This window comes from Pezoporus flaviventris, unplaced genomic scaffold, assembly GCF_033815535.1.
Source record: "Pezoporus flaviventris isolate CSIRO_AGI_PZ_B2104156 unplaced genomic scaffold, CSIRO_AGI_Pfla_v1 ptg000063l, whole genome shotgun sequence".
NCBI lineage: Eukaryota > Metazoa > Chordata > Aves > Psittaciformes > Psittacidae > Pezoporus > Pezoporus flaviventris.
Window position 1 is genome coordinate 11,424,994 of NW_026892611.1, and position 101,608 is coordinate 11,526,601.

Below are 101,608 nucleotides of genomic sequence, written 5' to 3' on the forward strand. Positions count from 1 at the left end.
AACAGTATTGGTTAGCCCCCACAGCTTCCTCCACATTCTCCTCCCAGGTCCGGTCTCCGGCCACCTGTGGGGGCCACCCCCTGCCTTGCTTGCACAGTCCTCCAGAACTCTATGGTCCTGCTCTTAAGAGTCATTCTGCAACAATTCCCCCCTTTTTCTTTGTGCAAGCAAGGCATTATGGGTTATTCTGTTCACCTGTTTTATCACACAACTATAAACAAGCCTAATAGCTACGATGATTAACCTAACAAGGATACATAAGTGCAATACTTTTAAACAGTGTTTGACTCAACCTGTAATGCCCCGTGAAGACAACCATCTAGTTATTCTTAGGATATTGCTCATTTCCTATTGCTGGGTAAGCTGAGCCAGGGTTCTCAGCTGTGCGTACATCGAATTAGCATAATCAGAGACTCATACAACACATTCCATCAAACTCTTCACATCCATGTCCCTGTTCCAACAACAAAAGGTTCTGCAGTGTTGCATGTCTTACAGAGTCAACATTAAAACAAATCAGGAATTGCCTTCGATGTAGAATTGTCTGCTTAGCAACTCAGCAACCCAGTCTGCTTAGTTGAGCTGAAGCACTTACAGTGATTTGGCATATTATGATTGGATCCATGTTTTGAAGACCCTCAGTGACTAACATATAATTGGTTAAACGCAGGTGTGAGAACTCAACCCTGAAAGCTTGCCAACAGTCCACAGTTCTCATTAGCTTGGTGAATTCCAGCCTCTTATCTTGCTTGCTTAAGCTTCCTCGGGCCTCCCACGGCCCCGCGGTATCTTTCAGGACCATTCAAAGTTTATGTACCAATTACCCATTCTCCTGTGAGAACACTGTCTCCACATCTTCCCCCTTTTGTTTTCTCCAGTAACGAGTCGCTACTACAGCAAGGCACACATAAATTTACATTAGCAGAGTAACTATTACAGGGTGCAGCAGCATGTCGAAGATGCTGATGGCAGTGAAGGACTAGCCAAAGAAACTTCTTACCAGTGGAATTCTCCCCCCCCTTAATTTGTTCCATCACCTCCCTTATAACACTACCATTGTATTAAAATTTTTCTAGCTTTTGCCTTAGCATTTTCTAGCAGCTACTGCAAATTTCCATACTCTAACATCTCTTTTACAAGTGACAAATCTATACAATACAAGGTGCAGTTTCTTATTAGCAACTAGCTAGTAAATACAGGTGGTTTTATACACAAAATCACAACCTCTAATAATAGCTACTTTACAAGCACACATATTCAGGATGTTACTTTTCAGTTGCCCCCAAGTGATGTTTTGCAGTCATTCGTTTTTCTCTTCCTCTATCTCAGTCTGCTTGGGGTATTCACGGTCAGCTTCTGTAGCTGAGGCATCAGGTTTATCCATTCGTCTGTCCAGCTCATGGCAAGGCTTGACAAACTTTGCAGGCAGTCACCATGGACCTGTAGGCAGGAGGACACAAATATACCCCCTCCCCCAGGTTATCAGTTCTTCAGTTCTTGAGAAGTAGACAGGTTAGACAGGTTAAGTGCAGCATCATTACTCTCTCTCTCTCCCCCTCTTTTCTTTTCTTTTTTTTTTTTTTTTTTTTTAGTCCCTGCAAAAGCCATCATTACTCCCACTACAGTCCCACGTACAGAACGTGGCACAAGGACCCTGTGGAGACTAACAGCAAACCAGCTCCGAGAAGGAGAAGCATCATTGCAGTGAGAGGTGGCAGGCTCAACCTTAGCGGGGGTCCCCGCAGAGGCTCCGCCTCCCCCACATCGTATGAGGCTTGGGCTTTTATACCGACCAAAATGCACACTCGTTCCGACACAGGTGGCCAGCCTGTGCTGGAACAAGTGGCTAGCAGTATCTACAGAGGTCTCCAAGGGTTGATAGAAACCTGGACATACTTATATTTACCAACTTCTAGTACATGAGTATCACAGAGAAACTGTATGGGCTCTCCCTGTCAATTGCAAGAAAAAATCATAACATATACAGCTTGAGTATAAGAGGATTTTAACGCATACGTGGTCACCGTTTGTCAGGCCTCCTTAACTATTTTGAGATCAAGAGCTTCCCACTCTTTAGCCCCCTGCTGTGTAGTAAACACAGGATATGCCAAGATGCCCATTGCAGAAAATTCCCCAGTAATGTTCACCTCTTTGGTTACCCATTGTTACAACAGAGCGTCTCCAGGGCCAGTAAGTCTGAGCAGACCGACCCGGGAGATGAAGAGTCAGGGTCTGGAAGCAGAGGATATAAATCTGGCTCGGATTCAGGGGATTCGGGGGCTGATCCTGCGCCGAACTCGGGGTCTCCGTTGCTCGCAGCTGTGTCTTTCTTATCAGATGTCTCTCGTTCGGTATGTGGCCATCTGCAGACCTGGCTCCTCCGTGACTGAGTTAAAAATCTTTTCACTCTGGGGCATAGTGGGCTGGAGAGGCTCGCGGTTCCTTTAAATCTCCCGCTCGCGCATGATCCCTATTTTCTACTGCGTGCTTCAAAATGGCGCCGCAATCGGTCCGGCGCCGAGGCACCGCCCTCTTTCTTTCGGATTCCTCGACTTTTATCATGCGTGTACCTTCTAATATACTTTCTCTGTCCTTTTCAAAGTCCCTGCTTTCGGAACTGGGGTGGTGGGGGAGCAGGGGGTTACACCTCCTCCGCGGCACCTTCTGATGGAGGGGGAGAAAAGGGGGGGGGGAAACCCTGTGCTCCCGCGAGTTGGGGTGGGGGGGAACGAGTTGTAATCTTCCCCCGGTTTCAGCCGACCGGGGACGTCTGTTCCTAGTTTCTCCGTTGCTACCGCAGCAGTTTTCTTTTCTGCCTTGTATCTTTTTATACAGTTCATTACTTCCCTCCGTGGTTTACCGAGTTTCTTTGCCTTTTTATAATCATTAAGCACTGAGTCAAATAGTTCATCACCAAACTTTTGCCACTCACTCTCCTCAAATATTGTATTAGGATCTGCAAAAAAAATCTCTTAGCCTTCCCTACAGCCACTAGACCTGCTAGCTGCTTTAGAGTCTCAGGCTCAATTCCCCGCTTTTATAAAAAGCACTGTAAAAAGTTCAGGGCTCAGTTCCCCGCCTTTATAAGAAGCATTGTAATAAGTCCAGGGCTACCTCTCGGTCCATTTTCATGGCCAGCCTTTTCCGGATCGTCTTCTCCTGGGTCGTCCTGTAACCTCGGTCTCCGGATCGGCCTCCCGATGCAGCAGTGTCTGGTTCGCCCCAGCGGCGGATTCCTTTCGGTTAGTCCAAGCACCCGGGTCCGTCACGCCACCGCAGCAGCATTGCCCGCACTTCCCGGCCGCTGCCGCCGGCGCCGCTCACTCGCCATTCTGGGTCCCGGTCGACCGGGGCCCTGTATCCCGGGTCCCCGCTAGTCGGGGCCCTGTATCCCGGGTCCCCGCTAGTCGGAGCCCTGTATCCCGGGTCCCCGCTAGTCGGGGCCCTGTATCCCGGGTCCCCGCTAGTCGGGGCCCTGTATCCCGGGTCCCCGCTAGTCGGGGCCCTGTATCCGGGGACCCGTCAACCGGGGCCCTGTATCCCGGGTCCCTGCTAGTCGGGGCCCTGTATTCCGGGTCCCCGCTAGTCGGGGCCCTGTATCCGGGTCCCCGTCGACCGGGGCCCTGCATCCGGGTCCCCATTAAACCGGGGCCCTGTATCCCGGGTCCCCGTCGACCGGGGCCATGTATCCGGGTCCCCGTTAAACCGGGGCCCTGTATCCCGGGTCCCCGTTAAACCGGGGCCCTGTATCCCGGGTCCCTGCTAGTCGGGGCCCTGTATCCGGGTCCCCGTCGGCCGGGGCCCTGTATCCGGGTCCCCGCAGTCGGGGCCCTGTATCCCGGGTCCCCGCTAGTCGGGGCCCTGTATCCCGGGTCCCCGCTAGTCGGGGCCCTGTATCTGGGTCCCCATCGGCCGGGGCCCTATATCTGGGTCCCCGGTAACCGGGGCCCTGTAATCCGGGTCCCCGCTAGTCAGGGCCCTGTAATCCGGGTCCCCAGCGAACAGGGCCCTGTAGTCCGCATCCCTGTTCGGGCGCCATTTGTAAGCGGCGAGGAGAAGCAGACAGGCCAACCCAATACGGGTGATAAGCAACTTCTAGTTTATTTGTGACGCAGTTCACACATATATAGGAGTGGTATTCAGCCACTCCTTCTTGGCATAACAGTATTGGTTAGCCCCCACAGCTTCCTCCACATTCTCCTCCCAGGTCCGGTCTCCGGCCACCTGTGGGGGCCACCCCCTGCCTTGCTTGCACAGTCCTCCAGAACTCTATGGTCCTGCTCTTAGAGTCATTCTGCAACAGGACAGAGGAGTTTCAGTCCTGCTGAAGGGCAGCCCTCTCGCAAGGCTTTGCTGTGGCAGCTCGGCTGCAGCCCTGCTCTCGGTGGTCCCTGCACCCTCTGGTCTCTGGCAGTGTGCCCTGCCATGGCTGCACAGCTCTGCTGGGGAGGGTGGAGAGGAGAGGAGGGAAGAGGAGAAGGAAGCTCAGTGCCGGGTGCCCAGGGCAACAGAGCTGCCAGGGCAGCACCCGGGGTCCTGTAGAGCCAGGGCCCTGGACCTGGAGGCCAGCTGTGTCAGAGGTGCATGGAGCAGTGCCCCGGGGACAATGAAAGCCTAGGCAGGAAGCGTGCCTGGGCAGAGGGAAGCTATGGGGGGCAGCTTTTCGGTTGGGTAGCTTGGCTCTGCCAAAGCTCTGCTCAGGTTCCTGAGCCTTTTCTTCGACCCTTGCTGGTCAGAACGGCAGCGGGGAGCTGACGGGACATGGGGACACTTGTGAAAGTCCTCTTCAGACACGGGGGGGGGACAAAATGCCTGCCACTGGGGGCCTGAGAGCGGGCTGTGCAGGAGGAGGGAGGGAAGGAAGCCTGAAACTGCTGGCTCTTGGGCACCCACACCCTGCCCAGGCTCTGTGCGCCGATGGCAGCGATGCTTCCCGAGCCCAGGCAGGTTGAACCGCACCACCTGACATAGGGGCAGTCTATTAATCCTCTGTTAATCCATTTGTTCCCGAAAAGCCCTGATCCTGTGGGGCTCTGACTTGGCCTGCATAGAAGACACTCAAACGGCACGGCTTCCTTGAGGACAGTGTCCTGCAGACAAACAGCATCACACCACTGCTACAAGTCCTTGGGACAGGCAGAAGTGATTAAATCAACTCCAGGTGGGGAAAGTCCCAGAGAAAGGAAAAACCTTCCTGGGGGAGTACTGCAACTGCACAAGTCACAGCTTCCTCTCCCCTGTGAGAGGAGCAGCTTCATTTCTTATCTCCAACATAATCCGGAGTTTTAGGACTCTGTGTTTCTGGGCTTAGACTGTTCCAATTTGCACATGCCAGCCCCAGTGCAAGAAGAGCAAGAGCAGAGTTTGGTCCTCGGGGGGGATCCATGTGTCAAGCTCCCCTAGGGTGAATCCAGGTATCCAGAAGCCCCTGGGGGACCCTGTTGTCCAGGTCTGTGGGATGTTTGGTGGTCACTGACGTCGGGGGGGCTCCAGCATCGATGGGCACCCCTGGAAGGCAGAAGGAGGAATGGAGAAAGGAAGGGGGAGAATATTCCCATCCGGGGTGGCGAGAGTATCAGGGAGCATCTGGGGGGGGGGGGGCAAGGGGAAAGTGGGGGGTCCTGGGAGTGAAGGGTGAAGGTATGGGTATGGGGGCAGGCAACTGGGTCAGCTGACTGTAACTGGGGCTCCCAAAGGACCATTGGAGGTTATAGGGAAAATGGGGGAAAGTGGCAAGGTCTCAGGGGCAATTAGGAAATCGGGGGGAAGCAAGGCAGCCTGGTGCTGGGGCAAAGGAGTGGTCCTGGCATGGGCCAGAAGACAATGGGAGTCCTGGGGGAAACAGGGGGACCTGTGAGTTCAGGAGTCCTGGCAGGCTATGGTCCCCCTTGGACACCCAGGTGTTGTGTGTCGTGTCCGTCCCCTCCGATTGGTAGGGAATTCCAAGGGACTGAGGGTCCCACAGGGTTTGGGAGTCCCACGGTGGTCCGTGAACAGCCTCAAAAGCAGGGGTATTTGGAGGGTAAGGTTTACCGAGTCAGGAGGAGTCGCACCAGCAGCAGCACAAGCACCGTGGAACCAAGTGCTAGCCCCAGTCCCAGGAACGCCATGTGGCTCCCAGAGGTCCTGCCGTGGGGCCAGTGCAGCACAGCTCTGAACTGAGCCTGGAGTCCCTCCTCTGCCTCCACGCTTCCCCCTGATACTGCAGGGACCCACGTACCTTGGGTCATGGGGCACTACCCCCCAGGGCCCACGTGTCCCCGCAGCCACAGACCTCACTGCCCCCCACAGACCCAGGCATCAGGGGTGTCCGCTCCACCCCACGTGTCCCACTGCCCCCAGAGGAGCCAGGCATCAGGGAACACCCACTCCACCATGGATCCACCCTGCTCATGCTCCCCACGCACTCCCCCCCCATGGGATTGGGCTCTCCGGGGCCCCACTCCACCCCACACCGCTCACTGTCCCCAGGGCACTCAGGTGTCTGGGCGCACCGTTGAGGTAGAAGTACTTGCGGGCCAAGGGCTCAGAAGGGACTCCCAGGTGACAGGCGATGGTTCCTGGAGCGGGGTCCTGGATGGTCAGCATGTAAAGTCCCTCCACAGCCACCTCCAGCTCCTCAAACAGTGCCAGATCCTGTGTGTGCAGCTGAGGCATGGGGGAACATGTCAGCACAGCCTGGTCCACCAGGTACATGAAATGGCATAAACGTGCATGAAAAGGCACTCAGAAGCTCTTCCCTGTGAGGGTGCTGAGGCGCTGGCACAGGGTGCCCAGAGAAGCTGTGGCTGCCCCATCCCTGGCAGTGTTCAAGGCCACGCTGGACACGAGGGCTTGGAGCAAGATGCTCCAGTGGAAGGTGTCCGTGCCCATGGCAGTGGCAGGGGCTGGGACTGGAGGAGCTTTAAGGTCCCTTCCAACCCAAACCAACCTGGGATTTTATGATCCTATAAAAAGTCACTTCCTTCACATACGTGGGCACGCGAGTTTATGTGAATATGCAAACGTGAGTGACCTCCCTCTCGCTTGCATGCACCCTTCACGTGGGTGAGCATTTGCTTGCGTCCTGTGCATGCTTACACACATGCTACTTATAGCAGCACACCTATCTACTGTTAAGCAATACCTGTAGCTATTGCTACTCCTCACACCAAGAGAACAACCGTGTGCATGCCCAGTCCCCTCAGGAATGTCTGTGTACATGCATGGGCAACTCACATCCTTGGCAAACATCCAGGTAACGGGCAGGTTGGGGGGGATGGCAAAGGGTACATCGCAGAGCAGTGTGACGGCTTCATCTGTGTGGACCTGCATGTCCTGCACTGGAAGCATTGACAGGCATGTGAGGCACATCTGCTCGTGCACATAGAGAATGTGCTCGTCTGCAACTGCACATGCTTGAGTGCTCGCAGCAGGGCTAGGCAGGCAAGCACCTTGGCATGCTCCTGGGCACTCATGGGCCCAAGCAGGCACATCCACACCCAGATGCGTGCGGGGGCTCTGCCTGGGTGCCTGGGTCCTTTGCCCCATACCTGGGCAGTCCACGGGGAGCTTGCAGTCCATGATGCGGCAGGTAGCACACTGGAAGACGCGGGAATCAGGCTGATATCCTGGGATGGAGACACTCGGTGGTCGCAGAGGGATGGGAGATGGACTTGGGAACAGGGGGTGGCAAGAGAGAGGGACGCGCACTCACCACAGGGCGGGATGCAGGCTCGAGCTAGTGGGGGGGAAGCAGCATTAGACTGGGGATCACTGGGGATCCACATCCCTGTGAGGAGCTGTCAGGGCTCAGCCGTTGTCCAGCCCTGATGGGGTCCCTCGGGCTTCTCCACCAGTGTGGGGACCCAGGAATGTAGATGTCCAGGATGGGTGTCCTTGTGACAGCCCCTTTCCCGGGCTCCCCAGGGTGGGATTCCCAGGTGTGTGTCCCCACTGGCCCCATACCTTCCTCCAGCTGGCTCAGCTTCACCCAGATTGTGTTGACGGCTTCCTGCAGAGACACCTCAAAAGACTCTGGGATGTCCCAGATAACAGATAATTGTCCCAGGTGAGACAATTCCCCACCACCACTTTGGATGCCCATAAACCTTCTCCAGACGTCGGCAGATCTCCTGTACAGCTCACCTCAACCCTGTACATCCATCCTGGAGTACTCCCCTCAGAAGCCCACAGAAGCTGTACACCTTGAAGCCCATACACTCTCAGGATTCCCCAGATATCCCCTTACAGCCCACAGACCTGCATATAGACCATATTTCACCACACCCCCCATTCAAGGCCTCCACGTTCCATCCCCCATGCCCCAGCCCTACCCCCTCACACGTCCCATGTCCCAAGCTCACTCTTGTCCTTCTCCCTCTCCAGAAAATTCAGGGCCTCCAATACGATCTCCTGAAGTGCCTCGTGCTGCTCCGACCCTGGGAGCAGTACAGGGGTATTGGGACCAGTACAGGGACACTGGCACCAGTACATGATTGGGGTTGCAGGTTCAGGGATGGGAGGGTCCAGTAAGGGCTGGGCGTTTCTGGGACTTCTGGAGTCCTGATGAGGGTTTCGGGATAGTGGAAAGGGTCAGATATCCCTCAGGGTCCTTGAGGTCCCAGGTAGGGCCCGGAGTCCTCACTGTGTTCCTGATTCTCAGGGTCTCAGGCAGGGTTGGGGTTCCCGGAGGTCCCTGGGGTCCAGGTCAGGACTGGGGAGACATTGGCATGGCTGGGAGTTCCGAGGGTGCTCGTGTGGGGAGGGTCCCTAGGGTTCCTGTTTAGGAAAGAGGTCCCCAGCTGCCCTGGGTCCTGGCCAGTGTCAGTGTGAATGCCTTGGTTGAGGTAGGGCTCTGGGCTCCTGTCCGGGGCTGGGGGTCCCTGGCAGGACGGAGGTGGCAGTCGGGGGGTGGGGGTGTCCTTGGGGTCTTGTCACTCACCCACAGAGACAGAGGCGAGCGGCACAGCAGCCCGCGCAAGAGCCTCAAGGCAGTGGCGGTGTCGGGGGTCGTTCCGAGGGGCCCCAGTAATGTCACGGCAGAGGCGTGCCAGCTGAATGGGGTGCGAGAAGCAGAGCAGACAGGGGTGCACCCCAGGGAGCCAGAACACCAGGGACACCCACTGCCACAAGCCAGGTCCCCTTGGCTGGGTGCCTGGCTTTCCAGGGAGCCAGCGGGCCATCACCAGCATCAGGGGCACCCACCACCACCCCATGGCCCCAAAGCACAGCACCCAGAAGCCTGGGTCCCCACGGAACAGCAGGGCTGCTAGGCGGAACCTGGGTGCCTAGGTCCCCACGGAACAGCAGGGTTGCTAGGCGGAACCTGGGTGCCTAGGTCCCCACGGAACAGCAGGGTTGCTAGGCGGAACCTGGGTGCCTAGGTCCCCACGGAACAGCAGGGGTGCTAGGCGGAACCTGGGTGCCTAGGTCACCACAGAACAGCAGGGTTGCTAGGCGGAACCTGGGTGCCTAGGTCACCACGGAACAGCAGGGTTGCTAGGCGGAACCTGGGTGCCTAGGTCCCCACGGAACAGCAGGGTTGCTAGGCGGAACCTGGGTGCCTAGGTCCCCACGGAACAGCAGGGTTGCTAGGCGGAACCTGGGTGCCTAGGTCCCCACGGAACAGCAGGGTTGCTAGGCAGGTCCCAGACACCTAGGTGACCTTTTAAGAGTAGTGGGGATACAGGGGGACCCTTGAGTGTGTGGGCTGGAGAAGGAGCTCCAATCCCTTCATTTGGTTCCCCCAAATCCTCATTAGTTGGTGTCCCTCTGTTAGGGGAGTCATGACCTGGTGGTCAAACTAAAGGGCAAGAAGGAAATGTACTGGCAGTGGAAGCAGGGACAGGAGTACAGGAACGCATTCTGGTTGAGTAGGAACGAGGACAGGAAGGCCAAGGCACAGTGAAGCTGAACTTGGCAATGGATGGAAAGAATAATAAGGGCTTTTACAGGTAATGTCAGCCTGAAAAGAAGGCCAAAGACAAAATGCCCTCTGCGAAACAGGACTGGCAAAGTGGTTACAGTGGAGGAGGCTGCAGAAAAGCAGACCTAGTCATGTTAAACTGTTCTTTTCTGACTGGTAATGATTGAGCTGGGTCCCCAGAACACTGCCAAGCAATGACACACTACAGACTTTCTGTGCTTGGATTGGCATTTCTCAGTTTAGACTGCAGCACTTGAAGCCACATTGTCAGGGGAATTTACAAAAAGCTTAACTCAAAAAGCACTGAGCCCTTTTAGTAGCCCTCAAGGATGTCAAACATCGTTTCTCCGCTCCCCGGTGCACACTCTGACATGTCTAAAACCGGTGGGTTGGCCAAAGCAGTCAACTGAGGTCCTCATGGGACTTAGCTCCAAGTACGCAGGAGCTAGCGCACCAAATACAGGCTCCATCTGCTCCCACACACAAGGTGCCAGGACACAAAGCTGTTGCTGGACCTCACCTTCCCTTGGCAAGTGCTGGAACAGCCCCAGCAACACTGGGAATCTGTGCTTGCTCAGCTAATTTATGGTCCTTTGAGCTTGTTCACTCTTCCCAGAGCCCAGCTCCCACATGCAAAATATCCAGTGGCTGCTCCCACATAGAAGGTGCCGGGACTGAAAGCTGTTGCTGGGCTGTCCTGGGTTTGGCTGAAGAGAGTTAACTTTCTTCTTAGTAGAGGGTACACTTCTGTTTTCTGGATTTGTGATGAGAATTATGTTGATAAACACACTGATGTTGCAGATGGTTTTAAAGAGCGCTTGTTGTAAATCAAGGCTGTTGCAGTTTCCAAAGCTCTTCCAATGATGAGGTGCACAAAAAGATGGCAGGGAATATAGCCAGGACAGCTGACCTGAAGTAGCCAAAGAGCTATCCCATACCTTAGAACGTCATGGGCTTAAAGCATGGAAGAAAGCGCAGAGCCCCGGTGTCAGTGGGGCTGTGAGAGGACTTCCAAGGGAAGGAGAGAGCCAGCGTCCCATTTCTGTCCCAGCACCATCCGTGTGGGAGCAGCCGCTGGCCGTTTTCAATTTTGGAGTTGGGATCTGGTGGGATTGAAAGAGCCTATAGGTGTCTAAGGAGGCGCAGAGCTGCAGTGCTGGCGGGATCCCCAGACGGTCAAGGAGTGACCTTCACTTGCTGTACTTGGAAAGGAGTATGTTGGGACCCGCGTGAGAGCAGGTCAGGCTCGGCTTGAGTCAGTCGGAGACAGTTCCAGCCAGTTCCAAAGCAGCTGTGAGCAGCCATGGCCTGCCAAAGGTCTGCCAGTCAAGAGGAGTCCGCCACTCCCACTGCAGACACCTTAGGTAAGAGAGGCAGGAAGAAGCAGGGAAGGGCGGAAGGGAGTGCATAAGAACTTCCAGTGGCGTTTCATGGAATCACAGAACATTTTGGGTTGGAAGGGACCTTAAAGCTCATCCAGTTCCCACCCGTGCCACAGTTCCACACCTTCCGCTAGAGCAGATTGCTCCAAGCCCCATCCAACCTGGCCTTGAGCACTGCCAGGGATGGGGCATCCTATGTGGGCACATGGCAGGGGTGAGCCCCAGCCTGGAGAAGTGCCCTCCTGGTCAGGAGGCAGTGAGGGGGGGCAGCTCCCTGCAGACCCTGTGCACTGCAGAGCCTCCCCTGGCAGGGTCTGCGTGCAGCCCCTCTGTGAAACAGGCTGGGGTTACAGTGGACAGCCCCACACCGCAGAGGTGACCAGCCCCTTACCTGCATTGTGACGTCCCTCTGTGAAACAGGCTGCCCCACACCGCAGAGCTGACCAGCCCCTTACCTGCATTGTGACATGCATCTGCCACACAAAGCCCGGTGAGGCCACGGGACTCCTGCTGAGGGCTGCGCTTGCAACGCTCTGCCCCAGAGGAGCTGCTCTGCAGTGAGCAGAAGACAAAAAGAGGGAGCAGCACAGCAGTGGGATCGGTGAAAGGCATAAGAGGAGGAAGAGAAGGAAAAGGAGGAGAAGAACAGAGAGGAGGAGGCTTTTTGCAGGAAGAAAGCAAGCTGCTGGCCAGCCTATTGCTGCAGCTGTTGACCTGGAACAAGGGTGCAACTACCATGGCAAAAGAGCTCCTCTTGCCGCCTCACTTGTCTCTAACAACTGAGAAGCTCAGGAGTTCTGGTAAGGCCTCCAGTGCCAATTCCGTGAGTGTGTCGGGTCAAGGCCATCTCTGAAAAGAGGCATGGCAACCCTGAGGGCTGTGGGGTGGCTGCTCAGGACTGGTGACTGCAAGGAGGGACCTGCTTGATCATCCCTAAGGGCTGAGGGGCTGATTTGGCGGCCATGGCCCCTGGTTCTCTTCCTGACATAGCACCTGCCTCCTGGCGCACCCCAGGCAGAAGCCCCTGGCCCCAAAGGGCTGCTCCTTGCCTGCTGGTGGTCATTGCCCGCCCTGAGTTCATGTCTGAGCGGAAGAGCTGAAGGTGCTCGTGGGCCATGCAGCGTGTGTGCATTCAGAGATGCAACACAGGGAATCTGGCCCTGCTGGGGAGACACCAGGGCTCAGCCTGAGCCTCCGAGACTTCCGTGGAGCAGAGCACCGTGCCCGCTCTGGTGGGGCCATCAACTGCCGGTTTCCTGGGGGACTGCGTCAGGCTGAGGTGTCCTTTGGCTCCTGAAGGGCTTTAGTGAGACCACCTGAAAAATGTGTGTTAGAAACACGTGGGTCCTCGGACAGGGGTGGGCTGAAGGGCTCTGCGGCGCTGCCCCCCCAGGATGACATGTCTTCCCCTTGTTTTCCCAGAGTTCGCTAAGATTTGGGACAGTGCATCGTGTTACCTCAGCCAACAGCTGGCTCTGCACCAGGTGGGACTGGCCTCCTCCTCCTCCTGCCCTCACATCCTGATGAAGGTTGATGCAGTCCTTTGCTACGGAGGACGATTGTTCTCCCCCTCCTTTGAAAGCAGGAATGCCCCAGCTCGACGCTGCAAGGCACAGATGTGCACGGACTACCTCCTGTGTCCATTCGGGTCTACAATAAGGTCCAGGAGTAGTGTCAGGGGTTGGGCTTTTTCTGGGGCTTCTGGAGTCTCCACAGTCAGAGGTGCATGACAAAACTTGGAGGACCGAGGCACGTTAGGCTTTATTCCAAGTGTGGGACAACCAAAGGATGGTTTTCAGCTTGTCAGCTGAAAGCTTCCTCTCAGTTTCTTCATGGATGAAGGGGAGTGAGAGGGAAAAGCACAGGCCCTGTTTGTCTTCTCCCAGGGTTTCCAAAGAGCCACTCTTGCTCCTTTGTACCTCAGGCCTGGGCAGGACACTAAGTACCATCACCATTCCCTGAAGAGTCTTCGCCCTGTCCCTCGAAGTCTTCTTCTGATCCACCATCTCCTCTGTTTCAGGACGTCCACATTCCTGGACTTGGGACTTTTGCGGTTGTCAGTCAGCAAGTAGCTAGCAAGAAAGACCTGGTGGTAGTGGCGAGACCTGTGTTTCATCTTGCAAACACTATTATGCAGGACCATGGCCTCCGATACAGTCACACCGACGTTCCTGGTAAGCAGACAGGCTGTGAGCAGTGCTCGTCCTTGAGCAGAGTGGGGAGGTGCGCTCTGCTGTCCAGAGCAGAGCGCCAGCCTCCTGCTGCAGTCTGAAAACAGCTCCAGCTCGACAAAACCAGCCTGCTAAGGAAAGGAGCCTGCCTACTGATATGGTTTAAATAGTCACCAGAAGACAGTACAGCATAACAGCACGTGCTCTTTGGCCTGCTTCCTCCAGTGGTTTCCTTCCCGTTCTGTTGGTGCCGTGTCTTCTCCCTACGCGGTGTTTCAACCCTTGCTCCCCCTTTCTGCTTTACTAGGCCTCAAACAGGCAAATGCCAGGGTTCTTCCTCGCGGCCCTAAAGCCGGGGGGGAAAGATGATTCATTCCAAATCCCAGTGACCACAACGCCTGTTGCTATCTGGTTGCTGCAGCCGTTGCAGCAGGACCCTGGGAGCACCAAGAGCTTGGATCTGTGTTTGGGCTGGGTTTCTCTCTAACGACAAAGAGAGCACAGAGTCTGGGCAGGGCTCTGATGGCCTGGCCGCCTCAGCTTGCTGCAGCACCTGGGGCCTTTCTCCCCTCCTTGTCCTGCAGCCGTGGTGCTCCTTCCTACCAAGCACCAAAGACTCTTTGCCTTTCGGTATCAGACAGCCATAGCTGTCCACTGCGCACCTCGCTTCCCACTTCTAACAGCGAGGGACAGCCCAAGCTTCTCCTGAGAGGCGCTGCACCAGCTGGACAACTCAGTAGCAATGTATTGCCTGACGGCCTGGAAGCTGCAGACCTTTGGCTGTAACCTGCTCAGCCGCTCTCCAAGTTTGTGGGTTCCCCTTCTCTTGCTTTTCAGGTCATCGACGTTTTCAGCAACTGCCGTGCGCTCGGATAGCCTCAGACAACGCTGTCTCTGAAAGCGCAGTGCGGTTTTGCATTGAAAGGACCATCCGTCTTTTCCAAGCCTGCCTGGAGAACAGGCAGGACGTTGCCCTCGTTTGGAGGGCCGTGGCCGTGGTGATCATCCAGGGCAAAGACGTGCGCACAAAATTTTACACGGACTTTCTGCAGCGGCTGAACGGGACTGACAAGATGTTGCAAGCTCTTCTGGAGGTAGGACGGTCATTTTCACAGCCCCACTCCTGCTTCTTCTGAAACGTGTTCTGGGGCTGGCGGGCTGCTTCCTCCTGGCCTGCCGTGCCCTCTACAGCCACTTGGGCTCCTCATGGCCCACAGAACAGCAGGCTCTCTGCAGAGCATTTCCCTTGCCGGAGCTGGTCTGGCTCTGCGAGAGGTAACCCCCAGAGGGGCCTCACGTGGTGACAAAAAGCTGGCGTTGGTGGTGGGGAGCACTGCTTGAGCCACTCTCAGGCCAGAGAGCAGAGGAACAGGCAGAGCAAGGCTTGCTGAGGCCAGAGCCCTTTGGCTGCTCTGGCTTTTGGCTTGTGTTGGTATAAGGTGGACTGAGCAGCCAGCCTTTCCCGGTGTCCCCATGTCCCATCGTCTGTCTCCGTCCTCATTGCAGATGCCAGAGATGAGGGACTCGGTCATCTCGTCCCGTGACACTGCCGCCTCCCAGACCTCTCTGGGACATGTTATTGTTCTACCAGGGTAGGTTTGCAGCTGCAGCCCTTGGCTGAGGCAGTGAGCAGCTTCTCAGCTCCTGCTGGGAGGACTGCCTTGCCAGGAGCCGAGAACTGCACTCGTGATGGTATTGAGGACGGAATGTTTCAGAGCATTGGCAGGGACTTCCCTGCTTGCTCTTGTTCGGTTTGACTTTCTTTGGAGGAATGGGGGACAGTGACAAGGCTTTATGCATCTGTCCTACTATGGACCTAGAGAGGCATTTAGGCACTATTTTCCATCAGGTTTCTCCGGCTCTTTTGCCTTCCTGTGCATGAGACTGCCTTCTGCTTGGGGGCAAGGGATAGAGGGGTGATTTCTGGTCCAGAGAGGAGCTTGCATCTGGTGGAGTTCTGCAGAGCTCTGTCTTGTGCCCCCATTACTGTGCAGTGCCATCGACAGCTGAGGGGAAGGAGGTGACTCCTTACTGCTTATAAAGGCATTAATCTGCGAGGCTCTACAAGCAACTTTGGAGGACAAGATCAGAAGTCAGAAGGGTGTTGGATAATCAGAGCACTAGGGATTAGAGTGCTCTCTATGTGCACTCTGCACTCTGAGGAAGAGAGGAATCAGTTTCCCCAGAAGCAGCAAGGGGGTTATGTGGGAGGATGCCTGTTCTCACAGAAAAGATGGAAAAACACTGGCCCAGGGAGGCGGGCCCTTGCCTGCCCCTCCAGGCACTGCAGTTCCGACTGTGGTCCTCTGGGATGGGCTGCCCGGGGAAACAATGCAGCGACTTTTGTTCAGCCTGGTGCCTTCTTCCTTTGTCCAGGTACAAGCTTGGGAGCGTGGCTAAAATGCCAGGAGTGAAAGCTGACCTGAGAGGGCATGTGAATGCCACCCCAGAAGGCAGGGGAAAAGGTTTTAGTAGTGGAAAAAAAGGTGAGAGACCAGAGGGTTGCTAGCAGGGGGGTGTAGGTTTTCCTTCGTCCGCCTCTGGAGGCGATTAGAGCTGAGGTTACCCCAGGGTGCCTGGAAGAGGGAGAGGCACCGCCTTTGACTCTCTGCACCCATTATGGGAAAGCTCCAGTGACCCATTGTGGAACAAGGGCTGAAGACAGCCCTGCCCCACAGCCACTGGGGCTGCTGAGGGACATCTTCCCAGTGGCTTCCGCTCCCCAGCCTGTGCTGCAAACAGTGTAAAGTTCTTATCCTGCTTCTTTCCATCGTATTCTCAGATGTCTTGGAAGTAATGCCTTTTGTGTGAACCTGCACCAGCAGCAAGCCTGTGTGCATGGGGCCAATCCAGACATCCAAGAGCTGGCAGCTCTTGTGCTAAATGATTCCCCTCTCCAGAATGACTCTTGGAGACCACCAGCATCTCCCAGAGAAACCCCCCCACCCCTGCACATGGATGAGAGAAAGCCATCAAAATAGGGTTTCCCCAGGGAATACTAGTGCACTGTAGGCAGGAGGAGCTGGATGGAAAGACAATGTTGGAAGAGGCCTAAGACCTCCTAGGAAACAGGACTTTCATCCAACGGGATGGAAAGGACCACCTTCATCAGTGTTAGCAGATGCTTGGTAAACCTGCATGTCACCCACGTTGGAACTGGGACAAAACAGGCACGCTGTTCCCAGAACAGCACCAAGATAACTGCCTCCTTTCCTGTTTTCTAGAGGATCTTCCCGAGAAGAGCCTCCTTCATCGAGCAAAGCTGGCTCCAAATCGGTTGTCTGCAATAACTGCAAAGTCAGAGCAGGCTCAGAAAGCTGAGGGGAGTGAGCCCCCTGCCAGGTGAGACACTCGCATCCATGGCTGAGAGGGACCCTGTGCTGGGAGTGAGGTGCTTCTCCTGGACACAGAGGCTAGAGAAACTCAGAGTGGGGTTTATGCCACGTCCCACTAACTAATGTTTGCTTGGTCTATGGCAAGTGCCTTGTAGCTTCTTGGGGCGCTGCTGGCAGCATGATTTCTTTCTTTGCTTCTGATGTGCAGATGTGCCCAGTACCTGGCTGCAAATGCCCATTCCAGGAGCAGAAGGTCTTTCTGTCTTTCCCTTCAGAGTGGAATGACCCTGACTTTTCTTTTTGCTGACAACAGTGCTCTGCAGTGAGTTACTGCAGAGGTTTCCTCTGATTAGCCAGAAGCCTCTTCTATGCTAGTGCCTGCCTTATGGCTGGCAAAAGAGAAGGTCCAAAGAGAGCTCAATGGCAGGATGGCTTTTCTCATGGGGTCTTGTCCTCTGTCTTTTGAGACTGTGTCTTCAGTGCCCAACATGCTCCCACAGCCCGTGAGCACTCTGTAGTTCAGAGCACTGAGCAGACTCCAGCGCACTGACCTGGGGGTATCTCTGGGTATAGGACCCTGTCCCTCTCATTGCTCTGGCAAGAAAAGGCTTAGACCTGGGCATCCTGAGATTTAGTGGGGCTGTTGGGCACATTGGAGCCTGAGAGCTTGGGGTCTTCTCTGTCCCTGAGGACTCGATCCCAAGAAGGCAAGTAGAGCGCATTCTGCTGCAGAAGCACAAGATGCCAGAACCAGCTCCTCCTGCACTCCTGCCAATACACCCTGTTGTATCTTTGCAGGCAGCTGATGCCCACCCAGGGAACCATCTTGAAGGAAGAGGAGGAGAAAGAGAAAGTGTTTCCTGGGGGCGCAATCAGAACAGTGGACTTCATTGCCAGAGCGATTGAGACGAGAGAAAAGGTACGTGACATGGGCTGCTGCAGTGGCTGTGCCGTACTGGACTGTAGAGAAGCATCGCTCCGTGCATATCAACTCTTACAAGATGCCTCACAGTGTGTTAGCAACCGACTAGTTGCTTTGAGGCTTGCATGAAGAGAGGAGGGTTGCCGTGTCATTTGAGAATATCCTTTTCATTTTTTCACTTCCATTAGCCTCACGAAGCATCCCAAAGACCTTCCTTGTGGATGTTTCTGTTGGCAGTGTTGCAAGGCTTGGCTGGGATAGCCAGCTGCCAGGTGGTTTCTAGCCTGGTGGTCACTTAGCGCCTTGGGCATTACAGACAGGGTCTTAGGTGGAGCCTGCAGGAACCTGGGAGAACACCAGTGCGGACAGAAAGGCAGAAGAGAAGGGGCAGAGTGGGTAGGAATGAAACCAGCTCAGCTCTCTAGAGGGCAGACTAATGCTGCCCGCTGTTGCATTTTGGTCACCCTCCAGGATAAACAGTTAAAGGGGAGTCAGAAGCTTCCAAAACACATCCAGAAATACTTGGCTGAGGAGGAAAAGAAGAAAGAAGAGCAGATGGAAGAGAAAACAAGAGAACATCAAACCGTGCCAGCAACTAAAGCGAAGCCTGGGAGAGAAGAGGAGACACTGAAAAGCCAGGTACTTTGAATTCCTGCAGAAAAAGAGCACGTTCCCCTTCAGGAAGACTGAGATTGCGCTGTACCTCTTGCACCCAAGCCAGCACAGTAGCGATGCTGCAGTGAAGCTGAGCGGGTGACTGCTGCCTTTCTTGAGCCAGAGGGGTGACAGTAGTAGTGAGACCCTGGTGACCCTCAGGCATCACCCCAAGGGTGTGCTGAGGTTGTTCTCCTGGTGTTTCCTGTCCCACTAGTGACCTGAAGTGATCTGGGGGTCTGCATGCTGGGAAGTGATACCCTGGGGGTGTGGGGCTGTTGTATGAGAGTTTTTCCTGTGGAGGAATTCAGCACCTCTGAGCGATCATCAATCTTCTCTCTGACTGGCTGGGAGATGGAGGAGTTGAGCACCACCTTCATGGGCATGATGACGAAGGATTGGGAAGATGCCGGGGAAGAGCCACCCACAGTCCCTGAGGAAGACCCTGTTCCCCCTAAGCGGTAGTGTACCAGGCCCAGCCGAGGCCTGGGGCAGTGGGGTGGTTGTATGCCATAGGCGGTTGGTCAAGGAAGCCAACCGCTGGGGCGTGGGGCCACATGGAGGGCCTGGGAATTTCTCCAGCCACGGGAATGAGAGACTTTGTCCTTGCTGTTGCAGAAGCCTTTCCCCACGGACAGAGCGGGCCCTGCGGGAGGTGGTGACGTGCATTCTGAGGCATGTCGCCCGCAAGCGCAGGAGGCAGAGGGATGAGCAGGCAGATGTGCAGGACAAGCTCAAGTGGTAAATCTCTCCAGGCACGGGCAGTGCTTCCTCTCCTGCAGTGCCCGTCCTCCCCGTGCCCGCAGCAGCCGGGGACAGGGGCACTGCTCTGGGCCTCTTGGCAGAGCCGCCTTCTGCAGCTGTGGCAGGCGCCAGCCTGGGAGCCCCGGCTGGAGCGCGGCTCCGTGTGCTCACACCTCCTCCTGCCCTCCCGTCCGCAGCGAGCTGGCGGTGCTGCAGTGGCAGCGTTCGGGGAGAGAGGTAGGCAGCAGCCAGCTGGGGGAAGATGGACCCCGACCTGCACCCCCTGCTTGGCCAGGGAAGAGGACGGCAGGACCGGTACGTGCCATGGGCTTGTGCAGGGTCTCTGGCGTATCCACCTGTACAAGAGCACCGTGCCATGCATCTGGTGTCTAACAAGGGCACTCACCCTGTGCTTAGCTGAAAGCTGAAGCCCTCGTCCTCAGAAGTTTTCAGGTTGTTCTGTCCATTCAGAAGACAGCCTTCACTCTTGCCACCTCCAGAAACACCCAAAGACTTGATCTGGAGGTGTCTTAACGGCGGTGGCCCTGCCAGGCTTGGCCAGGATAGGAAGCAGCTACGTTGCTTTCAGCCCCGTGGTCACTTGGCTCGGGGATCGTTGCAGAAAGACTCTGCACTCAGGCCTGTGTGGACTAGGCCTATTAGACAGCAGTGCTGCTGCTGAGAAGGACCTGGGAGTATTGGTGGATGACAGGCTGACGTGAGCCACAGTGTGCCCTTGCAGCCAGAAGGGCCAATAGCATCCTGGGGTGTACTGGGAGCAGTGTGGCCAGCAGATCGAGGGAGGAGATCCTCCTCCCTTTACTCGACCTTGGTGTGGCCACACTGGGAGCGCTGTGTCCAGTTCTGAGCTCCACAGTACAAGAAAGTCAAGGAGCTACTGGACAGTGTCCATCACAGGGCCCCAGAGATCGCTATAGGTCTGGAGCATCTCTTATGGGAAGAGATTGCGGGAGCTGAGCCTGTTTAGTCTGGGGAAAAGAAGGCTGAGGGTGGACCTCGTTAATTCATATCAATGGCTCAAAGGTGGGTGCCAGGAGGATGGCGCCAGGCTCTTTTCAGTGGTGCCCAGCAACGGGACGAGGAGTGATGGCCATAAACTAAAACACAACAAGTTTCACCTCAACGTGAGGAAGAACTTCTTTCATTTGAGGGTGGCAGAGCCCTGGAACAGGCTCCCCAGGAGGGGCTGGAGTCTCCCTATCTCGAGACATTCAAACCCCACCTGGATCTGTTCCTGTATGACCTGCTCTGGGGGGCCCTGCCTTGGCAGGGGTGTTGGACCGGATGATCTCCAGAGATCCCTTCCTACACTGATGATTCTGTGCTTTTGTGACTGCAAGCAAACCAGGGCTGGTGGAGAGGCTGGAAAGAAGGGGGAGAGCTAAAATTCCCCCAGCCCTCTGCAGGGGAGACTGACAGTGCCCACTGCTGCATTGCCATGGCCCTGCAGGTGCCGGTCTCCGGGAGCGTGGAGGAGGAGGAGGAGGAAAAACGCAAGCTCTGGGACTCGTTGCGCAAGAAGTACCAGCAGAAGACGAGGGCGAAAGTGGCACCCCGGAAAGCTTGGAATGCAAAGCAAGAGCAATGGGAGGTCCAGGTACTGCCGCAGGGAAAAACAATTAGGAAAAGAGCATTCCTGTCCTCCAGGGAGCCAAGGTCCCTAAGGCATAGGAGCGTGGGGGCTGACTGTCCTCTGGGGACTGCACCAGCTCGAGGCACCTTCCCATTGCCCAGCGACAGCGCCGCTGCTCACCTCTCTCTGTTCAGGGTCCTGCATTCGTGGCATTCCCACGTGCTGGCAAGACACCAGGAGAGGATGAGGAGAGCCCAGAGCACAGTCTGAGTCTTTGCCCTTCGCAGTACTCATATGTGCAAAGGTGAGTGTGGACCAGCTTCAGGACAGACCTGGGCCAGCTGGGGGCTGATGGCCCAGCCAGGAGGGGGGGAAGTAAACCCCAGAGCGATGGGTCTGGACAAGGATAGGATCCTTTCTTTTCTCACGGGCTCAATCCCCGATGCCTGGTGCCTCTCTGCAGCCCCAAGCACAGTCAGCAGTGTGGGGTTGAGTGGGACCATAGGGTGGGTATGACTGGGAGAGGGGAGAGGCAGGAGGGTCTCGGTCAAGATGTGAGACTTCCTCCTCGTTGTGGTAGGAGACTTTCCCCAGGGACGCAGTGGGCTTTGCGAAAAGCAGTGACCCGCCTCCTCAGGAAAGTAGCGGAACAGCGTTTCTGTGCTGGTGATACGCGGATTGACTCCACAACTCGTTAGAGTTGTAAGGTAGGTATGCTTTATTCAGCGCTGAGGCGCATGGGGGTTTCTCCTCCAAAAGCATGCGCGCCCCTCTTTGTCACTCAGTTCGTTTATATTGCATATAAACATGAGATTGCTTCACACCTAATCCATATGCAAAACCTATTCCCGTCTAGTATTATGATCAGTTTTCTGGCATTTGTCCCATTGGTGCGCCTGCGCAGTGCCTCCTGGTGGTGGTCGTTAGGGGGTCGTGAGGATGAAGGCCTGTAGTTCCTCTTCATCACCGCGAGTAACCTCTTGCTTTTGCGCAGACTCAATAGCGTTTCGGCTCCTGTCCAAACCTCAGGTTCGGTACAAGCCGGTTTTGTGTATCTTAAAGCAGAAACTTGTCAAGTTTGTAAATTTTGTTACTCTGGCTATCTTTTGTCCCTTTTCTTTCTAAAGATACTATTTGAACAAGAATGTCTTAAATATTAAGCTATGAATCTTATCTACTACAATTCTGCCTAGCAGCTGTAACTTCTACAATTCTGCTTCATCATTCTAACAAATTTGACTTCTATGGTTCTGCTTTACCAAGCACAGCGACCGTTTAAGCAAGCAGGCACAATGTTAACCCTTTATTTCCCGGTATCAGTGGTGAGGAGGAATCCCTCATGTAAGGATGACCAAGCATGCCCCTTGCTCAGCACTGCCCTTTCTTCCTTTGACTTCCTGCAACTCCTCGGCCAAGAGGGGCTTCTCCGGACAGCTCTCATGGTGTGGAGCGCTGCAGGCTGGGATCGCATCCCAGGCACCATGGATCTGATCTCTCCAGCCAGAAGCGGATCTCACCACGTGTCCTGACTAGAGCTGTCGTGTTGCTCTGCACCTCTCTGTGCACGCAGGCCTCCAGAGCTTTGTATTCAATTCCTCAGCTCTGGGGAGCAGATCCAGTGCACAACGGCGGGATCCAGGAAAGCCTCTGAGGCACAGAGGCTCCCAGGATTGAAGTCCAGCAAAAGCCTCCTCCAGGATCACAAGCAGCAGCAGTGCCGGCCAGCCAGGCTGTTAGCAGCAATGCTTCCATCTGATCAGTAAAGACCTCTATGCAAAGCACTGTCTCTGACACGGGGGGTCTTTCCTTGGTGGCTGTGAAACACACACTCAGTGGGGGATGAGCTTTGGTGGGGCAGGGCAAGGCCACTGCAGGACAGTGTAAGCGGTGAGGAGAAGCAGACAGGCCAACCCAATATGGGTGATAAGCAACTTCTAGTTTATTTGTGACGCAGTTCACACATATATAGGAGTGGTATTCAGCCACTCCTTCTTGGCATAACAGTATTGGTTAGCCCCCACAGCTTCCTCCACATTCTCCTCCCAGGTCCGGTCTCCGGCCACCTGTGGGGGCCACCCCCTGCCTTGCTTGCACAGTCCTCCAGAACTCTATGGTCCTGTTCTTAAGAGTCATTCTGCAACAATTCCCCCCTTTTTCTTTGTGCAAGCAAGGCATTATGGGTTATTCTGTTCACCTGTTTTATCACACAACTATAAACAAGCCTAATAGCTACGATGATTAACCTAACAAGGATACATAAGTGCAATACTTTTAAACAGTGTTTGACTCAACCTGTAATGCCCCGTGAAGACAACCATCTAGTTATTCTTAGGATATTGCTCATTTCCTATTGCTGGGTAAGCTGAGCCAGGGTTCTCAGCTGTGCGTACATCGAATTAGCATAATCAGAGACTCATACAACACATTCCATCAAACTCTTCACATCCATGTCCCTGTTCCAACAACAAAAGGTTCTGCAGTGTTGCATGTCTTACAGAGTCAACATTAAAACAAATCAGGAATTGCCTTCGATGTAGAATTGTCTGCTTAGCAACTCAGCAACCCAGTCTGCTTAGTTGAGCTGAAGCACTTACAGTGATTTGGCATATTATGATTGGATCCATGTTTTGAAGACCCTCAGTGACTAACATATAATTGGTTAAACGCAGGTGTGAGAACTCAACCCTGAAAGCTTGCCAACAGTCCACAGTTCTCATTAGCTTGGTGAATTCCAGCCTCTTATCTTGCTTGCTTAAGCTTCCTCGGGCCTCCCACGGCCCCGCGGTATCTTTCAGGACCATTCAAAGTTTATGTACCAATTACCCATTCTCCTGTGAGAACACTGTCTCCACATCTTCCCCCTTTTGTTTTCTCCAGTAACGAGTCGCTACTACAGCAAGGCACACATAAATTTACATTAGCAGAGTAACTATTACAGGGTGCAGCAGCATGTCGAAGATGCTGATGGCAGTGAAGGACTAGCCAAAGAAACTTCTTACCAGTGGAATTCTCCCCCCCCTTAATTTGTTCCATCACCTCCCTTATAACACTACCATTGTATTAAAATTTTTCTAGCTTTTGCCTTAGCATTTTCTAGCAGCTACTGCAAATTTCCATACTCTAACATCTCTTTTACAAGTGACAAATCTATACAATACAAGGTGCAGTTTCTTATTAGCAACTAGCTAGTAAATACAGGTGGTTTTATACACAAAATCACAACCTCTAATAATAGCTACTTTACAAGCACACATATTCAGGATGTTACTTTTCAGTTGCCCCCAAGTGATGTTTTGCAGTCATTCGTTTTTCTCTTCCTCTATCTCAGTCTGCTTGGGGTATTCACGGTCAGCTTCTGTAGCTGAGGCATCAGGTTTATCCATTCGTCTGTCCAGCTCATGGCAAGGCTTGACAAACTTTGCAGGCAGTCACCATGGACCTGTAGGCAGGAGGACACAAATATACCCCCTCCCCCAGGTTATCAGTTCTTCAGTTCTTGAGAAGTAGACAGGTTAGACAGGTTAAGTGCAGCATCATTACTCTCTCTCTCTCCCCCTCTTTTCTTTTCTTTTTTTTTTTTTTTTTTTTTTTAGTCCCTGCAAAAGCCATCATTACTCCCACTACAGTCCCACGTACAGAACGTGGCACAAGGACCCTGTGGAGACTAACAGCAAACCAGCTCCGAGAAGGAGAAGCATCATTGCAGTGAGAGGTGGCAGGCTCAACCTTAGCGGGGGTCCCCGCAGAGGCTCCGCCTCCCCCACATCGTATGAGGCTTGGGCTTTTATACCGACCAAAATGCACACTCGTTCCGACACAGGTGGCCAGCCTGTGCTGGAACAAGTGGCTAGCAGTATCTACAGAGGTCTCCAAGGGTTGATAGAAACCTGGACATACTTATATTTACCAACTTCTAGTACATGAGTATCACAGAGAAACTGTATGGGCTCTCCCTGTCAATTGCAAGAAAAAATCATAACATATACAGCTTGAGTATAAGAGGATTTTAACGCATACGTGGTCACCGTTTGTCAGGCCTCCTTAACTATTTTGAGATCAAGAGCTTCCCACTCTTTAGCCCCCTGCTGTGTAGTAAACACAGGATATGCCAAGATGCCCATTGCAGAAAATTCCCCAGTAATGTTCACCTCTTTGGTTACCCATTGTTACAACAGAGCGTCTCCAGGGCCAGTAAGTCTGAGCAGACCGACCCGGGAGATGAAGAGTCAGGGTCTGGAAGCAGAGGATATAAATCTGGCTCGGATTCAGGGGATTCGGGGGCTGATCCTGCGCCGAACTCGGGGTCTCCGTTGCTCGCAGCTGTGTCTTTCTTATCAGATGTCTCTCGTTCGGTATGTGGCCATCTGCAGACCTGGCTCCTCCGTGACTGAGTTAAAAATCTTTTCACTCTGGGGCATAGTGGGCTGGAGAGGCTCGCGGTTCCTTTAAATCTCCCGCTCGCGCATGATCCCTATTTTCTACTGCGTGCTTCAAAATGGCGCCGCAATCGGTCCGGCGCCGAGGCACCGCCCTCTTTCTTTCGGATTCCTCGACTTTTATCATGCGTGTACCTTCTAATATACTTTCTCTGTCCTTTTCAAAGTCCCTGCTTTCGGAACTGGGGTGGTGGGGGAGCAGGGGGTTACACCTCCTCCGCGGCACCTTCTGATGGAGGGGGAGAAAAGGGGGGGGGGAAACCCTGTGCTCCCGCGAGTTGGGGTGGGGGGGAACGAGTTGTAATCTTCCCCCGGTTTCAGCCGACCGGGGACGTCTGTTCCTAGTTTCTCCGTTGCTACCGCAGCAGTTTTCTTTTCTGCCTTGTATCTTTTTATACAGTTCATTACTTCCCTCCGTGGTTTACCGAGTTTCTTTGCCTTTTTATAATCATTAAGCACTGAGTCAAATAGTTCATCACCAAACTTTTGCCACTCACTCTCCTCAAATATTGTATTAGGATCTGCAAAAAAAATCTCTTAGCCTTCCCTACAGCCACTAGACCTGCTAGCTGCTTTAGAGTCTCAGGCTCAATTCCCCGCTTTTATAAAAAGCACTGTAAAAAGTTCAGGGCTCAGTTCCCCGCCTTTATAAGAAGCATTGTAATAAGTCCAGGGCTACCTCTCGGTCCATTTTCATGGCCAGCCTTTTCCGGATCGTCTTCTCCTGGGTCGTCCTGTAACCTCGGTCTCCGGATCGGCCTCCCGATGCAGCAGTGTCTGGTTCGCCCCAGCGGCGGATTCCTTTCGGTTAGTCCAAGCACCCGGGTCCGTCACGCCACCGCAGCAGCATTGCCCGCACTTCCCGGCCGCTGCCGCCGGCGCCGCTCACTCGCCATTCTGGGTCCCGGTCGACCGGGGCCCTGTATCCCGGGTCCCCGCTAGTCGGGGCCCTGTATCCCGGGTCCCCGCTAGTCGGAGCCCTGTATCCCGGGTCCCCGCTAGTCGGAGCCCTGTATCCCGGGTCCCCGCTAGTCGGGGCCCTGTATCCCGGGTCCCCGCTAGTCGGGGCCCTGTATCCGGGGACCCGTCAACCGGGGCCCTGTATCCCGGGTCCCCGCTAGTCGGGGCCCTGTATTCCGGGTCCCCGCTAGTCGGGGCCCTGTATCCGGGGCCCCGTCGACCGGGGCCCTGCATCCGGGTCCCCATTAAACCGGGGCCCTGTATCCCGGGTCCCCGTCGACCGGGGCCATGTATCCGGGTCCCCGTTAAACCGGGGCCCTGTATCCCGGGTCCCCGTTAAACCGGGGCCCTGTATCCCGGGTCCCTGCTAGTCGGGGCCCTGTATCCGGGTCCCCGTCGGCCGGGGCCCTGTATCCGGGTCCCCGCAGTCGGGGCCCTGTATCCCGGGTCCCCGCTAGTCGGGGCCCTGTATCCCGGGTCCCCGCTAGTCGGGGCCCTGTATCTGGGTCCCCATCGGCCGGGGCCCTATATCTGGGTCCCCAGTAACCGGGGCCCTGTAATCCGGGTCCCCGCTAGTCAGGGCCCTGTAATCCGGGTCCCCAGCGAACAGGGCCCTGTAGTCCGCATCCCTGTTCGGGCGCCATTTGTAAGCGGCGAGGAGAAGCAGACAGGCCAACCCAATACGGGTGATAAGCAACTTCTAGTTTATTTGTGACGCAGTTCACACATATATAGGAGTGGTATTCAGCCACTCCTTCTTGGCATAACAGTATTGGTTAGCCCCCACAGCTTCCTCCACATTCTCCTCCCAGGTCCGGTCTCCGCCCACCTGTGGGGGCCACCCCCTGCCTTGCTTGCACAGTCCTCCAGAACTCTATGGTCCTGCTCTTAGAGTCATTCTGCAACAGGACAGAGGAGTTTCAGTCCTGCTGAAGGGCAGCCCTCTCGCAAGGCTTTGCTGTGGCAGCTCGGCTGCAGCCCTGCTCTCGGTGGTCCCTGCACCCTCTGGTCTCTGGCAGTGTGCCCTGCCATGGCTGCACAGCTCTGCTGGGGAGGGTGGAGAGGAGAGGAGGGAAGAGGAGAAGGAAGCTCAGTGCCGGGTGCCCAGGGCAACAGAGCTGCCAGGGCAGCACCCGGGGTCCTGTAGAGCCAGGGCCCTGGACCTGGAGGCCAGCTGTGTCAGAGGTGCATGGAGCAGTGCCCCGGGGACAATGAAAGCCTAGGCAGGAAGCGTGCCTGGGCAGAGGGAAGCTATGGGGGGCAGCTTTTCGGTTGGGTAGCTTGGCTCTGCCAAAGCTCTGCTCAGGTTCCTGAGCCTTTTCTTCGACCCTTGCTGGTCAGAATGGCAGCGGGGAGCTGACGGGACATGGGGACACTTGTGAAAGTCCTCTTCAGACACGGGGGGGGGACAAAATGCCTGCCACTGGGGGCCTGAGAGCGGGCTGTGCAGGAGGAGGGAGGGAAGGAAGCCTGAAACTGCTGGCTCTTGGGCACCCACACCCTGCCCAGGCTCTGTGCGCCGATGGCAGCGATGCTTCCCGAGCCCAGGCAGGTTGAACCGCACCACCTGACATAGGGGCAGTCTATTAATCCTCTGTTAATCCATTTGTTCCCGAAAAGCCCTGATCCTGTGGGGCTCTGACTTGGCCTGCATAGAAGACACTCAAACGGCACGGCTTCCTTGAGGACAGTGTCCTGCAGACAAACAGCATCACACCACTGCTACAAGTCCTTGGGACAGGCAGAAGTGATTAAATCAACTCCAGGTGGGGAAAGTCCCAGAGAAAGGAAAAACCTTCCTGGGGGAGTACTGCAACTGCACAAGTCACAGCTTCCTCTCCCCTGTGAGAGGAGCAGCTTCATTTCTTATCTCCAACATAATCCGGAGTTTTAGGACTCTGTGTTTCTGGGCTTAGACTGTTCCAATTTGCACATGCCAGCCCCAGTGCAAGAAGAGCAAGAGCAGAGTTTGGTCCTCGGGGGGGATCCATGTGTCAAGCTCCCCTAGGGTGAATCCAGGTATCCAGAAGCCCCTGGGGGACCCTGTTGTCCAGGTCTGTGGGATGTTTGGTGGTCACTGACGTCGGGGGGGCTCCAGCATCGATGGGCACCCCTGGAAGGCAGAAGGAGGAATGGAGAAAGGAAGGGGGAGAATATTCCCATCCGGGGTGGCGAGAGTATCAGGGAGCATCTGGGGGGGGGGGGGCAAGGGGAAAGTGGGGGGTCCTGGGAGTGAAGGGTGAAGGTATGGGTATGGGGGCAGGCAACTGGGTCAGCTGACTGTAACTGGGGCTCCCAAAGGACCATTGGAGGTTATAGGGAAAATGGGGGAAAGTGGCAAGGTCTCAGGGGCAATTAGGAAATCGGGGGGAAGCAAGGCAGCCTGGTGCTGGGGCAAAGGAGTGGTCCTGGCATGGGCCAGAAGACAATGGGAGTCCTGGGGGAAACAGGGGGACCTGTGAGTTCAGGAGTCCTGGCAGGCTATGGTCCCCCTTGGACACCCAGGTGTTGTGTGTCGTGTCCGTCCCCTCCGATTGGTAGGGAATTCCAAGGGACTGAGGGTCCCACAGGGTTTGGGAGTCCCACGGTGGTCCGTGAACAGCCTCAAAAGCAGGGGTATTTGGAGGGTAAGGTTTACCGAGTCAGGAGGAGTCGCACCAGCAGCAGCACAAGCACCGTGGAACCAAGTGCTAGCCCCAGTCCCAGGAACGCCATGTGGCTCCCAGAGGTCCTGCCGTGGGGCCAGTGCAGCACAGCTCTGAACTGAGCCTGGAGTCCCTCCTCTGCCTCCACGCTTCCCCCTGATACTGCAGGGACCCACGTACCTTGGGTCATGGGGCACTACCCCCCAGGGCCCACGTGTCCCCGCAGCCACAGACCTCACTGCCCCCCACAGACCCAGGCATCAGGGGTGTCCGCTCCACCCCACGTGTCCCACTGCCCCCAGAGGAGCCAGGCATCAGGGAACACCCACTCCACCATGGATCCACCCTGCTCATGCTCCCCACGCACTCCCCCCCCATGGGATTGGGCTCTCCGGGGCCCCACTCCACCCCACACCGCTCACTGTCCCCAGGGCACTCAGGTGTCTGGGCGCACCGTTGAGGTAGAAGTACTTGCGGGCCAAGGGCTCAGAAGGGACTCCCAGGTGACAGGCGATGGTTCCTGGAGCGGGGTCCTGGATGGTCAGCATGTAAAGTCCCTCCACAGCCACCTCCAGCTCCTCAAACAGTGCCAGATCCTGTGTGTGCAGCTGAGGCATGGGGGAACATGTCAGCACAGCCTGGTCCACCAGGTACATGAAATGGCATAAACGTGCATGAAAAGGCACTCAGAAGCTCTTCCCTGTGAGGGTGCTGAGGCGCTGGCACAGGGTGCCCAGAGAAGCTGTGGCTGCCCCATCCCTGGCAGTGTTCAAGGCCACGCTGGACACGAGGGCTTGGAGCAAGATGCTCCAGTGGAAGGTGTCCGTGCCCATGGCAGTGGCAGGGGCTGGGACTGGAGGAGCTTTAAGGTCCCTTCCAACCCAAACCAACCTGGGATTTTATGATCCTATAAAAAGTCACTTCCTTCACATACGTGGGCACGCGAGTTTATGTGAATATGCAAACGTGAGTGACCTCCCTCTCGCTTGCATGCACCCTTCACGTGGGTGAGCATTTGCTTGCGTCCTGTGCATGCTTACACACATGCTACTTATAGCAGCACACCTATCTACTGTTAAGCAATACCTGTAGCTATTGCTACTCCTCACACCAAGAGAACAACCGTGTGCATGCCCAGTCCCCTCAGGAATGTCTCTGTACATGCATGGGCAACTCACATCCTTGGCAAACATCCAGGTAACGGGCAGGTTGGGGGGGATGGCAAAGGGTACATCACAGAGCAGTGTGACGGCTTCATCTGTGTGGACCTGCATGTCCTGCACTGGAAGCATTGACAGGCATGTGAGGCACATCTGCTCGTGCACATAGAGAATGTGCTCGTCTGCAACTGCACATGCTTGAGTGCTCGCAGCAGGGCTAGGCAGGCAAGCACCTTGGCATGCTCCTGGGCACTCATGGGCCCAAGCAGGCACATCCACACCCAGATGCGTGCGGGGGCTCTGCCTGGGTGCCTGGGTCCTTTGCCCCATACCTGGGCAGTCCACGGGGAGCTTGCAGTCCATGATGCGGCAGGTAGCACACTGGAAGACGCGGGAATCAGGCTGATATCCTGGGATGGAGACACTCGGTGGTCGCAGAGGGATGGGAGATGGACTTGGGAACAGGGGGTGGCAAGAGAGAGGGACGCGCACTCACCACAGGGCGGGATGCAGGCTCGAGCTAGTGGGGGGGAAGCAGCATTAGACTGGGGATCACTGGGGATCCACATCCCTGTGAGGAGCTGTCAGGGCTCAGCCGTTGTCCAGCCCTGATGGGGTCCCTCGGGCTTCTCCACCAGTGTGGGGACCCAGGAATGTAGATGTCCAGGATGGGTGTCCTTGTGACAGCCCCTTTCCCGGGCTCCCCAGGGTGGGATTCCCAGGTGTGTGTCCCCACTGGCCCCATACCTTCCTCCAGCTGGCTCAGCTTCACCCAGATTGTGTTGACGGCTTCCTGCAGAGACACCTCAAAAGACTCTGGGATGTCCCAGATAACAGATAATTGTCCCAGGTGAGACAATTCCCCACCACCACTTTGGATGCCCATAAACCTTCTCCAGACGTCGGCAGATCTCCTGTACAGCTCACCTCAACCCTGTACATCCATCCTGGAGTACTCCCCTCAGAAGCCCACAGAAGCTGTACACCTTGAAGCCCATACACTCTCAGGATTCCCCAGATATCCCCTTACAGCCCACAGACCTGCATATAGACCATATTTCACCACACCCCCCATTCAAGGCCTCCACGTTCCATCCCCCATGCCCCAGCCCTACCCCCTCACATGTCCCATGTCCCAAGCTCACTCTTGTCCTTCTCCCTCTCCAGAAAATTCAGGGCCTCCAATACGATCTCCTGAAGTGCCTCGTGCTGCTCCGACCCTGGGAGCAGTACAGGGGTATTGGGACCAGTACAGGGACACTGGCACCAGTACATGATTGGGGTTGCAGGTTCAGGGATGGGAGGGTCCAGTAAGGGCTGGGCGTTTCTGGGACTTCTGGAGTCCTGATGAGGGTTTCGGGATAGTGGAAAGGGTCAGATATCCCTCAGGGTCCTTGAGGTCCCAGGTAGGGCCCGGAGTCCTCACTGTGTTCCTGATTCTCAGGGTCTCAGGCAGGGTTGGGGTTCCCGGAGGTCCCTGGGGTCCAGGTCAGGACTGGGGAGACATTGGCATGGCTGGGAGTTCCGAGGGTGCTCGTGTGGGGAGGGTCCCTAGGGTTCCTGTTTAGGAAAGAGGTCCCCAGCTGCCCTGGGTCCTGGCCAGTGTCAGTGTGAATGCCTTGGTTGAGGTAGGGCTCTGGGCTCCTGTCCGGGGCTGGGGGTCCCTGGCAGGACGGAGGTGGCAGTCGGGGGGTGGGGGTGTCCTTGGGGTCTTGTCACTCACCCACAGAGACAGAGGCGAGCGGCACAGCAGCCCGCGCAAGAGCCTCAAGGCAGCGGCGGTGTCGGGGGTCGTTCCGAGGGGCCCCAGTAATGTCACGGCAGAGGCGTGCCAGCTGAATGGGGTGCGAGAAGCAGAGCAGACAGGGGTGCACCCCAGGGAGCCAGAACACCAGGGACACCCACTGCCACAAGCCAGGTCCCCTTGGCTGGGTGCCTGGCTTTCCAGGGAGCCAGCGGGCCATCACCAGCATCAGGGGCACCCACCACCACCCCATGGCCCCAAAGCACAGCACCCAGATGCCTGGGTCCCCACGGAACAGCAGGGCTGCTAGGCGGAACCTGGGTGCCTAGGTCCCCACGGAACAGCAGGGTTGCTAGGCGGAACCTGGGTGCCTAGGTCCCCACGGAACAGCAGGGTTGCTAGGCGGAACCTGGGTGCCTAGGTCCCCACGGAACAGCAGGGTTGCTAGGCAGGTCCCAGACACCTAGGTGACCTTTTAAGAGTAGTGGGGATACAGGGGGACCCTTGAGTGTGTGGGCTGGAGAAGGAGCTCCAATCCCTTCATTTGGTTCCCCCAAATCCTCATTAGTTGGTGTCCCTCTGTTAGGGGAGTCATGACCTGGTGGTCAAACTAAAGGGCAAGAAGGAAATGTACTGGCAGTGGAAGCAGGGACAGGAGTACAGGAACGCATTCTGGTTGAGTAGGAACGAGGACAGGAAGGCCAAGGCACAGTGAAGCTGAACTTGGCAATGGATGGAAAGAATAATAAGGGCTTTTACAGGTAATGTCAGCCTGAAAAGAAGGCCAAAGACAAAATGCCCTCTGCGAAACAGGACTGGCAAAGTGGTTACAGTGGAGGAGGCTGCAGAAAAGCAGACCTAGTCATGTTAAACTGTTCTTTTCTGACTGGTAATGATTGAGCTGGGTCCCCAGAACACTGCCAAGCAATGACACACTACAGACTTTCTGTGCTTGGATTGGCATTTCTCAGTTTAGACTGCAGCACTTGAAGCCACATTGTCAGGGGAATTTACAAAAAGCTTAACTCAAAAAGCACTGAGCCCTTTTAGTAGCCCTCAAGGATGTCAAACATCGTTTCTCCGCTCCCCGGTGCACACTCTGACATGTCTAAAACCGGTGGGTTGGCCAAAGCAGTCAACTGAGGTCCTCATGGGACTTAGCTCCAAGTACGCAGGAGCTAGCGCACCAAATACAGGCTCCATCTGCTCCCACACACAAGGTGCCAGGACACAAAGCTGTTGCTGGACCTCACCTTCCCTTGGCAAGTGCTGGAACAGCCCCAGCAACACTGGGAATCTGTGCTTGCTCAGCTAATTTATGGTCCTTTGAGCTTGTTCACTCTTCCCAGAGCCCAGCTCCCACATGCAAAATATCCAGTGGCTGCTCCCACATAGAAGGTGCCGGGACTGAAAGCTGTTGCTGGGCTGTCCTGGGTTTGGCTGAAGAGAGTTAACTTTCTTCTTAGTAGAGGGTACACTTCTGTTTTCTGGATTTGTGATGAGAATTATGTTGATAAACACACTGATGTTGCAGATGGTTTTAAAGAGCGCTTGTTGTAAATCAAGGCTGTTGCAGTTTCCAAAGCTCTTCCAATGATGAGGTGCACAAAAAGATGGCAGGGAATATAGCCAGGACAGCTGACCTGAAGTAGCCAAAGAGCTATCCCATACCTTAGAACGTCATGGGCTTAAAGCATGGAAGAAAGCGCAGAGCCCCGGTGTCAGTGGGGCTGTGAGAGGACTTCCAAGGGAAGGAGAGAGCCAGCGTCCCATTTCTGTCCCAGCACCATCCGTGTGGGAGCAGCCGCTGGCCGTTTTCAATTTTGGAGTTGGGATCTGGTGGGATTGAAAGAGCCTATAGGTGTCTAAGGAGGCGCAGAGCTGCAGTGCTGGCGGGATCCCCAGACGGTCAAGGAGTGACCTTCACTTGCTGTACTTGGAAAGGAGTATGTTGGGACCCGCGTGAGAGCAGGTCAGGCTCGGCTTGAGTCAGTCGGAGACAGTTCCAGCCAGTTCCAAAGCAGCTGTGAGCAGCCATGGCCTGCCAAAGGTCTGCCAGTCAAGAGGAGTCCGCCACTCCCACTGCAGACACCTTAGGTAAGAGAGGCAGGAAGAAGCAGGGAAGGGCGGAAGGGAGTGCATAAGAACTTCCAGTGGCGTTTCATGGAATCACAGAACATTTTGGGTTGGAAGGGACCTTAAAGCTCATCCAGTTCCCACCCGTGCCACAGTTCCACACCTTCCGCTAGAGCAGATTGCTCCAAGCCCCATCCAACCTGGCCTTGAGCACTGCCAGGGATGGGGCATCCTATGTGGGCACATGGCAGGGGTGAGCCCCAGCCTGGAGAAGTGCCCTCCTGGTCAGGAGGCAGTGAGGGGGGGCAGCTCCCTGCAGACCCTGTGCACTGCAGAGCCTCCCCTGGCAGGGTCTGCGTGCAGCCCCTCTGTGAAACAGGCTGGGGTTACAGTGGACAGCCCCACACCGCAGAGGTGACCAGCCCCTTACCTGCATTGTGACGTCCCTCTGTGAAACAGGCTGCCCCACACCGCAGAGCTGACCAGCCCCTTACCTGCATTGTGACATGCATCTGCCACACAAAGCCCGGTGAGGCCACGGGACTCCTGCTGAGGGCTGCGCTTGCAACGCTCTGCCCCAGAGGAGCTGCTCTGCAGTGAGCAGAAGACAAAAAGAGGGAGCAGCACAGCAGTGGGATCGGTGAAAGGCATAAGAGGAGGAAGAGAAGGAAAAGGAGGAGAAGAACAGAGAGGAGGAGGCTTTTTGCAGGAAGAAAGCAAGCTGCTGGCCAGCCTATTGCTGCAGCTGTTGACCTGGAACAAGGGTGCAACTACCATGGCAAAAGAGCTCCTCTTGCCGCCTCACTTGTCTCTAACAACTGAGAAGCTCAGGAGTTCTGGTAAGGCCTCCAGTGCCAATTCCGTGAGTGTGTCGGGTCAAGGCCATCTCTGAAAAGAGGCATGGCAACCCTGAGGGCTGTGGGGTGGCTGCTCAGGACTGGTGACTGCAAGGAGGGACCTGCTTGATCATCCCTAAGGGCTGAGGGGCTGATTTGGCGGCCATGGCCCCTGGTTCTCTTCCTGACATAGCACCTGCCTCCTGGCGCACCCCAGGCAGAAGCCCCTGGCCCCAAAGGGCTGCTCCTTGCCTGCTGGTGGTCATTGCCCGCCCTGAGTTCATGTCTGAGCGGAAGAGCTGAAGGTGCTCGTGGGCCATGCAGCGTGTGTGCATTCAGAGATGCAACACAGGGAATCTGGCCCTGCTGGGGAGACACCAGGGCTCAGCCTGAGCCTCTGAGACTTCCGTGGAGCAGAGCACCGTGCCCGCTCTGGTGGGGCCATCAACTGCCGGTTTCCTGGGGGACTGCGTCAGGCTGAGGTGTCCTTTGGCTCCTGAAGGGCTTTAGTGAGACCACCTGAAAAATGTGTGTTAGAAACACGTGGGTCCTCGGACAGGGGTGGGCTGAAGGGCTCTGCGGCGCTGCCCCCCCAGGATGACATGTCTTCCCCTTGTTTTCCCAGAGTTCGCTAAGATTTGGGACAGTGCATCGTGTTACCTCAGCCAACAGCTGGCTCTGCACCAGGTGGGACTGGCCTCCTCCTCCTCCTGCCCTCACATCCTGATGAAGGTTGATGCAGTCCTTTGCTACGGAGGACGATTGTTCTCCCCCTCCTTTGAAAGCAGGAATGCCCCAGCTCGACGCTGCAAGGCACAGATGTGCACGGACTACCTCCTGTGTCCATTCGGGTCTACAATAAGGTCCAGGAGTAGTGTCAGGGGTTGGGCTTTTTCTGGGGCTTCTGGAGTCTCCACAGTCAGAGGTGCATGACAAAACTTGGAGGACCGAGGCACGTTAGGCTTTATTCCAAGTGTGGGACAACCAAAGGATGGTTTTCAGCTTGTCAGCTGAAAGCTTCCTCTCAGTTTCTTCATGGATGAAGGGGAGTGAGAGGGAAAAGCACAGGCCCTGTTTGTCTTCTCCCAGGGTTTCCAAAGAGCCACTCTTGCTCCTTTGTACCTCAGGCCTGGGCAGGACACTAAGTACCATCACCATTCCCTGAAGAGTCTTCGCCCTGTCCCTCGAAGTCTTCTTCTGATCCACCATCTCCTCTGTTTCAGGACGTCCACATTCCTGGACTTGGGACTTTTGCGGTTGTCAGTCAGCAAGTAGCTAGCAAGAAAGACCTGGTGGTAGTGGCGAGACCTGTGTTTCATCTTGCAAACACTATTATGCAGGACCATGGCCTCCGATACAGTCACACCGACGTTCCTGGTAAGCAGACAGGCTGTGAGCAGTGCTCGTCCTTGAGCAGAGTGGGGAGGTGCGCTCTGCTGTCCAGAGCAGAGCGCCAGCCTCCTGCTGCAGTCTGAAAACAGCTCCAGCTCGACAAAACCAGCCTGCTAAGGAAAGGAGCCTGCCTACTGATATGGTTTAAATAGTCACCAGAAGACAGTACAGCATAACAGCACGTGCTCTTTGGCCTGCTTCCTCCAGTGGTTTCCTTCCCGTTCTGTTGGTGCCGTGTCTTCTCCCTACGCGGTGTTTCAACCCTTGCTCCCCCTTTCTGCTTTACTAGGCCTCAAACAGGCAAATGCCAGGGTTCTTCCTCGCGGCCCTAAAGCCGGGGGGGAAAGATGATTCATTCCAAATCCCAGTGACCACAACGCCTGTTGCTATCTGGTTGCTGCAGCCGTTGCAGCAGGACCCTGGGAGCACCAAGAGCTTGGATCTGTGTTTGGGCTGGGTTTCTCTCTAACGACAAAGAGAGCACAGAGTCTGGGCAGGGCTCTGATGGCCTGGCCGCCTCAGCTTGCTGCAGCACCTGGGGCCTTTCTCCCCTCCTTGTCCTGCAGCCGTGGTGCTCCTTCCTACCAAGCACCAAAGACTCTTTGCCTTTCGGTATCAGACAGCCATAGCTGTCCACTGCGCACCTCGCTTCCCACTTCTAACAGCGAGGGACAGCCCAAGCTTCTCCTGAGAGGCGCTGCACCAGCTGGACAACTCAGTAGCAATGTATTGCCTGACGGCCTGGAAGCTGCAGACCTTTGGCTGTAACCTGCTCAGCCGCTCTCCAAGTTTGTGGGTTCCCCTTCTCTTGCTTTTCAGGTCATCGACGTTTTCAGCAACTGCCGTGCGCTCGGATAGCCTCAGACAACGCTGTCTCTGAAAGCGCAGTGCGGTTTTGCATTGAAAGGACCATCCGTCTTTTCCAAGCCTGCCTGGAGAACAGGCAGGACGTTGCCCTCGTTTGGAGGGCCGTGGCCGTGGTGATCATCCAGGGCAAAGACGTGCGCACAAAATTTTACACGGACTTTCTGCAGCGGCTGAACGGGACTGACAAGATGTTGCAAGCTCTTCTGGAGGTAGGACGGTCATTTTCACAGCCCCACTCCTGCTTCTTCTGAAACGTGTTCTGGGGCTGGCGGGCTGCTTCCTCCTGGCCTGCCGTGCCCTCTACAGCCACTTGGGCTCCTCATGGCCCACAGAACAGCAGGCTCTCTGCAGAGCATTTCCCTTGCCGGCGCTGGTCTGGCTCTGCGAGAGGTAACCCCCAGAGGGGCCTCACGTGGTGACAAAAAGCTGGCGTTGGTGGTGGGGAGCACTGCTTGAGCCACTCTCAGGCCAGAGAGCAGAGGAACAGGCAGAGCAAGGCTTGCTGAGGCCAGAGCCCTTTGGCTGCTCTGGCTTTTGGCTTGTGTTGGTATAAGGTGGACTGAGCAGCCAGCCTTTCCCGGTGTCCCCATGTCCCATCGTCTGTCTCCGTCCTCATTGCAGATGCCAGAGATGAGGGACTCGGTCATCTCGTCCCGTGACACTGCCGCCTCCCAGACCTCTCTGGGACATGTTATTGTTCTACCAGGGTAGGTTTGCAGCTGCAGCCCTTGGCTGAGGCAGTGAGCAGCTTCTCAGCTCCTGCTGGGAGGACTGCCTTGCCAGGAGCCGAGAACTGCACTCGTGATGGTATTGAGGACGGAATGTTTCAGAGCATTGGCAGGGACTTCCCTGCTTGCTCTTGTTCGGTTTGACTTTCTTTGGAGGAATGGGGGACAGTGACAAGGCTTTATGCATCTGTCCTACTATGGACCTAGAGAGGCATTTAGGCACTATTTTCCATCAGGTTTCTCCGGCTCTTTTGCCTTCCTGTGCATGAGACTGCCTTCTGCTTGGGGGCAAGGGATAGAGGGGTGATTTCTGGTCCAGAGAGGAGCTTGCATCTGGTGGAGTTCTGCAGAGCTCTGTCTTGTGCCCCCATTACTGTGCAGTGCCATCGACAGCTGAGGGGAAGGAGGTGACTCCTTACTGCTTATAAAGGCATTAATCTGCGAGGCTCTACAAGCAACTTTGGAGGACAAGATCAGAAGTCAGAAGGGTGTTGGATAATCAGAGCACTAGGGATTAGAGTGCTCTCTATGTGCACTCTGCACTCTGAGGAAGAGAGGAATCAGTTTCCCCAGAAGCAGCAAGGGGGTTATGTGGGAGGATGCCTGTTCTCACAGAAAAGATGGAAAAACACTGGCCCAGGGAGGCGGGCCCTTGCCTGCCCCTCCAGGCACTGCAGTTCCGACTGTGGTCCTCTGGGATGGGCTGCCCGGGGAAACAATGCAGCGACTTTTGTTCAGCCTGGTGCCTTCTTCCTTTGTCCAGGTACAAGCTTGGGAGCGTGGCTAAAATGCCAGGAGTGAAAGCTGACCTGAGAGGGCATGTGAATGCCACCCCAGAAGGCAGGGGAAAAGGTTTTAGTAGTGGAAAAAAAGGTGAGAGACCAGAGGGTTGCTAGCAGGGGGCTGTAGGTTTTCCTTCGTCCGCCTCTGGAGGCGATTAGAGCTGAGGTTACCCCAGGGTGCCTGGAAGAGGGAGAGGCACCGCCTTTGACTCTCTGCACCCATTATGGGAAAGCTCCAGTGACCCATTGTGGAACAAGGGCTGAAGACAGCCCTGCCCCACAGCCACTGGGGCTGCTGAGGGACATCTTCCCAGTGGCTTCCGCTCCCCAGCCTGTGCTGCAAACAGTGTAAAGTTCTTATCCTGCTTCTTTCCATCGTATTCTCAGATGTCTTGGAAGTAATGCCTTTTGTGTGAACCTGCACCAGCAGCAAGCCTGTGTGCATGGGGCCAATCCAGACATCCAAGAGCTGGCAGCTCTTGTGCTAAATGATTCCCCTCTCCAGAATGACTCTTGGAGACCACCAGCATCTCCCAGAGAAACCCCCCCACCCCTGCACATGGATGAGAGAAAGCCATCAAAATAGGGTTTCCCCAGGGAATACTAGTGCACTGTAGGCAGGAGGAGCTGGATGGAAAGACAATGTTGGAAGAGGCCTAAGACCTCCTAGGAAACAGGACTTTCATCCAACGGGATGGAAAGGACCACCTTCATCAGTGTTAGCAGATGCTTGGTAAACCTGCATGTCACCCACGTTGGAACTGGGACAAAACAGGCACGCTGTTCCCAGAACAGCACCAAGATAACTGCCTCCTTTCCTGTTTTCTAGAGGATCTTCCCGAGAAGAGCCTCCTTCATCGAGCAAAGCTGGCTCCAAATCGGTTGTCTGCAATAACTGCAAAGTCAGAGCAGGCTCAGAAAGCTGAGGGGAGTGAGCCCCCTGCCAGGTGAGACACTCGCATCCATGGCTGAGAGGGACCCTGTGCTGGGAGTGAGGTGCTTCTCCTGGACACAGAGGCTAGAGAAACTCAGAGTGGGGTTTATGCCACGTCCCACTAACTAATGTTTGCTTGGTCTATGGCAAGTGCCTTGTAGCTTCTTGGGGCGCTGCTGGCAGCATGATTTCTTTCTTTGCTTCTGATGTGCAGATGTGCCCAGTACCTGGCTGCAAATGCCCATTCCAGGAGCAGAAGGTCTTTCTGTCTTTCCCTTCAGAGTGGAATGACCCTGACTTTTCTTTTTGCTGACAACAGTGCTCTGCAGTGAGTTACTGCAGAGGATTCCTCTGATTAGCCAGAAGCCTCTTCTATGCTAGTGCCTGCCTTATGGCTGGCAAAAGAGAAGGTCCAAAGAGAGCTCAATGGCAGGATGGCTTTTCTCATGGGGTCTTGTCCTCTGTCTTTTGAGACTGTGTCTTCAGTGCCCAACATGCTCCCACAGCCCGTGAGCACTCTGTAGTTCAGAGCACTGAGCAGACTCCAGCGCACTGACCTGGGGGTATCTCTGGGTATAGGACCCTGTCCCTCTCATTGCTCTGGCAAGAAAAGGCTTAGACCTGGGCATCCTGAGATTTAGTGGGGCTGTTGGGCACATTGGAGCCTGAGAGCTTGGGGTCTTCTCTGTCCCTGAGGACTCGATCCCAAGAAGGCAAGTAGAGCGCATTCTGCTGCAGAAGCACAAGATGCCAGAACCAGCTCCTCCTGCACTCCTGCCAATACACCCTGTTGTATCTTTGCAGGCAGCTGATGCCCACCCAGGGAACCATCTTGAAGGAAGAGGAGGAGAAAGAGAAAGTGTTTCCTGGGGGCGCAATCAGAACAGTGGACTTCATTGCCAGAGCGATTGAGACGAGAGAAAAGGTACGTGACATGGGCTGCTGCAGTGGCTGTGCCGTACTGGACTGTAGAGAAGCATCGCTCCGTGCATATCAACTCTTACAAGATGCCTCACAGTGTGTTAGCAACCGACTAGTTGCTTTGAGGCTTGCATGAAGAGAGGAGGGTTGCCGTGTCATTTGAGAATATCCTTTTCATTTTTTCACTTCCATTAGCCTCACGAAGCATCCCAAAGACCTTCCTTGTGGATGTTTCTGTTGGCAGTGTTGCAAGGCTTGGCTGGGATAGCCAGCTGCCAGGTGGTTTCTAGCCTGGTGGTCACTTAGCGCCTTGGGCATTACAGACAGGGTCTTAGGTGGAGCCTGCAGGAACCTGGGAGAACACCAGTGCGGACAGAAAGGCAGAAGAGAAGGGGCAGAGTGGGTAGGAATGAAACCAGCTCAGCTCTCTAGAGGGCAGACTAATGCTGCCCGCTGTTGCATTTTGGTCACCCTCCAGGATAAACAGTTAAAGGGGAGTCAGAAGCTTCCAAAACACATCCAGAAATACTTGGCTGAGGAGGAAAAGAAGAAAGAAGAGCAGATGGAAGAGAAAACAAGAGAACATCAAACCGTGCCAGCAACTAAAGCGAAGCCTGGGAGAGAAGAGGAGACACTGAAAAGCCAGGTACTTTGAATTCCTGCAGAAAAAGAGCACGTTCCCCTTCAGGAAGACTGAGATTGCGCTGTACCTCTTGCACCCAAGCCAGCACAGTAGCGATGCTGCAGTGAAGCTGAGCGGGTGACTGCTGCCTTTCTTGAGCCAGAGGGGTGACAGTAGTAGTGAGACCCTGGTGACCCTCAGGCATCACCCCAAGGGTGTGCTGAGGTTGTTCTCCTGGTGTTTCCTGTCCCACTAGTGACCTGAAGTGATCTGGGGGTCTGCATGCTGGGAAGTGATACCCTGGGGGTGTGGGGCTGTTGTATGAGAGTTTTTCCTGTGGAGGAATTCAGCACCTCTGAGCGATCATCAATCTTCTCTCTGACTGGCTGGGAGATGGAGGAGTTGAGCACCACCTTCATGGGCATGATGACGAAGGATTGGGAAGATGCCGGGGAAGAGCCACCCACAGTCCCTGAGGAAGACCCTGTTCCCCCTAAGCGGTAGTGTACCAGGCCCAGCCGAGGCCTGGGGCAGTGGGGTGGTTGTATGCCATAGGCGGTTGGTCAAGGAAGCCAACCGCTGGGGCGTGGGGCCACATGGAGGGCCTGGGAATTTCTCCAGCCACGGGAATGAGAGACTTTGTCCTTGCTGTTGCAGAAGCCTTTCCCCACGGACAGAGCGGGCCCTGCGGGAGGTGGTGACGTGCATTCTGAGGCATGTCGCCCGCAAGCGCAGGAGGCAGAGGGATGAGCAGGCAGATGTGCAGGACAAGCTCAAGTGGTAAATCTCTCCAGGCACGGGCAGTGCTTCCTCTCCTGCAGTGCCCGTCCTCCCCGTGCCCGCAGCAGCCGGGGACAGGGGCACTGCTCTGGGCCTCTTGGCAGAGCCGCCTTCTGCAGCTGTGGCAGGCGCCAGCCTGGGAGCCCCGGCTGGAGCGCGGCTCCGTGTGCTCACACCTCCTCCTGCCCTCCCGTCCGCAGCGAGCTGGCGGTGCTGCAGTGGCAGCGTTCGGGGAGAGAGGTAGGCAGCAGCCAGCTGGGGGAAGATGGACCCCGACCTGCACCCCCTGCTTGGCCAGGGAAGAGGACGGCAGGACCGGTACGTGCCATGGGCTTGTGCAGGGTCTCTGGCGTATCCACCTGTACAAGAGCACCGTGCCATGCATCTGGTGTCTAACAAGGGCACTCACCCTGTGCTTAGCTGAAAGCTGAAGCCCTCGTCCTCAGAAGTTTTCAGGTTGTTCTGTCCATTCAGAAGACAGCCTTCACTCTTGCCACCTCCAGAAACACCCAAAGACTTGATCTGGAGGTGTCTTAACGGCGGTGGCCCTGCCAGGCTTGGCCAGGATAGGAAGCAGCTACGTTGCTTTCAGCCCCGTGGTCACTTGGCTCGGGGATCGTTGCAGAAAGACTCTGCACTCAGGCCTGTGTGGACTAGGCCTATTAGACAGCAGTGCTGCTGCTGAGAAGGACCTGGGAGTATTGGTGGATGACAGGCTGACGTGAGCCACAGTGTGCCCTTGCAGCCAGAAGGGCCAATAGCATCCTGGGGTGTACTGGGAGCAGTGTGGCCAGCAGATCGAGGGAGGAGATCCTCCTCCCTTTACTCGACCTTGGTGTGGCCACACTGGGAGCGCTGTGTCCAGTTCTGAGCTCCACAGTACAAGAAAGTCAAGGAGCTACTGGACAGTGTCCATCACAGGGCCCCAGAGATCGCTATAGGTCTGGAGCATCTCTTATGGGAAGAGATTGCGGGAGCTGAGCCTGTTTAGTCTGGGGAAAAGAAGGCTGAGGGTGGACCTCGTTAATTCATATCAATGGCTCAAAGGTGGGTGCCAGGAGGATGGCGCCAGGCTCTTTTCAGTGGTGCCCAGCAACGGGACGAGGAGTGATGGCCATAAACTAAAACACAACAAGTTTCACCTCAACGTGAGGAAGAACTTCTTTCATTTGAGGGTGGCAGAGCCCTGGAACAGGCTCCCCAGGAGGGGCTGGAGTCTCCCTATCTCGAGACATTCAAACCCCACCTGGATCTGTTCCTGTATGACCTGCTCTGGGGGGCCCTGCCTTGGCAGGGGTGTTGGACCGGATGATCTCCAGAGATCCCTTCCTACACTGATGATTCTGTGCTTTTGTGACTGCAAGCAAACCAGGGCTGGTGGAGAGGCTGGAAAGAAGGGGGAGAGCTAAAATTCCCCCAGCCCTCTGCAGGGGAGACTGACAGTGCCCACTGCTGCATTGCCATGGCCCTGCAGGTGCCGGTCTCCGGGAGCGTGGAGGAGGAGGAGGAGGAAAAACGCAAGCTCTGGGACTCGTTGCGCAAGAAGTACCAGCAGAAGACGAGGGCGAAAGTGGCACCCCGGAAAGCTTGGAATGCAAAGCAAGAGCAATGGGAGGTCCAGGTACTGCCGCAGGGAAAAACAATTAGGAAAAGAGCATTCCTGTCCTCCAGGGAGCCAAGGTCCCTAAGGCATAGGAGCGTGGGGGCTGACTGTCCTCTGGGGACTGCACCAGCTCGAGGCACCTTCCCATTGCCCAGCGACAGCGCCGCTGCTCACCTCTCTCTGTTCAGGGTTCTGCATTCGTGGCATTCCCACGTGCTGGCAAGACACCAGGAGAGGATGAGGAGAGCCCAGAGCACAGTCTGAGTCTTTGCCCTTCGCAGTACTCATATGTGCAAAGGTGAGTGTGGACCAGCTTCAGGACAGACCTGGGCCAGCTGGGGGCTGATGGCCCAGCCAGGAGGGGGGGAAGTAAACCCCAGAGCGATGGGTCTGGACAAGGATAGGATCCTTTCTTTTCTCACGGGCTCAATCCCCGATGCCTGGTGCCTCTCTGCAGCCCCAAGCACAGTCAGCAGTGTGGGGTTGAGTGGGACCATAGGGTGGGTATGACTGGGAGAGGGGAGAGGCAGGAGGGTCTCGGTCAAGATGTGAGACTTCCTCCTCGTTGTGGTAGGAGACTTTCCCCAGGGACCCAGTGGGCTTTGCGAAAAGCAGTGACCCGCCTCCTCAGGAAAGTAGCGGAACAGCGTTTCTGTGCTGGTGATACGCGGATTGACTCCACAACTCGTTAGAGTTGTAAGGTAGGTATGCTTTATTCAGCGCTGAGGCGCATGGGGGTTTCTCCTCCAAAAGCATGCGCGCCCCTCTTTGTCACTCAGTTCGTTTATATTGCATATAAACATGAGATTGCTTCACACCTAATCCATATGCAAAACCTATTCCCGTCTAGTATTATGATCAGTTTTCTGGCATTTGTCCCATTGGTGCGCCTGCGCAGTGCCTCCTGGTGGTGGTCGTTAGGGGGTCGTGAGGATGAAGGCCTGTAGTTCCTCTTCATCACCGCGAGTAACCTCTTGCTTTTGCGCGGACTCAATAGCGTTTCGGCTCCTGTCCAAACCTCAGGTTCGGTACAAGCCGGTTTTGTGTATCTTAAAGCAGAAACTTGTCAAGTTTGTAAATTTTGTTACTCTGGCTATCTTTTGTCCCTTTTCTTTCTAAAGATACTATTTGAACAAGAATGTCTTAAATATTAAGCTATGAATCTTATCTACTACAATTCTGCCTAGCAGCTGTAACTTCTACAATTCTGCTTCATCATTCTAACAAATTTGACTTCTATGGTTCTGCTTTACCAAGCACAGCGACCGTTTAAGCAAGCAGGCACAATGTTAACCCTTTATTTCCCGGTATCAGTGGTGAGGAGGAATCCCTCATGTAAGGATGACCAAGCATGCCCCTTGCTCAGCACTGCCCTTTCTTCCTTTGACTTCCTGCAACTCCTCGGCCAAGAGGGGCTTCTCCGGACAGCTCTCATGGTGTGGAGCGCTGCAGGCTGGGATCGCATCCCAGGCACCATGGATCTGATCTCTCCAGCCAGAAGCGGATCTCACCACGTGTCCTGACTAGAGCTGTCGTGTTGCTCTGCACCTCTCTGTGCACGCAGGCCTCCAGAGCTTTGTATTCAATTCCTCAGCTCTGGGGAGCAGATCCAGTGCACAACGGCGGGATCCAGGAAAGCCTCTGAGGCACAGAGGCTCCCAGGATTGAAGTCCAGCAAAAGCCTCCTCCAGGATCACAAGCAGCAGCAGTGCCGGCCAGCCAGGCTGTTAGCAGCAATGCTTCCATCTGATCAGTAAAGACCTCTATGCAAAGCACTGTCTCTGACACGGGGGGTCTTTCCTTGGTGGCTGTGAAACACACACTCAGTGGGGGATGAGCTTTGGTGGGGCAGGGCAAGGCCACTGCAGGACAGAGGAGTTTCAGTCCTGCTGAAGGGCAGCCCTCTCGCAAGGCTTTGCTGTGGCAGCTCGGCTGCAGCCCTGCTCTCGGTGGTCCCTGCACCCTCTGGTCTCTGGCAGTGTGCCCTGCCATGGCTGCACAGCTCTGCTGGGGAGGGTGGAGAGGAGAGGAGGGAAGAGGAGAAGGAAGCTCAGTGCCGGGTGCCCAGGGCAACAGAGCTGCCAGGGCAGCACCCGGGGTCCTGTAGAGCCAGGGCCCTGGACCTGGAGGCCAGCTGTGTCAGAGGTGCATGGAGCAGTGCCCCGGGGACAATGAAAGCCTAGGCAGGAAGCGTGCCTGGGCAGAGGGAAGCTATGGGGGGCAGCTTTTCGGTTGGGTAGCTTGGCTCTGCCAAAGCTCTGCTCAGGTTCCTGAGCCTTTTCTTCGACCCTTGCTGGTCAGAACGGCAGCGGGGAGCTGACGGGACATGGGGACACTTGTGAAAGACCTCTTCAGACACGGGGGGGGACAAAATGCCTGCCACTGGGGGCCTGAGAGCGGGCTGTGCAGGAGGAGGGAGGGAAGGAAGCCTGAAACTGCTGGCTCTTGGGCACCCACACCCTGCCCAGGCTCTGTGCGCCGATGGCAGCGATGCTTCCCAAGCCCAGGCAGGTTGAACCGCACCACCTGACATAGGGGCAGTCTATTAATCCTCTGTTAATCCATTTGTTCCCGAAAAGCCCTGATCCTGTGGGGCTCTGACTTGGCCTGCATAGAAGACACTCAAACGGCACGGCTTCCTTGAGGACAGTGTCCTGCAGACAAACAGCATCCCACCACTGCTACAAGTCCTTGGGACAGGCAGAAGTGATTAAATCAACTCCAGGTGGGGAAAGTCACAGAGAAAGGAAAAACCTTCCTGGGGGAGGACTGCAACTGCACAAGTCACAGCTTCCTCTCCCCTGTGAGAGGAGCAGCTTCATTTCTTATCTCCAACATAATCCGGAGTTTTAGGACTCTGAGTTTCTGGGCTTAGACTGTTCCAATTTGCACATGCCAGCCCCAGTGCAAGAAGAGCAAGAGCAGAGTTTGGTCCTCGGGGGGGATCCATGTGTCAAGCTCCCCTAGGGTGAATCCAGGTATCCAGAAGCCCCTGGGGGACCCTGTTGTCCAGGTCTGTGGGATGTCTGGTGGTCACTGACGTCGGGGGGGCTCCAGCATCGATGGGCACCCCTGGAAGGCAGAAGGAGGAATGGAGAAAGGAAGGGGGAGAATATTCCCATCTGGGGCGGGAAGAGTATCAGGGAGCATCTGGGGGGGGGGGCAAGGGGAAAGTGGGGGATCCTGGGAGTGAAGGGTGAAGGTATGGGTATGGGGGCAGGCAACTGGGTCAGCTGACTGTAACTGGGGCTCCCAAAGGACCATTGGAGGTTATAGGGAAAATGGGGGAAAGTGGCAAGGTCTCAGGGGCAATTAGGAAATCGGGGGGAAGCAAGGCAGCCTGGTGCTGGGGCAAAGGAGTGGTCCTGGCATGGGCCAGAAGACAATGGGAGTCCTGGGGGAAACAGGGGGACCTGTGAGTTCAGGAGTCCTGGCAGGCTATGGTCCCCCTTGGACACCCAGGTGTTGTGTGTCGTGTCCGTCCCCTCCGATTGGTAGGGAATTCCAAGGGACTGAGGGTCCCACAGGGTTTGGGAGTCCCACGGTGGTCCGTGAACAGCCTCAAAAGCAGGGGTATTTGGAGGGTAAGGTTTACCGAGTCAGGAGGAGTCGCACCAGCAGCAGCACAAGCACCGTGGAACCAAGTGCTAGCCCCAGTCCCAGGAACGCCATGTGGCTCCCAGAGGTCCTGCCGTGGGGCCAGTGCAGCACAGCTCTGAACTGAGCCTGGAGTCCCTCCTCTGCCTCCACGCTTCCCCCTGATACTGCAGGGACCCACGTACCTTGGGTCATGGGGCACTACCCCCCAGGGCCCACGTGTCCCCGCAGCCACAGACCTCACTGCCCCCCACAGACCCAGGCATCAGGGGTGTCCACTCCACCCCACGTGTCCCACTGCCCCCAGAGGAGCCAGGCATCAGGGAACACCCACTCCACCATGGATCCACCCTGCTCATGCTCCCCACGCACTCCCCCCCCATGGGATTGGGCTCTCCGGGGCCCCACTCCACCCCACACCGCTCACTGTCCCCAGGGCACTCAGGTGTCTGGGCGCACCGTTGAGGTAGAAGTACTTGCGGGCCAAGGGCTCAGAAGGGACTCCCAGGTGACAGGCGATGGTTCCTGGAGCGGGGTCCTGGATGGTCAGCATGTAAAGTCCCTCCACAGCCACCTCCAGCTCCTCAAACAGTGCCAGATCCTGTGTGTGCAGCTGAGGCATGGGGGAACATGTCAGCACAGCCTGGTCCACCAGGTACATGAAATGGCATAAACGTGCATGAAAAGGCACTCAGAAGCTCTTCCCTGTGAGGGTGCTGAGGCGCTGGCACAGGGTGCCCAGAGAAGCTGTGGCTGCCCCATCCCTGGCAGTGTTCAAGGCCACGCTGGACACGAGGGCTTGGAGCAAGATGCTCCAGTGGAAGGTGTCCGTGCCCATGGCAGTGGCAGGGGCTGGGGCTGGAGGAGCTTTAAGGTCCCTTCCAACCCAAACCAACCTGGGATTTTATGATCCTATAAAAAGTCACTTCCTTCACATACGTGGGCACACGAGTTTATGTGAATATGCAAACGTGAGTGACCTCCCTCTCGCTTGCATGCACCCTTCACGTGGGTGAGCATTTGCTTGCGTCCTGTGCATGCTTACACACATGCTACTTATAGCAGCACACCTATCTACTGTTAAGCAATACCTGTAGCTATTGCTACTCCTCACACCAAGAGAACAACCGTGTGCATGCCCAGTCCCCTCAGGAATGTCTGTGTACATGCATGGGCAACTCACATCCTTGGCAAACATCCAGGTAACGGGCAGGTTGGGGGGGATGGCAAAGGGTACATCGCAGAGCAGTGTGACGGCTTCATCTGTGTGGACCTGCATGTCCTGCACTGGAAGCATTGACAGGCATGTGAGGCACATCTGCTCGTGCACATAGAGAATGTGCTCGTCTGCAACTGCACATGCTTGAGTGCTCGCAGCAGGGCTAGGCAGGCAAGCACCTTGGCATGCTCCTGGGCACTCATGGGCCCAAGCAGGCACATCCACACCCAGATGCGTGCGGGGGCTCTGCCTGGGTGCCTGGGTCCTTTGCCCCATACCTGGGCAGTCCACGGGGAGCTTGCAGTCCATGATGCGGCAGGTAGCACACTGGAAGACGCGGGAATCAGGCTGATATCCTGGGATGGAGACACTCGGTGGTCGCAGAGGGATGGGAGATGGACTTGGGAACAGGGGGTGGCAAGAGAGAGGGACGCGCACTCACCACAGGGCGGGATGCAGGCTCGAGCTAGTGGGGGGGAAGCAGCATTAGACTGGGGATCACTGGGGATCCACATCCCTGTGAGGAGCTGTCAGGGCTCAGCCGTTGTCCAGCCCTGATGGGGTCCCTCGGGCTTCTCCACCAGTGTGGGGACCCAGGAATGTAGATGTCCAGGATGGGTGTCCTTGTGACAGCCCCTTTCCCGGGCTCCCCAGGGTGGGATTCCCAGGTGTGTGTCCCCACTGGCCCCATACCTTCCTCCAGCTGGCTCAGCTTCACCCAGATTGTGTTGACGGCTTCCTGCAGAGACACCTCAAAAGACTCTGGGATGTCCCAGATAACAGATAATTGTCCCAGGTGAGACAATTCCCCACCACCACTTTGGATGCCCATAAACCTTCTCCAGACGTCGGCAGATCTCCTGTACAGCTCACCTCAACCCTGTACATCCATCCTGGAGTACTCCCCTCAGAAGCCCACAGAAGCTGTACACCTTGAAGCCCATACACTCTCAGGATTCCCCAGATATCCCCTTACAGCCCACAGACCTGCATATAGACCATATTTCACCACACCCCCCATTCAAGGCCTCCACGTTCCATCCCCCATGCCCCAGCCCTACCCCCTCACACGTCCCATGTCCCAAGCTCACTCTTGTCCTTCTCCCTCTCCAGAAAATTCAGGGCCTCCAATACGATCTCCTGAAGTGCCTCGTGCTGCTCCGACCCTGGGAGCAGTACAGGGGTATTGGGACCAGTACAGGGACACTGGCACCAGTACATGATTGGGGTTGCAGGTTCAGGGATGGGAGGGTCCAGTAAGGGCTGGGCGTTTCTGGGACTTCTGGAGTCCTGATGAGGGTTTCGGGATAGTGGAAAGGGTCAGATATCCCTCAGGGTCCTTGAGGTCCCAGGTAGGGCCCGGAGTCCTCACTGTGTTCCTGATTCTCAGGGTCTCAGGCAGGGTTGGGGTTCCCGGAGGTCCCTGGGGTCCAGGTCAGGACTGGGGAGACATTGGCATGGCTGGGAGTTCCGAGGGTGCTCGTGTGGGGAGGGTCCCTAGGGTTCCTGTTTAGGAAAGAGGTCCCCAGCTGCCCTGGGTCCTGGCCAGTGTCAGTGTGAATGCCTTGGTTGAGGTAGGGCTCTGGGCTCCTGTCCGGGGCTGGGGGTCCCTGGCAGGACGGAGGTGGCAGTCGGGGGGTGGGGGTGTCCTTGGGGTCTTGTCACTCACCCACAGAGACAGAGGCGAGCGGCACAGCAGCCCGCGCAAGAGCCTCAAGGCAGCGGCGGTGTCGGGGGTCGTTCCGAGGGGCCCCAGTAATGTCACGGCAGAGGCGTGCCAGCTGAATGGGGTGCGAGAAGCAGAGCAGACAGGGGTGCACCCCAGGGAGCCAGAACACCAGGGACACCCACTGCCACAAGCCAGGTCCCCTTGGCTGGGTGCCTGGCTTTCCAGGGAGCCAGCGGGCCATCACCAGCATCAGGGGCACCCACCACCACCCCATGGCCCCAAAGCACAGCACCCAGATGCCTGGGTCCCCACGGAACAGCAGGGCTGCTAGGCGGAACCTGGGTGCCTAGGTCCCCACGGAACAGCAGGGTTGCTAGGCGGAACCTGGGTGCCTAGGTCCCCACGGAACAGCAGGGTTGCTAGGCGGAACCTGGGTGCCTAGGTCCCCACGGAACAGCAGGGTTGCTAGGCAGGTCCCAGACACCTAGGTGACCTTTTAAGAGTAGTGGGGATACAGGGGGACCCTTGAGTGTGTGGGCTGGAGAAGGAGCTCCAATCCCTTCATTTGGTTCCCCCAAATCCTCATTAGTTGGTGTCCCTCTGTTAGGGGAGTCATGACCTGGTGGTCAAACTAAAGGGCAAGAAGGAAATGTACTGGCAGTGGAAGCAGGGACAGGAGTACAGGAACGCATTCTGGTTGAGTAGGAACGAGGACAGGAAGGCCAAGGCACAGTGAAGCTGAACTTGGCAATGGATGGAAAGAATAATAAGGGCTTTTACAGGTAATGTCAGCCTGAAAAGAAGGCCAAAGACAAAATGCCCTCTGCGAAACAGGACTGGCAAAGTGGTTACAGTGGAGGAGGCTGCAGAAAAGCAGACCTAGTCATGTTAAACTGTTCTTTTCTGACTGGTAATGATTGAGCTGGGTCCCCAGAACACTGCCAAGCAATGACACACTACAGACTTTCTGTGCTTGGATTGGCATTTCTCAGTTTAGACTGCAGCACTTGAAGCCACATTGTCAGGGGAATTTACAAAAAGCTTAACTCAAAAAGCACTGAGCCCTTTTAGTAGCCCTCAAGGATGTCAAACATCGTTTCTCCAGCTCCCCGGTGCACACTCTGACATGTCTAAAACCGGTGGGTTGGCCAAAGCAGTCAACTGAGGTCCTCAGAGGCCGCTGGCGATCCTGAGGCTGGATCAGGTGAGTCCGGGTTTTCTCTGCATCCCAAGTTTTGGGAGCCAGGAAGGATCTGCTAAGGACCGTAGTGGAAGCAGGTAGAAGTGTAGAGAACCCACCAGGTCTCCGCTGCATCTCAAATTCTGGGAACCAGGACGGACCTACTACCGTAACAAGCAGGAGAAGGGTAAGGCGGAACCATAGTGTGAGCGTGCGGGATCCCATGTGTGTTTGGGTTTCTGTGTGACTGAGACGTAGCACAGCTACCAAGCGAGTGTGGAGTCCTGATCCGCGGTTCCGTGTTCTCCGCGAGGAGAGCGGCCGGAGACGGACGAAGCGTCTTTGTTTTGTGTTGTGCCTAAGTGCTTTGTGTGTGTGTATGTCTGTCATTAGTGTTAAAGATTAGTGTTTAAGCTGTGGGGGAGGAGTAGACAAAAGCAAACTGTGGCTAATGGGGGGGTTAAGTAGAGTTCCCTCTCTGCCCCCAGTGGCTGTATAAGAGAAGTATAACCTCTAATATCTGTAGTCCTACTCTTTGTTATAGAATGTGGCTCAAATAAATTGGCGAGAGCCAGACCAATGAATCAAATCAGTTTATTGAGCAAGCGACAGCAAGCAAAACAGCGATGGGCGGCCGGGGAATCTCTGCTCCGCCAACGGCACGCAACCCACTTCCCCAGAGTCACTGGTTTTATACTCTTCTTCATCTGATATACATGTCACTTCCTGGCGTACTCTGTGTCTGTGTGACCTGTTGATAAGGGATCTCATTCTGCCTCCCGGTGGGTGTGGGGAGGAAGGCTCAGGCCTGTTGATAAGGAGTCTTATTCTGCCTCCCGGTGGGTGTGGGGAGGAAGGCTCAGGCCTGTTGATAAGGAGTCTCATTCTGCCTCCCGGTGGGTGTGGGGAGGAAGCCTCCTTATCTCCTTCCCCCATACATCGTTTACTTTACCGGACGCCTGCGGCCTATAAGCAAAATGTCCAAGTGTCGTAATTTTCCGGTAACTCTTAAGCAAGCAAGATTTGATTAACAAACAGGAATTTACTCATTACAATCCCCCCTCTTTCTGTTTACCGTTTTGTTCATCAAATCTTTGGAGTTCCGCGTGGCTTAAAATTAAGGTGTCTTCTACTGCAGATTCCTGATCTAGTGGCTCGTATTGAGCCCTAATGAGCAACAAGTGGGCGGCCTCTAGCCTGCTTTTCACAATTGCAATCACTTTGTTAAATACACAGGGGCCAAAAGTTAGTCCCAGAATTAACAATATTAAGGGGCCTGCAATGGTAGACTGTAATGTAGTCAACCATGGAGAGTAATTAAACCATGAGTCATACCAACTTTGTTGGGCTTCTCGCTCCCTTTCCTATTTTTCTAGTCCTTCTCCTAACTTGGTCATGGTATCCCTTACAATTCCAGTATGATCAGCATACACACAACATTCTTCCTTAAGTGCAGCGCAAAGCCCTCCTTGTTGTAGGAACATTAGGTCTAATCCTCTTCGATTTTGTAACACTACTTCAGATAGGGACTGTACAGATTTTTCTAGGGCACTTGTTCTGACTAAGTCCTCATCTACAGCCATTCTTAAGGTGTGAAATTCTTTACTTTGTTTTACTAATGAGGCTACTCCTGTACCTCCCAAGATCATCAAAGTGGCTATTGTTAATGCAGTGAAAGGTTCTTCTTTAAATAGGTGATGGTCTTGGGCAGTCTGGTGTTCATACCTAAAATTTTCAGGATGGTAAAGAATTCTTGGTATTATCATTACTTGGATACAAAAATCTGAGGAATCATGAAACAATTCTAGGAACATGCAAGGTGTTACACCTATGTTTGAGCAAACCCACTTGGCGTTTTTGGCTGGTAATAGCCACTTAGCTGTTTTTTTCTGTTTAGTAGCAGTTGTATTAATGTCACATAGATGTTTTTGACGTTTTGGAATTTTTCCTATACATCTGCCTTTCCCAGTGACCTGAGTCAATGTTATCCCTTTTCTTTTCCCCATGTACATTCTGCTGGGTTAGAACCATTTACACGCCTAGCCTTTGTAGTAACTCCCACTGCTTCATAAAAAGGAGGCTTTATCCCATAACACAGCCAGCAGTGTTCAGTTAGGTTGGGATTGGTGGCATTTAACAACTGGTAACTAGCTTCCATTAATTTCCAAAGAAAGTTGTCTCCATTACTGTCCTTAGGATTTTGAGTGTCATTTAATACGAGATTCACTGAGTTGTTGGAAATTGTGTCATTTTTAACCCCCACTTTGTCTACTTCAGGAATTTCCTCTGATGGTTTTTCTGCTAGTACGTTGTTAGGTCCTACGGGTTTAGGATCTTGTGGGATTGGTTCCTTCTTTATTAAAATGAGGCCCCGGCTATCGGCTCCTGGTTCCTTATATCGTACCCCCCAAGTTTTCCCCGTTATCCACCCTTGGTCAGAAGGGTTCCTTACATTAATCATAAGATGCTGACAGTTCCCCAGTTCGATTCTCCCACGGGGAGCCAATACTACTCCTCCATTCCAATTTTCTTTTCCGGAGGGGTGCATCCATAAGGCCCCCACTGTACCCTTAAAAACTTGTCCGGATTTCCAGGGACCCAATCTGAAGCTATTGTTTCGCATCCCCAGTAGGCACAATAATACTCCCCGGGGTGATTACAGTATCCTCTTACTGGATTCGAACTTGGGCAGAAGCAAAATCCCATACGATCTAAACCCAGGCTTCTAGGCACTAGTTGACAGAGGCTAGCAGTAAAAGTGGGCCCTCCTGATGTGGTTATACTTTGGACTACTTGTTGATCTTCCCATCTGTACAAGGTCCACTTGAAAGGTTGATGGACATATCCTTTTACCGGGATTAATGTCCATCCGCATATCCAATAGATGATCCAGAAAATTGGTGGGTTACCTCCTCTCATAAATCCGGATTTCCAATCCTTCCTTCGAAATTTGGTAGAGGTCTTACTACCCACCTGGCCCATCCACTTAATTTGCACCTCTTTCCACCCTAAACTTTTGGTGGCTATGGTCCCTCTATATCCTCACCTTAATACACCTCTGCCTCCATCGCCTACCCCGTTGCCTGGAGCAGCGAGGTCATTTTTCTTCTCAGCAGCAGTCGCAGTCTTCAGGGGCTCGGCCATAGTTGAATCCTAATATCCTTGAGGGCAGAGTTTAGGGCTCTCGGGTATATGTTCCCCTTGTTCCAATCGTCTCCCTTTTTGGATATAGGTAGCCGCCCTTAAAGGCACTTATGAGCCCACCAATTTTCTGATTCTCAATAATCAATCTTTATTCCTGGTTTTCCTTTGTTTCCAATAACCCGTACCGTCTCTGGGGATATCTTACATCCTCGGGGCAATTTTTGAACAGTTGATCTTTCCGCTCCTGAGTCCACTAGGAACTCAACTTCTTGTTGCCAGGGACCCACTTTTAATTTTATCAAGGGCTCTGTTCTTTCTCAAGTCCCCAGCAGATAGAGCCCCTGACACCCGTAATCTTCCTTGAACATCTTCTCTCCATCATCCTCTTTCTACAGTCTTTCTTAACATGTCCTTTTCCTCCACAATAGAAACAAAGCATCGTTCCTTGCTCTTTTTCCCTTGGAGGCCTCCAGGGTCCTGATCCCGACTGTCGGGATTCAGGCCTCTTCCTAGGAGTGGGTACCCTCTGTCCTTCTCTGACCTTGAGATCATTATTCAGCTTTAATGTATATTTTAACTCCTGACAGCACTCCAGATGACCACTTTGCTTAAGCACAGACAGACTCAAACCTTTAAATCTGAATTTTGAGGCATTAACTTCCCTGTATTAGTGGAATAAACTACTTAATACAGTTCTGCACTGGTCTGTCATTGGTGACTTTTACACAGAGAGAGCATTATATTAAGAGGCTCATCTCAGCAATGCCAGCATTAGCTACCAAGAGAGACACCAGCAGTGATTCCTTGTTGATCCTTCCAGAAACAGGAGTGACTTGTCTCCTCATTTTCTCCCCGCTTTCTGTGAACCCAGTGTCCTGAGTGTTGTGGAGAGCCACTCACTGGAGATATCACTCTATTCACAGCTGTTTAAAGGTACATCTTGGCCAAAGTGGGAGTTGGAGGAGTTTGTTCAAATAAAGCTATAAAACCCAGAGTAATTTTCATTCCTCCCCTTGCAAGCATACCTTTCCACCCAGAACAGGAAGTCTCACACTAGCTGAAACCTCTATCACTTCCTAATGTACTCTAAAACCTGCCAGCCTCAAAAAGATCAGAAGATGCACAAATTCCCTTGCGGCTACAGTGGAAGGAAAGCAAAAGAAATGCTCCAGACTGAAGAGTCTTCAGTTACATTGCTCAAGAGAGCTGGAACTAAGAGTGCCCCAGCTTTGCTGCTGTTATTCCCAGGCCTTTCAAAAGCAACCATCACTTGTGTCAGTCTCTCACTGAAAAAAAAACCCACTGAAACTCACACGTGCATTCTGCATTTCACCACGGGTCAGGTCATCAGTCTCCGGCCTCAGCGGAAGCCGTTCATTTACCTGTCCATTTTAACACCTCCCGAACGGAAAAAAGCCAGAGGGCAGTTCATCTCACCCTAACTGAAGCCTCTGAAACGCCCTCTACAGGTTCACAGAGGCGTTATCGTAGATTATAACACAGCCTCATCTAGATCGTTTTGCTGACTTTCAGCCAGTAAAAGTTAGGGAAGCAAATCCTACCGCTGCGAGGCTGCTCAGCTGCCTCATTTAAATCCAATAACGACGCACTGCAGTGGGTGTCAGCCCTCGAGTCTATCTTTCCATCTCTTTTACCAGGCTCAAACACACAATGACTGAGAGATCTCACCAAAGGCATGATGTGAACACCATGCTGTGCTCCCAGTGAGCTCTCCCTCAACATTACATCTTTTCCCGGGTTCCACCATTTTCTTCTCCTGTAAGACGTCAGTGTTAATGCAAACTGGTGCACCAGGCACTGCTGGTTCTGTAAATAACTTCCTCAATGGGACATCTTTTCCAAAGCAATCTGAACGATTAAGAATGTAACTGCATTAAACGCATATGCTTACCTTTACACTGCGCCTGTCAGATGTGTGGTCCTGGAGCTGGATGTACACAGCCTCTTGAATCAGCGTTTTAAAACCAGAGCATAGGGCTGGTCTGGATGCCTTCCACATGAAGTCAACAGCAGTCAAGAAATTCCTCATGAACTCCCTCAATCCCACAGTTCCTCTTCTGTGACTCAAAGCCTCAGTTGGATTTGGTTGGAGCTTGTTTCTGTTGTTTTGGGGTTTCCACCACTTCTGCACCATGAGGGACAGGAAGGTGTGATTCTGTTCTGGGATCATGGATTATTCCATTGTCCGAGAGCAAAGTACTGCAATGTAAAGTATTGCAAAGAAATGCAGACAGGCTACTTTACAGCCAAATCCTATTGATCAGAAACGCTTATCTCACGGCCTTCATCCCAGTTTTGTGACCAGGTGTGGTTGTGCTGCTCATCCGCAGCTCCAAATACTGTGGCTTGTGTAGCTGGAGTTTGATGTGCTGACAAAAGGCACTGTAGCTCACCTTACAGCTAGCTGAAGGCCAGCAAAAAACAGGTACACACCTGGTGAAGCAAATTCTGTACGTTATGCTTCATTCTGTATCTTATGCCTCATAGCCTGCCTTTGAGGCACAGCAAAGCAGGTCAGGGACAGCTTCATTGCAACTCACACAGCATCCTCTTCTTGGCCAAAGGCAGGAACCCTGCAGGAACCACTGCACTTCCCTCAGCAGCCTCCTGGCAGAGCACAAGAGCACATTCAGCAGGGGAACAGGGCAGGCTGCACCACAACAGAGCAGACAGCAGGGCTGCAGCCATGTGCCCACCTGTACTGGGATGAAGGGCTGGATCAGGGGTGGGGGGGGGGGGCTGAAGTCTACATCAGCACCGCCGGGCTCCTGGAGGGCCTGTGTTGGGAGGCCGCGCACAGCTCAGCACCTCAGGCCCGCACACACACAGTGCAAGGCACAACGTCAGGAGGCAGAGCAGCGTCTCAGCCCTGTGCGGGGCTGTTCTGAAGCCCAGAGCACACGGCAGTACCTCAGACCTGCACCAACACGGCGCCGCTCTGTCGCGAGGGCCGATGCGGGGAAGGCAGCAGATGGGGCTCCCCTCATGAGCCCTGCCTGCCCGTACCGCAGCCGGCTCCGGAGGCCGGGGCCGCGGCCTCGCCTCACGCACACCAAAGGCGGGAAAACGACGCTCAGCGCCTGCGCACAAAGGCTTGCGAGGCGGGCGCCACCACGGGGCGGAAGGGGCGGGGCCCGGAAGCTCCGAGAGCCGCGTTCGAAGGCCCCGTGGCGGCGGCTGCGGCCTAATGGGAGGGCTGGGGAGGGAGCGGGGGAGGCCCCCGCGGGCCAGCAGCTGAGGGCGGGATGGCCGCGGTGTGAGAGCTCGGTGAGCGCTTCCTTCGCTATGGGCAGGGCCGGGGCCTGCGGGCTGCAGCGGCTGGGCCGGGGCGGGCAGGGCGGGCAAGCGGCCTGTGGGGAGGCGGGGTTCGTGTGTGAGGGGTAAAGAGGGGCTGTGAGGCGGGTGTGGGGGGCGATCGGGGCCTGAGGGTGGTAGGGGCTGTGGGATGGGTCTGGGTGAGAGGGTGAGGATCGGGGCCTCCGAGAGCCCCCCACCGGGCACAAGGCCCTCAGCGTGCCCTCTCGTTCGCAGCGCACACGGAGCGGGCTGCATGCCCGCAGGCAGCAGGACACTCGCAGGCTGCCCGGGCGCTCGGCAGGCTCACAGAACTGGTCTTCCACACACAGGTCTCCTTGCCAAGACCCTTCCTTTGCTGTGCTGGCCTCCCCGGGGCCAGCCTCAGTTGCTGGTACCAGGTGCTGTTACAGCCTGTGTCCCTCCGGTCTGCAGGCAGAAACCAGGGTGGTGGTGCTGGGGCTTTCCGCTTCTCCCCACTTGTGAACGCTTGGCTTTGCCAGGCCTGCATGGCTGTAAAGGACATGGCAGAGCAGAGGTACTGCATAGACTATGCCAAGTGTGGCACAGCAGGCTGCAAGAAGTGCAAGGAGAAGATCGTGAAGGGAATGGTGTGCATTGGGAAGATTGTTCCCAGCCCTTTCACGGAGTCTGGTGGGGTGTCCTGGGTTCAGCAGTAGCAGTCATTTTTCTCCTTCTTGGTAGCTGGTTCAGTGCAGTGTTTTGACTTTCGGCCTGGGGACAGAGCTGATAGCGATGTTTTGGTTTGGCCAAGGACTTTGTGAGCCCCTCTGCCAGGGGGGAGGGGAAGCCGGGAGGAAGCAGAAACAGGACACCTGACCCAAACTGACCAAAGAGGTATTCCATACCACAGCACGTCATGCCCAGGATGTAACTGGGGTTAGCTGGAAGGGCTGGGAGACTGCAGGGTTGGAGGAGGTATGGGTCGGTGCTTGATCGGGCTTGGGGGTGAGTTATCGGTTGGCTGGTGGTGAGGTGTTGTATTCTCTTCCCTTGTTATTTCCTTTATCATTATTATAATTGGTGGTAGCAGTAGTGATTTGTGTTACACCTTAGTTACTAAACTGTTTTTATCTCAACCCATGGGAGTTGCATACTTTTTGACTCTTCTCTCCGTCCCTCCAGGAGCAGGGGGAGGGCAAGAAGAGGGGGGAAGTGAGTGAACGAGTTGCCTGACTGGGTTTAAACCACGACACGGGGACGTGAAGGAGTGGTACCATGTGAAGTGCATGTTTGAGAAGTTGGGTAAGGCTCGGGCCACCACCAAGAAAATGGAAGACATCACAGACTTGGAAAGGTAGGAAGAGCTACAAGATGCGGAGATAGACTCAATCAACAAGCACATCTCAGGTGAGATACAGTCAGCACCTTGTTCACTTCTGTACTTTACTCATTCTCAAGGTACGCCACCAATTGTCGTGCTTCTACCATGAAATCCTCGCTGATGTAATGACATCGATATGACAAAGTGCTGCTCTAGTCTGTGTTTCAGCCATACAGGAAAGATAAGAATACTCAATTCTAAATTCATTTGTCACAACTTATTATGGAGAACATCTGAGTGATTTAATTCCTAGGCAGATAAATCCCAGGAGGATGCATCAGTCATTTTTTATTTTCCCTTTAAGCTTTTTTTCCGTGATCTTTACTTTTAACTTGATATCTGAAAAAACGTGCATTTTTTGTCCTTCCTTACCAGTTCTTTTAAGACTCACTTGTTGCAGTATCTCTTATATAGTTTATTGAGTGATGTATGAGGTTAGTTCTTACTGCTGGTTTGAACGTCACTATTTTACAGAAGCTAATTCCAAGGCTGGAAGTACACCGAAGAAAAAAGTGGTAGTCCAAGCTAAGCTCACTGCCACAGGACAGCTAACTACAAAATATCCATTAGGTCTCAGCAGTCCATCACCAAAGAAGTTCTCTGGCTTCACAGGTAAAAAGAATGCAATTCTGGGAAATCCTTCTCTTCTAATACCAGCATCAGAGGTGTTTATCTATAGAAGACAATTTAGTTTTAATATTGTTCCAAAATCTGTTTTGCCAGAAATGGTTAGTGCTTTCTGAGGTTTTTAGTCTTGAATTTGTAGTATTCCCAAGGTAAAAAAGTTTATGCAGTAACCCACATTGTCAGGATGACTTAGTCCATTGGTTAACTTAATCAGACTGTGAATGTCCAGACTAAAGATACACCATGTGGAGCTCAAAATCTGTAAAAACTTGGTTGTGAGGGATTCCCATTGGTGGTGTTCATGGAAGGGAAACCTGGCATTCCTCCGCAGCTTGTCCTGAGAAACCACTATCAGCAGGACAATTGGTGTGCGAGCACTGCCTGACCTGACACAGACGTGTAGCCCTGAACCACCCACTTATCTCCCTGTATACAGCCAGAGCTAGGAATGTGCAAGGGTTTTGGTATTGTAACAGAAGAGGGGATGGGGACATTTTTTCCCCCATTTTAGAAATACCTTGGAAAACATCTTGCTGTGAAGGGCAAAGGCCTATAAAACAGAAAGAAGACAGAAGCATCTGCCAGCAGGAATGCCTTTTCACCAAGGATTAATCGTACTAATTCAGTAGAATTACGGTCCCGAAGATTCTGGTATACTGTGAAGATCAACCCTAATATAAAAATAGGTTAGGATATGTTTTAAGTCACAAATTTTGGCATAGCACAGGTCATTCTTCAGCTCTGAAGCTTTGCCAGCACACCAGGGTTATTCTTTTCAGCTTGCCAAGCAGAGGCAGCTACAACTGCAAAATTTGCATCATACTGTGCTGGTTAAAAAGGCAGCTTCTTCTCTTCTTGTCTTTGCAGCCAATAATTCAGATATCTCTGCAAAGTCTTCCCTCAAGTCCAGCCTGTCCACAAAAAAACATGATCCAAAGCACAAAGACTGCTTGCTGCGTGAGTTCAGGAAGCTCTGTGCTGTGGTAGCTGAAAAGCCCAGCTATAATGTGAAAACACAGATCATCCAGGATTTTCTGAAGAAGGGATCTGGAGGAGGTAGGATTCCTGCTTGGCGTTTTTAGCATATGAAAACCTTCTCAAAATGAACCTCAAAGTATTACTTCAAAGGCAAGGGTGATATAAAACCTGCTTGCTGTGTGTTGCGATGATTTCTGAACTATGGAGATAACATTTGCAAAGTGAACTGTTTATCACCATAACAAATTCAAAGAAGAATGTTTCAGTCTAGAATTGCTGAGAACATTCGTCGGTGCTGCCAAACTTAGTGCTGGCGTCACATCTGGAGGGCAATTGTGAATATATCTCTTAAGGAATCTCTTATGTGAAGCAGAACAGCATGATGAAAAGAGGAAGCCCTGGCTGCAGGGTTTTATTCGGAGGGCCATCCTAATGGGCACAAACAACCAGAGCCTGTGTGTGAAAACAAACTGTGCCCGTTTCCAGTGCTGTGTGCCGTTTTTTTTTTCCCCAGATGGCTTTCATGATGATGTGTACCTGACCATTAAGCTGCTGTTACCAGGCGTCATTAAGGTTGTTTATAACCTGAACAATAAGATTGTAAAGCTCTTCAGTAGAATTTTCAACTGCAACCAAGAAGAAATGATCCGTGACCTGGAGCAGGTGAGTACAGACACCAGTTCTCTTCACTCCCTCGATATGGCAGTGCTGTAATGGGGCTTTTAACTCCTACTTGAAACACAGTTAGCTTGTCTGTTAGAATGGGAGTTAGCAATCTTGGGGGTTTTGTCCCCTTGCATAGCACTTTTTGCCATCTGGAACCTTTAGAAAAGAATGCTTGAACAGAAAGCAGCATATGAATTCACCTGCCCAACTTTAGAGAGCAAGACTGAAATATTTAGGCAATTTGGGCTGCATCTGCATTGTCTAAACTGCTTTGTCTAGCATATTCCTGCGTAACTGATTTATATTACGCTTTTTGTAACATCACTTAGCAAAACCTGTGATTCAATTAACAGATCTGTTCCTGTGAGCTTAATGTGGTTCATACAATTAATCTACACTCATACAGTTGCAATTGCTCATTTGTGCATTTAATTCCTGTGCCCAGGAGTTGGTAATGGACTCTGCACACTTCTGAGTCATTGCTAGATGAAGAAAATGGGTGAATTAATGAAGCTAGTATTACACCTCTTTACTGTCTTGGTATATACTGTCTTCTAGTGACATCACTACACTGTTTCAGATCCTTGGATTTACAAGTGGATTCATCCTGAGGAAATAAATGGTCTGTGATGCTGCAGCAGTGAAAAACAGAGCAATGAGATAATACTGGTACTCTTACTTACCTTTCTTTTGCAAATGAAACAGCTGAGCAGCTTTATTCTGTGTCATGGCAGCTTTCTTCTAATGTTTGATTCAATTCCTTCATGCAGTCCTGTGGTTTATCCTACTTATTGGAGCCATATTGAATCCCCATTCTGTAGCCATAGCCCTGATCCACACCCTTATTTTCTTTCTGGAGACAGGGAGATGTTTCCGAGACCATACACTGCTGCAGAAAATACATGGACTGTCCTGGGTTCAGCAGTAGCAGTCATGTTTGTTTTTTTTTTTCCTTTGTGCTAGCTGGTGCAGTGCTGTGTTTTGACTTCCAGCCTGAGAACAGTGTTGGTGAAGTCAATGTTTTCAGTTGTTGCTAAGTGATGTTTACCCTGACCAAGGACTTTGTGAGGCTCATGCTCTGCCAGGGAGGAGGGGAAGCCGGGAGGAAGCAGAGATGGGGCGCCTGACTCGGGCTAGCCAGGGAGGTATTCCATACCACAGCACGTCATGGCCGGGGTGGGGGGTGACTGGGAGTTACCCAGAAGGACACGGGGCTTCCGGGTGGAACTCGTCTTCTTGGCCGGTGGTATCGTATTCTCTTCCCTTGTTATTTTCCCTTATCATTGTTGTAGTTGATAGTTGCGGTGGTGATTTGTGTACATTGGTTGCTGGACTGTTCGTGTCTCAACCCGTGGGAGTTGCACTCTTTCGATCCTCCTCCCCGTTCCTCCGGGAGTGGGGGAGAACCCCGGTGGGGGGGGGGACACGGACCTCGATTGTTGTCAGCTCGGCACCACTCACTGGGAGTGAGTGAACAAGTTACCTGACTGGGTTTAAACCACGACAGTTCTTTTTGGCGCCCAACGTGGGGCACGAGGGGTTGAGATAAGAACAGTTCTGACTGGGTTGGTAGTCACTCGTCACAATGCTGATTTATTGGCTCTCAAGGTTGTTCCTCTTGATCTCACAGTTTCAGTATATCATATCTTACATCCATCCGGTATTTGCTGTATTAGTGTTTTTCAAGTGTGGGGCTTGGGCTAAGGTTTTTGTCCCATTGTACTTTATGGTAATGACTTGTAATACAATAGAATCATTGATCATGAAACTGATCTGGCTTATGTTCCCAGTGTGGTCACCACCTTTATACTTTGGGAGGTATATGATGGAGGTGCTTAGCAATTACACATCTTTTTTCTCCTTCTCAGGTGCTCAACCTGTGAAGGAGACATTCTTTTACCCTCCCAAGTCGTCCCCCCAGACCATTTACATTTGAGAGTTTTGAATATTTTGAATGGCATTTTAATGCTGTTGAGACTTGTTTGCTGATGGTGATGGGAATCACCATGCTAACACGCATACAGAGTGTGTTTTGCCCACTACTGATTTCAAGAGTTAAGCAGAGTCAGGTTTGGGTCTTGTCTGGGGTCAAACGACAATGTAGGAGGACCGAGAGATTTTCCCTGAGGCTGGACAGCCATGAATGGCAGGGTGTGTGGGATAGTATGGGCAAGTATCTAGGTCAGTGGGCCCCTCCAGTACTTTGGAATTTCACTACCGAACAACTGCAAAATCCAGAAGAATTAGTAAAACACTTAAATGAGGTGTGTGGTCATTCTGGCCATACCAGAGATGGACAAATCACGGCAACGTGCTGGGGCTTGGCCTATGCTTACAGGGCCTTGTTCAACACTATCCAGCACCTTCAAAAGGAAAAGAATGTCGGCGGATCTGAGGGCAAAGCAACAGTCACTACTCCAACTTTGGCTGCAATGAACTGCGCAGCTACCCCAGCAGCAAGTACAGCAGCTGCTCAAACTTCAACTGCAACAGACAGCGCGGTTACCCCAGCTCCAAGCACAGCAGCTGCACCACCCCCAGCAACAAGTACAGTTGCTACTCAAACCACAGTGATAATCACTGCAGCCAAACCAGAGGACCAATTCGTACCAATATCGGTTGCCCCTGTACGCAAGAGAGCAAGCAAAAAGGAGGCAAAAAGGGTGAAGCGAGATGAAGAACCAATGAATTCACCACCCGGTCCAGAATCTGATCAGGAGTCATCATCACATGACGAAGAAGAAGAAGAAGAGGTAACTTCTCGACCTCGGACCTCAGCTGAGCTGCGGAATATGCGAAAAGATTTTACCCGTCAACCAGGGGAGCACATCATCACCTGGTTACTCCGATGCTGGGACAATGGGGCCGATGGTCACGAACTAGAAGGTACGGAAGCCAAGCAGCTGGGATCACTTGCTAGAGAAGGGGGAATTGACAAAGCAGTTGCAAGAGAGAAAACGTCCCTCAGCCTTTGGAGGAGGCTCTTGGCAGCTGTGAAAGAAAGGTTTCCGTACAAGGACGATGTTACGAGTCGTTCGGCCAAGTGGACTACTATAGACAAAGGCATCCAGTCTCTGAGGGAATCAGCCATCGTAGAGATGCTCTATCACATCAAGCCGAATAACGGGGATACACCTACAGATCCAGATGAAGTTGAATGTACACGACCCATGTGGCGAAAACTTACACGGAATGCACCGTCATCATATGCCCATTCATTGGCAACAGTAACCTGGAATGACATAGTACCACTAACAGTGGATGAAATGGCTCATAAACTCCGAGAGTTCAAAGACAACCTCACCCCTTCTATCATCTCAGCTGTGGAAAAACTGTCCCAGCATCTCGAACAATTGAGGGACGTTCTATCTGATTTATCCAGCTCCTCACGTGTACCAACACACGTCTCAGCTATTAACAAAAGGCGTCCTATTGTTCAAGAGAGGAGATACAGGAGGTATACGCCACGGGGTGCCCTATGGTTTTACCTGCAGGATCACGGAGAAGACATGACAAAGTGGGATGGAAAACCTACTTCAGCTTTGGAGGAACGGGTGAGTGAACTGAAGAGGGGAGCAAGGGCCAAGACTGATCGTCCCATGAGAGCTACGGCTTCAGTCTCTGGTGAGCAGTTTCCCAGATGGAGTGGAAGAGCTGATTTTACTCCAGCTCCTGTGATAACGAAGAATAATCCCTTTCACCACGACTTAAGTGTCCAAAGCTGTGACGACCATTAGAGGGGCCCTGCCTCCAGCCAGGTGGAGGTAGGGGACAATCGGATTTACTGGACTGTGTGGATCAGATGGCCTGGCACATCAGTCCCACAGAAGTATAAGGCTCTAGTAGATACCGGTGCACAGTGTACCCTGATGCCATCAAGCTGTCAAGGGGTGGAATCCATCTATATTTCTGGAGTAACAGGAGGATCCCAAGAGTTGACTGTGCTGGAGGCTGAAATCAGCCTGACTGGGAGGGAGTGGCAAAAGCACCCTGTTGTGACTGGTCCAGAGGCTCCATGCATCCTCGGGATAGACTACCTCAAGAGAGGGTACTTCAAAGACCCAAAAGGGTACCGGTGGGCTTTTGGTATTGCTGCTTTGGAGACTGAGGAAATTGAGCAGCTGTCCACCTTGCCTGGTCTCTCAGAAGATCCCTCTGCTGTGGGGTTGCTGAAAGTTGAAGAACAACAAGTGCCAATTGCGACCACAACAGTGCACCGGCAGCAATATCGCACCAACCGAGACTCCCTGATTCCCATCCATCAGCTGATCCGTAGACTGGAGAGTCAGGGGGTGATCAGCAGGACCCGCTCACCCTTTAATAGCCCCATATGGCCAGTGCGAAAGTCTAATGGAGAATGGAGACTAACAGTAGACTATCGTGGCCTGAATGAAGTCACACCACCATTGAGTGCTGCCGTACCGGACATGCTAGAACTTCAGTATGAACTAGAGTCAAAGGCAGCCAAGTGGTATGCCACGATTGATATTGCCAATGCATTTTTCTCCATTCCTTTGGCAGCAGAGTGCAGGCCACAGTTTGCTTTTACTTGGAGAGGTGTCCAGTTCACTTGGAACCGACTGCCCCAGGGGTGGAAACACAGCCCTACCATTTGCCACGGACTGATCCAGACTGCACTGGAACAGGGGCAAGCTCCAGAACACCTGCAATACATTGATGACATTATTGTGTGGGGCGATACAGCGGAAGAAGACTTTGAGAAAGGGAGGAAAATAATCCAAATTCTGCTGAAAGCCGGTTTTGCCATAAAACGGAGTAAGGTCAAGGGACCTGCACAGGAGATTCAATTTTTGGGAATAAAATGGCAAGATGGACGTAGACAGATCCCCACAGATGTGATCAACAAGATAACAGCAATGTCTCCACCAACTAATAAGAAAGAAACGCAAGCTTTCTTGGGTGCTGTGGGGTTCTGGAGAATGCGCATCCCGAATTACAGTTTGATTGTAAGCCCTCTCTATCATGTGACCCGGAAGAAAAATGATTTTAAATGGGGCCCTGAGCAGCAACAAGCCTTTGAGCAAATTAAACGCGAGATAGTTCACGCAGTAGCCCTTGGACCAGTCCGGACTGGACCAGATGTAAAAAATGTACTGTACACTGCAGCTGGGGAGAACGGTCCTACCTGGAGCCTCTGGCAGAAAGCTCCAGGGGAGACTCGAGGTCGACCCCTCGGCTTTTGGAGTCGGGGATATAAAGGATCTGAGGCCAGCTATACCCCAACTGAGAAAGAGATACTGGCAGCCTATGAAGGGGTTCGAGCTGCTTCGGAAGTGATTGGCACTGAAGCACAGCTCCTTCTGGCACCCCGGTTGCCCGTGCTGGGCTGGATGTTCAAAGGCAGGGTCTCCTCTACACATCATGCAACTGATGCTACATGGAGTAAATGGGCTGCACTAATTACACAACGAACTCGAATAGGAAATCTCAGTCGTCCAGGCATTCTAGAAGTCATCATGGACTGGCCAGAGGGCAAAGATTTCGGAATGTCACCAGAGGAGGAGGTGATGCGCGCTGAAGAGGCCCCACCATGTCAGAAAACGAAAAGCAGTATGCCTTGTTTACTGATGGCTCTTGCCGTATTGTGGGAAAGCATCGGAGATGGAAGGCAGCTGTATGGAGTCCTGGACGACAAGTTGCAGAAACTGCTGAAGGAGAGGGTGAATCGAGTCAGTTTGCCGAAGTGAAAGCCATCCAGCTGGCCCTGGACATTGCTGAATGAGAAAAGTGGCCAGTACTTTATCTCTATACTGACTCATGGATGGTGGCAAATGCCCTGTGGGGGTGGTTGAAGCAATGGAAGCAGAGCAACTGGCAACGCAGAGGTAAACCCATCTGGGCTGCTGCACTGTGGAAAGATATTGCTGCCAGGGTGCAGAACCTGGTGGTGAAGGTACGTCATGTAGATGCCCATGTACCCAAGAGTCGGGCCACTGAGGAACACCAGAACAACCAACAAGTGGATAAAGCGGCTAAGATTGAAGTGGCTCAGATGGACTTAGATTGGCAACATAAAGGTGAATTATTTTTGGCCCGGTGGGCCCATGACACTTCAGGCCATCAGGGCAGAGATGCAACGTACAGGTGGGCCCGTGATCGAGGGGTGGACTTAACAGTGGACACTATTGCCCAGGTTATTCATGAGTGTGAAACATGTGCTGCAATTAAATAAGCCAAGCGGTTAAAGCCTCTTTGGTATGGAGGACGATGGTTGAAGTATAAATATGGGGAGGCCTGGCAGATTGACTATATCACACTGCCACCAACCCGCCAAGGCAAGCGCCATGTGCTTACCATGGTGGAAGCAACCACCGGATGGCTGGAAACATACGCTGTGCCCCATGCCACTGCCCGGAACACCATCCTGGGCCTTGAGAAACAGATTTTGTGGCGACACGGCACCCCAGAGAGAATTGAGTCAGACAATGGGACTCATTTCTGAAATAACCTTATAGATATTTGGGCCAAAGAGCATGGCATTGAGTGGGTATATCACATCCCCTACCATGCACCAGCCTCTGGGAAAATCGAACGGTACAATGGGCTGTTAAAAACTACACTGAGAGCAATGGGTGGGGGAACTTTCAAGCATTGGGATACACACTTACCAAAGGCCACCTGGTTGGTCAACACCAGAGGATCTGCCAACAGGGCTGGCCCAGCCCAGTCAGAACTTTTACATATTGTAGAGGGGGACAAAGTTCCCGTGGTGCATATGAAGAATTTGCTGGGGAAGACAGTCTGGGTAATTCCTGCTTCAGGTAAAGGCAAACCCACTCGTGGGATTGCTTTTGCTCAGGGACCTGGCTATACTTGGTGGGTAATGCAGGAAGATGGGGAAGTCCGATGTATACCTCAAGGGGATTTGATTTTAGGGGAAAACAGCCAGTGAACTCAATTGTATGCCATTGCCTGCTGTGTAATGCTTTTATAGCCCATCAACTAGATGTCTCCAGGTCACCAGCGACTGGCCCTGACTTCCCTCCAGCCATCATCCCAACAGAGAATGAACTTTGAACATCATGGACCGAATGGACTCGGCAGCATTATAGGGATTGGTCCATGCACTAAGAAAATGATCTTTTCCTCTTGGTCTGTATGTATATGGATGTATATATATGGGAGAGCGATGGTGTACTGAAAATGTGGGATCTGAGCACGACGTGAATGGTATGGAATAAGGGGTGGATAATGTCCTGGGTTCAGCAGTAGCAGTCATGGTTTTTTTTTTTTTTCCTTTGTGCTAGCTGGTGCAGTGCTGTGTTTTGACTTCCAGCCTGAGAACAGTGTTGGTGAAGTCAATGTTTTCAGTTGTTGCTAAGTGATGTTTACCCTGACCAAGGACTTTGTGAGGCTCATGCTCTGCCAGGGAGGAGGAGAAGCCGGGAGGAAGCAGAGATGGGGCCCCTGACTCGGGCTAGCCAGGGAGGTATTCCATACCACAGCACGTCATGGCCGGGGTGGGGGGTGACTGGGAGTTACCCAGAAGGACACGGGGCTTCCGGGTGGAACTCGTCTTCTTGGCCGGTGGTATCGTATTCTCTTCCCTTGTTATTTTCCCTTATCATTGTTGTAGTTGATAGTTGCGGTGGTGATTTGTGTACATTGGTTGCTGGACTGTTCTTGTCTCAACCCGTGGGAGTTGCACTCTTTCGATCCTCCTCCCCGTTCCTCCGGGAGTGGGGGAGAACCCCGGTGGGGGGGGGGACACGGACCTCGATTGTTGTCAGCTCGGCACCACTCACTGGGAGTGAGTGAACAAGTTACCTGACTGGGTTTAAACCACGACATGGACTCAGTCAGAGATCAGTATGATCAGACAGAAGCCATTTATTACAAAGCCTTACTATTTCTTACATGCACATACAGTGATTTGGCATATTATGATTGGATACCTGTCTTGAAGACCCTTAGTGACTAACATATAATTGGTTAAGCACAGGTGTGAGAACTTGACCTCGAAAGCTTGCCAACAGTTCTTATTAGCTCGGTGAATTCCAGCTTCTTCTTATCTTGCTTGTTTAGGCTTCCTCAGGCCTCTCATGGCCTTGCTGTATCTTTCAGGATTATTCAGAGTTTATGTACCAATTATCCATTCTCCTGTGAGAACATTGCCTCCACAATACACCTCTTCTTTGAACAGAGCAAGTGTTGTCCTCCAGCAGCTAAAAGTCTCCTAACCATCCAAGAGGTAGAGGAATTCCTCATCCAGCAATCAAAGCTCACTAAGGAAGATGACCAGCAAAGTGTGCTGCAGCATATCACTCGCAGGTGAGCAGGGTAATTGGCCTCTGAAGGTTTGCCCTAAAACTGGGAGTAGTTATCAACATATCACAAGCTGGAGCAGGTGGAAAACTAATCATAGCCACAGAGACTGAACTTCATGTCTTCCAGCTGCTATTAGTGGTTTGATTAAGACACCCTGACTGCTGACCAGCAGTGGAGAACATGTTTGGCTCCTGTTCATGCCAGAGAATTTCATCCTGGCCTGACAAGCCACTATTAGCTGCCTTAATGAGACTTAGCTGTTAATGAATTTGCTGTACTTATTTATGTTTGGAAAAGCCTTCAAGCCATTTAGACAGGTTGAAGATTTTTTGTGCGGCTCAGTCTGTGTTGATCTGATTTGAGGATGTTCCTGTCGCTTCCTTCTGATGCATTAATTACATGAATTTTGGAAAGTATGTCACCACTGAGACAGAATTAATTCAGGCATTCAAACATAGAGATGCTAAAAAGCTTTTTGGATATTCTTTTGTGCCTCTGAGCTGTCACTGGTAACGTGTTCTTATTTAATTTTAAACCCTCCAGAAAGGGAGGACCTTTTTTGATCAGTTTCTTTTTTTCAGCTGGCAAGTAATTCAGTTAAATGTCTGCCACTTCTGAATCTTCTCTCGCATTTCAGATGTATGGGCAGCGACCTGAAATGCATCATCAAGCTAGTTAAGCATGACTTGAAAATAAATGCTGGAGCAAAACATGTGTAAGTCTTACCTTTCGTCGTGAGAAATCCACCAGAAGTGGGCAGCTTCATAAGCCCAGAGCAGCAGAGCTGAGGTTGTTCCATGCTTCCCCCTCTCCTCAATCTGTTGAAGGTTGGATGCTTTGGATCCCAATGCTTACGAGGCGTTCAAAGCATCACGCATGGCAGAGCGAGTCCTGAAGAACCAGCAGGAGGCTGAGAAGATGCCAGGTCTGAAGCGGACCCTCAGTGTGCAGGCCTCCCTGATGACCCCCGTGCAGCCCGTGCTGGTAAGGTTGGCTCCCCTGCAATGAGCACCTTCAGCTGCTCGAGAGATGGGGTTCTCACATGCGCTGTCAGACCCCTCAACTTTAACAAGCAATAGATAGATAAATGACTGTAGTGTGAGCTAACAGAGCATGCAGTGCTGATTTAATACCACTTTAGAAAGTGTTTTCTACCAGGAGGCCAATATTCAGTGTACTTGCATCTTCAGTGCCGCTGCAGAAGCTAAAATCTTGACTTGCTTTCAGTCCAGAAATGCCTTTTTTTTGTTTGCTGTCATTCCAGAAGTCCATTCTTTCTATAGAAATAGTGTAAGCTTTCAACTGCATTAGAGATTCAAATAAGTTTGAGGTTTTATTTGAACAGATTGAGTTAAATATTTACTTATGGGCTAAGCATGCTCCTGCTAAAGGCACAGTACTTTCACCTTTAAGTATTTGGAGGAGACAAGCACTGAAAAGCTGTAATTATCTGGGTATGTGTAGGTGATTCTAAGTAAATGAGTAATTAAGAAAAGGAAAACTTGGACTGCGTATTAGAGATCCTGGACAAAAAGAGCTACAAAGCACTGTTAGTTCATGAACTTGACTAAAAGGATCTTCATCTTTTAACGTATAATCTGAGTGAGTTTGGAATTTGTCTCTCTCCACCTTCCTAAGGCTGAAGCCTGCAAGTCCATTGAGTATGCCTTGAAGAAGTGCCCCAATGGCATGTATGCAGAGATCAAATAACGATGGTGAGTGGGTGCAGGTCCATAAAAATGGAGATCAGCTACTTCAGCAGAAGCCTCAAGCCTGTCCTCCCACATAAAGTAAGCACCTATCAACCACCTCTCCTCTTGCACTGGCTCCTCTAGAAACATGACTGCATTTCACAACCACTTCTGTAAGCAGGGGGAATACCTCTTGTTGTGGACTTTCCTAATTATGTAGACACATGGAATCTGGAAAAGGAACCCTTGATGGAGTTGTAATCAATTAGTTTTGGTGGACATCCAGGGCTTGAAACTAACATTAAGCTCTCTGCTTTAGAGTCCTCTTACACACTGCGTTTCGGGAGGCCTGATACCTGCTGGGTGACTTGGTTATATTTGTTCAAGCCTCATTTTTCTCTTTGTACAGTGTACAGTTTATACCGTAGTAGAAAGAAAAGCTAGTTGTCGTGGTTTAAACCCAGTCAGGTAACTTGTTCACTCACTCCCAGTGAGTGGTGCCGAGCTGACAACAATCGAGGTCCGTGCCCGTCTCCCCCCCCCCCCCCCGCACCGGGGCTCTCCCCTTCCCCGCTCCCGGAGGAACGGGGAGGAGGATCGAGAGAGTGCAACTCCTATAATGGAGGCACCTCCAGTTCATGAGATGTTGCAAGCCTCCAGCTAAAAATCAGCTGTTCTGCTACTTTTCTTCTCTTATTCTTCCTTGATCATGCTGTGGCATCAGCCCTTCCTCCCCCCTGTTTCATGTGCCTTTGCGTAATCTGTGGCATCTATCTTGTGGCTTTTGGGGTGATGATCTCTGATTTGGGAGGCACATTGCTCCATGCATTGAAGCAAATGATAAAATGCACAGTGTAGTACAGAGCAAAACTGGCAGGGAACTCTTGTGAAACAGCTGCTCTCTTGCATGATCCTGGTGGAGTCAGGATGTGTTCTCCAGGGCTCATAGAAGCCTGGAGAACAGGAGTTGGATGTCTGGGCTTTGCTGGAGGCCTGTGTGAGCTGTCCTGGAGGTCTGGAGTGGGAACAAGGCTGCTCTTATGGTGGGGAGTGGGGCCAGCAAAGAAAGATGGGAGCAGGGAGAGGAATGAAGCCAAGTTGCTGCTCCATTGCTGCTGGCCAGCGGTGCTTTGGAAGGCGACATCAAAGAATAAGTCTGTGGTGAGGGGAAAAGCATAGAAGAGCAGCATTTTGGGGTCTGAATCCCAGAGGATGGACCAGCATATGAACTCATCACGTGAGGAGATAATACCAGCATAGAGTGTGTGTAGGAAGGGGAGATGAAGTTAATGAATAGATGTACCTGGAGGGATGTTTGGTCTTGCTTCCATTATGTACTCAGACATAGCAGAGTTGAATAGCCTCAAAGATCCAAAATAACCCTGGGAGCTTTATCAGGACCTATGCCTGCGGTTCCCTCCATATGGGCTGACACAAATGAAGAGACCAATGATGGTTACCCCCAGATACCACAAAACAGCTTAAAAATTGAGCACCTTTAAAAAGCTAGAGCTGTGTCAAACGCTTAATGCGGCATGTGCTTCTGATGCTGTATCTGCTGCACTGGTTGTTTGTCTGATGGAGGGGGAAAATAATGGTGATGAAATAGCTCAGCCTTTCCAGGCGGGTTCCAGTAGGTGCCAGTCTCACTTTGTGGACCAGGGGAGAATGGAAGCTGCTAGCAATCCTGCACGGCAGTAGGAAAAAATACAGCACCAGAGGGGGTGGGAGGGAAAATGAAAGCCTATAGGAAAGACCTCTGTTCTCTGGGATGCTCACTGCAGTTCTTTTTCCCTGCTCAGCAAAGTTTATCTTGGGCTCACAGCACAGCCCAGTGTCCCCCCTGCTCTTTACTTAGTGGGTAATAAAGGAAGAAGGGGTTGGGGAAGGAAAGGGAAATGGGATATTGTGTTTTGATGCCCCAATGGGTAGAAAAATGCCTGGTTTCTGAATATGATAGTTAATGCATAATCTGAAAGACTGTCTCTTATCACCAGGCAGTATGTGACACGCCATTATGTGATAATGGAATCCTATATGAAGACTACAGGAGACCCACTACCATTCAGTTTCCTTACAGAACAGCAAAGCTCTGAAAGCAAATTTGTCTTCTCTTTCCCCCACCTCCTTCTCTCCTCTTTTTTTTTTTTACCCTGAGAAAATGAATATTTCTATTTTGTTTTGCAGAGGATTAGCACGAACTAATAGGATTAATATCCCAAGGTGTGTGGCAAATGGAACATTGTTAATAGGGTGATTATTACAGAATTATATGAAGGGGCAAAAAAATGAAAGCAGCTGAACTAAAAGCATCTCTGTGTTGCATGGACTGCCATTTCTGTGCAATATCCCAGCTGCTGGCTTGCCTGCGCTGGCTCCTGCTCCCTAATTCCTCAGGCTTGCTCTGCCTGTGGGATGGACTTCAACATCAGCACAGGGCAGGAAGCCATTTCAGAGGCTGGAAATACTGGATGCAGAGAGTTGGCATCTCCTCCAGGCCTAGTTACGAGGGTCCTGAAAGTAAAAGGAAGGTAAAGGATTACAGGTACCAGATAGTCAACATTTCACTGGTATCCTGGGGATACCTTCCAGATGTGAATGGTCTTCTGCTCTTGATGACTTTAGAACAGCCTTCCAGTACCTAAAGTGGCAGACAGGAAACCTGGAGAGGGGCTTTTCACAAGGGCAGGTAGTGAGAGGACAAGGCAGGTTGGCATGTGGAGCTTCTCTTGTGCTCACCATGTGTAGGTGATGCTGGGCATCTACTCCCCAGTAGACGTTTACATCAGCTTAATGGGTTTATTAACACTGCAATTGGTGGTAGAACTCCTTCAGGCATTGTGAGAAGCCCCTGTCTCTGCCAGCTTCACACAGGGTGAAGGTGCTCTGCAGGAATTTCATCTTGGCATCCTGCTGGGCAGCCTCCTTGACACCCAGGGGATGAACAATTGTATTGCGCATCACTTTTGTTTTCTGTCCCCCTCCCCTTCCTCTGGGCTCCTCTCGGATCTCCCTGAGCCATTCCTCATGGATGCCAATGACCGCCCCACTGTGGTGGGGACAGTGTGCCCAGCTGGGGTCCAGACCCACTGCTCCTCAGTCCCTCAGCGCCGGGGAGTGGCGGTCCTCTCGCACAGGCCTCCTGCTGCCTCACCATCCCAGGGCTTCCTCCCATTCTGCTGCTGCCAATGCCCACATTCCACCCTAGCTTTTCCTTGGTTCCCTTCCATGTGGAGGGATGGAGTTTTGGGTGGCTGAGAAAGGGCAGGTTGGCGTGTCGGTGGGGCCTGTCTGGTGCTCACCATGTGTAGGTGATGCCCAGCAAGAGCTTTTTGTCCTGGCACAGTTGTGGGAGGAGGCATTGGGTGTTTTAATTTTGGCTCTTCTATGCAGGCTATCCATGATGTAGTTCCTAGAAGTTCAGCTCACCCCCCTGGCTGTGGTAAGCACATGAGAACAGGACAGGGGCAGGAGATGGATGGGTGACAGTAAAGCACAGTGGCATTGCAGAAGAACGTGCCTGTTGGGCTCTTGGTTCTGGGAAGCTCCATTCCACGTGGTCACTGGCACATCATGCTCCTTCTGGAGCTTCCTTTCAAAACCACAGCTTGTGCTACGTTTTGGCAATAGAATCCCCACACCTGCAGTCACACAAAGCCCACCAAGCGCATCCGATGGAATGAAAAACGTCTCCTCTATTAACAGGAGGCAAAAGTGCACAACGGGTGCTCTGGGGCATCCCCAGGTCTCGGGGAGCAACCGCTACTTCCTCTTGCTTTTCTTCTTGCTTTCGATCAAGTCCAGCCCTTGCTTCTTGATGGCTTCTCTGGTGAGGACAAGGCCACTGTGGTTGTCAGGGATATCAAAATCGTCTGGAGGAGAGAGCGGAGAGGAGCGGGCTGGGGAGGGTCTGTGGGGCTGCCTCTGCTGTGCCTGTGTCCCCAGGAGGAGCCGGCAGCTCCCATAGGAGGAGGCCACTGGCAGAGCCAAGCCCTGGCTGTGAAGAAGATTCACAGCCAAGTGGTTCTGAAGACGAGGCTCTCCCCGCTTGCACCACAGCATCCCCCCTTGCTCCTGTGGTGCTTCTACGCTCCCCAAGCCACCATCTGCCTCCAGTCTCCCACATGCACACAGAAAACCAGCACTATGCTCAAAGGCCTGGAGCCAAGCGCGGTCAGCCCCAACGCCTGCAGCAACTCCTGGGTTGGGCTCTGCTGGGACAGTGGGAGATGGGCAAGGACAGCCAGAAATGCCAGGAGGCAGGGGCTGGCTGGGGCAGTTGCCGTGGGATGTGTCCCCTTTCCTACCTCGGAGCCCCACGCCCGTGTCCTCCAAGGAAACCTTCCGGTTCCGTGGATCGGCCATGAGGGTTTCCTCCAGCAGCTGCCTGACCTTCACAAAAGTCTGTGAAAGAGAGGCTGTGTTCATAGCTGAAGGGGAGGCGGGTGTTACAAGCAAAGGGGTGCCCAAGCTCCATGTGCCCCTGGTAGGGAACACCCCACAGAGCCCGGGGCCACCTGGGCCTGAGCTGCTCCGTGGCTCTTCCCTCGAGCACCTCCATCCTCCAGCTGGGAGGATGGCTTGGCACGGGCCACCCGGGAAAGCCTGTGCGGGTCCCCAAAGAGCGCAGCAGGGATGGAGCCGCCGTGCACCTCATCATCCTCGCTGTGGCTGGAGGGGGGCAGGTCAGCCACCCGCTGCACCAGGTACTGCAGCTTCTGCTCACACTGCCGGAGCTTCTCGTCCACTGCCATGGCCTTGACAGGATGCTCCTGGAGTCAGAGAGGGAACAGCCTTGGTGGGGAGAACGAGCCCCTTGGGGTGATGGTCGCTGCACCAAGTGTCACCACACGGTGCCGTTGCAGCACCAAGCAGAGCCTGGGCTCTGCTCAGCCCAGCGTTGGGCGGGTACCTGGCCAGGCACGGTGATGCCCCGCAGCCGGACGAAGAGGTTGTCAAGTGCGTTTTCAAAGTCCAGCAGCGTCTCCTGGCTCCTCAGCAGCTGGGCTCGCCCCTGTTCCAGCCGAGCCTCTTCCCGCTGCAGCCTCGTCCTCAGCTCCTCCACCAGCCCCCTGGAGCCAACCACGGTCACATCCATACAACGGCACAGGGGTGCAGACACCCCAAAGCTGTTGCAAAAGCTGCTGCCCAGCTTCTCCCCTGCCCCCAAGCGCAGAGCAGAGATGCTGCCTGCAACTCAACCCCACGCTGCTGCTGCTCCCACTTCCCATGCCAGGCAAGGAGCAAGGCTCCTCCTGCTGCCAGCGCAGGAGCTTTGCGTGCTCTGCCAGCACCAGAGCTGGGGCAGCACTCTGCTCAGAAAGCCTCCCAGTGCGGGAGGGGTGGGCAGCCGCAGGGTGACAAAGGAAGGGCTGCCCTCTTGGGACACCTGCCATGCACGTGTCCCCCTGCCCCTAAGGGTGCCGGCCCCTTTGGCATGAGTGTCCGGAGGCCAGCAGTACCTGCTTGTGTCTGGGGGCCGGCGAAACTTCAGCTCATCGCGCTGCATCTCCAGCTCCTTCACTGCCTTCTCCAGCTCCTGCTTCTTCTCCTTGCACCTTGTGAGGTACTGCTCCATTTCCAGCAGGGACTTCTGCTGTGCCTGGAGCCTGATGGGGATGTCCTGGCCGGGGGAGAGCACAGGGACTCAGCCCAGGGCACTCCTGCAGGGTACAGGATCTGGGCCGTGCTCCTGGGGAGGTTTCTGCACCAGGAACCACAGGAAGCACTGCAAGTTCATGGCGTGGAGCAAAGCAGTTCCAGCCCTGCCTGTACAAGAGGGGCCCTGGGGGGCTCTGGGGACAGAGGAGAGCAGATAACCCTGCCATGGAACAAGGTGAGCAGACAAGGCTCAGCTCCCTGGGGCTGGAGCAGCCCCAGCTTCTACCAGAGATGGCTTTTCACCTCACCCAGAGGCGGGAGCACTGCACCACATCCTTGGCCTCCTCTATCTTCTCCCTCACGTAGGCCTCCCGCTGCAGCTGGGACTTGGTGGCCTCCAGTTTGGCAGCTGCGGTGGAAAGGTTGTGGCAGGGAAGGATGCCTGCGGCTGCGCCTGCATCCCCCCCCTGCACCCTGACAGGCACTCACCCACCACTGGGTCCTCTGCGGGCAGGCTCAGGAAGTCCCTGCTGAGGTCATGCTTGGCTTGCTGCAAGGATGTTCATCGTCACCCCTGAGCTGCTGGCAGCCTGGGGGAGCTGGCCCTGCAGCCCCTCACCCATGGCAGGCTGGGCACTGATGCCCGCCCTATGCCGGCAACCCTGAATGTGCCGGGGTCCCCCAGCTCACCGTTTTCAGAGCCCTTTCTTTTGCTTCCTTGAGCCAGCCTCCGTCTCTGGGCTCTTTCTGAGCAGCCTGGGTGCGGAGCCTGAGCTCCCTCTCTGCAAGGACCTGGGTTTTCGTCCTGACCATGCGCTCCTGGAGCAGAGCAGAAGAGAAGTGGCTCCCAAAGCTCCAGCGGACCTCTGTGAGCTTCTAAGCCTGGCATGGCCAGCATCAAGAATGCCACCCCCTACCCCCTGTAAACAGCCTGGGAAGGAAAGTGAGCAAGGCCAGCTAGAGAATGGAGAATGCCACCTTCCCCGTGGCCAGGGCTTCAGGCAGCTGTCCCCAGCTCAGGGCAGCCCGGCCCAAGAGCCAGACACAGGAGGAGCTATGGAGGCATCTGGGTGCTGCGGGGAAGCCAAGCTCAGTCTTGCTTTTTCTTGAAGGAAGGAAGACTCAGCAGCACGGCCGTCTGGTGCCATGTGTGGGCTCTGGAGGGCAGGAAAGCACCCTGAGGTGCCCTGGACGATGGTCTCACCTCGGCTCCACGAGCAGCTCTGAGCCCACGCGAGGCCATGAGCTCCATGTCCTCCACCTCCCTATGCTGCAGCTCGGCCGTCTCACTCAGGAGGTCCAGGTGCAGAGGCAGGTGGGCCAGCTCCTGGGACACGGGGAGCCAGAGCCCACTGAGTCCCAGGGGTGCCCTGTGCTGGGACAGAAGGTGGAGGGGAGCAGGAGGACCTCCTGCAGGAGGGTGTCCCACCAGCACAGCCCCTTGGGCCCTTCAGTGCCTTTGCAGGGGGAGCGGGTGAGACAACGGCACGGTGAGGATGAGCTCACCTTCCTCAGGGCATCCCGCACCGCCACGTACAGGGCAGTCACCTTCTGCCCAGCGCGGACTTTTGTTTGCATCTTCTCTATGTTGCCCTCCAGGGTACGAACCACCTGGGGCAGAGAAGGTTGGAGACAAGGGGTGAGCCCATCTACTGAGACCAGTGCCCACCCAGGGGGGCAGGGTTGACTGAAACCCCCCACGGGTGCTGCCACCCCAGGGAGGGGCCCTGGCACCTGTGCCTGCTGCTGCTTTTCGGCCCTCTGGACATCCTGCAGCTGCTGCAGCCGCCTCTGCAGCCGCTCCTTGGCCCGGCTCCGCTGCTCCACCAGGTACAGCAGCATGTTGCATGTGTTCACCTGGCGATAGACTTCAGCCCGGAGCTTCTCCTGGGCCACCTGCATGGGATGTGAGCATTTGCCAGGCTGGAGGCAGGGCTCGCTGGGCACCCACGGGAGAAGGGGTCCTGCCTGCAAAACTCATTGCCAAGGTAGAGCTGGGGATGCTGGGACCTGCTCGCTCCCTTGGCGGGACAGGAGCTCTGCTGGGGCAAAGGACCTGCTCAGGGAGCTAGGGGAGGACACTGATGGGTCCTGCAGTGCAAAGGGTCCCACGGGACCGCTCATGGACGCCCCGTGTCTCACTGCACCAGCCCTGCGGGGCTGTCGTGGTGCTGGCACCAGCTGCCTGTTCCCTCCAACCGCTCCTTCTGAGCATCCCCTGAACCCCAGCCCACTGCCAGCAGCCTGGCCCCGCTGGACTCTGCTATTACCTCCAACGGCTTACTGGCCAAAGCAATGCCCAAGGGCTGCTCCGCTCCGCAAGCCTCAGCGATGGTGAGCTCATGCTGTGGGCAGAAGAAGGGCAGAGAACACATCACTGCCAGCCTGGGGATGGTCCCAGCCTCCTGCTGCCCTGCACTCCCTGCTCCTGGACAGGACCAGTGGAGAAGCTAGCTCTGCACGTCCAGCAGAGTCACAGTCACGGAGGCAGCAAATGGGACCTGCCGGTACCTTGCGGGCAAGGCCCAGGACATAGATATCCTCCTGCACCGCCTCTCGCAGCTGGGGCAGCCGCTCCACGTTCTGCGTGAACTTCTCTTCCTGTGGCTTGCTGTACAAGTTCCTTGCTTGCCCTGCAGGACATTGAGGAGCTGTTGGTACCATGCAGGATGATGCGGGGACTAAAAGCCCCCTACTTGGCTATAACGCAAAGCCAACGGGGCAGCACCTTGCAAGGCTATGCTGGCACGCATCTCACGGATGCGCTTGCTGAGGTTCGTCTTCTGGCCCAGCATGATGCCGCTGCTCCTGCCTCGGCTCTCCAGCCCCGCTGTGTACGCAGCAGCCACTGCAGCTCTACTGCCCGCTGCAAGGGTCACAGAGCTGTGGCCAAGCCAACGGAGCTGAGCAACCTACGTCCTCATAATTGTCGCAGGGCTGTAACCACAACATGGAGCTGAGCTCCCTACGCCCTGGGAACTGTTGCCGGGCCGTAACCACAGCAACGGAGCAAGAGCAGCCTCTTGCTGCCTGGACATGTCCCTTTGGAAAGGTCAGCTCATTGGTCAGGAAACAGCCGCGCAGGGAGTTACGCTCCTGTTGACACGGGCAAGAACCAACCAGCTCTCAATACTGATTATTTATTCGGATGCTCACCGTATGCTCTTGCTCACCTACAAACGGGACACGAAATGCAAGCACGTACACTTGTTTGTTGGTCAATACCATCAAGATCCCACTACCAGAGAGCTGCAGAAAAAGACTTTGGAGGAAATGGCCTTCCCAGCACTAAGCTTGTACTTCAGCCGAGATCAAGCTTCTGTAATGCGGGGTCTTTTACCTACAGCCATCCTGTTGTGCTAAGGGGGTTAAGAAATACCCTCTGAGGCTCTTACTCAGCATCTCCTTTGCAGATTTATAAATGGCATGTTAGCGCTAATAGCCAGTGACAAGCTAAATTCCGACACGATTATCTCTAGTGCTTCATCAAGCCTGCATGAAGAAGTGGTCGCTTGAAAGACAAGCAGGGAAGGGTTTGTACACCCAAGGAATCTCCCCAGTCTGGCCATGCATGTAGAGATCTCCACACGGAGGCCACGTCCACGTGCCAAATACAGGAATTACGCCCCTAACCTTTCCGAGGCAAAATTTAAACACGTAGATTACATTGGGGGCAAGAGAAAGCATTTTAAATCGGATAAAGTGGTTCATGAATCTCCGTTTCACTGTCCCTCAGCAAAACTCGGCCTCGACAACGGCAGCGCCTTCCAAAGTGTTACTAAAGACATTTCACCCATCCTTGCACAGCCAACAGCCCACAGACTGCTGCAGCAGTGAGCTTCCAAGAGGAAGCCTCTGACTAAGGACCTAGTCCCGAAGGGAGAAGGGGTCCTGCCTGCCGAGGTAGAGCTGGGGATGCTGGGACCTGCTCACTCCCTTGGTGGGACAGGAGGTCTGCTGGGGCATAGGACCTGCTCAGGGAGCTAAGGGAGGACACTGATGGGTCCTGCAGTGCAAAGGGTCCCACGGGACTCTGCTCGAGGAGGAAAACAAGTGAAATAAAAATAAATAGGAATAATAGTATGAACGAGTATTGTTGAACCCCACAGGTGTAGTTGAACAGTGGGAGCAAGTACCCACAAGCAGAATGTGCAGTGAAGTAGCACCATGTGCTCTGGCCCAGGAATCAAACTTGGGCAAGCAGGTGTGAACATCGTCTGTTTATTTTAAATGGGGGACATAAAAAGCATGGGGAAAAAAAATTGCACATTCACAGTAAAACAAGAGCAAAGCAAAACAATAGTAGTACAATAGCAGAACATTTCTAGAATAATAGAACAGTAAAAAATCCTCAACAGAAATGTCAGAACCGACACTTTGGTCCTGGTGGCCCAGAAAGCCCCTCACCATCAGAATGCTCTTCATCCTTGGAGAAGAACAAAAATAAACAAAACCTCTTTAGTCACATCCATGTACATACCAGTTTAGAAGGAAGGAGATGCTGTAACAGGCTGGGGAGTGCAGCAGAGTCCACGGTATGAAGCTGCCTTTCCCCGGCACAGCCAAGTCCCTTGGGCCGTGCTGGGCAGGGGCCAGCACATCTGAACACTACCAACAGTGCTCCGGGGTCTGCGCCCTCACTGAACCAAGCTTGAAGGAACTCAAAGGCAGTTGAGCTTAAATATAAAAATAAAGTTTTATTTCATTAAAAAACATTTAAATATTTGTATTTTTTCTGTAATTTAGTCTCCACCTGACACACACACTCACACGTCTCGGAGAATAAAGACCTGGCAGCAAAGCCCTCCTGGAGGTGGTGGGGACACCACAGGCAGGGGCTGCAGCTCTCGGGTGACCCCTGGCTCTGGCAGCCTCTGCCCCTCTCCCACTGAATGGCCCCAGGGGAGACAGCACCGCAGCTCCTGAGAGCTGGTAAACCCCAAAGGGGTGGGGATGAGCCACAGACGGAAAACAATTTGGATCTGGGGAGGATGCCCATCCGCTCTCGACTCCCCAGCTGGCTCCAGAGCACCCAAACACGGAGAGGGGAGAGACTGCCAGGGCTGGAGCACCCAGCCCTGGCTGCTTTCAGTCACCACAGCATGGGGACAAGCCCTTGCGCGAACAGCCACACAGTGATGCTGCTGCTAACACCCAATTAGCCAGGACATGTCCTCCAAAAAGGGATGGGTGCTCCCTGAAAGAATAAAACTCCCTACAGCAAATCCGGCATAACCAACATGCCGCCACGCACACGGATCAGTTCTTCCTCCAAACTTGATTCAATGAGCGCATGGGGACAGGAGCACAAATAAGCTAAACAAGAAAAGGGCTTTACACGAGTGGGACAGTGGGAGCAGTGAGGGCTGAGGGGGAAAAGATCCCCATCCCTGGCTGAGGTACCAGGGTGCGGTGCATCCTCAGCTGCAAGGGGCTGTCACCCCACTGTGGAGACTGGGCTGGTCACCCACGGCACCTGGGGGCCCAGGCCAGGATGGCACTAACCCCAGCTCCACTGCCGTGGGGAGGGCAACAAAGCAGAGCCCTGCGGAAGGAGTGTGTTCACCAGGCCCCCGTGGGGGGGGAAGATTTCAGACCTGGTGAAGACAGCATCCCTCAGGAGCCCAGAAAGCAGCCCCTCTGCAGCCATGGGGCTCTGCTGCCTGCCATGCCACATGGTGGGGGCTGGCTGGGGGTGCTCAGTGAGGAGAAGCACATGGGGAAAAGCTTACACCTAATGAAACATGGCAAAGCCAGGAAGGAAACATTGCAGATATGTACAGAGGTTCACCCAGCCTTGGCTGTGGAACTGTTCAAGTAAGAAGTTTTTGGCTCACCACCTCAGGCGCTGCCACCCAGCACGGTTTCTTGCTGGCAGCAGAGATGGAGCCTGGCCCCATCACTCCGCTCCCACCTTGGTGCTGCTCTGGACTGGAGCCCCCACGGGTGGGGGACCAGCAGCACTGGCCATTATTTTTTGCGGGTATGCTGTCTCCGTGCCTGTAGCCGCTGGCGAGCACCGGCCTTGGATCCTGCCCCGATGGAAAAGGCGGGGGCGGACGAACCTGAAAGCACAAAGGTTGCTCAGGTCTCTGCAGCCACCTTCCAAGCTGGCACAATCCCTATCCCAGTGGGAATGGAAGGTTTTGCATCCCCAGAGCCCAGCAGCCACCACCCAAGCTGGCTCCTATAGCACAGCTTGGCCCTTCCACCATCCCCCAGCCCAAGGGGACTACACGACCCATCAGCTCCTAAAGCCTGAAGCACTAACTCCCTCCCTACCAAAGGAAGTGCCAACTCCTCCAAAGCCTGAGGCAGGAGTGCTGGGAGTCCTGAAGGAAAGGCTGCTGCTTCCACTCCCCACTGCTCCTGGGACAGGTGTGCTTTGCCCAAAAGTAGGTGCAGGAGTTCCTGGAAAGCAAGATGCCACCATCAGCTGGGGTCAGCAAAGGAGGAAGAGCCTGGCTTTAGGAAGCTGGCAGCACCTGCAGGAGGCACAGCTCTGCCCCCAGGGGCTGGAGCACCGCAGTCCCCAAGATCAGCCTTTTCACCTAAGAAGCCCTTTTAATGCAAGAAGTGGCGCTCTTGTGGTAATCCCTGAGCTCTCCTGCCAGCAGGGCAGCACAGGAGGATTTGCAGACCAGGCAGGAACGAAGGTCTCTGTCTTTCTAGATCAAGGAATTACTCAGCATGGGGGTTTCAGCTCTCTGGGAGCTGAGCTGGCCCAGGGTGCATGCAAAGTGGTAGGGAAAGCCTCAGAGAGTGAGCAGGAATCGACTGCAACTCCTGTCTGGCAGCATTTGTACCTGCCAAGATGTTCCAAGTAGCTTTTATGCACTGGCAAGACCTTGGCTCCTGCACAGCACCTGCCTTGGCTTAGCACCCACAGGGGCCGAGGCATCCAGTGCATCCAGAGGGGGCAAGGAGTGACATTTCGGATTCCCCTCCACCCCCTGGGGCTGGGGCAACGAGTGAGGGAAGCACCTTCCCTTCACATGGCAAGGCTCTGCACAGCCCCAGCACCAGCCCTCAGGGCTGCTGAGCCTGGGCCGCTCAGCCAGGTCTGGCAGGAGAGCTGCTGCCTAAATCTAACCCTGCCCTTCACCCGTGCAGAAGCCCCGTCCGCCCCGACTCACCTCCAAACACAGGCTTGCTGTTGGGTGTGCTGGGCATGGTGAAGGCGAAGGGTGTGCTCTGACTCTGTGCACCCAGCGTGCTCTGCGCCAGGGAGGAGCCGAATGGTGTTGCTGCCAGGGCTGCCCCGCTCTGCCCAGCCCCAAAGCTGAAAGCTACAGCAGGGGAGCCGCTGCTCAGGGCTGGCGTGCCGACCCCAAAGGCACTGGTGGAGGGTCCTGGCTGGGTGGTCACTCCAAAGCTGAAAGCAGAAGGGGTGGTGCCAAAGATGGTGGCACCAGTGCTGCTGCTGCTCGTGGTCTGGGTGGTGGAACCAAAGCTGGCGGTGGTGGAGGTGGCTGTCCCAAAGGAGAAGACCGATGTGGTGGTCCCAAATGCCGCCTGGGTGCTGCTGGTACCGAAGGAGCCCTGGGTGCTGGCTGTGCCGAAGGCTGGCTGAGCACTGCTGCCGAATGTCGGCTGAGCAGCCAACTGGGCTGCAGGGGCTCCAAAGCTGAATGTGGGGGCAAAGCTGCTGGGGCCAGCAGCAGGCTGGCTGGTGGGCGGCTGGCTCGCAGCTGCGCCAGCGCAACTGCCAAAAGCTGAAGCAGGGGAGCCAAATGTCAGTGTCACCTGGCTTGTGGTGGCTGGGGTAGAAGAGGTCAGTGTGGTCCCACCAAATATGCTAAAGCCCGCAGTAGTGGCAGGAGCCATCAAGTTTGAAGGCACTTGGCCAAAGGCAGGGCCTCCTGGGATAGTGGTGGTGGCAGTGACTGTGGCTGGAGTCGGCTTTCCAAACTGGAGCGTGGACCCTGGGGTGGCGAAGCTGATTTCTGTGCTGGGAGCTGAGGTGGCAGGACCCCCAAACAGGAAGGGCTGTGACATGCTGGTGGCTGTGGCAGTGGCGATGGTCAGGCTGGTGGTGGGGCCAGTGGAGGTGGGTGCATTAACGCCAAAGCTGAAGACGGGTTTGATGGTGGCGTCTGTGAAGGAACTCTCTGTGGTGGCTGTCATAGCTGCCGTGGTGAAGATGACGTTAGGGAGACCTGTGAATCCTGCCAGGGTCGTTGTGGAGGCCGCAGGCACACCTGCACCCGAGGCCGGCTGCAGTGACGGTTGGAAGGCAAAAGGAGAGGTGCTTACTGAAGATGAAGCTGTGATGACACTGCCAAAGATGGGCTTGAACATGGTGGTGGTAGAGGGTGTTGAGGAAGGGCCTGAGCTCACAGGCATGGTGACGGTGGTGGAGACAACAGCGGCACAGGGGGCTGAGCTCTCACCAAAGATGGGTTTGAAGACAGCGGTTGTGGTAGGCACAGCAGTGCCTGCATTCATTGCCAGCTGGTTGGAGGGAGTGGTGTCTGGCGTCCCAAAAAGGATGCTTGGCTTTGGGAAGGAGGGAGGCTTGCTGGGAGTCTGGCCCAGCTCTGTGAATGCAGGAGGTGCTGTGCTGCTGGGGGCAACAGGAACAGTCAGGGCAGATGTGCTCAGCACAGGCACAGGCTTGGTGTCAGCAGAGGTGGCAGGCAGAGAACTCAACTCCAGCGACAGAGCCGGAGCAGGCAGCTGGGCAGCTGATGAAAGTGGCTGGGACACTACTGCAGCTCCAGTGGAGTCTGCAAACAAGGAGAGAACTTATTTAGGGACAGGGGTCATCTACAGAGAGATGGCTCTTCTGCCAAGCGCCCACACCTATGCCGCAAAGGCTCTGGAGAAAATCCACCCATGCCACAGACCTACCCTTGTACTGCAGCTCCCAACAGGACCGTGAGCTTGGTGTCCCCAAACATGCCCCCTCAAGACCCACCTGCCAGCTCTGCTGCCAACAGAGCATTTGAACAGGGAGTTTTGCCAACCACCTCCCACAGAGGCAGTGCACAGCTCCCACTGCGCCTCTCTTGCTCTGCCAAAGGCCCGCTCTGCTGACCCTCCTCCTCCTCCTTACCCGCAAGCATGGAAGCAGATGCAGAGCAGTGCGGCTGATTCACGCTGTCTGGGAGTGAGCTGGTGCTAGCTGGGGAAGGAGCAGGCCATGGTGAGGTCACAGTGCAAGCCAGTGGCCCAGACATGAGCATACCCTCTGCAGTGGTGCTGGGGACCTCATCTGCTGGGAGGGAGCACAAAATCAAGACCCACAACTTGCTGTATGGGACTACCCCTTAGCAGAGCCTCCCAGCAGGAACAGCTCACAGCTCCGGCCCTCGGGACCCTTGCCCATCACCCTGGGGACTGCACCACACACGAGGACCAGGGAGCACTGGCCCAGGAGCTTCCTCAGCTTGCGCTGCACGGACACCCCACTGCCCTGCCAGCCCATGCCACGGCTCTCTCCTCCTTGCTGTGCCCTTCACATTCCCACTCTGCCCTTACCCGGCTTAGGTCGCAAGAGTCGGTGCAACCGCTGCTGCGCTGCCTTCCTCTCCTCCTCTATGATCTCCTCCGTGATGGGGTAGCCCGGGTCAGGCGCAGGGGGCTGCCAAGAGAGAGCAGTAGCTTAGTTCCTTCTCAGGGAAGCCGGCAGAGCCGCTCTGAAGGAGGTGTGGAAGCAGGCTGGCTCCAGAGCCGGGAAGCCGTGGTTCTGCCGCAGCCACCGCAGAGCTCTGGTCCCCATTCGTTTTGGCCCCCAGCTTGGCGCTGAGGGCACAGCACCCTTGCCCAGCCAGTACCTGCTCCAGCAGCGGGCAGCAGTCACGCACAGCCACCACGCACCGGGGCAGGGGAGAGCCTCACTTCCCACTCAGCCAAGGACGAGACCTCCTGCCCCAAGGCAGGCAGGTCAGCCTGCCCCCAGCCCTGCACAAATTGCACTGGGCACATTCTGTCCCCAGACGAGGCCAAAGAGGCTGCGAGACGGCGACGTACCAGCACCAGTGGTTCATTATCCCAGGGCACCAGCAGGCAGATGCTCCTCCTGCGCGGTCTTCCGTTTCCCGGCGATGGTGGTGGGCTCGGGGACTGCCGCCGCTTCTCTTCAGCCCTCTCGACAGCTACAGGAGGAGACAAGTCAGGAGCAGCTCCCAGCAGGGGCGTTTGGCCTATACCGAGGGGTTGTCCCTTCTCACTCCTCTCCGGATGCCCGTCTTGGAGGGCAGAGCCAGGGACACGGCCTTAAGCCGCGGACAAGGTTGCGATACCCTGGGGCAGCAGCTGGCCACAAGAGATCCACGGGGAAGCTGTCACAAGAGCCCGCTGGGGCTCCACGGGCCAGCGGCCCCATCCCACCTCCACAGACGTTCCTTGCCCGCTGCCCACCCGAACCACAAACCACACAAACTGCCAGACGTGGCCACATCTCGCACTGTGCCACAGGACCCTAGCCACAATGGGCACACGAAATTTCCGTTCTCTTTTAGCTGAGGAAGTGTTGGAACGAGTTCAGCCTGGAATTTCAGCAGGGTGCTACTCGTACTGCAGCAGATCTTGCTCTTGAGGCTGACACCTGGACCATACTGGCATGGAGGCTGGTGTTCCCCTTTGCAGACCAGCCCCCAAGTTATCTGTCAGTGTCCCCCAATTAACATCAGGAAAACCCTTTAGGGCAGTCGCTGAGGCCAGCAGAAACGCCACTGCCTCAGCACCAGCACGTTCCTCCTTTCCAGGGGACACTTCAAGCTCGTCCCACCTGCAGACCTGAGCTACCTCGTGTCCCGCTGCTGGCCCGCACCAGTGGCCCACCCAACTGTGGCACAGAGCTGGGCCCCACCTACACTCACCTTCCTCCATCTGCACAGCCTTGTCCAATTTTACTGGAGTGCAACTCTTGGAATGCCGCATCTCCCGTTCCCTGCGCAAGTGGGAGACTCAGTTAGGGTCAGCCCCATGATTGGCCCCCTCCCCTGGGAGCAGGACGAGACCCAACACGCCAAGGACTCCCACAGGCATCCCTGCTGTGTTTCTTTGCTGTCTTTGCCAAACAGCAGAGCTCACGGCAACAGCCTTGAGTCACCACAGAAGCCTGAGAGTGGCTCCAGGCAGAGGAGCTGCTCCTCTCCCCTACCCAGGGGGCCGGCTCGGGCATCCTCAGGGCAGCAGCCAGGGATCCCGGGTGGGAGCCACTGCCAGTTGCAGGGCCTTGGCTTGGAGCCATCCTGTCAGCAGGGCAGCTGCTATGTCGCTTTTAGTGAGGACAAGGTCAGGTCCTTCTCTGAGCCAGGAGAGAGGAGAACAAGGGCCTGCATGCCCAGGTGGGCACTACATTTACAGCCCTCCTGGAGCTCCCATGAATTGCTTTTGAGGAGATGGCAAAAATCGGGGGCTGCCTCTTTGCAGCATTTTGGCAACCAGCCAGACCCAGGACATGCCAACACCACACAGCAATGTCACTGCTGCAGCAATCTGGGCCCTTCAAGCTCTAATCCAGCCTGGGAGCAGGGCAGGGATGGTGCAGGTCAGCGCTGCCGCCAGGACCACAGTGGAACAAGGCTGCAGGAATGCTGATGGACACAATAGGGCTTCCCCACAGCTGGGTGACCCAGCAGCTGTGTCTCAAGGCCTGGAGTGTCATGGCTTCACTGGAGAGCAGGACTTAGGTACTAGGATAGCTGGAAAGGTAACTGCTTTCTTCCCAGCTGGCATCAACAAGCAGGAGCTCGCCAGATGAGCAGTACATTACCTTCCCTTCTTAAGAGGCCACTCTGGCATCTCGCAGCAGGAGGATGCTGTGCTGGACTGTGGGGACACACTCAGACACCTTCTCTTCACCTGTAACAGAGAGACCAATAGTAACTGATTTGGTTCAGGGGAGCACAGACTCCTATTCTCCTGTTCACCACAGATAAATCCCATCTAGCAGGTGCTAGCTGCCAAGCCCAGAGCCTCTCTTGCTTCAATGCTGTTCAACTCCCCTCCAGAACGGCCATGGAGGCCAAAGTCTGAGCACCCCAAACTGAATCCACTCTGGGAGCAAGTGGCCTCCAGGCTCTTTATGGCTGAGGTGACGGAGACGAAAGATGCTGCTGGCCCAGCCAGAGCAAACCCTACTGATCCACCCTGGAGAAAACCTTTCCCTGCACAGCTGCAGAGCCCTAATAGCCATGACTAAGCCATCATGTAATGGCACAATCAGCCATTACAGCTCAGCAGGTGCTGAAGAGACCCACGTCAAAGTGGGAACACAGGGATCCCACACGTGCTGCTGCCTCCAGCTGAAAAGGTGTCCGCACAGCAAAGAGATTTTGTCTTTCCTTTTCCTCTGGATGTATCCCCCAGCAGACTGGCCGGGGCACAGCGCGGAGGGGAAAAGAGCTGCACGCTGGGCTCCAGGGCTGCCTTAGGCAGGACATTTCCTACCTGTGGGAGTCCCCGGCTTGAGCTGTAAGAGCTGGCGATTGCATTGCGCTCAGAACCTGGGATGCCTGCCGTGTATGTTTTGCTGGGAGAAGAGATGTTCGATTTTGAGCACTCCTCTGGGTGGTGCGAGTCAAGGTCCCTCTTCATAGCCTCAGGCCTAGAGGAGGTTAAAGATTTCATGAGTTCCCCACAGGTCCTTTCAATGTAGGGTGAGTGGAGGAAAGCAACCCCACTCCTCCTTACATTGCAGGACTCAGAAACAAGCCTCAGCAGCAGCACAGCCTTTAGAGCCACCACCTGTGCTCAGGGTGACAGACCAAAGGCACGGCCACAGGCTCTCATGATCTCCCCAAAGCTGGGCTCCCCAAGACAAAGGCAAGCACCCTTCCCAGAACCTACAGGATTTTGGACTCCCCACTCCCAGTTCACAGAGTTGCTTTTGCCCTGAAGTACTTACTTTGGTACAAGAGAGGCAGGGGCACCGTTTGCTTCTGGTGTCTTTATAGCCAACTGCCCACTTTCACTGCTGCCACAGCGCCTGCAGGAGAGAGGGCATAAGTCAGTGGTAACATGGAGGGCTCCCAGCCCAGGGCGAGGACCCTTTTCCAGGCAGGCTCAGCACCGGAAAGCACAAAACTTGCTTTTTTCCTGCCACCCAATACCCAGGACAGAGTTTTCCCTCATCTGCATCCTTCTGCAGGTTCTTTCTCCACCTGGTCCTGTCCTCACTGCCTCCTTCTAAGCACCAGCACCTGCACCAGCTGCCTGCTGGTCAAATCCATTATTTGAAACCAAAATATTTCAGAGAGACTCAGCAGCCTGTTTCTGGAAGAGACCTGACCTCTGAAACTCATATCTCTGACTTCTTCCTAAATAGTGCCCCAGAATGTTGGGAGTAAGAAATGGATCCCCTTCCTACCATGACTCAGTCAAGAGCTGAAGTCTGAAAGTCCTACAGCAAACCTCCTGTGAAGCTGGGCTGGAGGTTCATGATCCGCCTTGTCACTTAGCCCATGTGCTTCCCTGGAGCTCTGAGCATGCTGGTCCAGCGCATGGGCGATCCTGAGCTCACCAGGTGACCTTGTCTTCTTTCTGCCCTCAAAGGTTGCAGGATTTGCTGCCTAAAATCATTTGGCATGCTTGCCAGACATTAATGCCTTCAAACTGGATTTTGTGGCACAGCTGTGCACTGGCACATTGAAAGAAATCAAATAAAAAAAACCCAAGCTTATGCTGTCTGTGCACCCATCCTGTTGCTGTCCTGCTCGGCTCCTGCAGGCTGCAGATTCACCAAGCCAAGGGTTCAAGGGCAGAGGGAAGCTCGGCAGTGGCAGACAGAAGGGCAGGCCCTGCCTTGCAGGAGCCCCGTGAACCACCACTCGTCCCACTGCGCTCTCTGGGCCACCTCTAGCAGCAGCCCCAGTGCAGCATGCAGCACAATGCACCAGGTACTGCCCAAGCCACTCTTCTGCAGTTTCTCCTGCAGTTCCTCTTCTCCAGCCCAGGCAGGCAGCTGCAGCATACAAGGAGCACAAGGTAAACAGCCTTCATATCCACAAGGATTAAAACCAGGAGGGGAGAATGGTGAGGCAGCAACATGCCTGGGCAGAGAGAAAGGCTCCATACACCTTGGCACCCAGGATTTACACCTCGTTCTTCCCAGAGCACTGGGAAAGACACTGAGCCCTTATTACTTTGAGTTCAGAGCTGAAAGCCACTGATCTGGACTAACAAAAGCAGAAGATAGTCTTTCACTTTTGTGTTTGTACCTCCTTTTGCTAGCTACAGCACACAGAGGAAGTGCATGGCTTGCTTAAAGGGCACTGCTTCCACCTGGGGAGGTAAGGCTCGGGGATCCTGTCACTCCTGGAAGCCTGGGTCTAACTGAAGGATAGAGATGATGAGCCTGCAGGGCATCCCAGCATTTCCCACCACGCTTCCCCAGTCTGTGAATCCTTGTGATGACAGAAGCCACTTCCCCCACCAGCTCAAGTACAGCCAAGCTTACCCAAACCACATCCCAGCCTTTTCCACCCTCAGCAATGAAAGGAAACACACCTGACCCACAAGCATGCCCAGACAAAACCCTAAACCACATTCCGTTAATCTCAAGGGCAAAACAAAGTCCAGGAGAACTTCCCAACACAGCCCAGAGGCCCAGGTGATGGGATGGCTGTGCTTCCCTCCCCAGTTCACTTTCAGCAGCATTTTGCCACCCACTCCTGGTCACATCCCGTTTGCCACCACTGAACCACTAGCCCCATTTAGACCTTCCCAACTCACTGGCAGCGACCTGGACTGTTGGCTCATTACCTCCTCTTGTTCTCATGATCACTTCCCAAAGCCTGGTTGTCCTCCTGCTGCAAGGGCCTCTTCCTGCACTCCTTGATGGCACTGAGCACCGTCTCTTTGGCGCAGGGGTCTGGGCTGCTTTTGTCCTGGAAGTTCCTAGCTAAGATTTGTTGTGTCAAGCTGTGGGTCAAAGCAAGGCAGTGCAGGGCATTAGGCGAGCTACGATCCACAAAGCGAGATCCCCCACCAGGGCCCGGTTTCTCCCCCATAAAGGGGGCCGGGATCCTCTTGCAGCCTCCCCGGGGGGTTGGGGTCTCACACCACGGGCTGCCGCCCCCGGGGAGCTGCTGCAGGACCAAGGGGCCCAAGTCCAGATCCCCCCTGTTCGGTCCCATCAAGGTGAAGTTCTCCCGGCGCTGCCCTCCCCGTACTCACGCAGGAGAGTGAGACAGGCCGGCAACCTTAACAGTCACGGGGCTGCGGAGCGGGGCTGGGCGTCGGGCCCATGGCGAGCCCCTGGGCATCTGACTGTCCCAGCGTACCGGCAGGAAAACGGTCCCAGGGCTCCGGTCCGGTGGCAGCGGGTACCGGCGACGCACGGTCGGCGGCGGGGCCCTGCGGGGACACAACGGTCAGCGCCTCTGTTAGCGGCGGGAGGATCCGGCCCCGTCCTCCCCCCCCCAGCGCTCACTCGAGGTAGTAGCGGCGGGACACGGTGCTCTCAGCACGGACGGTGCCCGCGGCCGGGCAGCCGTTAGCGGCAGATTTGCCGTACGGGCGCCGTGCGGGAGGGTGCTGGGCGGGCAAGCGCGGGGCGTGCGGGCCGGGCCGCAGGGCACACCAGGCTCCCGCCGCGCCCAGCGCCGCGCCCAGCAGCGATCCCTGCAGCACCAGGCAGGCCAAGGCCACGGTCAGCGCCACTGCCAGCGCCGGCAGCCAGCGGCCCGCGCGCGGGCCCGGCACCGCCATCCCTAACGAGCGCCGCGGTAAGGGCCGCCGGCCCGGAATGCACCGCGGGAGCCGCGCGCGGTGGGGCGGGGCCACTGCGGGGTAGGCGGGGCCGGAACCTGCCGCTTCCTGGAGGCCGCGCTCTGTGCCACCCGCGGCCTTGTGCCGTCCGCGGGATGCTGCTGCCCGGTACCTGCAGCTTCCACAGCCCTGCTCTGTGCTGCCGGGCACCATGGCAGGGACGACCACATAGAACACGATTCCCCTGCCAGGAGCAAAAGGGACCTTAAAGCTCATCCAGTTCTAACCCCTGCCACGGGCACGGACACCTTCCACTAGAGCAGCTTGCTCCAAGTCCGTGTGTCCAACCTGGCCTTGAACACTGCCAGGGATGGGGCAGCCACAGCTTCTCTGGGCACCCTGTGCCAGCGCCTCAGCACCCTCACAGGGAAGAGCTTCTGCCTAAGAGCTCATCTCAGTCTCCCCTCTGGCAGGTGAAAGCCATTCCCCTTGGCCTGTCCCTCCATCCCTTGTCCAAAGCCCGTCTCCAGCTTTCCTGCAGCCCCTTCAGGCACTGGAGCTGCTCTCAGGTCTCCCCTTCAGGAGCCTTCTCTTGTCCAGGCTGACCCGACCCAGCCCAGCTCTCTCAGCCTGGCTCCAGAGCAGAGCTGCTCCAGCCCTCACAGCAGCTCCGTGGCCTCCTCTGGGCTCCCCCGAGCTCCCCGTCCCTCTCTCTCCGCGCTCAGTTTCTCTCCCGGCGGCGCGAAGACCCCGGAAGTCCCCGCCCGCCTCCTGCCCGTCCTTGCCCGCTGCCGGGCGGGACGCGGCACCGCCGGAAGTGGCCTGTGCGCAGGCGGGCGGCGGGAGCCATGGCGCTGTACAGCGCGGCCGCCGCCGTCCTGGAGGGGCTGGAGCGCGGCGCCGGCGGCGTCAAGGCGCTGGTGTACCACAGCCGGTTCCCGGTGCGCGGGGCGAGGGGCGGGGGGCGAGGGGCGGGCCCGGGCCGTGACCCCTGACCCCTGACCGCCCCGCAGCACGTCCGGCAGCTGTACGCGCTGGTGTCCGAGACGCTCCGCTACTCGCCGGTGCTGGAGGAGCTGCTGGCCGGCGCCGCGCTGCTGCAGGCCGAGAAGAAGTTGTCCCCGCAGCTGGCGAAGGTGAGCGGGGCCGGGGGTGGCGGCGGCGGCGGCGGCGGCGGGTCCCGGGGCGGCGGGTCCCGGCTCAGCCTCGTCCCCGCAGGTGCTGGTGTACGACCTGCTCTTCGGCAAGGGCTTGAAGTGCGGGGGCCGCTGGAAGGCGCTGGCCCGGCGGCACCGGGCCCGGCTGGAGGCCGAGCTGGCCCGCCTGAAGGTGCGGCGGAAGGTGAGCCGCAACGAGGACCTCCTGGCCCCGGCGCAGGCAGCCGGCCCCGGCGGTGAGTGTGCCTCTGGGCGCGGTGGTGTCCCTGTGGTGGCGGCGGTGGGTGGCCGTGTGCGACCCGGGCGACTCCCCCAGCTTCCCAGATACCGCGCTACGTCCGGGTCAACACCCTGAAGACACGCGTGGACGACGTGGTTGACTTCTTCAAGCGTGAGGGCTACTCCTACCTGGGCAAGGCAGCCAGGTAAGCGTTGCTTCCTGCTGCCCCACCTTATCTGGGGCGTCAGCGAGCAACAGGGGCTTGGGATGAGGTCCTGTGGGTCAAGGGGTCGTCGGTCTCGGTGCTCAGGGTGCCTGGGTTGGGGTGTCCCCACTCCTGCGTTCTGCCCTTCCGTGCGCTGCCTGGCACTGAAGGAGAGAGGAGACGTGGGACAAAGAGGGTGTCAGCCTGGGCTCTGCAGAGCTCTGGTGCGGGCAGGATGAGGCAGGCCTGCGTGTTCATCATCCCTGTGCCTCGTGGGCAGTGTGGAAGAACTGAGGGCCCTCTCCGGGAAGAAATTCCTGTTGGACCTTCACCTCCCGGAGCTGCTGGTTTTCCCTCCGCAGACAGACTTCCATGAGAACCTGCTGTATACTTCAGGACACATCATTCTGCAGGACAAGGTGGGGAGCTGGTGGCAGGAGGCTGCAGGGCTGGGGAATCCCCTGACATGGGTGGAGGGAAAACTTCTTTCCCCATGCCAAGGGCTATGCTCATGCTTTACTGCAGCAGAGAGCACGAATGCAGCCAGCAGCTCTGGGGCTGCCCTGTGGCTCTGCTTCCATCACATGTACGGATGGGGGTATTGCTGTGAACCGGGCTGTAACCCCCAGGAGGAGCCGGCACCAGCTCTGGGAGCAGTGGGAGGTTGCGGCCAGGCAGAGGCTCCTGGCAGTGGGTGCTGGTGGACTTGTCCCCTGCTGCTGTGGCTGCCTGTGGCCCTGCAGCATCAGCCATGGCTGAGGAGGGGCAGGGGCTGCTTCTTGCCCGCTCTGCTCACAGGGCTTTGTCCTCCTGCAGGCCAGCTGCCTCCCCGCCTTCCTTCTCAGCCCCGCTGCTGGCTCCCACGTCATCGATGCCTGCGCTGCGCCTGGGAACAAGACCAGCCACCTGGCAGCCATCCTGAAGAACAAGGGGTGAGGGCAGGGCTGTGTGGTGCTGGCTTTTCCCTGGGTAGGCTGGTGGCTTGGGAAGGGTGCAGGAGGATGTGGGATCACACAGGGGTTCACTTTGCAGCCCCTGCTCCCTCTCCCTGCCCAAGACCTGTCCCGGCTGGGGGAGCAGCTCCCAAGCACAGCCTGCCTGGCCGATGGCCGGTGTGTGATGCTGTGAGGGCAGCGTGTTCCTGAGGCCGTGCGGGATGTTTACACATCTCTTGGGCGCCGGGCTCTGCCTTCAGCCGGATCTTTGCCTTTGACGTGGACACCAAGCGCCTGGCCACCATGAACACCATGCTGATGCGTGCTGGCGTCACCGGTTTCCAGCTGGCGCAGCAGGACTTCCTGACGGTGGATCCCGGAGACCCCAAGTACAGCAAGGTGGCCTACATCCTGCTCGACCCGTCCTGCAGCGGCTCAGGTAACACGGGGGGCTTTGGCCGCCCACCCCTGGGTGGGCTGTGGGCGTGCAGGCCCCAGGTGATGGCTGCTCTCCCCGCAGGGATGGTGAACCGGGTGCCGATGGCAGAGGCTGCCCCAAGTGCCGAGCGGCTGCAGGCGCTGGCCGGCTTCCAGCGCAAGGTGCTGAGCCATGCCCTGAGTTTCCCAGCTCTGCAGCGCTTGGTCTACTCCACCTGCTCGCTGCACCAAGAGGAGAACGAGGACGTGGTTGGGGCTGTGCTGCAAGAGTGGGGCTCGGCCTTCAGGTGTGTCTGGTGTTGGGGGGATGCAGAGCAGGTGCTGTGGGGCCTGGCCCTGACCCTCGTCCCACACTGCAGGCTGGTGGACGCCTTCCCTTGCTGGCCCTGCCGAGGACTCGCTGCCTTCCCGGGGGCAGAGAGCTGCCTCCGTGCCTCTGCTGCCGACACCCTCACCCACGGCTTCTTTGTGGCTGTCCTGGAGCGGCGCGGGGACGGGGCCGCTGCCTCGAGGTGAGAGCGGGCCTGGGGGCTCTGTGGCCTCCAGCAGCTCCTGGGGGTCTGGGGACAGGCTCGGGCTGGTGGCACACATAGGCTGAGGGTGCTGCTGCGTTCCTGGCATGGGGAGGAAGAGGGAAGATGGAGGGGTCTGACTGCAGCATGAGGAGAGGGCAGGAGCCACAGTGCTGTGTTGAGTGGGTCTCAGGCCCTTTGCTCTTGTCCACAGCTCCCTGCCTGCGGCTGCTGATGACAGCCCGCAGCATGGCAAGGGAACAGAGCCAGGAGCAGCTCCCAGGAAGAGGAAGAGGAAAAAGCAGCGGGTAAAGGAGGGAAACGACCCTTTTTAGGACTGTGCAGTGCCCAGCTGGGGCTGGTGGGGATTGTCACCTTGCTGCCTGCCTGAGCTGTGGCACAGCCTCCCATCATTGGTAAAGTCAGCTGGGTTAAGGGTGTCTTTTACCATATTTTGTCCCAGAAACACTTACCCTGATGTGGGCTATCGTAGAAGCTTGTGACTGACTGTAGGGATGACCCAGAGCTGAGTTTCTCTCTCTCCCTGGTCTTTTGAAGTACGTTTGTGCAGCCTTGCCTGGGAACTGCCACTGCTGGAAGCAGAGGCAAAGTGGAATAAAACAAGCGAAATAAAAATAAATAGTAATAATAGTGCAAACAAATATTGTTCAACCCCTCAGGTATAGTTCAACAGTGGGAGCAAGTACCAGTAAGTGTAATGCTGGGAAGCAGCCCTGAGCCCTGCCCTGAGCGTCCCGGCTCTGCTTCGCTTGGTCTCCTTCAGCTGCGCCCTGCACTGGAAGAACGAGGACATGGTGGGCACCGTGCTGCAGGAGCAGGGTTCAGCCTTCAGGTGTGTCTGGCACGGGGGGGATGCTGGGCAGCATCCCAGCTGCCAGGGCTGCGCTGGCACCCGTGGCCCCTCAGGCACCTTGGTGGTCCCTGCCTGTGCCCTGTCCTGACAGTGTGCTGGTGCCTGGCAACATGCCCCCTTCCCCACAGCAACCGGCTGTCCCCTCACCTTGATAGTCTCTACCACCTGCAATTGGTGGTAGAACTCCTTCAGGCATTGTGAGAAGCCCCTGTCTCTGCCAGCTTCACACAGGGTGAAGGTGCTCTGCAGGAATTTCATCTTGGCATCCTGCTGGGCAGCCTCCTTGACACCCTGGGTATGAACAATTGTATTGCTCATCACTTTTGTTTTCTGTCCCCCTCCCCTTCCTCTGGGCTCCTCTCGGATCTCCCTGAGCCATTCCTCATGGATGCCAATGACCGCCCCACTGTGGTGGGGACAGTGTGCCCAGCTGGGGTCCAGACCCACTGCTCCTCAGTCCCTCAGCGCCGGGGAGTGGCGGTCCTCTCGCACAGGCCTCCTGCTGCCTCACCACCCCAGGGCTTCCTCCCATTCTGCTGCTGCCAATGCCCACATTCCACCCTAGCTTTTCCTTGGTTCCCTTCCATGTGGAGGGATGGAGTTTTGGGTGGCTGAGAAAGGGCAGGTTGGCGTGTCGGTGGGGCCTATCTGGTGCTCACCATGTGTAGGTGATGCCCAGCAAGAGCTTTTTGTCCTGGCACAGTTGTGGGAGGAGGCATAGGGTGTTTTAATTTTGGCTCTTCTATGCAGGCTATCCATGATGTAGTTCCTAGAAGTTCAGCTCACCCCCCTGGCTGTGGTAAGCACATGAGAACAGGACAGGGGCAGGAGATGGATGGGTGACAGTAAAGCACAGTGGCATTGCAGAAGAACGTGCCTGTTGGGCTCTTGGTTCTGGGAAGCTCCATTCCACGTGGTCACTGGCACATCATGCTCCTTCTGGAGCTTCCTTTCAAAACCACAGCTTGTGCTACGTTTTGGCAATAGAATCCCCACACCTGCAGTCACACAAAGCCCACCAAGCGCATCCGATGGAATGAAAAACGTCTCCTCTATTAACAGGAGGCAAAAGTGCACAACGGGTGCTCTGGGGCATCCCCAGGTCTCGGGGAGCAACCGCTACTTCCTCTTGCTTTTCTTCTTGCTTTCGATCAAGTCCAGCCCTTGCTTCTTGATGGCTTCTCTGGTGAGGACAAGGCCACTGTGGTTGTCAGGGATATCAAAATCGTCTGGAGGAGAGAGCGGAGAGGAGCGGGCTGGGGAGGGTCTGTGGGGCTGCCTCTGCTGTGCCTGTGTCCCCAGGAGGAGCCGGCAGCTCCCATAGGAGGAGGCCACTGGCAGAGCCAAGCCCTGGCTGTGAAGAAGATTCACAGCCAAGTGGTTCTGAAGACGAGGCTCTCCCCGCTTGCACCACAGCATCCCCCCTTGCTCCTGTGGTGCTTCTACGCTCCCCAAGCCACCATCTGCCTCCAGTCTCCCACATGCACACAGAAAACCAGCACTATGCTCAAAGGCCTGGAGCCAAGCGCGGTCAGCCCCAACGCCTGCAGCAACTCCTGGGTTGGGCTCTGCTGGGACAGTGGGAGATGGGCAAGGACAGCCAGAAATGCCAGGAGGCAGGGGCTGGCTGGGGCAGTTGCCGTGGGATGTGTCCCCTTTCCTACCTTGGAGCCCCACGCCCGTGTCCTCCAAGGAAACCTTCCGGTTCCGTGGATCGGCCATGAGGGTTTCCTCCAGCAGCTGCCTGACCTTCACAAAAGTCTGTGAAAGAGAGGCTGTGTTCATAGCTGAAGGGGAGGCGGGTGTTACAAGCAAAGGGGTGCCCAAGCTCCATGTGCCCCTGGTAGGGAACACCCCACAGAGCCCGGGGCCACCTGGGCCTGAGCTGCTCCGTGGCTCTTCCCTCGAGCACCTCCATCCTCCAGCTGGGAGGATGGCTTGGCACGGGCCACCCGGGAAAGCCTGTGCGGGTCCCCAAAGAGCGCAGCAGGGATGGAGCCGCCGTGCACCTCATCATCCTCGCTGTGGCTGGAGGGGGGCAGGTCAGCCACCCGCTGCACCAGGTACTGCAGCTTCTGCTCACACTGCCGGAGCTTCTCGTCCACTGCCATGGCCTTGACAGGATGCTCCTGGAGTCAGAGAGGGAACAGCCTTGGTGGGGAGAACGAGCCCCTTGGGGTGATGGTCGCTGCACCAAGTGTCACCACACGGTGCCGTTGCAGCACCAAGCAGAGCCTGGGCTCTGCTCAGCCCAGCGTTGGGCGGGTACCTGGCCAGGCACGGTGATGCCCCGCAGCCGGACGAAGAGGTTGTCAAGTGCGTTTTCAAAGTCCAGCAGCGTCTCCTGGCTCCTCAGCAGCTGGGCTCGCCCCTGTTCCAGCCGAGCCTCTTCCCGCTGCAGCCTCGTCCTCAGCTCCTCCACCAGCCCCCTGGAGCCAACCACGGTCACATCCATACAACGGCACAGGGGTGCAGACACCCCAAAGCTGTTGCAAAAGCTGCTGCCCAGCTTCTCCCCTGCCCCCAAGCGCAGAGCAGAGATGCTGCCTGCAACTCAACCCCACGCTGCTGCTGCTCCCACTTCCCATGCCAGGCAAGGAGCAAGGCTCCTCCTGCTGCCAGCGCAGGAGCTTTGCGTGCTCTGCCAGCACCAGAGCTGGGGCAGCACTCTGCTCAGAAAGCCTCCCAGTGCGGGAGGGGTGGGCAGCCGCAGGGTGACAAAGGAAGGGCTGCCCTCTTGGGACACCTGCCATGCACGTGTCCCCCTGCCCCTAAGGGTGCCGGCCCCTTTGGCATGAGTGTCCGGAGGCCAGCAGCACCTGCTTGTGTCTGGGGGCCGGCGAAACTTCAGCTCATCGCGCTGCATCTCCAGCTCCTTCACTGCCTTCTCCAGCTCCTGCTTCTTCTCCTTGCACCTTGTGAGGTACTGCTCCATTTCCAGCAGGGACTTCTGCTGTGCCTGGAGCCTGATGGGGATGTCCTGGCCGGGGAAGAGCACAGGGACTCAGCCCAGGGCACTCCTGCAGGGTACAGGATCTGGGCCGTGCTCCTGGGGAGGTTTCTGCACCAGGAACCACAGGAAGCACTGCAAGTTCATGGCGTGGAGCAAAGCAGTTCCAGCCCTGCCTGTACAAGAGGGGCCCTGGGGGGCTCTGGGGACAGAGGAGAGCAGATAACCCTGCCATGGAACAAGGTGAGCAGACAAGGCTCAGCTCCCTGGGGCTGGAGCAGCCCCAGCTTCTACCAGAGATGGCTTTTCACCTCACCCAGAGGCGGGAGCACTGCACCACATCCTTGGCCTCCTCTATCTTCTCCCTCACGTAGGCCTCCCGCTGCAGCTGGTACTTGGTGGCCTCCAGTTTGGCAGCTGCGGTGGAAAGGTTGTGGCAGGGAAGGATGCCTGCGGCTGCGCCTGCATCCCCCCCCTGCACCCTGACAGGCACTCACCCACCACTGGGTCCTCTGCGGGCAGGCTCAGGAAGTCCCTTCTGAGGTCATGCTTGGCTTGCTGCAAGGATGTTCATCGTCACCCCTGAGCTGCTGGCAGCCTGGGGGAGCTGGCCCTGCAGCCCCTCACCCATGGCAGGCTGGGCACTGATGCCCGCCCTATGCCGGCAACCCTGAATGTGCCGGGGCCCCCCAGCTCACCGTTTTCAGAGCCCTTTCTTTTGCTTCCTTGAGCCAGCCTCCGTCTCTGGGCTCTTTCTGAGCAGCCTGGGTGCGGAGCCTGAGCTCCCTCTCTGCAAGGACCTGGGTTTTCGTCCTGACCATGCGCTCCTGGAGCAGAGCAGAAGAGAAGTGGCTCCCAAAGCTCCAGCGGACCTCTGTGAGCTTCTAAGCCTGGCATGGCCAGCATCAAAAATGCCACCCCCTACCCCCTGTAAACAGCCTGGGAAGGAAAGTGAGCAAGGCCAGCTAGAGAATGGAGAACGCCACCTTCCCCGTGGCCAGGGCTTCAGGCAGCTGCCCCCAGCTCAGGGCAGCCCGGCCCAAGAGCCAGACACAGGAGGAGCTATGGAGGCATCTGGGTGCTGCGGGGAAGCCAAGCTCAGTCTTGCTTTTTCTTGAAGGAAGGAAGACTCAGCAGCACGGCCGTCTGGTGCCATGTGTGGGCTCTGGAGGGCAGGAAAGCACCCTGAGGTGCCCTGGACGATGGTCTCACCTCGGCTCCACGAGCAGCTCTGAGCCCACGCGAGGCCATGAGCTCCATGTCCTCCACCTCCCTATGCTGCAGCTCGGCCGTCTCACTCAGGAGGTCCAGGTGCAGAGGCAGGTGGGCCAGCTCCTGGGACACGGGGAGCCGGAGCCCACTGAGTCCCAGGGGTGCCCTGTGCTGGGACAGAAGGTGGAGGGGAGCAGGAGGACCTCCTGCAGGAGGGTGTCCCACCAGCACAGCCCCTTGGGCCCTTCAGTGCCTTTGCAGGGGGAGCGGGTGAGACAACGGCACGGTGAGGATGAGCTCACCTTCCTCAGGGCATCCCGCACCGCCACGTACAGGGCAGTCACCTTCTGCCCAGCGCGGACTTTTGTTTGCATCTTCTCTATGTTGCCCTCCAGGGTACGAACCACCTGGGGCAGAGAAGGTTGGAGACAAGGGGTGAGCCCATCTACTGAGACCAGTGCCCACCCAGGGGGGCAGGGTTGACTGAAACCCCCCACGGGTGCTGCCACCCCAGGGAGGGGCCCTGGCACCTGTGCCTGCTGCTGCTTTTCGGCCCTCTGGACATCCTGCAGCTGCTGCAGCCGCCTCTGCAGCCGCTCCTTGGCCCGGCTCCGCTGCTCCACCTGGTACAGCAGCATGTTGCATGTGTTCACCTGGCGATAGACTTCAGCCCGGAGCTTCTCCGTCTTGTTAGCTGGTGCAGCATTGTGTTTTGATTTTCAGCCTGGGAACAGTGCTGATAATACCGATGTTTTCAGTTGTTGACCAAGGACTTAGTGAGTCTCATGCTCTGCCAGGGAGGAGGAGAAACCAGGAGGAAGCAGAGACAGGACACCTGACCCAAGCTAGCCAAAGAGGTATTCCATACCACAGCGCGTCATGCCCGGGGGGGTAACTGGGAGTTACCCGGAAGGACACAGGGTCTT

General features: G+C 55.2%; 9 protein-coding genes, 1 long non-coding RNA gene and 1 pseudogene across 12 annotated transcripts; 5 read left to right on the forward strand and 6 right to left on the reverse strand.

Moving 5' to 3' along the window:
- Nucleotides 1-6,029: 6,029 nt before the first annotated feature.
- Nucleotides 6,030-9,189, reverse strand: LOC133278138 (sperm acrosome membrane-associated protein 6-like). The gene is made up of 8 exons (XM_061470639.1): nucleotides 8,924-9,189; nucleotides 8,346-8,420; nucleotides 7,948-8,016; nucleotides 7,697-7,720; nucleotides 7,533-7,610; nucleotides 7,219-7,322; nucleotides 6,495-6,648; nucleotides 6,030-6,202 (listed from the first exon to the last, which is right to left on the reverse strand). Exons 1-8 carry the CDS (start codon nucleotides 9,171-9,173, stop codon nucleotides 6,030-6,032), a joined length of 927 nt encoding a protein of 308 aa, XP_061326623.1. The 5' UTR covers nucleotides 9,174-9,189.
- Nucleotides 9,190-12,606: 3,417 nt separating this feature from the next.
- On the forward strand, nucleotides 12,607-20,837 carry LOC133278131 (uncharacterized). Its single transcript, XM_061470631.1, has 10 exons — nucleotides 12,607-12,773; nucleotides 13,310-13,463; nucleotides 14,298-14,554; nucleotides 14,967-15,052; nucleotides 15,837-15,946; nucleotides 16,685-16,802; nucleotides 17,594-18,832; nucleotides 18,990-19,112; nucleotides 19,313-19,430; nucleotides 20,587-20,837. Exons 1-7 carry the CDS (start codon nucleotides 12,684-12,686, stop codon nucleotides 17,844-17,846), a joined length of 1,068 nt encoding a protein of 355 aa, XP_061326615.1. The 5' UTR covers nucleotides 12,607-12,683; the 3' UTR covers nucleotides 17,847-18,832; nucleotides 18,990-19,112; nucleotides 19,313-19,430; nucleotides 20,587-20,837.
- A 7,902-nt stretch (nucleotides 20,838-28,739) lies between these two features.
- On the reverse strand, nucleotides 28,740-31,927 carry LOC133278134 (sperm acrosome membrane-associated protein 6-like). Its single transcript, XM_061470635.1, has 8 exons — nucleotides 31,634-31,927; nucleotides 31,056-31,130; nucleotides 30,658-30,726; nucleotides 30,407-30,430; nucleotides 30,243-30,320; nucleotides 29,929-30,032; nucleotides 29,205-29,358; nucleotides 28,740-28,912 (listed from the first exon to the last, which is right to left on the reverse strand). Exons 1-8 carry the CDS (start codon nucleotides 31,905-31,907, stop codon nucleotides 28,740-28,742), a joined length of 951 nt encoding a protein of 316 aa, XP_061326619.1. The 5' UTR covers nucleotides 31,908-31,927.
- A 2,990-nt stretch (nucleotides 31,928-34,917) lies between these two features.
- Nucleotides 34,918-43,297, forward strand: LOC133278132 (uncharacterized). The gene is made up of 10 exons (XM_061470633.1): nucleotides 34,918-35,253; nucleotides 35,790-35,943; nucleotides 36,778-37,034; nucleotides 37,447-37,532; nucleotides 38,317-38,426; nucleotides 39,165-39,282; nucleotides 40,074-41,312; nucleotides 41,470-41,592; nucleotides 41,793-41,910; nucleotides 43,067-43,297. The coding sequence occupies exons 1-7, from the start codon at nucleotides 35,164-35,166 to the stop codon at nucleotides 40,324-40,326; spliced, it is 1,068 nt and encodes a 355-aa protein (XP_061326617.1). The 5' UTR covers nucleotides 34,918-35,163; the 3' UTR covers nucleotides 40,327-41,312; nucleotides 41,470-41,592; nucleotides 41,793-41,910; nucleotides 43,067-43,297.
- Nucleotides 43,298-43,383: 86 nt separating this feature from the next.
- Nucleotides 43,384-44,980, forward strand: LOC133278145 (uncharacterized). The gene is made up of 2 exons (XR_009746468.1): nucleotides 43,384-43,493; nucleotides 44,790-44,980. It is a non-coding gene; the product is annotated as an uncharacterized LOC133278145 (long non-coding RNA).
- A 1,806-nt stretch (nucleotides 44,981-46,786) lies between these two features.
- Nucleotides 46,787-49,974, reverse strand: LOC133278135 (sperm acrosome membrane-associated protein 6-like). Its single transcript, XM_061470636.1, has 8 exons — nucleotides 49,681-49,974; nucleotides 49,103-49,177; nucleotides 48,705-48,773; nucleotides 48,454-48,477; nucleotides 48,290-48,367; nucleotides 47,976-48,079; nucleotides 47,252-47,405; nucleotides 46,787-46,959 (listed from the first exon to the last, which is right to left on the reverse strand). Exons 1-8 carry the CDS (start codon nucleotides 49,952-49,954, stop codon nucleotides 46,787-46,789), a joined length of 951 nt encoding a protein of 316 aa, XP_061326620.1. The 5' UTR covers nucleotides 49,955-49,974.
- A 7,601-nt stretch (nucleotides 49,975-57,575) lies between these two features.
- On the forward strand, nucleotides 57,576-71,144 carry LOC133278126 (DNA ligase 3-like; annotated as a pseudogene).
- A 3,533-nt stretch (nucleotides 71,145-74,677) lies between these two features.
- On the reverse strand, nucleotides 74,678-79,311 carry LOC133278211 (coiled-coil domain-containing protein 183-like). The gene is made up of 14 exons (XM_061470736.1): nucleotides 79,245-79,311; nucleotides 79,028-79,149; nucleotides 78,787-78,861; nucleotides 78,251-78,412; nucleotides 78,023-78,127; nucleotides 77,721-77,843; nucleotides 77,207-77,335; nucleotides 77,006-77,066; nucleotides 76,825-76,925; nucleotides 76,378-76,538; nucleotides 75,828-75,987; nucleotides 75,568-75,687; nucleotides 75,223-75,319; nucleotides 74,678-74,787 (listed from the first exon to the last, which is right to left on the reverse strand). The coding sequence occupies exons 1-14, from the start codon at nucleotides 79,309-79,311 to the stop codon at nucleotides 74,678-74,680; spliced, it is 1,593 nt and encodes a 530-aa protein (XP_061326720.1).
- A 1,410-nt stretch (nucleotides 79,312-80,721) lies between these two features.
- Nucleotides 80,722-92,184, reverse strand: POM121C (POM121 transmembrane nucleoporin C). 2 transcript variants are annotated; one of them, XM_061470612.1, is made up of 13 exons: nucleotides 91,902-92,184; nucleotides 91,646-91,825; nucleotides 91,232-91,390; nucleotides 89,376-89,456; nucleotides 88,919-89,075; nucleotides 88,242-88,330; nucleotides 87,343-87,413; nucleotides 86,492-86,616; nucleotides 86,000-86,102; nucleotides 85,575-85,733; nucleotides 83,653-85,245; nucleotides 82,799-82,927; nucleotides 80,722-82,581 (listed from the first exon to the last, which is right to left on the reverse strand). In XM_061470612.1, exons 1-13 carry the CDS (start codon nucleotides 92,177-92,179, stop codon nucleotides 82,487-82,489), a joined length of 3,219 nt encoding a protein of 1,072 aa, XP_061326596.1. In that variant the 5' UTR covers nucleotides 92,180-92,184; the 3' UTR covers nucleotides 80,722-82,486. The 2 variants fall into 2 exon arrangements, with proteins under 2 accessions (XP_061326596.1, XP_061326595.1); XM_061470611.1 differs by having other exon boundaries at nucleotides 85,575-85,736.
- An 811-nt stretch (nucleotides 92,185-92,995) lies between these two features.
- LOC133278128 (28S rRNA (cytosine-C(5))-methyltransferase-like) lies at nucleotides 92,996-96,081 on the forward strand. 2 transcript variants are annotated; one of them, XM_061470625.1, is made up of 10 exons: nucleotides 92,996-93,120; nucleotides 93,193-93,315; nucleotides 93,398-93,572; nucleotides 93,653-93,761; nucleotides 94,042-94,180; nucleotides 94,578-94,693; nucleotides 94,957-95,135; nucleotides 95,217-95,421; nucleotides 95,494-95,646; nucleotides 95,861-96,081. In XM_061470625.1, exons 1-10 carry the CDS (start codon nucleotides 93,028-93,030, stop codon nucleotides 95,979-95,981), a joined length of 1,413 nt encoding a protein of 470 aa, XP_061326609.1. In that variant the 5' UTR covers nucleotides 92,996-93,027; the 3' UTR covers nucleotides 95,982-96,081. The 2 variants fall into 2 exon arrangements, with proteins under 2 accessions (XP_061326609.1, XP_061326610.1); XM_061470626.1 differs by having other exon boundaries at nucleotides 93,001-93,120; nucleotides 93,428-93,572.
- Nucleotides 96,082-97,639: 1,558 nt separating this feature from the next.
- LOC133278212 (coiled-coil domain-containing protein 183-like) lies at nucleotides 97,640-101,320 on the reverse strand. Its single transcript, XM_061470737.1, has 11 exons — nucleotides 101,213-101,320; nucleotides 100,985-101,089; nucleotides 100,683-100,805; nucleotides 100,169-100,297; nucleotides 99,968-100,028; nucleotides 99,787-99,887; nucleotides 99,436-99,500; nucleotides 98,790-98,949; nucleotides 98,380-98,649; nucleotides 98,185-98,281; nucleotides 97,640-97,749 (listed from the first exon to the last, which is right to left on the reverse strand). The coding sequence occupies exons 1-11, from the start codon at nucleotides 101,318-101,320 to the stop codon at nucleotides 97,640-97,642; spliced, it is 1,329 nt and encodes a 442-aa protein (XP_061326721.1).
- Nucleotides 101,321-101,608: the final 288 nt, after the last annotated feature.

Coding starts and splice junctions, on each gene's coding strand:
- LOC133278138 (XM_061470639.1), bottom strand. CDS start 9,173: ATGCTGGTGATGGCCCGCTGGCTCCCTGGAAAGCCAGGCACCCAGCCA. Junction 7,721..7,947: donor GCTGAGCCAGCTGGAGGAAG/GTATGGGGCCAG, acceptor CCCCCCCACTAG/CTCGAGCCTGCATCCCGCCC. Junction 6,649..7,218: donor CCTGGATGTTTGCCAAGGAT/GTGAGTTGCCCA, acceptor CCCATGCCTCAG/CTGCACACACAGGATCTGGC.
- LOC133278131 (XM_061470631.1), top strand. CDS start 12,684: ATGACATGTCTTCCCCTTGTTTTCCCAGAGTTCGCTAAGATTTGGGAC. Junction 15,053..15,836: donor CATGTTATTGTTCTACCAGG/GTAGGTTTGCAG, acceptor TCCTTTGTCCAG/GTACAAGCTTGGGAGCGTGG. Junction 15,947..16,684: donor TTTTAGTAGTGGAAAAAAAG/GTGAGAGACCAG, acceptor CCTGTTTTCTAG/AGGATCTTCCCGAGAAGAGC.
- LOC133278134 (XM_061470635.1), bottom strand. CDS start 31,907: ATGGGGTGGTGGTGGGTGCCCCTGATGCTGGTGATGGCCCGCTGGCTC. Junction 29,359..29,928: donor CCTGGATGTTTGCCAAGGAT/GTGAGTTGCCCA, acceptor CCCATGCCTCAG/CTGCACACACAGGATCTGGC. Junction 28,913..29,204: donor CAAGTACTTCTACCTCAACG/GTGCGCCCAGAC, acceptor GGGTCCCTGCAG/TATCAGGGGGAAGCGTGGAG.
- LOC133278132 (XM_061470633.1), top strand. CDS start 35,164: ATGACATGTCTTCCCCTTGTTTTCCCAGAGTTCGCTAAGATTTGGGAC. Junction 35,944..36,777: donor CAGTCACACCGACGTTCCTG/GTAAGCAGACAG, acceptor CTTGCTTTTCAG/GTCATCGACGTTTTCAGCAA. Junction 37,035..37,446: donor TGTTGCAAGCTCTTCTGGAG/GTAGGACGGTCA, acceptor TCCTCATTGCAG/ATGCCAGAGATGAGGGACTC.
- LOC133278135 (XM_061470636.1), bottom strand. CDS start 49,954: ATGGGGTGGTGGTGGGTGCCCCTGATGCTGGTGATGGCCCGCTGGCTC. Junction 48,774..49,102: donor GGAGAGGGAGAAGGACAAGA/GTGAGCTTGGGA, acceptor GGGACATCCCAG/AGTCTTTTGAGGTGTCTCTG. Junction 48,478..48,704: donor GCTGAGCCAGCTGGAGGAAG/GTATGGGGCCAG, acceptor CCCCCCCACTAG/CTCGAGCCTGCATCCCGCCC.
- LOC133278211 (XM_061470736.1), bottom strand. CDS start 79,311: ATGCTGGGCCAGAAGACGAACCTCAGCAAGCGCATCCGTGAGATGCGT. Junction 78,413..78,786: donor TGGCCAGTAAGCCGTTGGAG/GTAATAGCAGAG, acceptor CATCCCATGCAG/GTGGCCCAGGAGAAGCTCCG. Junction 77,067..77,206: donor AAGAAAGGGCTCTGAAAACG/GTGAGCTGGGGG, acceptor ACATCCTTGCAG/CAAGCCAAGCATGACCTCAG.
- POM121C (XM_061470611.1), bottom strand. CDS start 92,179: ATGGCGGTGCCGGGCCCGCGCGCGGGCCGCTGGCTGCCGGCGCTGGCA. Junction 91,391..91,645: donor GGCCTGTCTCACTCTCCTGC/GTGAGTACGGGG, acceptor TTTGACCCACAG/CTTGACACAACAAATCTTAG. Junction 82,582..82,798: donor AGGAGTTGGCACTTCCTTTG/GTAGGGAGGGAG, acceptor TTGTGCTTTCAG/GTTCGTCCGCCCCCGCCTTT.
- LOC133278128 (XM_061470625.1), top strand. CDS start 93,028: ATGGCGCTGTACAGCGCGGCCGCCGCCGTCCTGGAGGGGCTGGAGCGC. Junction 93,573..93,652: donor GCAGGCAGCCGGCCCCGGCG/GTGAGTGTGCCT, acceptor CGACTCCCCCAG/CTTCCCAGATACCGCGCTAC. Junction 93,762..94,041: donor TACCTGGGCAAGGCAGCCAG/GTAAGCGTTGCT, acceptor CCTCGTGGGCAG/TGTGGAAGAACTGAGGGCCC.
- LOC133278212 (XM_061470737.1), bottom strand. CDS start 101,320: ATGCTGCTGTACCAGGTGGAGCAGCGGAGCCGGGCCAAGGAGCGGCTG. Junction 100,298..100,682: donor GAGCTGCTCGTGGAGCCGAG/GTGAGACCATCG, acceptor GCTCTGCTCCAG/GAGCGCATGGTCAGGACGAA. Junction 100,029..100,168: donor AAGAAAGGGCTCTGAAAACG/GTGAGCTGGGGG, acceptor ACATCCTTGCAG/CAAGCCAAGCATGACCTCAG.